The following is a 134,411-nucleotide window of genomic DNA, read 5'->3' as shown; positions in this document are numbered from 1 at the left end:
TGGCGCCCTCGGACAGCCCTGGTGCCCTCGGACAGCCCTGGTGCCCTCAGCCCTGGCGCCCTCAGCCAGCCCTGGCGCCCTCAGACAGCTCTGAGCCCTCAGCCCTGGCACCCTCAGGCAGCTCTGAGCCCTCAGCCCTGGCGCCCTCGGACAGCCCTGGCGCCCTCGGACAGCCCTGAGCCCTCAGCCCTGGCACCCTCAGGCAGCTCTGAGCCCTCAGCCCTGGCGCCCTCAGGCAGCCCTGGCACCCTCAGGCAGCCCTGGCACCCTCCTTTAGCCAGACGTGGCAGCGACGGAGGTCCCTGGAATCAATACTGCTGACCAATATGATCGGTGCTGAGCGTTCATTGTTCCACATTGCAGGCCGATGGCTCAGGCCTATGGTGAGAGCATGGCACAGCAAAGCATGGGAGGAGAGGAGGCAGGACAGGCAGGCAAGGAAGTGCACAGCAAGGAACCTGCTACAGCTTCTACACCCTTGGTGTGCCTTGCTGGCACGGACTGAGTGGCCCCCTGCGAGTGAGCACACATCACACTGCCGCAGGGTATTGTTCCAGCTGTGGAGGACACGCCAGGTTCGTTGTGCGGGGCAGGGGCAGGGGCAGGGGCAGGGGCAGGGGCAGGCCCTGCTGGCCCCAGAGAACCTGAGTGTTTCCAGCCGCCAGCGTCCTGCTTAGCTACATGCTGCAGGCACAGCACTGCTTGCTGCGCTGCTAGCTGGCTCTGCGCTTGTGCTGAGCATGGCGACCACCATGTCAGGCTCTAGGCCTGCACTGCCAGATGGCTCACACCGCTCGTCACTGGCATTGACACACGCTCAGGCAGCCCTGGTGCCCTCAGACAGCCCTGGTGCCCTCAGGCAGCCCTGGCGCCCTCAGACAGCTCTGGCACCCTCAGCCCTGGCACCCTCAGGCAGCCCTGGCACCCTCAGATCGCTCTGATGCCCTCAGCCCTGGCACCCTCAGGCAGCCCTGGCACCCTCAGATCGCTCTGATGCCCTCAGCCCTGGTGCCCTCAGGCAGCTCTGATGCCCTCAGCCCTGGCACCCTCAGGCAGCCCTGGCACCCTCAGATCGCTCTGATGCCCTCAGCCCTGGTGCCCTCAGGCAGCTCTGGCACCCTCAGACAGCCCTGAGCCCTCAGACAGCTCTGGCGCCCTCAGCCCTGGCACCCTCAGGCAGCCCTGGTGCCCTCAGGCAGCTCTGGCACCCTCAGGCAGCTCTGGCGCCCTCAGATCGCTCTGATGCCCTCAGCCCTGGCACCCTCAGGCAGCCCTGGTGCCCTCAGGCAGCTCTGGCACCCTCAGACAGCCCTGAGCCCTCAGACAGCTCTGGCGCCCTCAGCCCTGGCACCCTCAGGCAGCCCTGGCACCCTCAGGCAGCCCTGGTGCCCTCAGGCAGCCCTGGCACCCTCAGCCCTGGCACCCTCAGGCAGCCCTGGCGCCCTCAGGCAGCTCTGGCGCCCTCAGGCAGCTCTGATGCCCTCAGGCAGCTCTGATGCCCTCAGCCCTGGTGCCCTCAGACAGCCCTGGCGCCTTCAGGCAGCTCTGGTGCCCTCAGCCCTGGCGCCCTCAGACAGCCCTGGCGCCCTCAGGCAGCTCTGGCGCCCTCAGATCGCTCTGATGCCCTCAGCCCTGGCACCCTCAGGCAGCCCTGGCACCCTCAGATCGCTCTGATGCCCTCAGCCCTGGCACCCTCAGGCAGCCCTGGCACCCTCAGATCGCTCTGATGCCCTCAGCCCTGGTGCCCTCAGGCAGCTCTGATGCCCTCAGCCCTGGCGCCCTCAGACAGCCCTGGCGCCCTCAGGCAGCTCTGGCGCCCTCAGATCGCTCTGATGCCCTCAGCCCTGGCACCCTCAGGCAGCTCTGGCGCCCTCAGGCAGCTCTGATGCCCTCAGCCCTGGCGCCCTCAGGCAGCTCTGGCGCCCTCAGGCAGCTCTGATGCCCTCAGCCCTGGCGCCCTCAGGCAGCCCTGGCGCCCTCAGCCCTGGCGCCCTCAGACAGCTCTGAGCCCTCAGACAGCCCTGGCGCCCTCAGCCCTGGCGCCCTCAGGCAGCTCTGAGCCCTCAGCCCTGGCGCCCTCAGACGGCTCTGGCGCCCTCAGGCAGCTCTGATGCCCTCAGCCCTGGCGCCCTCAGCCCTGGCGCCCTCAGCGCCGCGGTTGCGGCTGGGTGCCCTGTGGACACACAGGTCAGGGCTCCTCTATCAGCAGCAGCCCAGCGCCGGTCCCCGGTCCCGGTCCCGGTCCCGGTCCCGGTCCCCGGTCCCCGGTCCCCGGCTTGGCCGCTGCCTGCGCGCGGGGCCGGCTGCCCCCCGCCCTGCGGCCCCGCGCGGGGAGCGGCGGGAGAGGCTCCCCGGGGTACCCGCGGGACGGCCCCGGTGCGGGAGCCGCGATGGGGCCGGGGCCGGGGCAGCCCCTCCCCTGGCTGGTGGCGGAGCCGCCCCGGCGCACTGGGGGAACCCGTTAGTCCGGTCTGACGGCGGCTGCCGCGGGGCAGCCGGGCGGATCGGGGCCGTCGGAGGCTGCGAGGGCCGGGAGCGAGCGCGGCGGCGAGCGGCGCCGGGACCCGCGACACCGGGACCCGCGACACCGGGACCCGCGACCCCGCGACACCGGGACCCGCGACACCGGGACCCGCGACCCCGCGACCCCGGGACCCGCGACACCGGGACCCGCGACGCCGGGGCACCGGGGACCCGCGACACCGGGACACCGGGACCCGCGACACCGGGACACCGGGACCCGCGACACCGGGACACCGGGACCCGCGACACCGAGACCCGCGACACCGGGACCCGCGACACAGGTGCTGCGGAGCGCTGCCGCGCGGGGCCGGGCAGCGGGGCCGGAGCCCCTGCGCGGGCCGGGGACGGGCACCGCGCCGCTGCACGGCGGGGCCGGCCGCCCGGCACCGCTGTCTGTCTGTCCGGCCGGCAGAGCTGTCCGGCACAGCCGTGTCTGTCGTCTGTGTGTCTGTCTGCGCGTCCGGCCGCCCCGCCGGCACGGAAGGGCTCGGGGCGGGCAGCGGCGCCGGGCCGAGGCCACTTGCGGAGCGTCAGCTCCTGGGGCTGCCCCGTGGGCCTGCAGCGCCCCGGGCTGCGGAGGCAGCGGCTGGGGCTGGGGCTCCGGCTGTGCCCGGGCGGGGCCGGGGCAGCGCTGTTCCCATTGGGCCGGAGGTCCAGCTGCCATCAATATTTAAACAGGTGAATGCTCCTCCCGAGGACGGCAGCTTCGGCGGGGCGGCTGTGCCCGGGCGGGCAGTGCCAGGTGAGGCTTTTGCCTGCATCCTGCCCGCCCAGCACGACAGGGCCGCTGGTGCGGGGCACTGAGTGGGCTGCCACGGCCCTGGCTAGGCTGCTGGCCCGTCTAGCAATTGCCAGCTGGGTGCCCGTCGGATTCGGCAGTGCCCAGCTCACCCTGTCTCTCTGTTCCGCCCAAAGACCCCCGTCCGGTGACCTCCGGGCTTCCCCGGCGCCTGCCCAGCCTGTGCCCCCGGCCGAGGAGAGCGGCAGCGTTTGCTGGAGGTAAGGCTCGGGGGAGCAGCTGCAGCTCGCTGTGGCCCTGGGCTCTGGCACACGGTGCAGCTTTGCTTTGCTGACTGCTGCTGTGGCCTTGGGCTGCTCGCTCTGCTCCTGGCCGGTTCCTGTCCTTTTCCCCCTCCCTATCTCTACGTGAGGCAAAGAGCTCTGGGCGGGGGGAGGTTGCTCATCAGGCAGTGTTTGTGGAGCCTTGAGAGCAGTCACAGCTGTGTTAAGGAACGATCAGCGTTCTGCAGCAGAAAAGGCCAGAAGAGCTCCCTGTGAGGTCAGTCCCCCCTTGGGAGGTGGAAAACAGTTCTGACCCCCCCAAAATCAGCGTCTCAGCCCTGTTGCCTGCTGCCTTGTGCCTACAGCTTGAGTAGCATCCCTGTAGAGCCTGGCTGGAGCCGTGCTCAATGGAGCAGCTAACGACCGTTTCACCCCTGGCTTGGATGTCAGCAGCAGCAGCAGTTTGAAACCGAAGGAGGCATGCTGGGCAGGGAGCTGCTGGCAAGAGCCAGCCTCTGCTAATGAGCTGCTGCAGCCTCTTTTGTCTTCTGGGGGTGGATGGAACGGCTCAGGAGTGCCCTGGGCAGCTCGCTCCCACTTAGGTCAGCTTGGTGCTCCTGCAGTCCCTACCTGTGGGGCTGGAGTCCTTGGGTTCAGCTCCCTGCTGAAGGGCCTGTGCTGGCTCAGATTTGCTCACAGTTTTCTACTTGCTTCTGGGGGTTTAAGTTGGTTGTTCTCTTCCAGCTCTGGCTGACGTGTCAAGGGGCATGGGGTCGTTTTGTGTTGCTCCGTGCCAGCTCCTGCAGCACTGTGCCCGCTGCTCACACCTGCATGTGGTTGCTTTTGTGTCTGTCCCACACCTGTTTGTCTCTTTGCAGGTGTTCTGCAGATTATTTTGGGTGCTTTCTGAACTGCTGTCTTGGTTCCACTCTCCCCTGTGAGCCAGCCTGTGCATGTGCCAGCTCCTTGCTGTGTGGTTTGTGGTGGTGACCTCCCGGAGCCCCTTGCTGGCTCTGTGCCGAAGCCCTCTCTGTAATGGGCTGGAGCTTCTTTCTCGCCTGCTTTGCTGCTGTGGCTTTTCTCTTGAACACACTGGGCCTGCCTGTGAGGTGCTGCCTGCACTTGGCCGTGGGGAGGGCTGTGATTGAGTGTGGCTGCTGAGGGGGTTTGGTGCTCCCCTCATCTGGCCTCTGTTAAACGAGAGCCTTTGTGCAGGTGTAATTGAAGGCGGGGGATCAGCGGGAGCTCCTGAAACCCAACCCCGGCCCTGTCTGTGGCTTGCCCCATGGCCCTGGGCAAATCACTTAACCTCTCTGTGTTCCTGCACTTGGCTGAGACCTCTGGGAGAGCGATGGTGCTCTCAGCCCTGCCCTGGGGGTGCTGTGCCCTGTGATGCGTCTGGTGTGGGCACAGCTTTCCCTCCCCTGCTCTTGCACACGAGAGAGATGCATCTGACAGCAGGGGGGGACCGTTTCAGCAGCTGCTGGGTGCTTTGCCGTCCAAGTGCCCCGTGGCTGTGCACAGGGAGATGTAAAGGAGCAAAAAGGAGGGGGAAAGGGTAAGCAGCAGAGAGCAAAGAGGAAAGCAGCAGGTCGTCCTCTAAGGGGCTCCTGCCTGGGAGGAGGCAGCATGAGAGGCTGTGGGGACTGACAGAAGCTCTCTCAGGGCTCTGCAGGGCAAGGCTACTTTCCCTGTTGGCCTAGAAGGGGATTGCTGTGGTTGTTGCACCGGCACAGTCCCGTGGGGTGGAGGCAGCCGAGACCTAACCTGCTGCTGCCGTGTTCCAGATGGAGCCTCAGCTACAGGATGCAGTGTCCCTGAGCAGCCCCAGGGCTCGGCGTGCCCCGGCCGAGGGCCCGGGGGGCGCCCAGGGTACAGGGCAGGCCGGGGCAGTGTCTGCGGTGCGGCTCCGGGGCGCTGGCAGGAAGGGTGCAGCACTGCCCCCTCTGCCGCTTGCCGGGAGGAAGTGACCTTTGCTTGTGGCAGCTCAAAGGGCCTGCCGGGCTCGGCACCTGTCTGCAGCCCCCTCCATGCCCAAGAGCCCTCCTTTGGCTCTGGTCCTGTAGGGCTGCCCTTGAGAGGGGCTCTGTGCAGGGCAGGCTGGAAGCCCCTCACATCTGGAGCAAAGGCTGCCAGCTCGCTTGTCTGCTGCAAAGAGAACGTGTCCTGACTTGGACTTTAGCTGATGCAGGCTCTGCTTATCTGTCATGAAGATTCCTGGGCAGATAATGGCTCAGATTATCCCTGCTGTGCTTCCACAGGTGGCCCTCCCTCGGCCACCCCTGCTCCCCCTGGCAGCCCGGGCTGTGGGCTGTGCCATGGCTGGCTTCTGTTGCCTTCTTGGTGACCAGCTAATCTCTTCCTTGTGTGCCAGCTAATCTCTTCCCTGTGCAGAGTCCTGTTGGCTCCCGCTGCGGGGCTCTGCCCTGGCACCCTGCACGCTCCCGTTCCCACGTGGCAGCAGGCAGCTGTCCTGCTGAGGATGCCAGCAGGCAGTGGTAGTGCTGGAGCCCGGGCCGGGCCCTGTGCTCAGTGAGGCACCGAGGGAGCCCCTCGCAGCTTGGGCTCACGGCTAGGAAGTGCAGCTGAGCCCCTCTGCCAACACCTCCGGGGTGCAGGGCTGCCCTGGCTCTGTGTGTGTGCCCTGCCTGCAGCACGGGCTGGAGCAGCTGCTGCCTGCTGTGCCAGGGCTGTGCTGTGCCAGGGCTGCTCTCCTGGCACAGCAGCCTCGCTGCAGCACGCTGCCAGAGCGGTCGGTTGGTGCGCTGGGAGGGGTCTCTGTTTCTCCAGCGGCCTCATCCTGCACACTCCTGACCCCAGCTGTGGAGGAGTCAGGAAGCACAGTGCTGAAGCCTGGAGTGAGGCACCAAGGTGCTAAGCCTCGCAGCTGCCATCCAGCCTGCAGCAGGCCGTGCCCTGGGGGCAGCCACCCGCTGCTCCCGGGGCCCTTTCCCGTGCAGGCTGGCTGGGAGCTGAGGCCCTGTGGTGAGCCTGAAATGTCCAGAGCTCAGGGCTGGCTCCGGGCATGGAGCCAGGCTGAGGCACAAACAGCTTCCCTGGGGCTCTCTCCCTTGCAGTGCCAGCCTGAGGCTCCAGGAGCACTGCCTGAGCCTTTGTTGGCTCTGCTGTGCTGAGGGGCTCAGACTGGTGCCCTGGGCTCTGCAGGTGCCCTGCCTCACCAGCAGCATTCATCTGCACCTGGGTTTAGCACTGGCATTTTAACCTCCTCTGGTGGGAGTCACCTGGTACCAGGCACGTGCTGGCAGCCCCAGCTGGCACCTCTCTCCCAGGTCACAGTGCAAGGAGGAAGGTGTGCAGGGCCAGCAGTCTGCTTCCTTCCTGGCTTTGATAGCTGGTGCTCTGGCTTTGGGCAGGCTGCTTTCAGGAAAGCCTGCCTGACCCAGGCTGTCCTGGCTGAGGTGGGGCTGCTGGGCTCTGACTCAGACAGGGCCTGCAGGGAGGTTGTTTCTTGGCCCGGTTGTGCTGATCCATGGCACTTCAACTGCCTGCTCTTGTTCTTCCTTAGACATCCTAAGGTGGGCTGGCAGCTGCTCAGGGGACATCTGCCAGCCCAGCACTTGGTGCCAGGGCAGTTTCTTCCCAGCCCTGGGCCCTGCCTGCTCTGTCTGGGCAGCAGCTGTGGCTCTGTCTGCCCCTGGGAGCCGGAGCTCCTGTTGCAGGTGGATGCATCTTTCATGAGGGATGGTGTTCAGGAGCGTGGCTGGGTGGCTGCAGCAGAGCAGCAATGCAATATCCTGCTGCCTGAGGGCTGCCTGCTGGGGGGGCTGATGGAGGCAATTCCCAAAGGATTCTTTTCCCACTGTTCCTCTTGAACACTGCCTGCCGGGAAGGATAGGGAAGGAAGCAGCATTTGAGGAGCTGGTTGCTGGAGCTCTGAGTGCTGGCTGTGGATGGAGCTTGCCAGGCCAGGCCCATCGGTGTTCTGGGCTTGCTGGCTCTCTGGGGAGCTCAGGGAGCTCCCTCAGGGAGTGGCAGAAATGCTTCCTTCTCACAGGGCTGGGGGCTGCTGGTGGTGGCTGGGCAGGGGGTGCCAGAAGGGCTGCCTGCAGGGGCCTGGGCTCACTTTGGGTTTGAGGAGGTGGTGATGGCTCTTCCAGCCTGCCTGAAGGCAGGACAGAGAGGGTGGCCCCAGGCTACCCAAGGAGCAGGCTTCCCACCTGTCTGCTGCTGGAAGCACACAGTTAAACATCACTGAGGTGCCTGGGGACAGCCTTTCGGTCCTGCTTTAGCTCCAGAGACCTCCAGTAGTGCAGAAGGGGCTCCCTGGGCTTGCTTTCTGTGCTGTCCGAGTTGGTTTATGGCTCTTGCTTCAAGCACTGCCGGGGCTGTGTCCCGAGCCAGCAGCCTGAGGCCAGAGCCCAGGAGCTGCCCTGCTCAGCACTGCAGCAGAGTGAGGGCTGGGGGCCGGCCGGTGTGCCACTGCCGGCCTGCTGCTGCTCCCACACCAGCACCGACAGCAAGCCCAGCAGCACTCTGCTCCTCTCCCGGCGCCCCTGCCGTGTCCTGCACGGATCTGTGGCTTTGGGCCCCTGGGGGCGCTAGCTGCAGCCTCTCCAGGGGAGCCCTCGGAGCAGGGTTAGCGCCGGGGTGCTTTTTGCTGCCGTCAGACAGATGCAGTCAGTGTGTAAGGGGTTCCAGATGAGCTGGGCTTGCCCCGAGGCAGGAGCAGGCAGAAAGCTGGCAGAGTGAGCAAAGGCTGTGGAATGTGCACCTGAGTTCTGTGCCCTCTCAGTAAACAAAGCTCTGCTCCTCACCTTCCCTCCCCTGCAGCAGCCCTGCTGCTGGCTCAGCTTCCTGGGGCCAAGAGAGCAGCCTCAAATCCAGCAGCAGCCTCAGCACGACCGGGGGCCCGAGGCCCCCCACGGGCCAGGCAGCCCTGGCAGATTGCCTGGCAGTACAGGAGAAGGATGGGCAGCAGAGGAGCATCTGGAGGAGCCCACAGTGGAGAATTAAACCACAGTGTCCCGGAGCTGTGGACAAGTGCAAGCAGCTTGAGCTGCAGCACGGCAGGGCTGGGGCCTGCCTGGCTGGGAAGGGACAGGATGCGCTCCTCGGCCCCGGCCCTGCTGCCAGGGCAGTCGTGCAAGTGCCAGGGTGCCCAGCGGGGCGCTGGCTGGCCCCTGGGAGGTGGTGCTTGGCGTGCCCCAGGTGCTTGCTGGCAGGTGCTGCTTGGGGAGGACTCGAGGACGGCGGCCGGTGGAGCTGTGCAGCAGAGAGCCTGAGCCGAGGGGATGGTCTGGAGCAGGCTGGGAGCCCTGCTGGGAGCTCTTCAAGTTTAAATGACCCTCCTGGAGAGTGGAGATGCCAGGCTGGGAGGGAAGGTGCTGGGCCCCAGGGTCGGTGTGCCGCGGGCAGAGATGGGCACACGCCCCACAGCCTGCCGCTGCTGCGCTCGCAGAGCGGCCCCGATGGGCGCCAGGGCGCGGGGTGCTGGGCCCCGCGGAGGCGCAGAGCAGCCGGGCAGGGCTTGCCGCCGGCAGGGGCTCCTCGCCTCGGCCCGGGCTGCTGCGGGGGTTGGGGGCCGGCGCCGGCAGAGGGGCAGGAGGGGACGAGGCTCCTGCTCAGCTGCGCCTGCTCTGGGACGCTCGCAGGTCGCCGGCAGCATGATCACCGAAAGGGACTCGGAGACCACCCTGGATGAGGACTCGCAGCCCAACGACGAGGAGATGCCCTACAGCGACGACGAGACGGAGGAGGAGCCGGAGAGCAGGCAGCCCGCGGCCGCGCCGGGGCAGCGCCGCGCCGAGGGGGACGGCCGGGCGCAGCGCAGAGGTGAGCGGCCCGGGGGGTCCCGCCTGGCCCGGGGGGCAGGGCAGCGTAACTCGGGGGAAGGAAAGGCAGCTTCGTGCCGGCCGCAGCCGGGGTCGGGCGCCGCGGCGCCTCGCCTCACGGGGATGGCTGCACGGTGGGGCCGGCCCTGCCTGTGCCCTGCCTGTGCCCTGCCTGTGCCCTGCGAGTGCTGCAGCACAGCTCCAGGCACTCTCTGCCCGGCAGCTGGAGCCTTGAGGCAGCATAAGCTGTGGTTGGCAGAAGTGCAGGCAGCCTTGCACAGCCCAGCCTCAGCGTTGGTGCTCGCTCGCAGCCTCCTGCTGCCTTCGTGTGCAGAGCACAGAAAGGTGAGTGGAGGCCAGGGAGCCCCAAGTGCAGCCTGTACCTGCTGCCAGCCTGCCTTAGACATGCCTGTGCTTGGCCTCTCTCCAAGGACGGTCTCCAGCTCCCCTGCATTCCTTTATCCATGTTGCAAGGCAAGTTCCTTCTGCCTGTGTGGCAACAGGGAGCAGCTGCTGACCTCTCCCTGTGTCACCACCCCTGGCATGTTTCCATTTCACAGCCACCTAGGAAGTGTTCAGGTCTGGGGCTTCCATCAGGTGACAGTCTGTGGCCTAAAGCCTCCCCTCAGCGTGGGATTCTCCCCACCCACCGTGGCTGCTGCTGCCTCCCCCTGCTCCTCTCTTTTCCCCAGGTGCTTTCTTTCACAGACACTGAGCACCAGCTCTGAGAAACCAAACCAAAGCAGGGCCTCCTGCCCCTGCAGTGTCTTCTCTGGAGGGTTCCTTGCCTTTTCTTATCCTGCAGTCTGAAAGCAGGGGGCTGCACTTGGGCTCTGCCCTGGAAAGGGCTGGAGGCTGCTGCTGCTCAGTTCAACCACAAGTCCCTGCTGCCTGCACCTGAGCTTCTCACCAAAGCATGGCCCAGAGCTGTGGCCCTGGCAGAGCTCTTCTGAGCCTGAAGCTGTCAGGAGGTAGGAGATGCTGCCCTGCTGCTCAGCAGGCCTGCACTCTGGCCCTGGAGCTTGTGAGCAGTTGACAAACCAGGTCAGACTAGTGTTTCCTCTTTAGACCCTTGGGGGGTTGTTGTTTGCTCAACCCCTCGTTGCCTGCTTCTCCTCAGTGATAGATAACTGCTGGCATCAGCTGCAGGCTCTGTGGGACTTGCTGCCTGTGCAGCAGCTGATTCTCTTCCTAGATGGTGCTACAAAAACATCACTCTGCTTCCTCTTGTGCCCCTCAAGGAAGGCTGCTGCCCCTTGGTGTCCCTTTAGAGGGACTGCTGCCCGGCTCTGAGGGGTGACTGCCACCTGGGAGCATTTCAGAGGGATCTGGGGGAGCCTCCCTCCTGCAGCTCTCCCTTAAGACCCAGCTTGTCAGTTTTCCACTGGGCTGCTGAGGTTTGGTCAGCCCCCAGAGCTGTGGTGACTGTGGTGAGGAAGTGTTCTGGAGGCATGTGTGAGTTTTCTCCAGGCCTGTCACTAGCACCTTGCTCACCTCCTGCCCTTCAGTTATGTCTTACCCCCAAAGCTGGCCCTCTGGGGAGCTGTGTGTGGGGCAGTGTGGCTGGCAGCCAGCAGGGTGCCCAGCGTGTGCCCTCCTCCTGCTGGGTGTTCGCAGCTGTGCAACCCGACCTGGCAGTGCCTCAGCAGGAGAGTGCTGCTCTGGCCTGCTCTCAGCCTGCAGCCAGGGAGGGCTGTGCACAGCACAGCTCCCACACCTGCCAGGAGAACTTTGTGTGTGGAGGGAAATGGAAAAGGCTCTGAGCTGTGGAGCCCAGGGCAGCCTTATCAGCTGTGCCTTACCTTAGTGCGGCCTGGAAGCAGCCCAGGAGCACTTGGCACCTGCTTCCCCACCCCTGCCTCGGGGAGTTTCACCCTGCTCAGCTAGGTGCTGGAATCCCTGCCACCAAGGAGCACCCATTAAGGGCAATTAGTGCAGGCTGGAGAGCAGGGGAGATGGCAGAGAGCTGCCTGGTGAGTCAGGAGCCTGCCAGCACACGGCCTCAGCCTCCCAGAGCTCTGTGAGTGGCAACAGAACTGGCTGGGGCAGTCACTGGTGCGGGCACGGCCTGCCCTGCTGGGTGTGGGGCTGGTGCTGCTGCAGGAGAGGGCTTGTGGAGGGAAAGAGGGGGCATAGAAAAGAGCTTCCAGCTATGCACATCCCAGAGGAGCCCCACTGAAGGATGGACTTTGCAGGACATAGATGGCTGAGAAGGGCTCTAAGGAGGGGGTGGCTGCTTTGCTAGCAAGGCCTCTGCAGGACTTCTCCTTAGGGAGCCTGGATGCTGTGCCAGAGGTGAGGCACTGCCAGAGGCTGCTGTGCTAAGCAGGTACCAGCCCTGTCTGAGCTGAGAGCCCCTTTGAGAGGTGGCATTTGAGAGCAGAGCTGAGGCCAGCAGAGCTGAGCCAGCAGGTTTGTGCCCCCTGTCCCCAGCAGGCCGTGCTGACCCCTGCTGCCTGCTCCCTTGCAGACTGCAGCTGGCAAGTGAAAGCCAACGACCGGCACTTCCACGAGCAGCCCCGCTTCCAGAGGCCGGTCTTCCTGTGCTTCAAGAGGAGCAAGTATGCAGTAAGTGGCCTTGGGGACAGCTCCTGCCTGAGCACTGCTCAGCCTCAGAAAGGCCTTTGCCCCGCCGGTGGGCAGGGTCAAAGCCTCTGGCCCTCAGGGCTTCCAGCAGAGGCGGGGCAGTGTCCCTGGCTCCGGGTTTGAGCCATCGTGAGAGGCCTCCTCCAAGAGAAGTGGGAGCCAGGTGTCCTCAGGCCAAATTCCAGGTGTTGTCTGCTCAGCTCTGGCTCTTGCAGGTGTCCCCAGAGGTGTAATCTTGCATGTGAGAGGTCTCAGTGCAGTATTAAGCAATATCCTGATGGAGCAAGACTGGGGCAGGCTCAAAGCCAGGCCTCTGGGCACGTCTGGCCGCTGAATCCCCCTGGCTGTGCTAAAGGACACGGTGCCATCTCCTTCACCAGGACACACAGCTGATGCCTCAGCTTGCTGTCCCTAACCCTGGGTTCCCTCCCCAGGGCAATGCCATCAAGACCTACAAGTACAACCCCATCACTTTCCTGCCCCTGAACCTCTTTGAGCAGTTCAAGCGAGCAGCCAACTTCTACTTCTTGGTGCTTCTCATCCTGCAGGTAAGGACTGAGCCCAACTGCCTGCAGCAGCTCAGCTGAGGCTCCTGGGGCACAGCTCAGCTCTGTGCTGGCAGGAAAGTGCAGGGCACTGCCTGAGCTCTGGGCCTGCCCTGGCTGCAGAGCCCTTGGATTGCACGAGGAAGGAGGCTTCTTGCACTCTGCAAAGCCCTAAGCTCCACTCAGGAATCGGGGGAGCAGCTGGTGCTGAAGCAGAGCGGCTCAAGGGACCCCGAGGGTCTTGTTCCCCTTCACAGCCTGGCTTAAGCTCCTCTCCCTGAGGTGCTGGGGTCCTTTCCTGTGTTGTAGCCAGGCCACTCTGGAGTGCCCCTGGCTGAGCTTGGCTGGTCACCCCGTGCTGGACTGATTGGCTTTGTCTTTTGCAGTCCATTCCCCAGATATCCACCCTGGCATGGTACACCACACTGGTGCCCCTGCTCCTGGTGCTGGGCATAACTGCAGTCAAAGACCTGGTGGATGACATTGTAAGAGCCCTGCTTGGGCAGCGTGGGAGGGGGCAGGGGGCTGGCCCTTGCCCTGGGCTGCACAGCAGGGCTCCATTCTCTGCTCTGCTTCTAGGCTCGCCACAGGATGGACAGGGAGGTGAACAACAGGAGGTGTGAGGTCATCAGGGATGGCAGGTCTGTGCTGGGGGCTTGGGGCAAGGGGGGTGGCCTTGATAGAGGAGGTTCAGCTTTTCCTTCCCCTTCATCCCTCTGGAAACCTAATGGGAAGAGAGCTGCTCAGAGGAGTCCTTTAGCTTAGGTCTGTGGCAGCAGATCTGCTGAGAGCAGGATGGAAATTCAGCAGTGGGTGAAGGGGGCAGGGAAGAGGCAGGCTGACAGAGCTCTAAGTGAGAGCCCCTTGACTAAGCTGCAGCTCCCCAAAGGACAGGGCTGCCCTGCCTGAGTGGGATGCTGGTGTGCTGAGGAAGGGCCAAGGGGTCAGCGTTCCTGGGGGGCAGAGCAGTGTAGGTCATTCACCACTGGACTCTCCTGCTCCCAGGTTCAGGGCCACCAAGTGGAAAGATGTCCAGGTCGGGGATGTCATCCGCCTGAGGAAGAACACCTCTGTTCCTGTGAGTGCTGCAGAGCTGAGTGCTGGCTGGCAGGGGGGAGGGGGGCTGTGTGACACCTGCCCACCCGTGTTTGCAGGCTGATGTGCTGCTGCTCTCCAGCTCGGAACCCAACAGCCTGTGCTACGTGGAGACGGCCGAGCTCGACGGGTAAGGCTCTGGCCACACGCTCCAGCTGCAGGCTGCTGGGCTCCCCCTCAGCCCTCTCCAGGCTGACTGCCACCTTCCCACCCCCTGGTGAGGGGCCAGAGGAGTGCCACAGGCTTGTCTGAAGCGCTGCGGCGCAGGACACACGAAGCGCCTGCAGAGGGAGCTGTAGCCGCGCTCCAGGGGCTCGGGGATGGTCCCAGAGGAGAGGCTTCTTCCTCCTCTTCTGCCTCCCTGATTTGCTTCGGTTCCTGTGGTTCCTGCCCGGCCCCTCGTGTTCCACAGACTCCCCTCTCCGCCCTTGCTTTCAGGGAGACCAACCTGAAGTTCAAGATGGCCCTCGAGGTGACACACAGGCTCCTTCAGGAGGAGGCTGCCCTGGCAGACTTCGATGGTGGGTGCAGCTCTGCTCTCGGGGCTGCTGCCCAGGCAGAGCCTGGGGTGGGTGGGGGCGCTGCCGGCGGCGCCCCCGGTGGCTTCCTGGCTTTGCCATGGGGCAGCACAAGGAAGTCACGCCGTGAGGCTGCTGCAAGGGGCAGGCTGGGCAGGGTGAGGCCTTCACTGTGCAGGTCTCCTGCAGCGAGTACCCTCGGTGTGCTCCTGTGGCCTGCTGTGCTTCAGCCCCGTTCTCCCCTGCGGGTTGCAGGGCTGGTGGAGTGTGAGGAGCCCAACAACCGGCTGGATAAGTTTGCCGGCACGCTGGTGTGGAGGCACAGGAGCTACCCCCTGGATGCTGACAAGGTGCTGCTGCGTGGCTGCAGGATCAGGAACACAGACTTCTGCCACGGGATGGTGATATTTGCAGGTAGCTGTGGCCTGGGCGGGTGACCGGCTCGAGCCGTGCCCGGCAGTGCCCCTGGCATCTTTGCTGTGCTTGTTTCCAGGGGCTGACACAAAGATCATGAAGAACAGTGGCAAGACCAGGTTTAAAAGGACCAAAATCGACTCCCTCATGAACTACATGGTCTACACTGTAAGCCTGCTGGCTTCCAGCTCAGCTGGTGGAGCTGGCTGTCAGGGAACAGTGGGAAGGCAAGGCTAAGAAGCTGGGTTCTGCTGCTGCTCCCGAGCTCGTCTCCACTCCGTGAGGAGCTGGGATGCACTGGGAGGGAAGCCAGAGTGGCCTCTCCCTGCGGGTGGCATCTGTGCCCCTCAGCTGCAGCGCAGGGCAGGCTGTGTGTGCAGAGAAGTGCTTCAGACCTGCTGCTGCAGGAAGCTGCTTCTGCTCCTCTGTGCTCAGCTGGTGGGCAGGGGTTGAGGGCAGGGCCAGAGCTCGGTTGCTGTGGTGCTTGTCCTGGGTCAGCCCCGGCATGGGCAGTGAGTGAGGAATGCCTGCTGCCCTGCACCCCTGAGTGTGCTGCCCTGGGGTGGGGAGAGCAGAGAGGAGCTGGCGTGCTGGCAGAGGAGGTGCTCTTCTCAGCAGGGCTGAGGCTGTGCCCCTGCCGCCAGCACCTTCACACTCCACGTCGCAAGGGCACCCAGCCGCGCTCGGGGAGCGGTTCAGGCCGGGGTGTCTGAGCCCTGGCGTGGGGCAGGGTTCCCGGGGCCCAGCTGAGGGCGCTGTGTGCGCTGCAGATCTTCGTGGTGCTGATCCTGCTGTCTGCCGGGCTGGCCATCGGTCACACCTACTGGGAGCAGCAGGTGGGCAACGCCTCCTGGTACCTGTACGACGCGCAGGACAGCAGCCCCCCCTACCGCGGCTTCCTCACCTTCTGGGGCTACCTGATTGTGCTCAACACCATGGTGCCCATCTCCCTCTACGTCAGGTGGGCGCGGGCGGGGGCGGCGGGGGCGGCCTCCCAGCGGCGTGGGGCCGAGCGGCGCGGCGGGCGGGCGCCTGAGCCCCCCTCTCTCCGCAGCGTGGAGGTGATCCGCTGGGGCCAGAGCTGCTTCATCAACTGGGACCTGCAGATGTACTGCCCCGGGCGGGCCGGCGCCGCCAAGGCCAGGACCACCACGCTGAACGAGCAGCTGGGGCAGATCCGCTACATCTTCTCGGACAAGACCGGCACGCTGACCCAGAACGTCATGAGCTTCAACAAGTGCTGCATCCAGGGCCGCACCTACGGTACGGCTGCACAGCTGCACGGCTGCACAGCGGCACGGCTGCGGCGGCACGGCTGCGGCGGCACGGCCGCTCACAGCTGCGCCCTGCTCAGCTGCCACGGGGAGGCTGGGGCCGGGCGGGCTTGGGCTCTTCTCCACGGGAGCAAGGGATAGGGTGAGGGGAAAGAGCCTCAGGTTGCGCCAGGGGAGGCTGAGGTCAGACAGGAGAGAAATCCTCTTCACCCAGAGGGCTCAGACGGGCACGGGCTGCCCGGGGAGGAGGTCGAATCGCTATGGCTGGAAGTGTTTGCAAGCTCTTAGAGGGCTGTGGCAGTTAGAGAACACTTGGACTCGGTGACCCCAAAGGGCTTTTCTGACAGAAACAGCTCTGCAGGTGTGACTCAGCCCTGGCACTGCATGGGGCTCCCCTCAGAGCAGCTGTGGAGCTTTCCCTTTACAAAGCAGAGGTGAGGGACCAGAGCGGAAAGCTGCCGGCAGCGGTCGGGATGGAGGGCTGGCAGAGGGCAGTGCAGCTGGCAGTGAGTTTGCTTTGCTTAGGCCTAAGCTGTTCAGGGGCAGATGTTCTGTGCAGGTCTCACCCGGGGATGTGTTAGAAGGACCTCTTGCTGTGCTGCCCTCAGTGCTGGTGCCTGTGTTGCAGGAGACAGCCGGGACAGAGCAGGGCAGCCGCAGAGCCACCCGGAGGTAGGTCGGTGCCACCTGCAGTCCCCAGCCTGTGGAGCCTCTGCAGAGCAGATGCAGGCAGGCACCGAGCAGAGGAGATACAGCTCCCTCTCTGCTTCCTGAGCAGCCAGTGGACTTCAGCTGGAACAAGTACGCAGATGGGAAGTTCCTCTTCTATGATCACTACCTGATAGAGCAGATCAGGTCCGGGAAGGAGCCAGAGATTCACCAGTTCTTCTTCCTGCTGGCCATCTGCCACACAGTCATGGTTGACACCTGTGATGGTGAGTGTGTGCTTGTGCAAGGGCCGGCGGAGGTCCCAGAGCAGGGCACAGCCCGCCGGGAGCAGTGTCAGGCTGCTCTGGGAGGGGAAGCAAGAGCCAGAGGTGCTGCTGGCCCTTGGCAGGGCCTCTCTGGCCCTCCGGGGAAGGAGGCTGGCTATAGGACAGTGGCACTAGGGCAGTGCAGCCCTGAAAGAACACAGGAGCAGGGAGCCTGCTGTGCAGAGCCCTTGTGTGTCCTGACATGGCTCTTCCTGCTTCAGATGCATCCTTAAAGCCTCAAGCCCTTAGGCACACCCACGCTGGCACTGCTGGGATCTGCTTTGGCAGCTGGAGGGAGGGCTCAGCGGCTCACCCCATGGGGAGGGTACACGGCACAAAGAGGAGGGGTCCCTCGGCCCTCTCCTCTGCACAGCTGCTGTGTGCTGCAGCACTGCACCAGGCCCCGCTCCAGGGAGGCTTTGTGCCTCTGAGGAGCGGGTGTGAACGCTTCGGTGGCGCCCCGGCGTGCCCAGCCCACCCCGGCTCCCTCTCTTGGCTCTCAGACACAGGCCAGCTCGCTTACCAGGCAGCCTCCCCGGACGAGGGGGCCCTGGTGACGGCAGCCAGGAACTTCGGGTACGTGTTCCTGTCCCGCACCCAGAACAGCATCACCATCAGCGAGCTGGGGCTGGAGAGGACTTACCCTGTGCTGGCCATGCTGGACTTCACCAGCGACAGGAAGCGCATGTCCGTCATCGGTGAGCTGCCCGCAGCATGGGCCCTGGGGGCTGCAGGAGCCTCTCCTGCTGGGAAGGAGAGCAGCAAGTGCCCTGAGCACCAGGGCCCTTCACTGAACCGTGTTAGGGATGGGCAGGAAGATCCTCGGTCTCCCAGCTGCAGTACTTAGGAGCAGGACACTGCAGGCCCTGAGCTGCAGCCATACCTTCCTGACCTGTGCCTCCTACTCTTGTGGCCCACAGTGAGAGGGGCAGATGGAAGCATCAGGCTGTACTGCAAGGGTGCTGACACGGTGATCTACGAGCGGCTGCACCCCTGCAACCCCCAGAGGCAGGCCACGGAGGAAGCCCTGGATGTAGGTTTGGACTTCTGGCACTGGCTCCCTGCTCCCCCGACCTCCTCCTGCTCACTCCTGCCCTAAGCTGAGGAAACAAAGGCAGCCCCAGAGCTGGGCCCACGAGGTCTCCCCGGCTGCCCTGCCTGCTCTACAGGATGCCCTCTGAGGAGAAGTGACATTGAGTGCTGTGTGCCTGCTGCCGGGGCTCAGACCTCCCCACTGCCCTGTCCCAGCCTCTGTCAGACTCCCTCTCGGCTCCAGCTGGCCTGTGGGCAGCCCTGCAGCGGCCAGCACTGGTGGTGGGGGCAGACTGTGACCTGACCTCTGTTCTTGTTTGGCAGATCTTTGCAAGTGAAACCCTGAGGACACTCTGCCTGTGCTACAGGGACATCAGCCAGGGGGAGTTTGAAGCCTGGAATAAGAAGTTTCTGGAGGCCAGCATAGCAAACTCTAACCGTGACGAGGCCCTGGACCAAGTGTATGAGGAGATAGAGAAGGACTTGATTGTAAGTGCAGGTCTCAGTGCCCAGAGCTTGGTTTGGGTGAGGAGCAGGTCCTGTGCAGTCAGCCTGCTTTGCTGGGGTGTTTGCAGTCAGGGCTGTGCGGGGTTCCACTGGCCAGATGGCAACAGGGTAAGGGAACTGTATTCCAGTGCCTGTGCTGCAGCGTGGGCACTGCTCTACAGCTGCTCTTCACTCAGTTCCTGGCTGGAGCTGCTCCACAGCCTGAGGACATGCCCAGGACAGTTGGCTCCCAGCCCTGTTTGCCCTGCTAACCCCTGTGTGTCACACCTCTGCCAGCTGCTCGGTGCCACTGCTATTGAAGACAAGCTACAGGATGGAGTTCCAGAAACCATTTCCAGGCTGTCAAAAGCAGACATCAAAATCTGGGTGCTGACTGGGGACAAAAAAGGTGGGTTTGCTCCAGCCAGGCCAGGGGGAAGGCCAGGATATGGACTGGGAGAAGTGCAGGCTGCAGATAAAGCCCACAGGAGTGCAGGGGTTCCTGCAGCCTGCAGAGCTTCACCCAGGCTGTGCCCTTGTGTGTTGCTGTAGAAACTGCTGAAAACATTGGCTTTGCTTGTGAGCTCCTCACGGAGGAAACAACCATCTGCTATGGAGAAGACACCAGGCAAGTGAAAAGCAGAAAGGCTTTCTTGTGGGAATGAGAAAGGTGCCAGTCTGAGAGCACCCCAGCACTGGGGTTGATTTATCTATGCTGCCTCCTCAGCTCTGCTTGGCAGCGCTTTGTTCTGCTGCTTGCTGACCCAGAGGCCTACAGCCCCTTAACTGTGGGTGAGCGTGGTGAGATCCTGCTTGCAGGAGGTTAATGTTGACATGAAATCTACCCTGGTGTTCAGAGTGGGCTGAGGAGGCCTCTCCCCAGTCAGCTCTTGAGCAGCTGCCAAGTTTTGCCCTGCCTGCCTGTCCCTGAGCTCCAGCATTACCTCGGCCTGTGCTCCTGCAGGTCCTGAGCTGTGGCAACACCGAGGGTCCCAGGGTGTTCAGGCTGGGAGAAGAACTGGGAAGCCCCAGCAGCTCCTGACTGGTTTTCCCATTTTTTTGCTGATTTGCAGACCACTGTGATCCTTTCTTCAGTGCTGCTGCAGCCTGCTTAGGCATCACCTAGCACACAAGCACCAAGTCCTTGCAGCACCCCTGCGCTGCTGCCTGCTGGGGCTGAGCTGGCTCAGCCTGAGCCTTGACTGCTCTGTCACAGCCTCCACCTCTCTTTGCAGTGCACTGCTGCAAACCAGGCTGGAAAACCAGAGGAACAGAGCTGGCTCAGGTGCACCTTCCTCTCTGGGGATGAAGGAGCCCTTCTTCCAGGGTAGCAAAGATCGAGCTCTGATCATCACTGGCTCCTGGCTGGTAGGTGCAGGAGGTGTTCCTCTGTGTGATGGAGGGTTTGGGGGTACCACCCAGGCACCCTCACAGGACTGCTCACCTGGCTGCTTTGCTGACCCAAACCAAACATCCTTTGGCCATTGTTCCCCTGCCTGAACTCCTCTGTTGGGTGTTGATGTCAGAAGTATTTTGGGCTGTGAGGGCTGAAAATAGCTTACAATTAGGTCAGGGTGTCTTGGGCCTTTCAGATCCCCTGCTAGCTGCCCAAGCACGGTCTGATTTCCAGGGCATTTGCTCTTCATGGGGATGCTGCTCTAATGGAAAAGAAAAAGCCAACAAAGAGCAGGAGAGGAGAGGCAGCCCTACAGGATGCACAGCCTCAGTGCAGCACAGAAAGCCTGTTGGAAATGAGCTGGGAGCCGTGGGGGCAGGAAGGGGACAGCTCTGCTGCTCAGCCCTGCAGCGCAGTGCTCTCAGCAGCTCAGAACGCAGGGAGGTGGCGCCGGAGTGCCCTGCCAGTTACACATCCTGCTGGCAGGCTGCTCCTGCAGGCAGCTGGGCAGGAGAAAGTCCAGGCAGCAGCTCAGGACCCTCTGGCAGGTTTCAGGGTCTGGGACAAAGCAGTGCTCATCTGTGTGTGGCAAGGTGTAGGGAGCAGGCTGGGGTGAGCAGCAGCTACACTTGCAGGTCTCCGCTACCCCTGCCCCATCCAGACTGCCCCGGAGCATGGGGCATGGTGGTGCTTCCTTTGGGAGACAGCAGGTAGGAGAGGGCAGCTTCAGTAGTGCCTTCCTTCAGGCGAGGGGAAATGCTCCTTGGAGCTGTGCCTAAGAGCACTGTGCTTTTGGTAGTGCCAGCGAGGACGTCCAGCCTGTGCCCCTGGAGCTCTTGCAGCCTCCTCTGCAGGAGCACTCCGAGTGCGGGGCCGGGGCTGAGGGCAGCTGCGGTACAGGCAGTGCTGGCCAGCCACCGGGGGTGGTGCAGTGGGGAAGGAGCCCTGTGTGTGTTCTGCAGAACGAAATCCTGCTGGAGAAGAAGAAGAGGAGGAAGAAGCTGAAGCTGAAGTTCCCTGGGCCGGCAGAGGAGAAGCAGAAGCAGCAGGAGAAGAGGCGGAGGGCGGAGGCGCAGAAGGAGCAGCGGCAGAGGAACTTCGTGGAGCTGGCCTGCGAGTGCCGGGCGGTGATCTGCTGCCGTGTGACGCCCAAGCAGAAGGCCCTGGTGGTGGAGCTGGTGCAGAGGTACAAGAAGGCAATCACCCTGGCCATCGGGGACGGCGCCAACGACGTCAGCATGATCAAGAGTAAGGCAGCCCCAGCGCTTCCCCCTCCGGGCCTCCTGCTGCCGCCCCCTGCGCAGGAGCCTCTGCTGCTCTTGCAGCTGCCCACAGCACCCGCGGGCTCTGCTGGCCCCCAGCCTCTGCTCTCCCCTCTGAGCATGCCCTTTAGCAATTGGATAGTGGCCTTTGCCAGCTGTTGCGGCTTCTGTAGGCATCCCTGAACAGGGGCTGGGATCACATCTGTTAGCATCTGGTGGGCTGCAGCAGCATAATTTAGAGCAAAGAAAGAGCTCAGCTCCCCTTGCTTGAGGCATCAGCCATCCTGTGCTGTAAGAAGAGCAGAAATGCTCCTGAGAAGGAAGCCCCTGGGAACTGGTTTGTGTTACGAACGTCTCTCTAAGCTGCCTGGCCAGCTGCTTCAGGGCTAGCTTGCTCTGTCTCACTGCTTAGTGCTCCCTGGCTCAAGCCTCCCAGCAGCCACTCTGCTGGAACAAGCTCAGAGAGCATCCCTGGGGCGGCAGAGCTGTGAGCCGCACAGGGCAGGGCAGGGGCACTGCTGTCGGCCCTGAGCGGCCTGCGTGCTGGCTGCAGGAGCGCAGGGGGGCAGGGGGCCTGAGCGGCTGGCCCCGGCGCTGCGGCTGCCCTGCCCAACAGGCCGGCGTCTGTCGTTGCCTCAGCTGCCCACATCGGGGTTGGCATCAGCGGCCAGGAGGGCATGCAGGCTGTCATGTCCAGCGACTACTCCCTGGCGCAGTTCCGCTACCTGCAGAGGCTGCTGCTGGTGCACGGCCGCTGGTCCTACATCCGCATGTGCAAGTTCCTCAGGTACTTCTTCTACAAGAACTTTGCCTTCACGCTGGTCCACGTCTGGTACTCCTTCTTCAACGGCTTCTCTGCCCAGGTGAGGAGCCCGGGAAGGGGCACGGCTCCCTGTGCGGCGCGGCCGGGGCTCGGCTTGGCTCGAGGGGAGCCTGGGGGCGCCATCAGCAGGGCCTGCAGGGGCTGGAGGTGCTCTCCACAGTCTGCAGTGCAGCTGTGCAGCAGACTGACACTGTGAGGGGTTCAGCTCAGGTGGTGTCCCAGGACCAGGGGCACTGGTGGCTTGTAAGGAGTGGGGCAGCCAAGCGCAGGCCAAGGTAGCCTGGGCAGAGCTTGGAGCTGGGGTGCTGCCTGCCCTGGGGGAGTGCTGTGGGGAAGCAGGGGTGCTCAGAGCTGAAGGCCACGCTGCAGTCAGAGCAGCCCTTAACTCCCCACCCCTGCTGTGCTGCAGACAGCCTACGAGGACTGGTTCATCACGCTCTACAACGTGCTGTACTCCAGCCTGCCGGTGCTGCTCGTGGGGCTGCTGGACCAGGTAACCTCTACTAAGGGTGCGGGGGCCTAGGGCTGCTCACGCAGCAGCAGCTCTCCAGCCACACTGCCATGGCTGCTCTGCTCTGGGGGACAGCCTTCTGGGGGGCTTTTGGCCATTCCTCTGCTCAGTGTGAGAGACAGGAAACAGAGACCTCCTGAAACAGGCACAGCACTGGTTCTGCTCAGAAATGAATCCTGCACCAGGCTGGGACCTCACCTGAGTGAGAGCTGAAGTCAGGAGGTGTGGTGATAGGACAGGGAGGGGACAGCAGCACAGCACTCTGGCTGTTGCTAAGCAAATCGTGGGCTGAACATCTGGAGGCCTGCAGGCAGGCAGGGGGTGTGAGAGCCTTGCCAAGGATGCCCGTGGGGTGGCCTCGGGGAGAGCGTCCTCCAGCTCTGCTGCACACAGGCCTGTGCTGAGTCCTGCTGCCCACACAGCTGCTGGCAAAGGCCATCTGCTGAGCTGCCTGCTCTGCAAAGCTGGCACTGAACCAGAGATCTCCACCACTTGTTTGTGCTTTCCCCCTTGTTCAGGACGTGAGCGACAAGCTGAGCCTGCGGTTCCCCAGGCTCTACGTTCTGGGGCAGAAGGATTTGCTCTTTAACTACCAGAAATTCTTTCTGAGCTTGCTTCACGGAGCCATAACTTCCTTGATCATCTTCTTCATCCCCTATGGAGCTTACCTGAAAACCATGGGCCAGGATGGAGAGGCCCCTTCCGACTACCAGTCGTTTGCAGTCACCGCAGCCTCCTCGCTCATATTCGTGGTCAATCTGCAGGCAAGTGAGCTCGGCTCCCGCCCCGCCTCGGGGCCCTGCGTCGTGCTGGAGCAGCTGCAGGCTGCAGACACCTGCCTGCTGAGCGCTGCGTGAGCGGGGCAGGTGAGCAGCACTGGGGGTCAGCAGCCTCTGCTCGCTTTCAGATCAGCCTGGACACCTCCTACTGGACCTTTGTGAACGCCTTCTCGGTCTTTGGCAGCATCGCGCTGTACTTCGGCATCACCTTTGACTTCCACAGCGCCGGCATCCACGTGCTCTTCCCCTCTGGCTTCCAGTTCACAGGTGGGTCCTGCTCTCCTGGCTCCAGCAGCTTTGTGCCGCAGCGTGAGCCTGACGGCTGAGAGGAAGCGATGCCGAGGGCAGGCCGTGGCTCAGCATCTGGCAGCGTTCTCGGAGGGGCTTTGACGTGGAAGGGATCTGTGCAGGGTCTGTGACTGCAGCCTGACCTCGTGATGCATGGCACACGGCTGCCTGCTGGGGCCACAGTGCTTTCCCTGCCTCGCTTGTGCTGCCTGGGTGACAGCAGAACTAACTCCAGCCCTCTGCGTTCCCAGGAGCGGCTCCCAACGCCCTGAGGCAGCCCTACCTCTGGCTGACCATGGTTCTGTCAGTCGCTGTGTGCCTGCTCCCCGTGGTGGCTCTGCGCTTCCTCTGCACCACCCTGTGGCCGCTGGACAGCGACAGAGTGAGTCTGGGGGGGGGTCCCTGGGCAGAGGCACTCGCAGCAGGCAGCACTGCTGCTCCTCTGGGAGAGGAGTGGGGAGGCTGACAGCAGGCTGCAGCTCAGGCCTGCTGGCCAGGCAGGGTGGCTACAGGGCTTCCCCAAGCGGGCCAAGCCCCAAGGGCCCAGCTGCTGTTTATCGGGGCTGTACTAGGTCCTGTCAGCTGCTCTTCTGCCTGTAGCTGGCCACTAGCTCATGGGTGTGAAAACAGTCAGGAGGGTGGTGGTGGTGAAGGAAGTATGGAGGTGTCAGGTGAGCTGGCAGGAACAGCTTCCAGTTACCTGTCCAGTGCTGCACTACCTGCAGCAAGCGGAGGCCAGGCTTTGGAGCAGGGCCTGTTGTGACACCTGAGAGAAGGAGATTCAGACTGGAGAGAAAGGAGACATGTTTGGCACTGAGGGTGGTGAGAGCCTGTCCCAGGTTACCCAGGGAGGTGGTAGCTGCCCCCTGGCTGGCACCATTGCAGGTCAGGTTGCTTGGGGCCGTGAGCAACCTGCTCTGGTGGGGGATGTCCCTGCTGGCTGCAGGGGGTTGGGCAGATGGCCTTTAAAAGGTCCCTTCCCCGCCCAACCGGTCCGAGATCCTATCAGCCGCACTCCCCTGGGACATGACAGACAAGGCAGGCGGTACAGAACGACACGGGAAGCCTTCCCCGGGGCCGTGGCGCCGCTCGTCTTCTGCTGTGAGCGCAGCAGCCGCAGGCAGCAGCCCCCTGCCGCGCAGCACCGCCAGGCCGGGGAAGGGGCCCGGGCGGCGAGCGCCGAGCAGCCGGCGAGCGCCGAGCAGCCGTCGCCCACCGCCCGTGCCCCGCCTGTGCCCCGCAGGTCCGGCAGCAGCGCAGGAAGCTGCTGGCCGAGGAGCAGCAGTGGCGGCGGCGGCCGAGCGCGCTGCGCCGCGGGGTGTCCGCCCGCCGCTCCGCCTATGCCTTCTCGCACCAGCGCGGCTACGCCGACCTCATCGCCTCGGGCCGCAGCCTGCGCAAGCGCCGCGCCCCGCTCCATGCGCTGCTGGGCAGCGCCGCCGCCGGGGCGGCTGCCGGCAGCAGCTGAGCGCGGCGCAGGCGGCGAGCCCGGGGACCGCCCGGCAGCGTCCGCTTCGGGGCGGACTCGGCACGTTGCTCTACCCAAGCAGAAGGGGGTGAAGGTGGTGGTGGCCCTCAGAACCGCCCCGCCGGGCCCTGCTGCAGGCGTGGAAGGCCAAGAGCTTTCTGGTGAGGCTGGGAGAGCCCAGCCTTGGTGCTGGCTGAGCTGCAGACCCTCCTCTGCTGAAGTGCTGCTGGAGGCCTGCAGCTCCCTCGCAGGGGCTGAATGCAAGCTGCTGAGCGGCAGGCACCCGGCGTGGGGCAGCTCCCTGAGCAGCATGGCCACGGAGCAAGGCTGTTAGAGCCCTGGGTGGCAGCCTGGGCGGTGCCAGAGCGTGTTGGCAGTCCTGGCACTTACAGCTGTGAGTTCTCTGCCCTGCTCCCGCTTGCTGCACTAGAGCAAAGGGGCTGGCTGGTGCCCCAGCACTCTTGTCCTAGCCAGCTCCTGGATTTCCCCTGCAACAGGGACCCAAATCAAGGTAGTAGGCTCCTGCTCACTTGCTCCTGCCTCTCTTCCCTGCGCTCTGTCCAGTGTATTTGAGCTGATCTCTGTGGGCACTGCCTGCCGTTCAGGTGTGGATAATCAGGAGTGGATGCCTTGGAAAGGGTCCCTGTGAGGTGGAACATGTTTCACTCCCCTCTTTGTCAGCCCTTAAGGGCTCTGCACCTCCTCTGGGGCTGGGATGTGTGACTGTTTCCCTGGATCTGTTCCCACTGCTTCCTGAGTTGATTCTGTAGCCCCAGTCCTCCTCTGCAGCTCTTCTCTCCTGGATGAGGTACATTTCAAGACTCTCATGCAAATAAAGATTTTAATGTTTACAGCCTCTGCTCTGCTGAGCCCCTGGGTGAGAAGGACAGGGCAAGAGGGTTGTGGAGGGGAGGGAGAGAGGAGCAGTTGGTGAAGTGGAAAGCGAGGCCCAGCTCAGCAGCTGTTGGGCTGTAAAGCAGGGCAGGACAGTCACTGGGGCAGCCGAGGGGCTGGATTGGGTCTGCTTGGTGGACAGGACAGCAGCAGATGATGTCCTGCAGAGCAAAGCTGCTCTGGCTGAGGCTGGCTCTTGGAAGGGGAACAGGAAAAGAAGGAGAGGGTTAGGGTCAGCCTCTCCTGTCCCTTCCTCGAGAAGCTGCTCCACTGTCCCTCCTCCAGTAGCTGGCTTGGTGTCGCCTTCCTGACCCTGGGGGAACTGCTGCCCCTAGGCTGAGACCTGGGGCTGTTTGGCCTGCACCTGATCAACGCTCAGCAAGAGCTAAAGGGCAAGGGGCACTGGTGCCCGGGGGCAGGACGGAGCGGTGCGGGGCGGGGGGGGAAGGAGGCGGTGCGGGGGGGGAAGGAGGCGGTGCGGGGGGGGAAGGAGGCGGTGCGGGGGGAAGGGGGCGGTGCGGGGGGAAGGGGGCGGGGAGGGAGGGAAGGAGGCGGGGCGGGGGAAGGAGGCGGGGCGGGGAGGGAGGGAAGGAGGCGGGGCGGGGGAAGGAGGCGGGGTGGGGAGGGAGGGAAGGAGGCGGGGCGGGGGGAAGGAGGCGGGGCGGGGGGAAGGAGGCGGGGCGGGGGGAAGGAGACGGGGCGGGGGAAGGAGGCGGGGCGGGGCGGGGGAAGGAGGCGGGGCGGGGAGGGAGGGAAGGAGGCGGGGCGGGGGAAGGAGGCGGGGCGGGGAAGGAGGCGGGGCGCGCTCCCCTCGCACCGCCCAGGGCGCGTGACGCGCCAGCGTGCTCCGTCACGGCGTCAAGCTGGCGCCACCACGCACGCGAGGCGGGGCGGCTGATGCAAGAGCGCGGCGGGTTGGCTCAGAGTGGCGGAAGCGTCACGACGCAACTTCCGGCGCCCGGCTGCGGCACTGCGGGTCGCAGCATGGCGGGAGAGGTGCTGGGGAGGACGGCGGCGCTCGCCCTGGGTAAGGCTTGGCGGCGGGCGGGCGCTGCGTCACCGAGTCCCGGCCGAGCCCTGGCGGGCCCTTGCTGCCCGGGGGGGGTGGCTTGGCCCACCCCGAGCAGTGCCTGTGGCTGCGAGGGGAAGATGGCGGCGCCAGCTGGTGCCGGTGCAGGGCGCTCGGGGCGGCGGCCGACGGCAGCGTGCTCGGCCTGGGGCTCCGCTATAGGGCGGGAAGGGAGGGCGCTGTGGGAGCGGTTTGGAGGTGGGAGGGATGCTGCAGCTTGGCTCGGTGCAGCGCAGGGAGGGGTGAGGGGCGTTGCAGACGTGCTGGTGTGGGGCGCTGGGTTTGTGGTGGCCCCGAGGGCTTCCCCTGCCCGCGTCCCGGGAGCGGCGGCTCAGCAGCCCCGGGGCTGAGCAGGTTCCGGTTTAGCAGGCAGTAGTAGGCTGGGAACGCAGGCAGCGCTTGGGGGGCTCGGGCGTTGGCCTGTGCCGAGGCACCTGCAGGAGCAGAAGCAGCTTCCCTAGGTTCATTTTGGATTCTTGCGTGGTTCCTGGAAGGAACCGTAGCTTCCCTTCCGCTTCTGCTGTGCTGCTGGTGGCTTTCAAGAGTGCAGTGCCTGCAGCCCTCCAGGCTTTACCTCTTCTTGCCTTTTAGAATGGCAGACGTTAAACATTTCTTGCCCTGTCTGACCAGCTGGTGCCTGAAGGTTTATCACTGCTACTGGCTGTGGAGGTTTTCTGTCCTGCCTGGCCATCCCCACAGCTGATAAATGCCTTTGGGGTTGTTTCATGGACGCTTTGTCTTGCCTTGCAGAAGAGCTGTATGTCTCTGAACGAGAGGGCAACGATTCCACTGGTGATGGCACTCAGAAGAAGCCCTTCAAGACTGTTTTGAAGGTAACAGGAACAGAACTGCTGTTGCTCTGAGGAGCCTGAGCTAGGTTAAGCATTTGGCCTTCAATAGTGGCCCTGGTTTTGCAGCCCTGCCCAGGGGACCAGCAGCAGGCTGCCTGCTCAGGCTCCTTAAGGAGGACTTTAGGGCACTGATAGTGCCATTGATTCTGTTTTTCCCCCTTTGTAGGCTCTCATGACAGCAGGAAAGGAGCCATTCCCTACCATTTATGTGGACTCCCAGAAAGAAAATGAGGTGCTATAGCACTGGACCTCCCTAGCAGGTATTCTGGTGACCTTCTGTGTGAGGGGGCACAGCTGTAACCCTGTGCCCCCTGCTCTCTCCCTGCACCAACAGAGATGGGCCATCATCTCCAAGTCACAGATGAAGAATGTCAAGAAGCTGTGGCACAGGGAGCAGATGAAGAATGATGCCAAGGAGAAGAGGGAGGTCAGTGGCTGGTGCTGGGCAAGGTGGCAGTCACTGCAGATGCTGCCTTGTGGCCTGCTGGAAGTGCGAAATGAGACCTGCCCCTGCGTGCTTCCTCACCCTGCTCCTGGGTGAGGGCAGCTTTAGGGCCCAGGAGCGCTCCAGCAAGGCCTAAAGGACATCTCTGTGCCTGGGGTGGCTGCAGGGTGGGAGTCCTACAAAGCCTCCTTGCAGCTGTCTCATACAGCTGTCGGTTTTGAAACCAGGCAGAAGATCTCCTGAGGAGAGAGAAGAACCTGGAGGAAGCCAAGAAGGTTGTGATCAAGAATGACCCCAGTCTCCCAGAGGCCACATGTGTGAGTAGGATCCAGAGCACATGGGAAGTGGCCTGTGCTACAGGGGCTGAGCCTGCCCCTGCTCTGTGGCTCTGGCCACCACCCTGTTACTGCCCTCATGTTTTATCTGTGTTCTCTGGTGTAGAGGCTTTGACCTTTCCTGTGCATATCTGGAGGTGTTTGGGCACTGCTGGTTCACACATCAGCCTGGTCTGTGTCTGTCTGCTGGCAGAGGCCCTGTTTCTGTTTGAAGCAGCTGCTGGGTTGTGCTGTGTGTGCTGGGGGTGGTGAGTGAAGGAAGAGTGCAGGCAGCAGCTGTAGTTTCAGACTTGCAGTGTGGTTCTACCGCGGTGCTTGGCAGGGCCCTGCTGCTGTGAGGTGCTGCAGCCCTTAGCTGAGGGTGCAGCTGGCAGTTGTGCTGCTCTGCTTGCTCCAGAGCTTTCCCAGCCCTTAGTTCTTGCTGGCACAGCAGTCACAGGAAGGACTGCAGGTGAGGGCTGGAGCTGCTGTCCCAGCACCCTGCCTGCACCACTCCTCGCTGTGCCCTGGCTGGAGCTGTGCTGTGGGGAGGAGCTGTCCCATCCACTTGTGTGGGGAAAGCCATCCAAGTGGTGACTCACTTCTCTGACTGCCTCCATTCCCTGCTCTCCAGGTGAAGATTGATGCTCTGGAGGCTTACAGAGGCCAGAGAGTGAAGGTCTTTGGCTGGGTTCACAGGTTACGGAGGCAAGGTAAGGCAGGAGCAGCGAGCAGCCCCCGGAGCCTGCAGAGAGCTGGAGCAGGCACAGCACTGCCCTGCAGGGGAGGCACTGAGCCATGGGCTGGGTGTCCCCTCTGGGCCAGCACGATGTCACTGCAGCCCTGGAGACTCTCTGGTGTGCAGTTTGGAGGGCAGTGCTGCAGAGCCTCTGCAGAAGGCCAGCAGCTGCCCCTAGTGCAGCCAGCAGCTGGGAGGCTGTGGTCACATCTGCAGTGCATTGGTGAGTGGAGGGCTGAGGCTCTCTGCTGAGGTTTGCTCTTTCTAACCAGGCAAAAACCTGATGTTCATTGTTCTGAGGGATGGCACAGGCTTCCTGCAGTGTGTCCTGTCAGATGAGCTGGTGAGTTGGATGCTGCATGCTGTCCTTAAAGCAGGGAGGTGTCCACACCTCCTCCTTCTGCTTGTGCAGGCTGGGAAGCTCCAAACCTGCTCCTGCCACCAGAGAGGCTGTGTCTGTGCCAGAGAGAAGAGATGCCAGGGGCCTGCTGGCAATAAGGCCTCTGCTCACCTGTGCTTTGCTTTCTCTGCAGTGCCAGTGTTACAACGGGCTGGTCCTCTCCACCGAGAGCACCGTGGCTGTCTATGGCACCCTTAACCTCCTTCCTGAGGGCAAGCAGGTACAGCTCTGCTCCACTTCCCCTTTTCCTGAGGGGAGGAAAAGCAGAGGTGGGAGTGGTGAAACACAGCAGAGCCCTCACTAACCCAGAACAGGACAAAGCTCCCAGAGCTGCTGCCGCCCCGCACACATCGGGGGGTGCCCGCGGGCCTGGGGCGCCGTCCCGCTTTGCCCCGAGGCAGCTGCCCACTGCTCTGGCCCAGGGACACTGCCCAGAAGAGAGCACTGGAGAGCTGGGCAGGGAGTGCCACAGCTCCTCCCTGCCAAGGGGGCGTTGCGAGGCTCAGCGTTAGGGCCCGGGGCTCTCCTGTCACCGAGGCGCTGTGCGGGCTCCTCGGCGCCCGGTGCCCGCCCTGGCGGCCTGCGGGCTCCTGGCAGAGGCCGCGGGCGGCGCCTCGGCGTCTGCGGGCGGCCGTGCCCGCTGCCGGGAGCCGTGGCGAAAGGGGGCTCCGGGACCTTCGCAGGCGCCGGGAGGCCACGAGCTGAGCTGCGACTACTGGGAGCTGGTGGGGCTGGCGCCGGCGGGCGGCGCCGACAACCTGCTGAACGAGGCTTCGGAGGTGGACGTGCAGCTCAACAACAGGCACATGATGATCCGCGGCGAGAACGTGGCCAAGATCCTCAGGGTGCGCTCCGCCGTCGTGCAGGCCTTCCGCGACCACTTCTTCGCCCGCGGCTACTGCGAGGTGAGCGCCGGGGCCCCGGCGGCCGGGCAGGCTGCTCTGGAAGGGCCCGGGGAAGGCTGGCTCTCGGGAGCCCCTGCTCTGCCGGCTCGGGGCTCCCGGAGGTGTGTAGGCCTGCACAGCTCTGGGGAGCCTGCCGGAGCTCACCAGCCTGGCAGCAGCGCTCGGCTGCGCCCCCCAGGCTTGGCAGACGGCGCTCTGCCAGAGCGCTCCTGGCTCTAACCGGGGTGCTGCTCCCTGGCAGGTCACTCCCCCGACCCTGGTGCAGACTCAGGTGGAAGGAGGCTCCACCCTGTTCAAGTTGGATTACTTTGGGGAGGAGGCTTACCTGACCCAGTCCTCCCAGCTCTACCTGGAGACCTGCATCCCGGCGCTGGGCGACGTCTTCTGCGTGGCGCAGTCCTACAGGGCCGAGCAGTCCAGGACCCGCAGGCACCTGGCAGAGTATGCTCAGGGCACTGCTTCCCTTCCCTCTCTGTGGCATGGGAGCAGCTGGCAGCTGCCTGGCACGGGAGCTGACAGCATCGTGCTGGTGTGGAAGGACTGACAGAAGGATGCTTGGGGTGGGCCTTGAGGGGTTTAATGGCTTCTTCCCTTTGTAGTGGAAGGAATGAGTGGGGACAAAAGGCCATGGGGTTTGGCAGTAGGAGTGAGTCTGCCCCTGCCTGGTTGTGGTGTGCAGTGCTGTGGCTCTGTTTCAGGTACACTCACATCGAGGCTGAGTGCCCCTTTATCAGCTTTGAGGACCTGCTGGCCAGGCTGGAGAGCCTGGTCTGTGACGTGGTGGACAGAGTGCTGCAGTCCCCTGCAGCCAGCCTGCTCTACGACCTCAACCCGGTAGGCAGCAGAGGGGCAGCCAGCAGCTGGCCAGGAGATGGGACAGAGTGTGTGTGCTTGAAGCTGTGACAGGCTGGGGGGCAGCTGGGGGCAGTGTGTGTGCTTGAGGCTGTGCACAGGCTGGGGGGCAGCTGGGGGCAGTGTGTGTGCTTGAGGCTGTGCACAGGCTGGGGGGCAGCTGGGGGGCAGTGTGTGTGCTTGAGGCTGTGCACAGGCTGGGGGGTGGCGCCGAGAGATTGGCCATTGGGATGTGCTGCCCAGGGAGGTGGTGGAGTCCCCGTGCCTGGAGGTGTTCAAAACAGGCTTGCATGTGGCACTTGGAGCCATGGTTTAGTTGTCAGGAGGTGTTGGGTGCTAGGCTGGACTTGATGATCCCTGAGGTCTCTTCCAGCCTTGCTGATGCTGTGGTTTCCATGCTGCCGCTGCAGGGCTTCCAGCCGCCGCGCCGTCCCTTCCGCCGCATGGACTACAGCCAGGCCATCGAGTGGCTGCGGCAGCACGACGTCCGGAAGGAGGACGGCAGCCACTACGAGTTTGGGGAGGTGAGCCGGGGGGGCTCTGCCCTCAGGGGCTGCCTGGGCCTCCGTGCTGCTGGGCTCGCTGTCTGGGATGGTTCTGAGGAGCAGTGAGGTTCAGGCTCTGAGCTGAACGAGCTCAGTGAGGGTTTGGGCTGTGCCGGGAGCTGCGGGGCTGTCATCCTGGGCAGTGCCGGCATGGGATGGGTTCTCATGGCAGTGGGAATGTGTGTGGCCATCTGATCCCTCTGTTGTGCCTCCCTGACACGCAAGACAAAGCTCTTTGGTGGAGCTCCACAGGACTTGATGGTGTGGGCACTTCCCAGGCCCGATGCCATCAGCACAGGGCTGTGGTGTGAGCCTTCACCCTGTAAACACTGGAACCTGCTCAGAGTGAAAGCAGTCAGAGGGAACCAGGGGGGCTGAGCAGCTGAGGGCTTGGAAATGCAGCCCATGAACAGCAGAAGGAAACCCAGCCTCTCAGGGCCTGGGGAGGGGGGAGGCTGAGCTCACCAGCGCTCACCGGGTGGTTGTGCAGTCCCTGCCTCAGGCTGGGATTCCCTCAGGCTCCTGTGTGGGACCCTGGCAGCCCTGCCGCTTGTCCCCCGCCCTGTGTGCCCGGCTTCTGGGGGCAGCTCCGCGCTCGGGCCGCGGGAGGCTGGCTGCGCACCCAGCTCCGCAGCTGCCGGCTGCCCCTGCCCGCGGGGCTGCGGGCACTGCGGAGCCCTCGGGCGCCGCTGAAGGCCTCTTGCTCCGCAGGACATCCCCGAGGCCCCCGAGAGGCTGATGACAGACACCATCAACGAGCCCATCCTGCTCTGCCGCTTCCCCGCCGAGATCAAGTCCTTCTACATGCAGCGCTGCCCCGAGGACCCCCGCCTCACCGAGTCGGTGAGTGCTGCGGGGGCTGCAGCCTGGCCCTGCCTGCTCCCCGGGGCTGCAGTGCTGCAGGGGCTGGCACTGCAGTGGTGCCCTGGGGGCTGATGTCAGCCTGTGCCCCTCGCAGGTGGATGTGCTGATGCCCAACGTCGGGGAGATCGTGGGAGGCTCCATGCGCATCTGGGACAGCGAAGAGCTCCTGGAGGGCTACAAGAGGGAGGGTATCGACCCTGCACCCTACTACTGGTACACAGACCAGGTGGGCATCTAGGCCAGCTCTGCTGGGGCTCTGGTGGCTGTGAAGGTGACAGAGTCTGGACTGGAAATGGCCTCATGGAGGCCCCAAGGTCATTTAAGTGCTGGCCAAGCAGTTGCCAGGCTGCCCGAACTGCTGCTGCTTGGCACAGGTGCAGGGTTCCCCTGGCAGCCGGGCAGCGCCTGGCAGCCGGGCAGCGCCTGAGGTGCCCGTTTCCCTGCACAGAGGAAGTACGGCACCTGCCCCCACGGCGGCTACGGGCTGGGGCTGGAGCGCTTCCTGACCTGGGTGCTGAACAGGCACCACATCAGGGACGTCTGCCTCTACCCGCGCTTCGTGCAGCGCTGCAGGCCCTAGGCGGCAGCCTGCCCCGGGCACCGCCAGGACAGGACCCCCTGGAGGAGAAGCGCTACCCACGGACTGGCAGCAGCCCCGCAGGACAGCCGCGGCAGGCGGCCTGGGCGCCCCCAGGAGCTGCCCTGCGCCGCTGCTCTCCCTCGGGCTGCGGCTGTGCTGGGCCTCGAGTGCTCTCATTTGCTTTACTTCGGATCTGGTTTGTGGCTTCCTGGTGCAGAAGTCAGGAGTTTGAGCTCTCTAAATCCGCAGAAGTGCTGACCCCGGAGAACAGCCTGAAGAGACCCCCGAGGAGCTCAGCAGAGCGTGAAGAGGGCAATAATCCTGCTGTGCTGCACAGCTCCAGCTCCTCCTGTTGCAGGGGCAGCTCGCTCTGGGCGCTGCTGCTGCAGGAGCTGGGGGAGCTTTGTGTCTTTTCTCTCCCAGGTTATTTATTGGTTAGGATGAGGCTGCTGCTGAGGGAGGCTTGGCTGCTGTCTCCTGCTGGCTGTGGGTGAAGCCTGTGGTGGGTCCATGCACGCCTGGCCTGTGAGCTGTGGGACTCTGGTGGTGCCTCCCCAGCCCAGCTGGCGCATCCAGCTCTGCCCCCCAGCAGGGCCAGGCTGCAGACCCAGAGAAGCTGGTGGTGCTGCAGCTGAGTTCCAGGGCTCTCCCATGCCCTGCTGCTGCCTCTCCCCGCAGCAGAGCAGCTCTCTGTGTCCCAGCTGGCTCCGTGTTCTGCTGCTGCTGCCTCTGAGCAGCTTCTCTGCCTGTAGTGAACTTAGCTGCCAGGATTCATTCCCTCTTCTGTGTGTGGGGTCAGCTGTGTGCTTTTTAGTCCTCAATAAAGCAGTTCCTTTCACTAGAGAGAAGCAAACCTCCGTGGGTGCATCATTTGCTCCCTGCTGCTGAGCCCTGGTCTGGGTCTCCCCCTGGGGCTGAGCTGTGCAGTGTCCCTGTTCTGCTTTTCTTCATCTTGCATGTCACAGAAACTGGTCCCAATCAGCAACCAATAAAGGATGGCAACCTCAGCTGGAGTCAGGCAGCACTTCTTCACCTCATGGCTGTTCCTCATCTTTCTAGCTGCCAGCACCCCCTGGCAGGGGCAGTGGCTGCATGGGCAAAGGTAGAGGGCAAAGTGAGTTTTTAAGTGCAGCAAAGACCCACTCCAGGAAATGGAAACAGTTCTCTTGGGGACCTGAGAGTCACCCAGGGCAGGGGCTGCAGCTGCCACCACAGAGCAGTCACAGCCCTTGGGGGGCGGCTTCAGGGGGAGTTTTGGTGGTGTTCAGAGGGGCAGTGGGAGCTATGGTGGGCAGGGAGCTTGAGAGGCTTCTGTAATTCAGGATATTTAGGAATTTGTGAGCATGTGAAGCCGTCTGGAAATGGACTTTGAGTGCCTGGAGCGAGGGGAAGGGAGAAGGGCTGAGCGAAGATGCTGCCGAAACCATCCCTCAGCTGGCAGCAGCCTGTCCTTGCTGCTTGGGAAGGCTCAAATCCTCTGTCAGGGGAGCTGCTAGAGGAAGGGCTGAGGACTTAAGTGGTGCTCCTGGAAGCAGCAGATCAGATAAGCAGCTTAAAAGGTGAGCGGGCTGAGAGATGCTGTCCAACAGGCTGCTCTGCAGCTCCATAATCTGCTGGGGGAGCAGAAGTGGTGCTGGGGGAGCCACCAGCACAGGAGACATCCTCCAAGGAAGCAAAACCCCTGGGCAGGTGGAGTAAGGAGGAGAAGCTCTCAGGCAGCCACAGACCTGGCTGACAGGAATAGGGGGAGGCTGAGATGCTGCCTCAGAACAAGCCTTGGCTGAGGCTTCTGAGCTACCAGCAGGGCTCAGCTCAGGCTTTTAGTCCTTAAGAGAGACACCTGCTTTGAGAGCTGAAGGCCAGTTAATTACCTGGGGGCTCTTCCTGCCCCAGCAGCTGCAGCTTTTTTTTGCTGTGGTTTTACCTGTTTGCCGAGTGTGATTTTTGCCTCCAGTGATCTCAAACTGCCTGTCCCTGGGGGCTTCTGCCAGCCAGCCAGAAAGCTTCCCAGGCTCTCACGGAGGTCGCCAGCAGGGTCTGGTGGTGCCCTGGCAGCGCTGGCTTCGTGGCCTCTCTCTTTCCCTGATTTGAAGAGGGACAAAGCTTGCTGGCAGGCGAGCAGCCAGCCCGCACAGGCTGCCCGAGACCGGAGGTAGCGTGGGGGGCAGGGTGCCCTGGGTTCTGCTAGAGGCAGATCCCTGAAGCTGGGAGGAGCAGAGAGCTGTAGGAGGGCGATGTTACAAAGTGGGGCCAGCCCTGATGATGCCTCTCAGTGGCAACCCAGAGTGACCCACAGCAGGAGGGCTGCCTTCCCTGATCAGCCTTCCCTGCCGTCAGCCTTCCTGCCTCCCCCCAGCAGGGCAGGCTCAGCAGCCCGGCGCTCGGCGCCGCCGAGCCCGTGCAGGGTTCCACCGGGCAGAGCAATCCTGCCCAGCCGCGCCAAGAGGGAGGGCCTGGCTGTGTGCTGCGGCTCCGGAGCAGGGGCTGGGAGCATCCCTCCGCGGCGCTGCGCTCTCGGTGCCGCTTTGCGCAGCCCAGGGAGCAGGAGGCAGTGAGGAGCCCGGGGGGAGGGCTGCTGAGCAGAAGGGGCCCTCCGGCAGCCCCAGCCCGCGGGGTGGGAACGCCTGCAGCACCCAGCAGCCTGCTCTGGGGCGGCGGGAGCAGGCAGCAGTGCCCCTGCTGTGCCCAGGAGGCACAGAACACCTCAGCCCAGTGAAAGCTTCCTCCCAGGGGCAGGAGGAGGGCTGGACAAAGGTCCCCAAAGCTGCTGTGCTGCCACTCTGCCTTTAGAGAGGGAGCAGCCAGGCTGTAGCCACCGAGCCAGCCCGAGGGAGGATTGAACTCTGCACACGGACCGGGACGGTGCAAACCCCAGAGCGCAGGGAGAGGCCTCCCCAGCCCCACCGATGTGCGTGCCAGGTTGGGGCTGGACTGAGGTGGGGCTGCTGATTGCTGCCTGGGACAGGAGTGACAGAGGAGAGGCTGCTCAGGCTGTGCTCCTGCTGGGTTTGTGCCCAGCACAGGGCAAGGCGGCCGCTGCTCCGGGCACCAGGCTGCAGCTGCTGCCGGTCAGACCCCAGCTGCCTCAGCTTGAGTGCTGGAGGCTGGAGAGCTCTGCAAGCAGGGGCTGGGGACGCTGGCCCCAGGCCTGGCAGGCAGCAGCGTCCCTGCAGCCCCTGGGCAGCGGGGCTCTGCCGGAGCGCAGCGGCGTGCCCGCGGGGCCGGAGGGGCCGAGCCAGCGCGCCGGGAGAGCCGTGCTGAGCAGGGAGATGTGGGGCAGGGCAGCCTGCCGAATGCTCTGAGCTCCCTCTGACAGGCTGCAGGCCTGAGTGGGGCCAGCAGAGCTGGGAGAGGGCCAGCAAAGCAAAGGAGGAGCTGGGGACCTGGGCAGGCAGGTGGCTCCCAGAGCTGCTGCTGCCCGCAGGGCCAACAGGGCCCAGCTTCTGCTTAAGGGCACTGCCCCTTAGGGCCTGCAGTGGTGACTCTGGGGCAGGAGTTGTGCCAGCAGCTGAGTGACTGCCTCCCAACACAGGAGCTCTGAGGTGAGGGGACCAGCAGAGCTGTCACTGAGCACTGCCTTGAGCCAGGTGTCCTGCCAGTCTGTAACCCCAGGGACCTCAGGCCCTGCTGGCCATGCCGTTTGCCATCACCTGGGACCTGACTCCTGGCACTGGGAACAGCAGGGCTGCCGTGTCTGAGGGCTCCCCTGGCTCCCTGCTGGGCTCTGCTCGCACAGGAGGAGGTTGGCAGCAGGTCTGTGATGCTGGAGCTGCACTGGGCAGGAGTGTGGCAGCCCTCACAGAATTCCTGCCTCTGCTCTCAGTGCTGAGCAGCAGCTGGGGGCACAGGGACAGCCTTTAGCGCTGCCCTGTCCTCCAGGCCTTGCCCTCGGGCTGGGGATGCATCTTCTGCTTTCAGCAGGTACCAGGAGAGTGTGGGGGCTTCTGCTGCTCCCTCCTGCTTCCCGAGGCAGGCGCTGCTCCTCTGTGGCCAACGAGCCGGCGCTGGCTGCCTGCTCTGGGAGCAGAGGAGCCTTTCATGTGGAAATGCAGGCCCGGAGACAGCTGAGGCAGGCTGACAGCTCAAAGGGCAGGAGCATCAGAAGACCTCCTCTGATCTTCCCCCAACCTTCCAACCTGCTCAGCCTGCTAATGAGTGCAGCTCTGGTGTCCCTGGCCACGTCCTGCTCAGCCCCAGCTCACAGGAGATGCTTCACAGAGAGCAGTGTTCAGGAGCTGCACCACCAAGCCTCCCATCGGCCGCCGGGGCAGCCGGCAGCCTGCACCCGAGCTGCACCAGGCTCGGGGTTGGTTCTTCCCCTCAAGGGCTGAGCAGCAGCTGGAGCACTGGTCAGGCCACAGCAAGTGTGCCTGGCAGCTGGCATGTGGTGTGGCACATGCCCTGGCTGGCGTAAGAGGAGAGGCAGCGTGGGGAGCCCAGGGCCCGGAGCAGGCAGTGCTGCAGCGCTGCAGCGTTTGCTGCATGACTCATCCAAAGCAGCTGCATTTCAGTGGCTCTGTTGGGAGGGCTCTCAGCCCCTGCTCTGCTGGGTGCTCTCCCTCACCTGCCCACGCTGGTGTGAAGCTCAGAGCCAGCCTGGGGACAGGCTGTGTGCAGCTGAGCAGCTTCACTTTGCAGCCCTTCTCCAGAAGGGTCTCAGCCTGCTTTGATTTTGCTTCTCTGGGGATGTCTGCCTGGCATCATCAGTGCCACAGGCACCTGGGCAGGCCTGGGGCTCACAGGCAGCAGGTGCAGCCCAAGGGAAAGAAGTCTGGTGATCTTTGCACTGCTCATGAACTGAGGGCAAGCATCCTCAGCTCAGCTCCTGAGGCAGCAGTGTGCTAGCTTTAGGCTCTGCCTTTAACTGTTGTTCACAGCTCTTGAACAGAAGGTGGTAAAAGGTAAACAAATCCCTGTTGGGTGTACAAAGATCATTCCACAGCACCCATTGGAGACAGCACCCAGGGGATCTGGCTCCCAAACAACCTCTCTCCTCACTCCTTCGCTTTGGGAGAGACTAACGTGCTCTGCTTGACCTTGGCTGCGTGGCTGTGACTGCTATTGACCTCTCTGCTGCTTGTCCCTGTGGCACAGAGGGGTGAGGGGGAGGCAGGGAAGGGAGAGGCTGGAGCAGGGTGTGCTCATGCTGTGTATTAGTGTGAGTACCTGTAAATACTGTGAACACTCTGTGTCTGTACTTGTTCCTTGCACTCCACTGGAGACTGTCGTTTGCTGGTAAATACAGCTTCCATCTGCTTCCAACTGAGCTGCTCTGGCAAATTTCAACCCACCACAAGCAGAAAAGCCTCTGCCGTGCTCTGGCTCTCCTCAGCCTGGGCACATCGCTCCCTGGGGCCCTGGATGCTCCCTTGGCCCCGCTGCCTGCAACGCTGACACACCCTGGAAGGCAGCGAACTGCGGGCAGCTCCTGCCAGGGGCCCAAAGCAGGCCACTGGCCACAGCCAGGCCTCGCAGAACGATTCGCAGCCTCTTCCCGGAGCCGCTGCGGTGCCGCACCTCACACCGCCGGTCGGGCTCTGCTGAAAGCCCCCCCGGTGCTGTTTGCCCTCCGCAGTGCTGATGGGAGCACAGCCCCTCCGCAGCCTCCTCGGCTCTCATCCTGCTCCGGGGCAGAGAGAGGGAACTCGGGAGTTTGTCCTGAGGGAAAAGCTCTGCTGCTGCTCCGGGAAACAGCGGGGCCAGGCACTTTAACCCTCCCCTTCGGAGCCGGGTGCGCAGCACTGCCGCACAGTAACCCAGAGGCGGTGACCTGAAGTGGCTTTGGTCGGTTTCATTCTCCTGGCAGTCTGTGTGCCCCAGCAGCAGAGCTGTGAAGGGAGAGGCAGGGCCACTCTGCCTGGCAGCACCAGTGGGCAGAGCTTATCCTGCTCTGCTGCTTCTCGGCACAGCTCTGCTCTGCTTTGTTTTCCACAGCTCCGCGCTCAGCCCTCCTCCTGCCAGCCTGCCTGGGGGGCTGCTCACCGCAGCGGCAGAGCAGCAGCAGCAGCAGCTCCAGCACACGCTGGCGGATCTCGAGGCTGGGACTTGTTCTGGTGGTTGTGCACTAGGCTGCTCCATCAGCACCCTGACAGCCAGCCCGGGGTCTGGAGCGGCAGGGAGGTCACGGGGAGGGTCAGGCAGCTGCCTCACGCCTGAGGCGTCAGAGCCTTACTGGAAGCTGAGTAACACAGAAGCCATCCCACGGGCAGGGCAGAGCTTGCTGCTGCTGCAGGCAGGCAAAGGCAGGGGCTGTGGGGCAGCCTCCCACAGAGCCGAGGTTCAGCCATCCCCTGCTCCTGGTGGGCAGCACTGACGAGGGGGGCTGGCTGCAGCCCTCGGCTGGGCACAGGCTCAGGGGGCACTCGGAGCAGTGCCAACAGGAAGGTTTCTCCTTTGGGGACATCACAAACCCCTTAGAAAGGACATCCTGCTGCAGGCCCGGGGCCGGCTGCTGCATCCTCCTGAAGTGATGAGACCCGCAAAGAGCAGGGCTGGGCAAACAAGTGGGCAGTACAGTACTGAGGCTGGTGACGAGGGGGCTGGTTCAGCGTGCCTCCGAGCTGCGGGCAGCTCTCCCTGCCAGCCTGACTCGGGGCAGCGCGCTGGCACGCTGACGAGGAGCTCATCTGCTGGCTTCTGCGTGCAGCCTCCGCTCCTGCCTGTGCAGCAAAGGCCCCGGCGCAGCACTCACATTGCCTGGGAAGCTGTCCCTGTTGCGAGTGTGCGGTGAGAAAACCTCTTGCTGGGGAGCAGCATCAGAGGTGGAGCTGCGAGCAGCGCCAGAGGTGGAGCTGCGAGCAGCCGCGGCTGTGCTGGGGGTGGTGCAGCCCTGGGGACCAGGAAGCTGTGCTCTAGAGCAGGCACTGCAAGGGCAGCAGGCTGAGGTCTGTGGCTGCCCACCCCCAAACACCCTGTGCCTGCTGGGTGGCTGCTGTGGCCCTGCCCAGCACCCGCAGCCAGGGGGTGGCAGGGGAGCGCGGTGTGCCAGCTGTGCCTGGCAGGCGGCCCCGGGTGCTCGATGCCCGCTCGATGCCCGTCCTGGCCACCCTTGGCTGAAAATAGCCTGATTGCTCCCCTAATTAGCACCCTGCCCTCGGGGCTCCTGCGGGCTTCAGCAGAGCAGGGCCATTCACCCTGGGCTGCTGGGGCTGGCGGCTGGCACGGGGCGGCTGGGACAGGCAGGGTGGGAAGAGCCCCACACGGCCAGCAGCCAGCTTTGGCCTCTGCTGTGCTGCCAGGCTGCTGTCGGGAGGAGCAGCAAAGGCTCAGCCCTGAGCCTCACTGCGGCACTGGAAGCTGCTGCCCCGCACGGGCAGCAGGTGGAGGGAGAAGGTTCTGCCCCTCTGCTCCACTCTGCTGAGCCCCCACCTTTAGTGCTCAGCACAGAAAACCATGGACCTGTTGGAGCAGGTCCCAGGGAGGGCCACAAAAATGATCAGAGGGCTGGGATGCCTCTACTGTGAGGACAGGCAGAGGGTTGGGGTTGTTCCACCTGGAGGAGGGTCCAAGGAGACCTTATTGTGAGTCGTTAGAACTTAAAGGGGGCCCATAAGAAAAACCTTTTTAGCAGGACCTGTTGTGGTAGGAGAAAGACTAATGGTTTAAACGAAAAGAAGACAGACCAGATCTAAGGAAGACATTTTTCACAGTGAGGGTGGTTAAACACTGGCACAGGTTGCCCCAAGATGTGGTAGAAGCTGCATTGCTGGAAATGTCCTGGATCAGGTTGCACAGGGCCCTGAGCACCCTGATGTGGCTGAAGATATCCCTGCTCGCTGCAGGGACGTTGGACTAAGTGAACTTTGAGGGTTCCTTCCAAGCCAAGCTGTTCTGTGATGTCAGGACATCAGTATACCCAGTGCCCTGCAGCCACAGCCTCCCCTCCCAGCCTGCAGGAGCCTGCGTGCTCCTGCTGCAATATTCCTGCTCCGAGAGACACGCTGTGCTGGGTAGTGTGGCACAGGTCCAGTGGCTGGGAAGTTGAATGTGCAAACACATCTCCAGCATACAGACTCGTTCAGCTGAGACTGTTTGGTATCAGATCTCATCTCCGAGCATGACTTACAGAATGGACCTAAATGCAACTGGAGCCAGGGAAAAGATTCCCCTTGAATTCAAAAGCCCTGGGAGTGACCTAAGTGAGCTTGTCACTGTGCTCAAGGCTGGGTATGGTGGTGAGGAAGGTGGCAGGAGGAAGCAGAGGGGACAGTTTCTCAGGGGTACAGAAATGCTGGTGAGCTGGAGCTGAAGGAGCATGGCCATTTCCACCCCACCTGCCTCACTTCCCCCTTTGTCCCCCCCCAATCCCAGACCACCTGGGCTCTGTTGGCGTCAGCGGCCCCAGGTGTGGCCACTTGGCTCTCCCCACCCACTCCACTATTTAATTCCCACCAGGAAGGGCAGGCGCCCTAAGCTGAGCCCATCTGGGCTGGAGGATCCTCCTCTCATCTCTGGTGAGTACCCATGGAATCACCATGGTGTGCACTGGGTGATGGTGGTGGTGACTACAAAGGCCGGGGGGCCTGGTGGCCCCCCGGCTGTTAGGGCCATGCTCAATGACTCCTCCAATCCCTTCCACGGGTGCTGGCTGGGGCTGAGCTCCTCTGGGTGGTTTCTAGGCTGGTGAGGGTCTTGCCCCCAGCTCTGGGCTGGGTGCAGGAATGGTGGTGGTGGAGCAGGAGCTGTTTGGGTCGGGTGGAGGCTGCGGGGGAGCAGGAGCTGCTGCAGATGTTTCCTCCTGGGGAGCGAGCAGTTGGGTTATGGCTCGGACAGGCTCCTGCAGCACACGTCTCAGGACTGAGGGCTCCTCAGGCTTCTTTTCTAATTGACTTGCCCTCTGAGGATTAGGAGCTGTATCAAACCAACTCATGTTTATCCCATACTTGCTAGGGGAGTGGAAAATGTATTGAGAGGTCTGGTTTTAAGAGGAGTGACAACATAGGTGCAGGGAGGAACTCCTGAGCATGGCAGCTGCCAGGGGAAGGATGACGCTGCTGCGGATGAAGTGTTCTGTGAGAGTGACCCTCTCGGCTTCATCACTTGTTTGTAGGACCAGCAATGCACTTTTGTGGTGGAGTGAGAGAGGGCCTAGCTCTCCCTCCCCCACAGAGAAAGAAACCACAGCTGAACTCGGTGGGGGAAGCAAAGCTGTATTTACAAGCATATATGGAGTGCAGGTTGTATATACGCAGTGTAGACAGTGTTTACAACACACACAGAGAAATATACAGCGCAGAAAAATTACACAACAAAACTCCCTCCTGGGGAAGAGGAGGGCTTCCCTCCCTGCAACCCCCTCTCTCTCTCCCCCCCTGCCTCCCTTTCTCCCCAAAAAGGGGTTAGAGAGAGAAAGAAAGGCAGTTGGTGAGGAAAGGAGACGTTACGAGGCTACAAAAGCACATGCAGGCATCAGTTGCGTTTATCTCGCGGTCAGCTCTGGCTAGTTGGCTGAGAAGCACAACAGGCTGGAGCTCAGAAAAATCCCAACTGCCCTAAAACTTAAAGTTGCTTTCTGCCCATCTACCAATGACTATCTGAGCGTTTCCGTTCTGGTACCAAAACATTCGGCCAGAGTGTTCCAACACTGTCCCTTTCTTAAAGGCGCAGCCTCAAACAGTCACAACTTTGTAGCTCAGCCTGTCTGCGTGCAGAAGGGAAGTCTCTGGGGAGACCTAATGGCAGCCTTCCGGCACCTGAAGGGGGCCTAGGAGAGGGAGGGGGAGAGACTGTTCGCAGGTGCCTGTGGTGATGGGATGGGGGCTCCAGCTGGTGGGCTCTGCTGCTGCTCCCTGCAGACAGAGAGCAGACAGTGAAAATGAGCACAGGAAGCAGGCTCTGAGGACTCATGATAGCTTGAGGTGTCCAGGTACCGCCTGAATTGTCCAGGGCTGCCCCTTCCCATGGTGTGGGCGGCCAAGGACTCGGTGCCGGTAACGGGCTGGAGGGACCCTGTGCCGGCGGGGCTGCCTTCTCCGCACCCGGCGCCGAGCTCGACGCCGGGATTCCGGCGGCGGCCGCCTCCAGCCGGGGTCGGGTAACGGCTCCCTCTCCACGCCTTTCCTCGGCGCGGCTCTCGCTCGGCAGCGGCCCCGGGGCACCCGCACCGCCCCCGCTGCCGGGGCACCGGCGCTTCCCACTCCCGCCCGCCGGGGGGCGCCCGTTCCGCGCGTCGGTACCCGCGGCGGCGGGCGGGGCGGGGTGTGAGCGCTGCCCGCCGGCCCCGGGGCGGGCCCCGCCGCGCCGCCCCCCGCGCTTTGTGCCGCTGCCGCCCTCCCTCCCCTCCAGCGCGGCGGCAGCAAATCGGCCCGGCCCGGCGGGGCTTCCTGCCCCCGGTAGCCACCTCGGCTATTGGGCTTGCCCGCAGCTTCCCCCCCGCCCCTGCGAGCCGCCGCCGCCGGGGCTCCCCGTCGCGGGCAGGGAGCGTTCCTGCGGCCGCGGAAAGCCTCAACCGGCAGCGCGGGCGCGCCCCAGCGCCGCCCCCGGCCGGCACCGCCCCCGGCCCCTTCCCGCCGGCCCTCGGCTCCCGCCGTCCGCCTTCCGCCGCCCGCGGGCGAGGAGCAGCGGCAGGAGGGGGCGGCGGGCGGCTCACCTGGGCCGGGCGGGAGGCGCCCCCCGCGAAGCGCCGGACGGCAGCGGCGGCGAGCGGGACGCCCCGCGCAGCGGCTCCATGGCGGCCGCGGCCGTAGAGCCGGTCTACGGACTCTCCGAGGACGAGGTGAGCCGGGAGCCCCCCCGGGGCCGGGCCGGGGGCGGCAGCGCGTCCCCGTGCGTGTGCCCGCGCCGCGCGTGGGCGCGCCGCGGCCGAGCGTGCCGGGGTGCGGACGGCCCCGCCCGCCGCGGGGTACGGGAGCCCTTCACCACCACCCACGGGAGGGAGGCGGCGGGAATCCGCCCCGCGGGCAGCCCCCGCCGCCGAGCGAAGGTCGAGGGTCGGTCCAGGAGGGCGCCCGGGATTCCGCCCCGCGGGGCGCCGCGCCCCCGCCCGGCATCGCTGCCGGCAGCAGCCGCGGGCGAGCCGGGGGACACGGCGGGGGCCCGTAGGGTGCGCTGGCACGGTGGGCGGCGGCGGCCGCCCCGTGGCCTGGCTACTTGGCCGGGCTCCAGAGGGGGGTCCCGGCGGGCGGTGTCTTGTCCCTGCCGCAGAGCGCTGCCCGCGGCCGTGTTCCACCTCCCGCCGCTCGTCCGTGCCGGGCGTCTCGGTTCAGGGCCGGCGGCGAACAAAGAGCCGGGGCTGGCGGCGAGGGTGCCGGACGCGGGGGCAGGCGCTGCCGGTGTGCCCGGGCAGGGACCGTGTCAGGCCGGCCCGCAGCGTGTCGGGAGCGGGTGGTAGGCGCAGCCTGGTGCCTGCTGCAGATGGCAGCTGATAAGGGCAGCACCGGCGATAACTAATCGCCGTGCGCGGGCGGTGTCGCCGGTGGCTCTCCGGAGCCGTGCGCTGCCGGGCGGTTACCGTGCGGTCCCCTTCTGCTCCCGGCTGTCGAAGCGGGGGCAGTACCCCTGGGATCGCCCTGCGGAGGTGCCTCTTGCCCTCAGCAGTGTCCCAGAGCATCGGGAAGGGGACGGCTTTGTCCCTGCGCTGTGCTCTCGGCCTGGCACCTCCTCTGTCGGGCGGGTGGTGTGCCCGGCTGCGTCCACAGGAGCGAGCAGAAGCAGTGCCAAAGGCACCAGCCCAGGGCACGGGCTGGGCACCGGGGGCTGCCTGGCAGACTTGGGCTGCAGGGGACCCTGGCATGTAAAACCTGGCTGCAGGAGCTGCCAGCCAGGTCTGTTACCCTCTGGTGTGAGTGGTACCAGGTCTGGCTGGAAGGAGGCTCTGTGGGGGTGTGCTGGGTGGTGAGCTCTGCAGTGTGAGCAGCCAGGTCCGAGGTGCTCTGTGTGTGCAGGCAGGGCAGAGGAGGAGCCCTGGGCACTTAAGGTGGGGGAGCACAACACTGAGGAGGATCCCTGCCTCCCTGGGCACCCAGGGAGCCTTCTTGTGCGGAAGAGGCTGGATGGCAGTGACCAGGGCTGCTTGAGGCCCTTCAGGTGCCCTGCTCCCAGTGCCAGAGGGCGGGCACCAGCTGGGGGTGGCCAGGCCAGGGCCTGCTGTCCCAGCATGGGCACCTGGACACCCGGTGGGTGGCAGTGACTCGTACCACTGGTGCCACCGGTCTGGGTGTGCTGGCAGGGGAGGTCTGTGTGGGACGGGTGAAGCCATGAGCCGTCCTGCCGGGACCCGAGGCGAGGCCTGGGAGCTTGGCTGCTGCCTGTCCTGCTGTGTCCTCCATGGTGTCTTCTGCTGCTGTCTTCTCCGTTGCCATGTGCTGCAGCTGGCACAGAATGCCCAGGACAGGCAGAGATGGGACAGAGCTGCTGGCTGTGCTGCTCAGCACCCACTTCACCCCTGTTCACAGCCGGAGGAGCCCTCAGAAGGGCAGGGGCAGCTGCTGCTGTGCTGCTCGCTGTTGCTGGGGACCCAGCAGAGGGTGGGCATGGTGGCCACCTGCCCAGGGAAAACCAAGCTGAGGGGAAGGCACAAGGATTTGGTGCCTGCACTGTGGCCCACAAAGGTCCCGTGGCACAGGTGCAGTGGTGACCAGAGCCACCCTAGCTGTGAGGAGCAACAGAGTGGTGCTTTGGTTTCTCTGCTGCTCTTGGTCGTGCTGGTGCTGAACACTGCGCAGATCATCTGAAATACGGCAGGAGACCACAAGTGGAAGGAGGGTGGAGGGAAGAGGGACGAGGGACAGGGTGTGGAGGAGCATGAGGAAGGGCACAGGTGGCATTACGTGGCACGATGGGCTGTGGCCTCAGGACAGCAGCAGCCTAGCCCCTGCTGCAGTCTGTGGTGAAGGTGTGGGCAAAAGAAGGCCTGAAGGAGGAGTTCTCCCTTGGCAAGGGGCTGGCAGTAAGCGTCCCAAGAGCTGGACCTGGCAGGTGGGCGAGGAGGGCAGCTGCACGCTGCCTGCTGTGGGCAGTGGCTGCCCCTTGACCTGCCCTGGTGCTCTGCAGAGCAGGCACTCCCTGGTTGAGGCCCAAGGAAGCTCCTTGGGATGCAGTCTGCAGCTCTGCTGGCTGGTGGTGGTTTGTGTGGGGCTGGGAGTGGGCTGTGGGCAAGACTGGCAGCCCTGGCACCCCTGCTGATGGGAAGCAGTGGTCATTTAAATGCCCCATGGCTTGCCAGTGAGGTTCCTCCCTCTCAGGAAGCAGAGGCTGCAGCGTGGGCGTCAGCAGCCCTGCCCCGTGTGGCACACCGGGCACACGCTGGGCCGCTGGCAGAGCCTGTGCCCACATCCATCTGTCAGTAGCTGTGAGCCTCGCTGGGTGCTCCTGCCCGGCCCTGTGCTGTGGCTGCCTCAGCAGGCCGAGGGGCACCGGGGCTGGCGGCGCTCTGGGGACACCCTGAGTCAGCCCTGCCAGCCTGCCACCTTCTGCAGGCTCCGTTCTCAGGAGCCTGTGCCAGGCTCAGCTACCCACAGCGAGGCGATTGTTCCAAGTAGCTGCCAGTCAGATGCCGTTCCCAGAGCGCCTCAGCACCAGGGTGACCTGAGCCCTGGCACCGGCTGCCTGGGCGAGGGGCTGGGGGTGCCGCTGGCCCGTGCCCACCTGGGGCAGCCCGTGATTCTGTGAGCTGCTCCTGGCAGCTGGCGGAGCTGCTGTGCCCGGGCAGAGCGCTGCTGCTCCCGGCCCCCCGTGCCCTGGGAGCTGCTGCTCGTTGAGGAGCGGCAGGGAGAAGGGAGCAGGGCCAGGGGACGTGTGTGGTTCCCCCAGCTGCCGGCACCCCTCGGCTGGGGAGTCCCTCAGGGCCTTAGGAAGAGTGAGTGACCTCTCCTTGCCTCTCTGCTGCCTTTCCCCCTCTGCCCTGAGCAGAGAGGCCGAGCTGTGTCCCTCGGGGCAGGGTGTCCCTCACCCTGCGCTTCCTGAGGGGCGTTGAGGTGCAAGTGGCCCTGACAGGATGGAAGCTCCCACAAGTGCTGCCTTCCCCTTCCTCGGCGTGCCTGGCTGCAGGACAGCCTTGCAGCTCCTTGCCCCTCCTTGGCTGAGCAACTGAGGTGGCTGCAGGGAAGGATGCCTGCTGCAGCGTGGGGAGCCAGTGTTCCTACCCGGCGCTGCTGCCGCTGCGTTCTGCCTGCTCCAGTCCTGTTCAGCTTCCCTGCCTCTGCTCGAGTGAGCTGCAATTACAGCTGCCTGCGGAGCCGAGTGCCGTCGTGCACGAGAAGATGCCGGAGAGGAGCTGCTGGGGGGGCAGACACCTTGGTGCTGATGCTTAGAGTGAGGAGCTGCGGGGTGCAGGGCCTGCTCCCTCTTCCCCTCCTTGTCTCGTGTCTGGCCTGGGCGAGGCGTGGGTCCCTGCTGGCGGCAGGCAGCTGCCCTGGCTGCAGGCTAGGCCTTCGAAATTCTTCACAGAGCTTGAACAGAAAGTGGTAAAATGTAAAGAAATCACTGTTGGGTGTAGAAAGGATAACAAAGATCATTGTGAAGCACCCCACTGGCGAGAGCTCTGTCCTGAGACCTTGTTCCCAAAACAATCTCCTCCTCCTCGGCGCTGGGGAGATACCAGCTTGCTGCTGCCTGACCTCGGCTGCATGCTTTGGTATTAACTCCTCTGCTGCTTTCTCCCTAATTTGTGCAGGGGCTGGGGGGGCAGAGAGGGAGAAGCTTCCCCTGGCCTTCAGCAGGGGTCCTTGTGCTGTTCTGAGTTGTAAACACTGCACCTGTTGTAAACACTGTGTGTCTGTAGCTGTCCCTTGCACGCTGTACTTGCTTGGAAATACAGCTTCTGTTTGCTTCCCCCTGAGCTGCTCTGGCAAAGTTCATGCTGGGGGGGAAATCTCAGCCTACCACGGGAGTAGAGCAGAGGCAGCCTGGGGGGTGCTGCAGTGGGACCTGTGGGGGATGGTTCTGTAGAGCTCTGGCTGCTCTGTGCTGTGACATCGCAGTGAGGTCTGCACAGTGCTGGCAGGGGGAGGGTCAGCCTGGGCAGGAGGTGGCAGGGACAAAGGGTCTGTATGTGCAGAGTGCTCCAGAGTGGGGCCTGGGGGGAGCTGGCTCCTCTGCTCCTGCTGGATTTGTTGCTCTGCAGTGATGCCCCTCCAGGGGGTTTCCTTCCCTGTGCCCATTGCCAGGGTATGGGGCTCTGTGTGGGTGCTGCCCATGAGGTGAGGCTGCCAGGGTCCCAGCAGGAGCATGCTGGTTCAGTGGAGCCTGGCAGGCAGGTTGGAGGGGGCCATGTAGGGCTGCTGGTGGGTTGCTGGGGACGTGGCTGTGCACTGGGTGGCTGTGCCTGGAGACAGGTGCTGGCTCTAGGGGCATTGCCTCTGTGGAAGTGCCTCTTGCTCACCTGCACTGCAGCTGGCCAGCCGCAGGCCCTCCCAGCTCTCACCCAGCCCTGTCCCCTCGCTGCTTCCCAGCTCCTGGAGTAGCCAGCAGTCACGGCAGTCGCTTGGCTATTGACTTTCTGAATGGGGAAGCTGAATTGGTTTTATAGATTGAGTGCCCTGGCTTCCTGGGGCAGCACCGAGAGCCTGCAGGGGTGGTGACAAAGTCCAGCTGAGGAAGCGTTTCGTAAAGGCAAGGCCTTGCCCAGCTACTTGTTGGGGCATAACAGCAGAAGGAAGGGGCTGTGGCTGTCAGCAGCTGGCTCTGGAAGCTTGCACTGAAGCTCTCCTCCGGAGTTAGCAGCATCTCCTGGCCGCTGTGCAGGGGGCAAGTCCTGCCAGCACGGGGCGGCAGGGACTGCGGCCAGGCAGCTGCTGCTGCCCGTGCTGCCCGCAGGGGTGGTGCTGAGCGCCTCCTGGGCTCAGTGTGCCCGGGTCCGTGCCACGCGCTGGCCGTTGGAGGGCGCTGTGCAGCGGTGGAGGTGGGCTGCGGGCTCTGCGCCGGTCCCCCGTGCCTGGCGGGCAGAGGCGGGCTGCGAGCCCAGCAGCCGTGGGGCTGCCACAGCAGCCTTGGCACAGCTTTGCCTGGGAGCTGCTTTCAGGAGGCTCCGCTGGCGCCTGGGGCTCCTTTGGAAGAGGAGCCAGGCACGGAGCGGGTGCCAGAGGAGATCCCCTTCCAGAGGGGACTCGAGGTCGTCCCTGGGGATGGGGAGAAGGGGCTGGAGCTGTGGGCAGCCGGAGCCTCCACAGGCCATCGCTCACTGTAAGCCCGATGCAGCTCGCTCTGCAGGGCTGTCCCCAGGGCTGCTGTGACACCCGGAGGCCACCTGGGAACCTGTGGGACTGTGCTGTTCCCTGTGTGCGTGTCCCACTAGTGGGGAGGTGTCTGCCGTGGGACTGCGAGCTCAGCCCTGTGCTGCTGCAGGAGCAGGGCTGGGCACAGCCTGTGTGGCAGCCAGCTGCTGCCAGCTGCACCGGCAGCTCCTCGGTCCCAGAGGCTTGCATGGGGCCAGGCCTCCTGCTCAGTTGGGCTGTGCCTCATGTAGCGGGAGCTGGGGAGCTGTGTGCCTCCTCGGCAGCCAGCGACAGCTCCTCTCAGCCGCGGTGGGAGCTGCAGGGTCAGCCTGCTGAGTCGTGGGTCGCTCAGGGGTGGCCGGAGCTGTCCGGAGCTGCTGCCTTCTCCTGCCTGGTCCCTACCTGGCGCCCTGCGGCAGCAGTGCCGCAGAAGCTCTCGGCAGCGCTCCCCGGCGGCTCTGCCCCCTCGCAGAACCAGGTGAGGAGGCAGCAGAGGCTGGGTGGCTCCTGCAGCACCAGAGGAATGTGGTCTGGCTGCTGGGCTCGCCCCAGCTGCTGCTCTCGCTGCCAGCTGGGACCGCAGCTTCCACAAGTGCTTGACCCAGCACCCTGCCAGCCCTTGCCAGCGTGGGGACCTCCTCCTGCAGGAGACCTCCCTGCCCCTGCTCCCTCCAGCGTCTCCTCTCCCCTCCCGTGGGGAAGGAAGAAACCCAAAACCCAAGGGCAGGAATTGTCTTCTGCAAAGCAGCAATTTGCCAGCAATTAACCTCAGAGTGAGAGCTGTGGTTAAACTGCACAGGCCTGGGAGCTAACTCCAGCTAAACCCCAAACCACCCAACCAGCATGGGAGTTGTGGTGCACCCTGCAGCGGGTGCCGAGGGCACGGGCAGGGCATGAGCTGGGCATGTCTCTGTGCTGGGCTGTGGGGGTCAGTGGTGGTTGGGTGCCAGGCTGAGGCAGGGCAGGTTTTGCTTCTCTCCTGTGGTTTGTGGGCTGGAGAGGGGCAGCACTGTTTGGCACAGCCCCCAGCTGTGCCATGGTCTGTCCTTCAGCAGCTCCCAGTGTGGGATAATCCTGGCCTGAGGGGGGAATGTCCCTGCAGTCTGTGCCGGGCTCTACCTGAGCGTGGCTCCGAGCCCCCTCCCGTGAAGCCTCTGTACAGGATGCTGGCAGTGCCTTGCTGGCAGTGCCTTGCTGGCAGCTCTGCAGAGGTGGGAGTGCTGAGTAACTCCCAGCAGAAGGCATCCAGGGAGGACTTCCTCACCAGCTGGCTATCTGCTAGCTGCTGGCGGGGAGAAGCTGTCCTGCTGGTGAGACCGGGCAGGAGGCCTTGAGGCTGCTCTGCTCCCCTGCTCTGCCTGCAGGGTGGGAGCTGCCTGTGTTTGAGGGCTTTGGAACATGAAGTATTTTTATCTCCCAAGAATGAAGTGACCTGGAAGATAAACAGCAAGGAAGAAGCTTTTGGGGATGTGTCAAAGGGAGCTGAGCCAAAGGAATTTCTTTGGCTCTGTGCTCTGCAGCCCTCCTCCTGCATCCCTTCACTCAGCTCCTCTGAGGAGCCAGGCCAGGTCCCACTCAGGCTGTGGGGTCACTCATGGAATCTGCCAGCAGCTTTGCAGTAAGGCAGCAGAGGTGGTGAGCTGAGTGGTGCTGAGACTGCAGCAGAGGTCTTACTGCAGCTTCTCAGTGCTGTGGTGTTTGTGGTGCTGAGCAGCAGCCAGGCTGCTCTCGTGCTCCTTCTGCTGTGCCTGGCAGTCCTGCTCCCCTGCTGCTGCTGGGGGAAGGCAGAGGCCTTGCATTCAGACCTTTCTCTGCTTGTGTGCATGGGCTTTACAAACCACCACTGACCTGCCCCAAATGAGCACCTGACGAGTGTTCCTTCCCCAGCTCTCCTCACTGCCAGCTGGTGCTGAGGTGCAATGGAAGCCAGGGGCCTGCAGCCAGCAGCTGCTGTCTGCTGTGCCCAGGGAGAAGCCCCAGGAAGCCTGGCCAGGCTCCTTCTGTCCCACCCAGGTGGCCTTGCTGTCAGGCTTGAGTAGGGGCCCCAAGAGATCCCTGGGAGGCAGGAGGTGATGCCCTGGGCCGTGCCAGCTGTGTGCCTTAGCACTCAGGACAGGAGCTGCACCTGTGGCTTGCAGGATCCCTTCCTGGCCCTGCAGCCGGGGGTCTCTGTGCAGGTGTGTGGCAGCTCTGGGCTTGGAACCCAGAGGGCCAGCAGGTCTCTGGCTCTGTGCTGGCCACGCTGGCTGCTCGTGGCAGAGAGAGGCCCTTGGCCCAGCTTGCTGGAGGGGCTGAAGTCTGGAGCCGGGTGCAGGCTGCCGGCTGCCGGGTGCAGGCTGCCGGGTGCAGGCTGCCGGGCCGGGCGCAGCTGGGCAGGCGCAGCTGGGCGGGGTGTGGGCTGCAGCTGATGTTCATCTGCCCCACCTGTGCCTCCCAGGTGTGGAGTGGCTGAGCATGGGGTGGGGCATCTGCAGCTCCTGCTGAGCAGAGGGAGGCAGGGGGCTGGCCGGGCTGGTGGTGTCTGGAACTGCTCCTGCCACTGCCCAAGGGAGGTCCTGCTGCTTCTGTGCGCCTCGGGACCTTCCAGGAGCCAGTGTCGTCTCTCTGCTGGGCTGTGTGACTGCAGGAGGTGCTGAGGCTCAGAGGTGAGTGTGGGGGTGCAGGAGGTGTCCAGGGGAGGGTGAGCAGCGCTGCTTGGGGCTGTTTGGATCTCGGGGATGCAAAGCTTGGCCTGCAGCCGTCTGGGAACGTGAGCTCCTTGGCTAACAAGTGGGGAGAAGAAAGGCTTCCTGCTGTTAGCTGTGGTGGTGCTTTGGTGTGTGTGTGGGGGAAAGGGACCAGGCTGTGCCTGTGCTGTCTGCTCGTGCTGCTTTTGCCGTGTTGCCAGCCCCCAGTGTGGCTGCTTTGGGGAGCAGCTTTCCTCTTGCCCCTGCTGTGGGCCCTGCCTGCAGTTTGTGCAGGCCCTCTCCTGAGCCCAAGGTGAAACTCAGCCAGAGAGGGATGCACAGGGAGCAGGAGAGGCTGGCTTCTGCTGAGCACCCACAGCCCTGCCCTCGGCTCAGTGGGGGGAGCTGAGTGCCAGGAGGGGCAGGATGAGCCCTTGGTTGCCATCCTTGCTGTGTGTTGTGTTCTGTCCAGTCCAGCCTTGCCACTTGACTCTTCCTCCTTGCCAGTGGCCACAGCGAGCTGGCCCCAAAGGCCAGGGGGGAGGTAAGCAGCACAGTGCTCCAGACCCAGCCAGAGCTGTGTGGACATTGCTGCTCCTGCAGCCCTGGCCTGGGAGGCTCCTGGAGCTGTGCCCCTCGTGTGAAGGCACGTGGCAGTGCTCTCAGGGGTGCTGTGCCGCACCTGTGTCCTGCCACTGGCCTTCCTCTGACTCACCAGCGGGCACAGTCTTCCTGTCTTCTCCTCTGGTTGTATCCCCCTGCCCCTGCAGAGGGGTTCCTGCTGCTGCATCACCTCCTTGTCTGGACCTTGTGCTAGCTCACCCTCAGCCCTGGTGCTGCTTCTCCTCTGGCAGCGATGGTTGGGAAGAGGCTGGTGGGAGGCAGTCCAGGAGCAGCCTCGTTAGAGCCCAGCTGTCCCTTGGCATTAGCAGCCTGAGAGCCCCGCGGGGGTTTCTCCTCCTCCAGGCCTCTCTCTGGGTGTGCCCGTGCCCGCGTTCAGCTGGCAGTCCCTGCTGTGTCACCGTGCTGATGAGTAACAGTCACAGAGGGGCTTTGTGCTGCGGGGTTCCTTCAGCTCAGCGAGGGAGAGGCCAGTTACCTTCTGGCGCTGCTCCTGGTGAGCCCAGGCTGTTCTGCCGGCTGTGTCTCTCCTCTGCCCTGCTCCTGGCTGCTGGCACGGAGGCTGAGGGGTGGCTTTGGAGAGCCAAACAGCTCAGACCCAAAGCTAGAGGGGCTGAGGGGTGGCTTTGGAAACCAAACAGCTCAGACCCAAAGCTAGAGGGGCTGAGGGGTGGCTTTGGAAACCAAACAGCTCAGACCCAAGGCTAGAGGGGCTGGAGTCAGGGCTGACCCTGTAGGAGCTCGGGCTGGGGAGGTGCCATCCAATGTGAGCTATTGGTTGGCAGCAGGGTGTGAGGGGCTGCTGGGGGGCTCTAGGAGCTGGAGAGCTTCTCGGAGCGTTCTGCCACCTTGCAGGGCTCGCTCTGCTCCGCGGTCGTGCCCTGTGCCTTGCTCTGTCCTGGCGGTGAGGAGCTGGCCGAGAAGTAGTGCGGCAGGGCACGGCACAGGGCTGAAGTGGCTGCTGCAGGCTGTGAGCAGCAGGGGAGGTCCCAAAGGCCGGGCCCGCAGGCTCTGGGGAGGAGCGGGGGGTCCCCTCTGGTGCCAGCCCGCAGGCTCTGGGGAGGAGCGGGGGGTCCCCTCTGGTGCCATCCCGCAGGCTCTGGGGAGGAGCGGGGGGTCCCCTCTGGTGCCATCCCGCAGGCTCTGGGGAGGAGCGGGGGGTCCCCTCTGGTGCCATCCCGCAGGCTCTGGGGAGGAGCGGGGGGTCCCCTCTGGTGCCAGCCCGCAGGCTCTGGGGAGGAGCGGGGGGTCCCCTCTGGTGCCATCCCGCAGGCTCTGGGGAGGAGCGGGGGGTCCCCTCTGGTGCCAGCCCGCAGGCTCTGGGGAGGAGCGGGGGGTCCCCTCTGGTGCCATCCCGCAGGCTCTGGGGAGGAGCGGGGGGTCCCCTCTGGTGCCATCCCGCAGGCTCTGGGGAGGAGCGGGGGGTCCCCTCTGGTGCCAGCCCGCAGGCTCTGGGGAGGAGCGGGGGGTCCCCTCTGGTGCCAGCCCGCAGGCTCTGGGGAGGAGCGGGGGGTCCCCTCTGGTGCCATCCCGCAGGCTCTGGGGAGGAGCGGGGGGTCCCCTCTGGTGCCATCCCGCAGGCTCTGGGGAGGAGCGGGGGGTCCCCTCTGGTGCCAGCCCGCAGGCTCTGGGGAGGAGCGGGGGGTCCCCTCTGGTGCCAGCCCGCAGGCTCTGGGGAGGAGCGGGGGGTCCCCTCTGGTGCCAGCCCGCAGGCTCTGGGGAGGAGCGGGGGGTCCCCTCTGGTGCCAGCCCGCAGGCTCTGGGGAGGAGCGGGGGGTCCCCTCTGGTGCCAGCCCGCAGGCTCTGGGGAGGAGCGGGGGGTCCCCTCTGGTGCCAGCCCGCAGGCCTCGATGGCTTCGATAAGGCAGGAATGCGGGACGGGAGCTGTGTCACCGCCGGGTTGCTGTGGCAACCCCAGCTCCAGCAGGCTGCTTCCCTGTGCTTAACGCTTTCCGTGCCGGCAGCCCGGCGCTGGGCGCCTGGCCTCGGCTGCTGGGCTCCCCTCGGGCTGGCACCCCTGGCGTCTGACCCGAGGCAGCTCCCGAGGCAGCTCGGGTGGCCTTCAGAGGTGTCCCGGGGCAGGCTGTGCTTCGCTCCCCGGGCCGGTGGGACAGGAGGCTCTGCCCCTCGGCGGTGGCGCTCCCCGTGGGGCTCGCAGGCAAGCCGCGGCCGGGAGCGGCCGTGGTGCGCTGCTGCCGTGCGTGTGAGCAGCAGCTCTGCGGAGCGGAGGGGGCTAGCCGGAGAGTCACGGAGCTCAGGAGCTGCCTGCCGCCTCCTGCGGGGGGATCAAAGGCAGAGCTGCTGGGGAGGTGATGGCTCCTGATTAAAGCTGACTCCCTGCTCCCATCGCTGCCTCCCAGCCTTGGCAACCTACCTATTGTGCTTTAGTCATCTTCCCATCCCTTGGCTGCCTCCCTGCATGGGAGGAACTTGTACTTTTCCTCTAGCTCTGGCTCCCCCGGCCTGCTCCTCTGCCATTCCCTGCAGCACCTCCCTTGGGTGCCCCTGGCTGGCCGTGACCCCGGCTCCGTGTGCTGCTGCTCCTTGCCGTGAGGCTGCTTGGGCACAGGGGGCTCCCTGCCCCGGGGAGCTGGTGCTGGTGTCTGCAGGGCACCGATCCCTCGGTGTGCAGTGGGCTGTGGTTGGTGCCACACGAGGCACTGTGCTTTCCTTGCCCGGGGCTGGGGCTGTCTTTTGTCTCCACAGCCCGTGGTGGGCTCAGCAGCCACTGGGCAGTGCTGGGTGCCAGGCCAATTCCTTGGGTTAGGAATCACTTCCATCTCAGAGGCTTTGTCTTCACCTGTGCCCCTGTGCTGCTGTAGCAGGTCTATCTGTGGGGCTGTGAGTCAGCCTCCAGGATAAATGCTGCATCCCCTCTTGTTCTTGGTCTTCAGGTACCCTCCTGGTGGCTGCCTTGGGTTGTCTCTGCAGTTAGGTGGGACGTGGCCTGCAGGGAGCATGTTTGTGAGCTCTCAAGTACCTGCTGATGCTCCCCAAAGAGCCTGGGAGGAGAGGAGAGCCTGGGAGGCTGTGTGCTGGGCTGGTCCCACCTCAACCCTCTGCTGGTACCTCTGAGGTTTCTGTTGTCTGGGTGGTGTTTGGCTGGGAGTTACCTGGGTTGGGCAGCAGCTTTGGGGAGTTTGGGGGTTTCCCTTTGCTTGCCCAATAAATCCCAGCACAGTCATCCTCATTCTGGCTTTGGTGATGTCACACAGCCTGGCTGACATCTTACACAGAAAAGCTTCCCCCTGAGCTTTGGAGCTCCCGTGGGCAACAGCTCCAAGCTGCTTCGAGTGAGCTTAGGACAAGGGTGGCAGGGCAGAGCAGAGGGGTGGTTGTACCCTGGTTGCCTGGGGGCACTGCTGGTGCCTGTCAGCTTCTCCTAAAGCTGAGCAGTTTAGCACTCAGTGCTCTCAGCAGCAGCTGTGCTCTGGAGCCGTACCTGGTCTGGGCAGGTTCTGCCACCCTCAGTGTAAGCAGCTGCAGGGGGAGGCGGTGTCTGGGCCCAAGAGCATCACCTGGAACGTCTAAGGCCACGTGTTGGTCTGAAACCCCAGCACATCCAGGAAGAGGAGCCGGGGGAGGAGGCAGCTGCGGGGTTTGGTGCCTGTGCCGCAGCTCCCAGCTGTTTGCTCCCTCTGCTCTGTGCAGCACACCAGGACCTGTGGCTCACCTTGGTTCTGAGGGGATCATCACTTCATGGAGACCTGTCTGGGGGAGCTGAAGCTGTGCTTCAGCCTTCTGCTAGTTTGTGTTATCCTGAGGGCTCTTCAGCACTGTGCTTCCTTTGCTGTCACAGTCACTTGCCTGGGGGAAGGAAGTGCTGCCCTTGGTTCTATGCTGACCTGAGCTCTCCAAGAGCCGTGGTGCTGGCAGGCCCCTTGCAGCCAGCTCTGCCTCACCCCCGTGCTGCTGACCTGCTCTGCCTCAGCTGAGGAGCTGAGCTCTTCACAGCTTGACCCTGGCTCCTGTTTGTGGTCTCAGGCTGCTGAGAGCTGGTGTGGAGCTCCCAGCCTGGAGAGCTTCAGCCTGCTTGTGGCACTGCAGCCCCACAGCTGCCCGTGCTGGAGAAACTGCTGCTTGTTCTGCCCCTCTCTGGCCTTGTGAGGGCTGCAGGGTGAGGCAGGAGCTGCTCAGCTGCCTTGTAACTTGGCTGAGGAACTTTGCACTGCGTTGCCCTCTGCTCCCTGCCTTTCTGCTGCTTCCAGGAACACACATCTGTGGCTCTGGGAGCTGCTGAATGCCTGACCTTATTGCAGCTCTGCTGCAAGACACGGGTCCTCAGTGTGCCTTTTGTTGGGTGCAGCAGCCACACTCTGCATCCAGAGTGCCTGGCAGAACACAGAGTCCAGGCTTTGTTTGGGGCAGTGAGTGCTGAACACTCGAGTGAGTGTTTCTCAGTCTAGTCAGTGTCAAGTACCAGCGGGGGGAGCAGTGCCTGAGCTAACCCCTGGGCTTTGGCCAGACCCAGCCCAGCCAATGTGCTCAACCTCCCAAACCTGAGTCAAGCTCTTCCCAAATCAGCCTGAGCTGGGAGCTGGAGTGTCTGCTCTGAGATGCTCTGGTTTGCAGCTGCAGGAGCTTGCTGGCCCTAGACTTCACAAGTGGCAAGTGCTCCTCATGAGCAGAGGCCCAGGGCCCATGTGGGGGTCGAGTCAGTGGGGAGGCCCAGGGAGAGGCAGAGGTGGAATGTGGAGTGCAGGGCGTTGGAAATGGCACTGGGTGGGTAGGGTGAAAGCTGGACTCAGGCACTGCTCTGAGTGGCTGTGATGGGAGAGGTTCAGTCCTCAGGCTGGAGATCCAGAAGCAGAGGTTTGTTCTGAGGGAGAAGAGGTGCTGCTGGGGGGTCTGGCCTGCTCAAGATGGAGAGCCCGAAGGAGTGAGCTGCTGAGGCTGACTGACAGCAGCGCTCGGGAGATGTTGATGTCTCCAGCAGGGGAGCCTGGAAAGCCGTCCAGGAACAGCAGTGATTAGCTGCTGCTGGGAGATGCAGTTTAATTGCTGCTGGGTAATGGCATGATTCATGCAGCCAAACAAACTGCCAGCAAGTGGAGCCTCTGCAAGGTGCCACTGCTGGCTGCTCTGAGCTGGGCTCTGCTGGGCACGGCTCTCAGGGTGCTTAAGGTAACAGCCAGTGAGCAGCTGCAAGGAGCAGGGTCCAGCTGCCATCCCAGCTGGGGTCACAGCTTGTCTTTCACCCTCTGCACTCTTAGGCTGTGCCAGGCTCTCTGTGACCCTCAGATGAGGCAGTGAGCACGGAGTGGGGCACAAGGCTCCGTGCCAGCAGCGTGCGCCGCTCCCCGGAGTCCCTTCAGAGAGCTCTTTTGGGGCTGGCAGTGCTGCAGATGGGGCAGACCCCAGCGGTGCCAGTGCCTGTGTCTGGGGGGCCTGGTGCTGCAGGAAGGAGCTCTCCCTTCCGAGGGGCTTAAGAGCCTCGGTGGCGTTTTCAGCTGGTTTCCTGCCCGAGGCTTTCCCAGCAGAGCCTGTTCAGGAATTTTCCTGTCAGTTGGTGCGGCTACCCTGCAGGGAAGGGGCTCCCACCGCAGCCTGCTTCAGGAATCCCTCATCCTGCAGAGGTGCAGCTCTGGGCTGCGGTGGGGCCCGGGGAGAGGCAGAGGCACAGGTCCGGGCTGCTATCTGGGTCAGAGCCGCGGCTGCAGCGGGGCTGGCGGCTGCCGTGAGCGGGCAGGCGGCGCTGGGCGGCCGGGCCGGGATCGTTAGCTATGGATCGCGTTACATAAACGTGCCGCGCTGGGCGGCTGGCAGCCGCTCGGGCCCCGCCGTGTGCTGGGGGATCCTCCCGGGAGCTCCGGCAGGCACCGTCGGCCTGCCCGAGGCGGCTCCGGCGCTGCACACCCCTGGGGATGTGCTGCGCTGGCCGGGCGTGCTCGGGGTGCCCTGGAGCGATCCAGTCTGTACCTGCTGGGCAGCCGCCGCATTTGGTGAGAGGCTGGAGTCGCATCCAGGGCTGCCCCTGGGTGCCTGTGTCAGTGTGCAGGGGATGGAGGCCAGAGGGAGGCAGGAAGTGCGATTCCCAGCTTGTCGGCTCAAAACGGCTGCAAGGGGGTGGTGTTTGAGAAACAAGAACGGTGTGAGAGCATCAGGGGCTGGCCTGGAGGAAGGGGAAGCCCAAGCTGCCGTGCTGGGAAAGGTGCTTTGGAAACAGGTGGGGATCTAGGCCAGCGTCTGCCTGCTGAGATGGAAGCGCCAAGGGGCAGGTCTCATCCCCAGCCACCACTCCAAGTGCTCATGAGCTTGAAGCAGTCCAAGGCAGTGACTGCAGTGGAACTAACCTGACTGAGTTTGGTGGTTGTGGTCCCTGCTGTCAGCCGGTGACCTCCGGCAGTGTTAGAGACTGGGAGGGGAGCTGCTGGGTAAGAATCTTCCTTCCCTGGCACAGCAGGATCTGGAAGACCATGTGCAGAGCCTGCATGAGTGTTAGGGCGAGCTGCAGGAGCTGGAAAGCAGCCTGTTGGTGAGATGAATTCCTTCACTGAGGGCTATAGATAGACCTAAACGTTAAATAAGGAGCAAAGAGTCCTGTGCAGGGCAAGTCCCTGAGTTTCAAGCCCTTGTCCATTCTCCTGGGTGTTTCCAGAGCCCACTGGTGACCTGGTCCAGCACACCACTGAAACAGCTCACAGCTGCATGGAGCTCCACTGCTGCTCCTAGCAGCCAGGCCACAGGGCACTGCCTTGGTTGTGAGCTGGTTTCCATGAGGCCACAGTGTGGCTGCAGCCCACTTATTAGGCTGCTCTCAGCTTGGGCTGGGGGCACGTGGCCTGGAGAGCTGTGGCTTCAGTGAGTGCACAGAGCCAGGAGGCACTGCACGGCAGGGCAGGGCAGGCTTTCCTCCAGGAGCGCCTGGCTGTAGCTGCTCTGGCTTGGAGGCCAGAGGCATGTGGGTTTGCATGGTGGGCTGAGAGCTCTGCAGGAAGGGAAGATGGTCTCTGCTGGACTGTGGAAGGGTGAGCGTGGCCGGCGCTTGCAGGGAGGAGGATCTGAGCAGGGTTCCTGGGCTGCTGGGGGTGAAGCTGCCTGAAGTGAGGTTTCCCTGCTTGGGCCAGCTGGGGAGGTGGCTGTGACCCAGTGACCTGTGCTCTGCTTTCCTCCACTGACCCTTCTGGGGAGCAGAGATGAGGTTCGTGGCCCGGCGCCGGTCCTGTGTTCGCTGCAGACTGAGGTGTTACCGGGGGCTGTTGCTAAACTGCCACTGACAGATCTCGGCGTAAGGGACCGTGAGAGCCGTGCTGAGCCCTCCCAGGAGCTGCTGCCGTGGCCTGGGGAAGCCCTCTGATGTCCCCAGAGGGTGAGCTGTTCTCGGTGAGTGCCACTCCTCTGCCTGTGTCCCCAGCCAGCCTCGGTGCTGCTGTGTGTGAGGTGTGGATGTGGCACAGCTTCCCGCGGCGCTCTGCCTCCCTCAGCTGTCCTCTGGGTGCCTCACGCCAGAGCCAGCCTGACCCTTCTGCAGCCCGACTCCTCTTGCCGGGTTTCAGCTGCTGAGATTTCCTCTGGAGGCTGCAGATCCTCCTTGGTTTCTCGCAGCCGTGGCAGCACTGAGCAGGTCGCTTGGGCTGCTGCCTCCTCTCGTGTGTCCAGCTCGCCAGGGGCTCTGCCTGGGGCTTTTCATCCAGGACAAGTGAAACATTAAAGCGTCGGTTAAAGATTTGTTGTCGTTTCCATGCTGATGCGGTTTGCAGCCCAAACACGGAGTTAAGGACCTGTTGTCTTTTCTGGTGTGCTGTGTTTTGCAAACTCTCGGGTATAATAAAAACAGAGCCGAGGTGCTCAGTGGATGAAACCGGATTCACAGAGCCTCTCTCTGTCTGCAGGTAACTTTCCAGAGGGATCTGGTTTCCCTCCTTCCAGCCAGTGGAAATTTACCTCGCTGGTGCCTATCTTGGTTTGAAATCAGAAATGTCTCTGGGCAGAGAGAAGGGAAAGGCCCAGCCCCAATCCAAGCAGCACTGCCCCGGCACGGCTCAGCTTTCCTCAGGTGCAATCCTAGAGCGCTGCCTGTTCCCCTCCCTGCCCTGCCCTGGGACCTTCCCTGCCTGCCCCGGACACGGTTCCGCTTCGGCCCCGCAGCTGCCGCGGCGCCGGGGGGGTCCTCTATGAAACCGCTGCGCAGCGCCCGGTGAGTGTTGGCGGCCCCGGGGGTGCTGTGCCGCCGGCGGTGGGGCGCAGGGGTCCGGGGGTGCTGTGCCGCCGGCGCTGCACAGTGCTGGGTCAGGGCCGTGGGGCCGGGGCCGGGTGGGCGCCGGCTGTGCCGCGGGGTCGCCTGTCCCGCAGGACGCTGTCACCTCCAGCTCCCTCACGGCGCCGGTGGCCTTCCGCTGCCTGTGCTCCAGAGCTCGCTCGGCTGGGGTCTGCAGACCGTCTGTTCGGGGCTAGCTGCTGTGGATGGAGGCAGATTGCCCCTCCCGGGTCGCTCTGGAGGGGCTCAGCCGGGGAAGCAGCGCACGGCTCGGGGGCTGTGCCGTGCCCACGTCCTGTGCTTGTTGCTGCCCTGACTTCCTTAAGCTGGGGGCTGCTCGGGGGTTTGCTGGGGGCTTGGATTTCAGTTTTAGCTGATTTAGGTGGAGCCAAGTGAAGCCCTCCCCAGGGCCAAGTGTACTGCAGGTGAGAGCACGATGTCTGCAGAGGCTGTCCTTCAGCAGAGGAGAGCTCTGCACCCCCTGCCGTGTCTCAGGCAGGCAAGAGCCCATAAGCTGGTGTTAATCATTAGCAGGGCAGCAGTGTGGGCAGCAGTGGATGGCAGCCTTGATGCCTCACCCAGCGCTTTATGGCAGCCTGCTCCAGCGGGGAGGCAGGCTGGGCTCAGAGGGGTGAGGGCACAAACAACTGCAGGGAGGCTTCCGAGCTGTGATCTCGGGCTGCCAGCAGCGTCCCACAGCAGCACTTGGGCTCTGAACAGCAGTTGTGTGCTCCCAGGCACGGGCTGCATCGCAGCTGAGAGAGGTGGCTCGGGGAGGAGAGCTGGGGCGGTGCTGGAGCTGCTGGGAAGAGAAAGCACCAACAAAGAGACGTTCAGAGAGGGCTCAGCTCCTCGGGAGTTTGCTTTCCTGCAGGCGGCTCACAGCAGGCTCTGTGGGGCTGGAACTCGCTGTGCAGACGGCTTCAGGCAGGCTCCAGTTTCCCTGGCTGCGGCAGTCTGGCTCTGGCTCCTTCCCCAGCAGTGGCATCAGACTGGGCAGGTCTGGCTTCCCTTCCTGACCTTCCCAGTGAGCTCAGAAGGTTCCCAAATCTGTGTCGTGCTTTCAGCTATCTAAAGCAAACAGCTGAGGTGTCGTGGCTGTGCCAGAGCAGACCTGTGGAAATGTTATTGTTGTGTGAGCCAGCTCCAGGGAGCAGAGGCTCAGGTTACTGTAACTGAAGCCTGTGTCTTGCACTTGGGGAGGGCTTATCAGAGGAGAAAAGGTACAGCTGATATGGGTGGCTGCAGAACCTGTTTCTGCAGGATCCCTTCCAGGCTGAGCCTTGGTGGCCTCCCTCGGCAGCAAAAACAATCTGGCCAAAGAGGGTGGCCAAGGAGGCCAACGGTAGCCTTCCTATCAGTGTTCCTCGGGAGCTCACCGGGAGGAAGGGGCACGCTCGGCACCGGGCTGATGCCCAGCAATGGGCATCTTCAGACACTGCCTCCTGTGCTTGAGAGGTGGCTCTGAGCTGCCCGTGGAGCCAGCTGCTGAGGCAGGTTTCAGGGGTGCCATCAGGAGGGTGCAGGCTTTGTGTGAGCACAGCCACCTCTGACCAAGAGCAACAATGCCACAGACGTGTGCTGAGCGTGTCCCCCCTTGGGGCAGGAGACGGCTCCGGAGAGCTGCTGGGAGTGTGGCTCAGGGTTTGCGAAGGCCCCGTTCAGCACACTGCCTTCTGCTTTGTGCCTGTTGTGCTGCACTTGTGATGATGTCATTGTTGTTATCTGCTTTACTCTGCTCCTACCTAACTCCCAAGGGGCCTGAGTGTTTGGGTCCAGGCTGTTCTTTAGCAGGTAAGCTGTGAGTGAGCCCTCCGCCGTAACCTCTTGTGAACTGTTGCTGTTCCCAGTGACTTGCAGAGCAAGCACTGACCCCTGCTCTCCTTTTGTCAACAGGAGGAGTCTCGAATCCTCAGGGTGAAGGTGGTGTCTGGCATCGACCTAGCCAAGAAAGACATCTTTGGAGCCAGGTAGGTGGTGTGCACTGAGTGCCCGGCAGAGCAAGGGCTCTGTCTGACCGCCGGCTCACACGTGCTGGGGGAGCCCATGAGAGATGGCAGGGGTGGGACTCGGGGCTGTGCTGGCAGGAGAGCCTCAGTCACAGCAGTGGCTGCTCTCTGAGGCTGGTCCCCAGTTCAGCCAGCCCCAGCTCTGTGTGGACCAGTATCTGGCAGCCCCTAAAATGACTCCTGGCTGTCCCCCACCTGAGGCAAGCAGGGCCAAAGGCAGCAGGACCCTCTGCCTCATCAGGGAAGCTCTGCTTGCCCTGCTGAGGGCCAGTACAATCTCTTGGGTGCCAGGCCTGCAGCTTTGAGGTGGCAGCTAGGATGTGAGTGGGCTTGGACACATCCAGATGCCACTGTGGCATCTGGTACCTTTGAGAGAGAGAGGCGAGGAGAGCTCTGCCAGTTGGCCCTCACCATGAGCAGGCTGGCAGTAAGGACTGATGGAGGGAAGAGCTGAGGGAGAATGACTGAGAACTTGTCTGCCAGGCTGTGGCAAGCCCAGGCTGCAGTGCCAGGTGAGCCTTCAGCCAGCCTGGCTTTTAACTGGGGACTTGAGAGGGAAAAGAGAAGGTTTTGGGGGGCACAAAGCAGTCTTCAGGTGACTACTTCCCTCTTCACCTGCCCACCTAAAGGTGGGACAAGCAAAGTATAGTTTGGCTTTGGCCAATCCAGCTGTCCAACAAGAGCACTGGGCTGCCATGGTCAGTGGGAAGGTGCAGACACTTGGTGTTGTCTCAGGTGCAGGAGGAGCTGTGCTCCAGGCCCAGGCGTTGCTGTGCACAACCTACAGAGCCAAGCCAGGTAGGTGCTGGGGGAGCAGCTGGCTCTGGAGCCAAATGGGGCTGGAAGGCAGGACTGAGCTCTCTTCCCTGAAGCCTCGTTCAGGTTTGATGTTCTGGCTGTCTCAAGCCTGAGTGTGAGGGCATTTGTTCTGCAAATGGTCCAATCTACTTAGGAGATTTTTATCAGTCTGAGGTTGGTGGTGTCCAACTTAGCTTTTAGTGGAGACTAATTTCTTAATGTATAAATGAGCCTCCCTGGGGAGCTGCCTGTGTCTCTTTAATGATGCTTACAGACTGTTCATTAGCTTGCACATCCAGCCTGCAGCTACACCAAAGCAGCAATTAAAAGCTTAATCCACTGCCATTTCAGAGTGGAATTGGCAACAAACCTTCCTTTGGTGGCTGAGTGCAGACTATGGCAATTCAAACCTTGTTTATTGTCTTCTTCCAGCTGTGATGCTTTGAGGAACAGCTTTTGGTGCTGACTGTAAGCCACAAGAGAGGCAGCTCCTGTTGATGGGGTGGGACACGGTGTTTGTGGAGGATGTCCAGGGCTGAGGCACAGAGGAAACAAGATTCCTGTTGCAGATAGTAGCCCTGGAATTGCTGGGTTTGTGCCCTAGGACTGCTGGATTTCTGCCCTAGCTTTGCTTTTCCTACATCTCTTCTGTCCAGCCCTTTCCCACAGAGTTTTGGCTTACTTGGGATGCTTAAGAGGCTGGATTTTGTTGGTGGATCCCCAGGGCTTTAGGTTTTACCCCTTGTGAAGAATGCCAAGGTAATGATTGGAGTACTGCAGCTGTTCACTAGGAGCAGCTTCCCCTGCCCCTTAGTGCTGGGGTGCAGAGCTCAGCCAGCCTGTGCCTGTGGAAGGTTAACTGCAGGGCCTGCCTTGGGCTCTGCATCTCGCTGGCTGTGCCTGGCCCCTTTTCATCAGCTCTGCTGTTCTGAAATGCTGCCTGCAGCCCTTGAAAGCCTTCTCCTGCCTGGCTGAATGCAAGGAAGGTCTCTCAGCAGTGCAGAGCTCTGGAGAAACTGGCATTGTTGTTCTGCAGGCTGTGACAATAAAGGGAGCTCAGTGCTTTCCATTTCTGCTTTTTTTGGCCCATGAAATCATTTCCTTGTTAATTCCCTCTCAACTCCTTAAATGTAATGTCTTAATGAATTCAGCTCCTATTTGTATTGTTCTGGGTAATGAAGGAGTGCAGATTGCCATGTGATTAATGCTGGCTATGCCACACACTGAACAATTACTATTATTTACTACTCTGTCTGTGCTCACACATCAGGAGTGGTGCTCTGGGCATCAGCAGGGCTGAGGCTTCCCCATGCAGGCCCTGCAGACACAGGCACTGCCTAGGGACAGGGGATGGAGATTCAGCAGCAGGGATGTTGGTGCTAGGGCTTCCTGTGGGGCTCTCAGCCATGCTCTGTACCCCTGGAGAGCAGGGCTGCCCCAGGTGAGGCAGGACTGATTGCTGTGTGTTCTGTGGGCTGCCAGTGGGAGGCAAGCACGTGTGATGGGGCACAGGCCAGCAGCTGGTTACCTTTAGGCTGTTCTCTTCAGTCCAGTGTCACCAGTTCTGCCCCAGTTCGGGCTGTGCAGTATCCTGTGTTAACTGGAAACTCCCTGGTGACAGCTGTACCCCTGGAACTATCCCCCTAGCACGTGTGCCACCTCGGCACTGGGTTTTAAAGCCAGCACGTCCTCCCCGAGCTGACAGCTGTTTTGTCGAGCCCAGACAGATGAACTGAAGTGAGCTGCTCTCCACAGTTAACCCAGCAGTTCTAGAGCCCCTCTGGCTGGTGATGAGCTGCCTCCTGAGAGCTCTCCAGAGCTCACTGCCCAGCTCAGCAGAGAAAAAGCTGCACCCACAACTTCTGTTGGTTTTTACCACCAGAAAATCTCAGTTCTGCTGCTCGAACCACAGCAAGACTCAAACAAGAGTTCTTACTCCTACAGACCTGAACTCCCAGCACCATTGCCTGCAGTGGGTTCACGCAGGGAATGGCTCAGCCCCGGCTGTCCCAGCACTGCAATGGAAGGGCAGCTGCTGCCTCACTGTGCTCAGCGCCGCGGGCAGTGGGGAGAGGGGAGCAGGAGGCAGCTCCAGACGGTCCCAGCGCATCCTAGAGCGCTGCCAGCGCCGCTTCAATGCCGGGAGCGGGCAGCAGAGGGCAGCAGAGATCGCCAGCTCCTGCCGCCAGCTGCGGGGGGACAGCTGTGGAGGAAAGGAGCGGCGGGGCTGGCCCCAGCTGGAGAGGCTTCCTCTGGGGAGCTGGTGTGTGTGTGAAGTGTTCCCTTCTGCCTTCCCCTTTCGGGGCTGGGGTGCTGTGCAGGCCCTGCGCGCTGGCTGGCATGCAGCTTTCACGTGGCTCTGACGCTGCTTTCCTCTGTGGCTAGAGAGAGTTGGTGCTTGCAGCGTGCTGGTGTCCCTCTCTCACAGCTCTCCTGAGCGAGCTGGGAGGTGTTCTGCTGCTCTGGCAGCTTTGCACTGAGCGCCAGGGAAACATCAGAGCCGTCTAGTGCCAGTCCACACCGCTTGTTCCTTTCAAAGAGGAAGATCTGGTTCCAGCAGTGGAACCAATTCTTACTGAAGAAGGGACGTCAGGGCAGGCACTTCGGTTTCAAATCCGTTGTCTCCCAATCACATGCTGTTCCGTGGGGCTCAGAGAAAGGAAGGCAGCAATTAGTGCCTCAGAAGAGGAAAATGCCGAAGCTGCTTGTGAGGCAATAGCAGAATGCCTCCAGGAGCCCACAGAGGGTGGCTTGCAATTGGTGGTTTTGTGCCTGCCAGTGCTCTCTGCCAGAAGGAGAAACATCCACTCAGCCAGCTCTGGTTGTGTTTGAGGAGGGAAGGAATGCTGGGGTAGCTCTCAGCTGAGTTTTGGGATGTGGGCTCTGGGAGGGTGCTGCAGGCTTTGTTTCTGCTGACCCTGGTGAGCCTGCAATGGTGTTGCCCAAGTGCCTGTACAGCTGTGGCCCCATCTCACTCCAAAGCCTGCTTGGGGCTTTTCCTTCGGCCAGGGCAAGCATTTATTGCTCCTTAAGTACTGTTCCACTGCTGGGAGGGGAGAATGCTGTGCCCTTGGCCCAAGGCTTGCTGTGGCCACAGTGCCAAGGAGCAGTCAGCCTTAGGGCTTGGCTGTGAAGCCATCAGCAGTGGCCTGGGGACAGGGTACAGATGGTTCCCTTTTTTAGTGGACTCAGAATCACAGAGTGTGCAAGTGGGTGCCTGCCTGCAGACCCTGTGAGGTGCCCAAGGGGGGGCTGGGGCAGAGTGGGGAGGAAGATGCTTCAGCAGCTGCAGCAGGGCTCTTGGGGTTCAAGGTTGAGGTGCTGCTGTTCTGGTGAGAAGGGACTGAAATCGTGGCCTTGAGCTGCTTTACAGAGAGGAGCTAAAGGAGAAGGAAATGCAGTCATGCCTGCAGGAAATGCAGCTGCATTTTCAACTGTGTAGTGAAGGGCCCCCAGGGGGTGACCCAGGTCTGGCTCTTCTGTTCCTTACCCTTGTGTGACCGTTTGAGGCTGTGCCTTTAAGGAAGGGGCATTCTGGCTGAATATTTTTGTAGATATTGGCATCCTAAACGAGTTTCACTGGTTAGTATATGGCAGTGAGATCTGAAGACCCAGAGCGGCTGGAACTTTCGGTTTCCTTCCTTCGCTCTCCCTTCCAGCTGGGCTGCTTCTGGCCAAATAACAGATCAGCATTAATAAGCTGCTCACCCCCCTGTACCCAGGCCTTCTCGGCTCCTGTTCACACCCCTCAGCTCTTTCTGCTCCTGTTTGGGGAAGAAGGGAGGCAGGGGGGGTGAAGGGGGCACAGGGGGAAGCCCCCTCTGTGGGGGGTCTGGTTTCTGTTTTGTTTCTTTGCTGTATATTTCTGTATGTTTGTGTGCCTCAGTTCCCTGCCAGCATTGCTTTGTAAACACAGCAGGTTCCCTGTCGCTTTCACCGGCTGGGCGAGTTGCGGTTTTCTTCCCTTACCTCTTCTTAGTGGGGGAGGGAAAGCTGGGCCTTTCCTTTCAACCCCCCACACCTTGCAAACAGGGTGAAGAGGGTTGTGGGTTTGGGCTGCCTTGTGAGGAGCTTTGCAGCAGGTATGTGGAAGTGCTGCTGCAGAGCCCTTATCTTGTGAATAAACAGATCAGACTCTGCTTGGTAGCTTGGGACTGAATGGGAATAAGTTGATGCAGAAAGAGGTCCATAAATAATAGCACCATGAAATCCAGGATGGTGTGGAAGCCTGTGGTGGTACTCAGGTGTGGCACTGTTGTGCCCAGACTGTCAGAAGATCAAAATGTGATTGTGGGAACATTTAATACCTGTGAGCCATCCTTGTGTGCTTGGCCATAGAGGTGAGCGGGGCTTTGGTGCACCTCTGGGCTTTGAGTTTTCTTCGTTTGAAAAGGTTTAGGTTTTGCCCAAACTTGTGTTTTGAAACAGAACCCCCAGGGGCCTAGCTGCTGGCATCACCATGGAGCAGAGACCATTGCTCCTAAATGTGGAGTTTGGAGCAGCACTGTGAGCTGTTCCTCACCCCTGAGCTGCAAACTGAGCTCTGACGTGAGTGCTCCAAGCCCTTGTGCTCAGTGCTGTAACAGAGCCCCAGTACAGGTGGGGCTGGAGCTGCACTGTGTAACCTGCAGCACACCCTGTTGTGTGGGGATGGTTTAGAGATGTGAGAGTGCACAAATGTCTGCAGAGAGCAGAAACGACAAGAGGGAGGGCTGTGGCGTGCCCCTGAGTGACCGCAGCTGCAGCACACCTGAGAGGTCCCTTCCCGACTGCAGCAGTTAGTTGTGTGTCAGGGAGACCTTTGCTGGATGCTGGAGGCTGCTGTCCTGTGGGGAAGTCACTGCCCTGCCCCTGCCACTGCGCCCCTGGCACCCCCCTGGCCAGAAGGAGCAGGTGGATGGTCGATGCCATCAGAGCCTTCTTGCAGCAGTGAGTAACAGCGCACCAGAACAAGGCTGAGCTCCTCTTCCCCAGGGTTCTGGGCTGCTCTTGAAGCTGCTCTTGGGTGACTCACGTCTGCAGCCTCCCTTTGCCTCGTTTGACAGCAGCTGCCTGCTTTTGCAGATGGAGCTGCAGAGCTTTGTTAGGCAGCCCCCAGCCCTCCACAGGGCCTGTGCTTGGATCCATCTCGGTAAACAGCTCCTGTGACAGCTCCCTGTCCTGGGAGCTGAGTCACAGCAGGTTCCCTGGCCTCTCAAAAATGAGGAGGAGCTTTCTGGGCTGCCTTTGGTTTCCTCTCCTGTTGGGGGTACAGCCTGCTGCTGTTCAGTTTGTTGCTGAAGGTGGGTCTCCCCTTGCTGCCTCCCTCGGGCAGTGGCACAGGGCTATCAGCCCCTGTGATGCCAAGAGTCCACTTAACCCTGCACACCTGCTGTGGCCTTCTAATGGGACTGCAGTGGGGGAGCACTTGGTTGTGATGGAGAGCAGAGCTGTGTGTCCATGGCCCTGCTGTGCCACGTGCTGAGCCAGTTTAGTTCCCTACCCCTGGCCTGGGGGTCAGATGGGGGAAGAGCACTTCGCACGGAGCTGAGCGTGCTCAGGGTGCTGTCCCTTGGGCACTGCAGCTGGTGCCAGCTGGGCTCCTGTGCGGCCAGGGGACAGGAATGGCTCCAGCTGCCTGCTGCCACCTTACACTTGCCCAGAAAGTGCTGTGGAATGCCCACAGCTCCTCAAACCCAGCTCTGGAGTCTGGGCACACAGGGTGTCCAGGGCTGGGTGCCAGCTGCGGCACTACAGCAGCCTGGGGGCAGCTGGGGCTGCCCTGTGCTGGCTCCAGCAGGTTGCATCCAGATCCTGCTGGTTCTGCTGCCCTCAGCACAGGGCACAGCTGAGCCCCTCAGGGAGAGCCTGGCCAGGAGTGGGGCAGAAGCCAGCAGAGGAGCAGGAAAGTGAGGGAAGAAGTGAGAGGAGCAGCCCTGGCAGCATCGAGGTGGGAAGCAGCCCAGGACATGGTGGTGGTGGGGGCTGATGAGGGTGGGGTTGTTGGGGGGGTTGGGGCATTTCTAGTGGGGTTTGGTGTGGTGAGCAGTGACCGCTACAGGCCACCAGTAAGGCTTGGGAAGGCATCCAGTACTCAAGCACAGCGTGAGGAGATGGAACCCTCGGGCTCCAGAACGGAGGGAAATAGATGGAGGCAGCCAGTGCCCGTGTCGGGGGATGTGGCATGCAGAGGGGCAGCTGGGCCCTGCTTGTGACTGCCTTGGGAGGCTGCTGGCACCTGCAGAGTGGGGTTGGATATGCTGGGGTGAGAGAAGGCAGAGCTGTGGTGGGAACGAGAGCCTGGGACAGCTGTGCTTTGCCTCACAGGGAGGCTGCCTGCAGCCAGGGCATGGAGCTGCAGGCAGGGCGTGGAGCTGCAGCCTGTGTTGGTGTGAGGGTGCTGATGGTGCCACTGGAGCCTGCACCACGTTCAGTGCAGACCTTGCCCTGTGCTGGGAGTGTGGCTTGCTGCAGGGTATTGCTGCCTCCTGAGGTGGGAGGAAGGCTGGGGAGAGCAAGGCAGAGCTGAGCAGGTGTGCAGGTCCTGATGGAGGTGTTGCTGGACTGGGTCACACTCATTCCACTGCTGTGGTGCTCAGTGCTGTACTCTGTTGTTTAGTGGTTTAATGAAGTAAACTTCCTGTCTACCAAAACCTGCTGCTTTTGGAAGCTTTTGGCAACTTCAGCAGCTCTAGATGTGAAAAGAGACTGTAACTGAACTGCAGTCTCCTGGCAGTGCCTCCTGTGCTGCTGGGAGAAACTTTGGGAAGGGGCTGCTCAGGCACGTTCAGACTCGGTGCATGCAGCTGGGGGAAGAGCAGTGGAGCATTTCTGAGCAGTAACAGCTGGAGTTTGGGTCTGGGCAGTGAGCCGATGATCTGCTTCCCTTTGCTCATGGCTGCAGGCTCTTCCATGCCACATCCCTCAGGAGCTCCAGCTGAAGGCTGGCTGGCCAGGGGCGGGGGCTAAGCGCACAGTGACCCTGCAGAGCACGACCCTTCCAGTAGCCACAGAGGAAAGCAAGGAACGAGATGTGGCACTGCAAGGAGAAACAGCGGGGTTGAGCATGCACTTACCAGCCAGGGTTAACAAAGCCAGGCTGATGGCTCATGCTGTGTAAGAGTTTTGGCCTGCCACCTCCTAACAACTTCCAAGGCTTTTGTAGCACAGGTGCCACTGGGACGTTCCACCTTCCACCAGCTCTGAGGGACCTGCTAGTTTGAGCTGGACGGCGTGGGCTGAGGGAGGGCTTACCCAGGCGTAACCCAGGACCATTTCCCCTTCTCTTTCCCCTCTGTGGCTGAGGCAAGTGTTTGTTGACAGAGGGGTAGCACAGGGACAGGACAGGGGGTGGGGTGAGCCAGCTTCAGCAGCAGTGCTCAGTTAGGTCGTTTGAAGAGGCTCAGACTGGCCCGCGGTCCGTGCCGGGCTGGATAAGCCTGTTCTGAGCAGCCTCTGTGTGTGTGTTCCTTGGTGGGGATGCTGCCTGCAGCTCCTCTCCAGCATTCCTCTTCCAGAAGTCAGCTGTCACTGAACTGTGCTTTGGTTTGTTTCTCTTTTCCACGCTGGATTTTAGGACTTGTTAAGGTGTCTGGGAGGTGAAATGGCACGGGAAGGATTCAGACCTAGGGGCTGGTGTGCGCGGGTTCTCTGGCAGAGCGTTCGCTGGGACACAAAAGATGGCCTCAGGAACATGGAAGAGGCATGTCTGCACTTCCACCTCGCTGTGAGATCAAGAGAGGTGTTTTCTGTTGTCAGAAAGCCGAGCCTGTCTTTATGCTCTGGGAGGGTCTCGGTGCAGAGCTCTGGTCTTGTTGCTGCAACACAGCATTTTAAAGGAGCACCCCAGAACGGTGGGGACACTGTAGGTGGAGTTTGAGAGAGAATTTTTAGCTCCCTTTTTCACCCACAGGCACTTCTTTGCAGCTGTCTGTGATGTGAGTCACTATCTCTAGCAGCACTGGAGTAAAGTCCTGCTAGGTTTGTTGCAGTGCTGGGTGCGGTGGGAGCCTGCCTTTGGGAAATAAAGAGCTAGAAGGCAAAGCGAGGCCGGCGAGACGGCTCCGGGACACAGCGGGGAGGGGAGAGCTTGGGCTGCTTGGAGGCAGTGGACTGCAAGGCTGGCTCTGCAGTGAAGAACAAGGTAAGGCTTTCTTCTCCTCTGCTCCAGCCTGGGTAGGTGCTTCCTGCTTCCTTTGGTACTGGAGACTCGGCTGGCAGGGGAGCAAAGCCTGGTGTCTCCTGGAGAGAAGCTGGTGGTGGGTTTGTATGCCGTACAGACGCCAAGGCTGAAGCCCGGGCTCAGAGCAGTGCAGGCAGCCTGCTCTGCAGCACTGCTGGGAGCTGGCCTCTGTGTGTCTACTTGCACTGCTCCCTTGCAGCAGCAGGAACGGGGAATTCCCCAGGGCAAGTGGTTATGGGGTGAAATGTTAGTGACTGTGAGAGGGACTCTGCCTTAGAATGTTGGTTTGCTGCTCTTGGTGAAACGTTGTTGAAGTGACCTCATTCTAACCATATTTAAGGATGCCTCTTGTGGCTTTGTTTGCATCATCTCTTTGAGTCAGAGAATCACCCAGCAGACAAGGCTGGCATCTTGGGAACTCAGCCAGGTGAGGTGTTGGTGACTTCCTTCCCTGTTCATGGGGAAGGGGTGACAGAGGGAATATGCCTGGGGTTTGTGCTAGCCTGGTGCAAGCCTGGCTTCCCCTGAAGCAGCAGGGCTGTTGTGAGCAGCATGTGGCAAGCAGGCCTGCTCCCACTGCAGAGCAAGCCACGCTACGTGCTGCAGCTGGAGGCGGCTTCAGCTTTGCCACCAAAATATCTCTCTGCCCTCACGTGTGCCTGTGGGGCTCTCCACCCCCGACTCTTGTAGGCTAAAAGATAGAAATAATCCCTGGGGCGTGGGCAAAAGGCGTTTCACAGAATTTCAGGGGCTGGAAGGGACCTCAGAAGATCATCCAGTCCAGCCCCCCTGCTAGAGCTTGCCTTTCAAGCACATCTGGCAAATGCCATTCTGGACCCCAGGGGAGAGGAGGGGAACCACTCGTGGGGCCAGCCTCACAGGACTCTGAAAAGCTTTTAAGGGATGCTGATCTCTTTGGGGTGGGCTTGTTTACTTACCAGGCACAGCTTCTGGATAGGAAATGGTGGTGGTGAGTCTCAGGTCTTGTTTCCTTTCCTCTCTCCTGTTTCCTTATGCTGTATTTAACAGTTTTTGCTCTTTAACTGCTCGTTGCCGTTCCGAAAGCCACAGGCAGAGCCGAGCTGGCAGTGTCTCGATGGCTTCGAGACCTCCTCAACAAGTGCTGCTTTCTGTTTATTGGCAGTGCTGCATTTGTTGACAGTAAGTCAGATGCAGGCTTTAGGGAACATTAAGATGACACTGTGACTGAAGTAAATAAAACCTTCTGCCCTTTCCCTTGATGCTCCTTCCAGAACAGCAAGTGTTCTCACTTTCACCCAGTGGAGTGAGTCAGGCTGCAGAGTGAGCTGCTCTTGCCTCACTGCCTGTGGCTTTCAGCTTGGGTCCTTTTCCTGATCCCTTCCTGTGCACAGCTCCATGCAGAGACATTCTGCCTGTGAAGAGGGCGAACACAAGGGCCAGAACGACTGGCCAGTGTGGGGTGAGGTGTGAGGCTTGTACTCACAGCAGTGTCAGCTCAGCCAGCTTATGGTGTCTGCCCAGCTCAGTGTTCAGGTCAGCAGGTGCAGGTGACTAAACGGTCTCCAGTATCTAATCACTGGGCTAGATTCCCCCTCCTGCTCAAGAGTGGGAGCTTGGCTGGTAGCCTTCAGTCTGGCTCAGGCTGTCCTGTTCCTGGAGCAGGCAGAGGGGTCAGTGGTGTTTGCAGCAAAGGCAGCTTTTCATCCGTTTGCTGTGTCCATAGCCGGGGGGCAAAGCTGCCAGCCAAAGGCTCAGTAGTGCTGCAGTCGGTATTGAGCTGAGCAGGTTCCAGCACGTGTTCAGTCTGCAGTTGTGAGGGTTCACTGACAGTTCCAGCCCCACACACTTGTTGTGCAGGGACAAAGAGGTGCTGAACCTCTCTGTGTCTGTGAAGCTGTGTCCCCATTAACCGTGGTGTCTTCTCTTGCAGCGACCCGTACGTGAAACTCTCCTTGTATGTAGCAGATGAGAACAGAGAGCTTGCTCTGGTGCAGACCAAGACCATCAAAAAGGTAGGTGTGTGCTCTCCTGCTGCAGGGCTCTGCAGGGGTCACAGTGCTGGGCATACCTCTGTGGTACAGCACAGCACCTCAGACTGCACACGAGCCATAGGCTTTCCCAGGTGGGAGTCAAACCAAGAGCATCTTCAGTGCGTGGGGCCTGGGGACAGGACCCTGTCCGCTGCGAGTCCTCCGGAGCTTGCCTCATCAGATCTCACGGCATTGTTCACTTTCTCCTGCCCAAGCCACATTGGACTGAAATCAAGAACTGAGAAACTTTAAAGATCATTTGACTTCTAGCAAAAGTAATAATTCTTTAGCATTCCCTTCCAAAATTTCCATTTTCAAAGTATTTCCCTAATGTGGAAATTGAACACAGCCAAGTAACGGGAGATGTGCTGTCAGAAGAGCCTGGGACCACACTGGAAATGCTTCCATTTTTGACTGGAACCAGAGTGAAATGTTGCTTGGTTTCTTAATTCCGTGCCATGAACCCAGAATTCCACTGGGGAGTGTTTGTCATTATTAGGCCCTGAGATTTTGGAAGATGTTGTTTTGTTTTGGTGGTGGGGGGGTATTATTAATTCACCTGTATTGATGTCAGAGAGGAAAAGTCATCATGTGTCTGAAAAGCAAGGGAAAAATAATGCATTGGCATGTTTCTGGAGCTCAGCAGTGGTTCACCTGAAGCCAGCACTGCGGAACACCACAGCGAGGAGGCTCAGTGAGGGCTCCGGGCGGCGCCGCTCGGGAAGCAGAGCGCCGGGTGCCGCTGGAAGAGTGGTGTGGAGATCCAAGCAGAATTCACAGCCGCACCTCCTGCTCTCTTCCAGTTGCCTTTGTAGTTCTTTGTTAATTCTTGATCAAATAACACTGTCCTTGTTTGAAAAGACGCTGCTGGTGGAACAGCACAAGCGCTGAGGACAGGACGTGTTCCGCTCCTACACCTGTGAAACCTGAGGTTGAAATGGTGTGGGACTGGAAATGAGGCTGCCACGTTCCTGCTGCTCTGAGGCAGTACCTGGCAGGCCTGGTGGCGGCAAGAGAGCTGCTGAGAAGGCCACAGTAAATGACAAAAGGTGGAGTGAAGGTGTGACAGGATGGTATCGACTGTATGCAGAGAGAAACATGGCTACTGCCCTGGGAAGGAGGAGAAGCAGGATGAGGTTTGCACACCAACCCTGCCATAGTCAGAGGGCAGCTGCTGCTGATGTAATCCTGGGATCTGCCTTTTTTCACTGCTGCTTGTAACTGTCACTTAAAGCCCGGACTGCCTCAGTTGTTTCCATAACAGTAACAAGGACTCTCTATTGGAAAGTTGTAGCTAGTCCTTTCTGGTTTGAATCCTTACTTTTCACCTCAGGACTTGTCCTCAAAGCAAGAACCTTCCTATGCAACTGGACATGTGTTTTGTACATAGCAGGTGTCATTAGTGCAGCTTGATTTGAAGTTAAAACCACTGAGTTAAAACTGAGCAAAATCAGCCTCAGGAGTGATTCTGAAAGACTGGCAACGATCTCCCTCAGCTCTGTAACGTTTCTTTTGCTCTGGTGGTATCTCACCCTTCACTAGCTCCTTACTCTGCTCATTCTGCCCTGCTCGGTCCTACGGGTCCCTTTCTGTGTGGTACTGTCCTGCAGGAGTGCCTTGGAGAGGAGAGGGCTGCAGGGGCCTTTTTATTCCCCTTTTCCATGAGCTGGACAGTTGTCTGATACCTGTCCTGCTGCAGCTTCACCATAGGCAGTGCTTGGGTGCAGCCAAAGGGGCTAATGCACAGTGTCCTTACTCTGAAAGAGCAGTTATCAGGAGAAGGTTAGCTTCCTCTGGCCTGTCTGAGGCAGTTTGTTCCCTCACACACTGGGGTAGCACAGCTGTGAATGTGGTGAATGCCTCCTGTTTCCTTTTGAATGGCCTGCTAGAAGTGCTGCTTGCTTTCTGCAGTGGCTGTTTGCTCTGTCTGCGGGGGCTTGGTCTCCTCACTGAGCTTCAGGCTTAGCACCATCGCCCCTCTGCTCTTAGTTGTGTGGCTGGAAGCCCTCTCAGTGCCCCTTCTGATATCCTGTGGCACATCTAACCCAGCTTGACTCTTGGCAGCTTGTTATCTGTGTGGCACTTGCCCTTTTTAGGATGCAGCTCTTTTGCTGTGGAGGCTTTTTGTTGTTTCCCTGCTGACACCCTTGAGGAAGCTATTCCTGCATTTATTTCTGGGGCCCTCCCTCCAGCGTTGTGCTCCTCTGCTGCAGCTTTGCCTTTGTGCTTTCCCACTCAGCGTACCGATGGTTTTGCACAGCAGTGCAGAAGCCTTTGGCGGACCCAGAGCACTTGCCCGTCCCAGAATCTCCCCGCGGTGGGCAGCGTTCGGAATCCCCCTGCTGGTGCCAGCTGCACACAGCTCTCCTGCCGGCGCCAGCCCCCCGTGAGGCATATGGCAGTCAAGGGAACTGCCGTTGATCTTGGTAGGAAAGCTGAAAGTTGCCCTCAGCCCCAGCCCTTGTGCCTGCCCTTCACCTACACACCTTTCGTTCCTGTCACCTACCCTTTACAATGGGCTTTACTTCCTTCAGATGCTTCCCTACTCTGTCCTGAGGTTGTTTAGGACAAGCAGGAAAGAAAAACCTTTCTGAGAGTGCAGCTGCTAACCACCTGCTCAGCTGTTGCTGTAGGTTCAGGGTCTGATCTTTTCTATGCTGTCATTTCCTTTTGGCATCCTTGCCCCCCACCTTTCTAGAGTGGGATTTTCACGTGCCGGTGTGTGCTTCAGGTTGGGCGAGGTTCACCCCAGCTGCAGAGGGAAGGAGGCTGTGCAGTTGCTATGGATGTGCTGCAGCATGACTCTTGTGCTGGGGAGGAGGGCAGCGTGGCTGAGCTGCTGCCCCCGGATGTGGTCAGTGCCTTGCATCTCCACCGAGGAGCTAGGGTGGACAGCTGAGATCTCCCTCTGCTCTGGCAAGGCTTTGGTGGGTGCAGAGCCAAGCTTTAGTGACGACTCTTCTGGTAACTGCCATGTGAGAGCACGAGGCGAGGGCTTGGCAGCAAAGCATGGGACATGTCATACTTGGTTTTAAACTTGTCCTGAAGGGAATGGCCCAAATTACTGATGTTTGTAGCACTCCTCTTTTTATTCAAGTTGTTATTTGGTGCCACCAGACCGCAGTCTACATGCATCTCTTGTTCTGAACGTTTCAGGTTATTAAACAAACTGAAAGGCCTCCGGAGGCATGAGGAAGATGAGCAGCGTCACACCTGCTCAAAGGAAATCACCTTTCCTTTGGCTCTGTTCCTTCTCCCTGCAGCTGTCCTTTTAGTAGCCCCAAAGTTGTCCTTATCTCGAAGGAACTGCTTTTTAACAATCTGGGTTTAAATGAACCGAAACATCTCCAGGTTTTATTTTTATAGGTGCTGTGATTTGCCTTTTACTCATAGAAGCCTATTTATACCTGGCATCTATTTCAGGATCATCTGACTCCAGTGTCCTCCCACGTTTGGTTTACTCAGTAGAGGATTGCTAAATAACTTGGTGGCACTGTTCTGCTCTCTTTCCTGTTCTTGATCTCGTGCCTTTGTCTTTCTCTCTGCAAATTCAGCACTTCCCTGCACGTTTTGATATTTGCAAAATGGCAAAGCTAAGGGAGCCGCAGTGTGCAGCTGTGTGTGTTTGCCTTACAGACGCTGAACCCAAAGTGGAATGAAGAATTTTACTTCAGGGTAAGTTCCCTTTCACTTGTAGACGTTCTGCTAATGGCTGCAATTGATCGTGTGGCACTATGCGACTCGCTGTTGTCGCACGGAGAAAAGCCTGTCCTGGTGTAACTGTCTTCTGCCCCTGCAGTGGTCAGCAGTAACTGGCCTGAGCTGCTTCAGGAATGAGCTGCCTCACAATCTGAGATTTCAAAGACAGTTTTCAGTCAATTCATCTGACAAACTCTTTTAACTTCGGAATGGTGTTTTAGCAGAGTGTTTGTGGCTTTAAAGCCTTAACGCAGCGGCAGGTGAACGAGAACTTCCAAGAGGCAAAAATACTGAAACAGGAACGTGGAGAAGGAAGACAGGAAAAGGCCTCTCCTTAGTGGCCAAAAATGCCCAAAGGTGCTGCTTTCCCCCCTGTAGTTTCATTTTAGTCTTTCTCCATTTTGCTTCAAGAGAGAACCAAGTTATAGCTAAAAGGGAGCAGCTTGTATCAGAAAACGTGATGTGAAATGTTTGAAGTGGTGAAGGACTTCCTAACTGAAGGAAAACTTTGTTGCTGGGAACGTTTCTCCAAAGGAGGAAGAGTTAATTGCAGCACAGCTGCAGCTCTCACAAGAGCAGCCTAGGTAGAGTTTCAGGGGTTTAAACATCTAATCTGGAGCAGCTGCCTGAGAAAAGATGTCCTTGTAGGCTGTCACAGATGGGGATTTGTCATGGGCAAGGTGCCAGCACTTACCTGTCCCAGAGCTCCTATGGGATCTGTTTGACAAAGCCAAGGTTTGCCTCTTTGCCCCAGCCAGGACTGGCACTGCCCCCAGGTCAGAAAGTGAAAGTAATGCAGAGGGTTAATTGATTGAAGCAGCAGCCAGCACGGAGCGGGGCCTGCCGGTGCTCCCGGCGCTTCCCGGCACTGCCTGCCAGCCATGCAGCTCCAGTTCATCAGTCCTGGGTGCCAAAGCTGGAGCTGCAGGTCTCTGCACTGACACCATCACACAGCAGAGCTGCAGCAGAAGCTCAGCCAGGTCTCAAGTGGACAACTCTTACCAAGCAGGCGTCCCCAGCTGGGCTGGAGGGAAAGGAGCGGAGCCTGGCGCCCGCCGCTGCCGGCTCCAGAGGCTCAGCCCTGCACAGAGATGCTCCTCTGCGGGGGCTGCAGCCTAACCCCGGCTGTCTGCCCTGCAGGAGCCATGCAGCATGGCTTGGGCAGAGCTGCTCTGGGAAGAGAAGTGCAGTAGCTGTCCTGCATGGAGCACAGCAAGGGAGAGCTTTTCATGGGAGCTGCCAGGCTATTTCTAGTCATAGGAGGGCTTAGAACACATGTTCCAGTGCTGCAGCTGAAGTGCCTGAAGCCTGCTAGCCCTGTCCTACTGGCCTGGCTTTAGTCCCCACGTTAAGGAGTAGCCATGTTAGTGTGAGCTCCAAGTGACACTGCCTGAATTCCCTCCTAGGTGAACCCAACCAACCATCGCCTGCTCTTCGAAGTGTTTGATGAGAACAGACTGGTGAGTACCTCCTCTGCATTGTGTCTTGTTAATCACAGAGCTCTCTTACAGCTGATGGAAAAGCAGCACATCTGAAAGGAGTTTTCAGATGTCTGCTCAGTGTGCCAAGAACTGCAAATAGAGGCATAAAAAGCATCCATTGTGGAGACTAACAGAGCATTAAATGCAAGGGCAGCACCATGCTGGTCCTTCTTAACCCACAGTGGTCCTGACAGGGGAAACCTCAACATCTCCTTCCTTGGGCTTTGCCACTGCAAGCCAACAAAGTCCCAACCTTTCTTGCCACTTTCAAAGCAGCTGCTTCCTCCCCAGATAATTTTACTGTTTCTTTGCTGCACCCTGTACTACTTGTGCGGCCTTTGTGGGATGTGGTTACCTGAGCTGCACCTTGTACGTGAGAAACGGTCTGTGAAGGTTTAAGGTCGTGGCAATAAACTGCTCTCTGGTACGTTCTGGGTTTGCTGCCTCACAATGCCCAGCATGCTGGTGAACTTCCTGTGTCAGATGCAGTAGCTCCTCTAGGTGTCCCAACACCTTGCTGTGCCTCTCTGTCTTCACAGACAGCTGTGGAGTGCCACTGGTGTTCTGGACACGTGGGGTTCAATGTGCCAGTGCCGTGGCAGGCTAGGCTGGCAGAGTGACTCTTCTTGAGTCTGTTGTTGGAAAACCCTAAAAGTGCCTTTGATTGTGAGATCAGGTGGTTAATGTTTGGTTGGGGGAGCACAGCCTGCTTTGTGAGGCTGTCATGAAGATCCTTCCACCTGAAAAAAACAGTATGGAGACACTGGTCTTCAAAAGCCAGCCTTTTCCTCTGCCTGCCTGTTGAATAGAGAGCAAGTTAGAGCACATGAGGACTTGGAGCCAAGGGATTCTCCCATCTTCAGGAGGCAGCAAACTGGTAAATCTGCACAGTGTGCATTTGGAGTGGGCTGAGCCTGAGCTGGTTTATGACATGCAGTGACCACAGAGACCACTTGCACTGCTGCAACTGCCCCGTGCCTTCAGAAATGAAAGGAGACCCTTGGTCAGTTCTTGCCGGCTTTTGGGGGCTGTGCCGTGGCCAGCTGGGACAGGCAGTGCTGGGGCAGCCACACTGTACCCTAACTGGAAGGCAGAGCGTGTGAGTGGGGGCGGGCCGTGCCGGGGGGCTGGCTGGGGAGGGCAGAGGCGTCGCTCTGGCTAGCGGAGGGCAGTGGCATGCGCGGGGCGTCCCTGTGTGACAGTAATGCAGTCCAGAGAGAACTGTGTGCCGTGACAGCTGAGAGAGGACACTTCTGGTGTGCTCGTTTCAGATCCTGCAGGCTGTGTGGAAGGCTGGCCTCACATTGGCCACTGCTTATGGACCTGCCCCAGGCTGCCCTTGGGCTCAGAACCCCCTTGACAGGGCAGCAGCCTGTGGGTGAGGAGCTGCTTCCTTTCAGAGTGTTCTGAGCTCCTGAACGAAGCACATACAGTGGGGCTGCAGAGTTCTGCCAGCTAAGGGTTACAGGGCAAGGAGACACTGAACTGAGCATTTGGGCTGTGCTCTGAAGTACTCACTGTCAGTACCTGCGTGGGTTCCACTGCAAGAACTCCAGTTCTTCCTCGTGTTCCCAGACCACCAAAACCTTTCCTTCCCTTTCTATCCCAAATCAAAGCAGGCTGCGTGATGCAAGCTGCTGCTTCGGGGCAAAGAGCGAGTGAGTCCTTGGGCAGTGTTTTATCTGGAGGAGGAGAGGAGTGCTGTTGGCACCTGTGCCTCCACAAGGCCATCTCCAGCACTGGTGCTGGCTGGAAGCGGTTCATGTTTTCCTTCTCCTTGGCTCGCAGTCTGCCGAAAACAATAGGTGACTGTGCTGTCTGCTGGCAGCTTTATCCCTCCAGGCTTCCATTTCTCCTGTGATTGGTCACTTTCTGTCTTTTGAAAGCAAGCTGCTTGCAAACAGGGGCTCAAGTGTCCAGAGAGAGCCCTGGCCCTGCACCTCCCAGTGTTCGGCACCGCTGACACCGTTCTGCTTTCGAGTCCTCCCGGAGCAAATGCCCATGCAGTGAAATGAGGCTGCGCTGCGTGCCAGCCGCAGTGCCTGCGCCGGGGCGCGCTGACAAGGGCTGTTGCGAGCTCACTTCAGATGTGAGTATCCCCAGGCCGCTCTGCCTGGCAGCAGAGCTGAGTTAGGGAGTTTCTCTGTGCTTGTGTTCTGTCTGTGCCGCTGCGGAGGGCTGGCGGCTCCCAGGGAGCGTAACTCTACTCCGTGCTGGTGACGCTGCTGGCGCTGTGGCTGGAGGCTGGCCAGCGCTGGGCAGAGTTTGTGCAGTGTTTGAGACCGGTCGGTACCGAGAGACATGCAGCACCCCTCGCCGGCTTTCCCTCCTCCTCGCTGCCTGGTAAAACGGAAACCCCCTTTGTCTTCTGCCATCTTGCACGCCGCTGCCGCTTCTGCGTGAGGAATCTTTGCCATGTGTCCAGCTGCTTGGTCTGCCGCGGTTCTGGTCACGCAGGGGCACTGGGCAGGGCAGGCTGTGCCGTGTGTGCAGGGACAGTGTGGTGGCTCTGGAGGCGAGAAGCTGTGCTTAACGGCATGAGGAGCAGAGTTACGAGCGAAAGTGTTGGTGCTCTGCCACGACAGCCTGGTGCCGCAGCGCAGCGTTAGCTGGGAATAGTTGCTCTCCTCCGCATGTGAGTTTCACTTTTCAGCCTGCCCGGAGGTGGTTTGGCTGCGGCGGAGTTTCTGCGTGCGCCGTGGTTAGATTTACAGCGCTGCCGAGCGCTCGCTGCCGCGGTCGGCCGGCAGCTCTCCCGCTGGGGCCGCTGGGCGCTGATGGAAAAGCAGCAGCTGTGAAGGTGCCGTTTCAGGCTCTTGCTGGCGTTAAAAAAAAAGAGAAAGAAACAACAAACCCCCATCAGCTCCCACCGGAGAGGGGGAAGCGGGCCACGTGACTCCCGCCATCCTACCCTATGTCACAGTGTGTAGGAGCCCGGCCGCGCTCACCCAATCATGCCTGGAATGCTGCTTGCCACTTGGGCTATTTCTGCTATCTGTCGCTATCAGGGCTGCAGTGCTAACAGTTTGGCAGATGGGACACTTTTTCTCGGAGTTTATGTCTTTGGTTTTTAACTTCTGGCAGTGCCTGAATTGTTGCTGTTCTCCCTCTCCTTCTCTCCTCTCTGTAAAACCATGGCCCATCGGCTGCGGTTTCATTTTGGCGCTGGGCGAAGCAACACGGCCCCCGAATCGGAGGTCCTGGACCGGGAGGGTGAAGATGACTTTTTCATGGCATTCCACACGCTGCCGAGGAGGAGCAGCCCTCACGCCTTCTCCCGACACGCAGCAGACTACGGTGGTGGGGGGGACTTGCAAGAAGTGAGCTCCCTGAAAAGGAGCACATCCATGTTTATTCCCCAGCTGCTGCACAGCATCGATGCGCGGCCGACGCGGAGCTCCTCCATGCAGATCTCTCTTCAGCGCAAAGCTGCCGATGGCTGCGCGGACGAGTGCGCAGCACCAGGGGCTCTGGAGGAGATGCTGTCCTCTCAGCCCCGGGGTGGCCCGCGGCACCACGCATCCCCTGGGGCAAACCGCTCGTCTTCTCCCGGCGCTCCCGAGGCGACTCTGGAGAGCTCTGCGGAGCTGGAGCAACAGGTGAATGGAACTCCCTGCTGCAATCGCAGAGTGTTCTGTGCGGTTCCCTCCAACAGCCAGAGCCAGGAGGCTTCCTCTGCCCAGGGAGGTGAGGCGAGCGAAGCGGCGTCGGGTTTGAACATAAGCGGCGTGAGGATTCAGCATCGGGCTTCGAGTGCAGATGTGCCTCACGTTACTCTCCTGCCCTTCGGTGCTGAGGCTCAGAACAGTGCTCCCAGCCCTGAACCCCGGCGCTGGTCCCTGCAGCATGTGCCAGATGTGTCAGCAAATTCGGGGAAGAAGTTCCTTGTTCTCCAGTTACAGCAGCCCCAGGCGAGCGACACTGGTGCAGGGGGCGAGTACAACTTCGGATTTACTGGCACGAAAGGGGACAGGTTGGTCAGGTTCCCTCGGATCCGGCTGGAGCGGAGCACGTCCTACCCCGTGCAGCCGCCAGCGGAAGAGACCAGCCCCGCAGGGGATGGACAGAGCTCGGAGCCGCGCGGAGCCCCCGCCAACGGGGCAGAGGTCTCTAGAAGCAATTCGGTAGAGCGGATCCCTCAAGGGCAGGGGTGCTTGTTTAAAATCAGGCCAGATCAAAAGACAAGGCAGCAGCACTTCAGAATTCTTGTCACCCGTGGTCCTGAGGAACAAAATCGGGGTGTCGGTGCAGAGGGTCGTGGCACCCCTGGTCCCACGGCAGCCAGCGCCGCAGTAAGTACAATGCCGAGCGTGCTCTGCTTGTAAAGCGCAGGCGAAAGCTTCTGGGCTTGAGGCTGCTGAAGCTCTGCCATTGTTAGTGCTAGAACATTCTGCGTTTCTCTGGAGCAAGCCACCCATCGTCTCTGTTTCCAGTGTAACGTAGCTTTGCTCTCAGTTGTGATACATGCAGGGTAATATTTTGAGATCCTCATGTCACACGTGTCTCTCGGTCCGCTCTTACGTCAGCTGGAAAGACTGTTACAAATCAGAGCATTCAAATGGCACATGGAGTGCTTGTGTTAATTTGGCTGGCTGCGCCCTTGCCACCTGAGGAGTCCCTCCTGCACTCTTGGGTTTAGAGGGCACCAAAGGGTTTGGCCTTCAGTGTAATGTACACACGTGTGCCTCTGCACAACTTCAGGCTGTGTGTCGTGATGTGGTAGAAGCTGAGGCTGGAGAAATCTCCCCATAATTCTAGTCACAGTGTACTGGCTTAGCTAAGGAACCAAGAAGTCAGGAAAAAAACAATCTCGTAGTGATTTTGGTGGTGGTGGGTTTTGCCTTCTGGGAATGAAAGACGTTTTGGTTTGTGTGTACAAGTCCCAGTCAAACGTGTTTGGAGTGGCCTGGCGCAGCCTGGCAAAGCCTCTTGTCGTTTGTGCTTGACTGGCTCGGGAGGGCAGACTCCCTCTGGCTGTCCTTTGTTCTAATGGGAAAGGATTGATGGTTTGTGCTTGTGAGCCTCTTTGCAACGGCCCAAGAAGGAACGAAGTGTGAGGGTTTAGATTAGTCACTTGCCTAAATTGCTGTGCTGTGCAATTCAACACTGCCCACTTGAGTTCCTGAGCTCAGTGCTGCTGTATATAGACCAGGGACTGCTCTGCTCCAGCTGTGAGAGCAGATTCACTGAGGCAGACTTTGGTCTCAATGGCTGGGGCGGTGGGGGGGGGTTTCTCCTTCTGCGCTTTCCTTCTCCTCCATCCTTTCCCAGCACAAAGGCTGCTGCAGGCTGTGAGGCTGTAGGGTGACTCTGCAGCTGCCCTCAGGAAAAGCTGGTGGTCCCCAGGTGATTTCTGAAGAGCCCTTTTAGCTCAGCGAGTTGGTGTCCCTAGGCTTCGGGTTAGAAAAGCAAAACCAAACTCCTTGCAGCACAGGTTTGGTTTCAGTCTCTGCAAGCCAGCAGTTTGGTCCAGCAGTGTTTAGTATCGTTCCTGCCAGCCCCTGAGTATCTCAGCAGCAGAATCTGGGAAGCAGAAACTTGCCTGATTTTTCTTGTTCACTTCATCTTTCATGTCTGCAGCACATTATGTCAAGTGCTCTCACACTGAAAAGGAGACCCGAATCTCATATGGAAAACAAAATGGGAAGGAAAGGTCTGATTTTTCCTTTGCTAGTTGGTGTCCCTGGTTCCTTTCCAGGAGTAGCTGTGCAGGGAGACCCACCATAGCCCATGATCTCAGTCGCTGTGGGATGTCAAACCCAGGACAAAGACAGCAGAGGCATCCAGGTCCGTGCAGCTCACAGAGCCTGGTCCTGCTGTCTTTGAAGCAGTTTCCCTTCTCCTAAAGGATCTCCCCCCAGGTTACCCCTTTGATCCTGCCTGCAGCAGTGATTCACAGGGCAGGCACAGTCAGTGTTTCCAGAGGAGAATTAGGGAATTTGTTCCTATGTGCTGCAGGGACCATGTGAAATCAATTTAGCCAGCTATGAGGCATGGCAGCCACCGAGGCGCTCGGGCCAGATGGCACTGGCATGCTTGGTGCAGAGAGCTTCAGAAAGCAGGAATGCATGGAACTGAGCACTTCTGTGGCCTGCTGTCACGTTTGTAGGGGGCTCAGGAGCGCTGGGGGGAGAGGTGGTTGGCTGGCAAGAGGCCCTCGGAGTGTGGGGCTGCAAGGCTTCCGGTGAGAGCGTGGCTTTGTTTCGGCTACACATCAAACACTCTGCAGTAAGGTGCTCTTCCTCTGTCCCACTGAAGTGCCTTTGGAGGAGCCCCGGTGCAAGTATGGGTACGCCTGAAGCCTTTGCTGAGCTGAGGGGAGGAGGTGCTGTGTTAGTTCTGGACTCCAGCTCCCCACGTTTGTGTGCCTGTGATTGATACAGGGCCCGGGGCTGCACGCAGCAGCTGCTGCAGCCGTATTTATCTTGAGTGAAAACATTCGAGCGGGCGTCTGCCGTCCTCCTGCTCCCAAGTGTTTATGACCTTTCAAATATCTTCTGTTTTAGACAAGCCTTTTGGGGCAAGCAGGATGTATTTCATTACAAGCCATTCTAAAATCTCAAGTACAGCGTGAGCTGGTGTCCAGCGGTGGGAAGCTGGACGTGGAAGCCTTGTTACGAATCGTTTGGAGGGCTCCGGTCGTGTCTGTAACGCAATAGGCTGTGCTGAGCGTGTACGGCCGGGGCGTGTAACAAACGCCCACATTGTTTGTAGTTTGGGGGCTGTATTTGTGGGAAAGGCTTCAAAAATCTCCTGGATTGGACAACTGTTGGAGAGACCTGACAAAGGCCTCTTTGTGGGGAGAGAACACAACGCGTCCTCACGGCGCTGAGGAGCGGTGCTGGATTCGAGTGAGCTGAGGCAAACAGCAGCTCTGGGCTCCGCAGCGCTGCATTGCTCACAGCTTGGCTTGTAGTTTCCTTTCTTCAGAAATAACTTGAGAATAAACACTGCTGTGAAAGCGCAGAGAATCTGCTTATGCTCCTGAGATACAGCTGGGGCCTGCAGAGCCAAAAGGCAGGCTCCCTTTTCTCAAGGGGATGTACGCTCCTGAGTCGCCATTGGCTGGCAGAGCCTGCCCTGCAAGAAGCAAAAGCAAGTGAGAGAATTGTCATTGCTTGCAGGCCTTTGAACCTGTAGAGAGCTGCTGCTGGCCACATCTTTAGGATGTATTTCTATCCTGATATTTTCTTTCCTCATCCACTTGTTCCAAATGTCTATGCTGCCTTGGACGCAGCGGGCTGGAAGAGCAGAGCTGCTTAGTTAGCTGTCCCAGCCTGTGCCCTGGCCCAGCTCTCTCGAGCGTGTAGCCATCGGCTGCACTCGGCCCGTGCTAAGCCTGCATTTCTAAAGCACACACCCTGGGGTGGCAGTTAAAAAGGGCAGTGCCAGAGTAACGTTGGCCTGGATTTTCACCAGCGTGACTTGCAAGATGAGACACGTTTTGGTTAGTACCAAACTAAATTCTGGGTTGAGTGTTCTGGTACCTAAACCCATCCCCTTAATGAGGAAAAAAAAGAATTTCATTCCTCCATCAGTGGAAAGTCTGAAAGTCTCTTCCCTGAGGTGGTGTTCAGACACCAAAGGGTTTGTACTGCTGATCAGTGCCAAAAAAAATTGATAGGAATCTTCTAAGGATGAAATGAACCAAAAACCTACTTGTCCCCAGCTTCAAATAATGGCTGCCAGAGTTCATTTGTTCAGGTTAGTTAATGCAGTCCACAGAGAGACCTTAATTGTGTCTGAGTTTGTTGCTCTTGCCCACCCTGTGGTCCCTTACCAGCCCTTCAATGCGCAGTGTACAGCCCTTCATTCAGCCTCACTCCTCACCTCTAACTAGCCCCCATGCTGGGGCTTTCTTAGGGGGTGAGCTGGTCTGAAACAGTGCCTGGCCTGGAAGAGAGGCTTCATTGCTTTTCCTGCAACTTGTGAACCAAATCTGGGTGCCCAGGAACTCCAGAGAATAAACAGAAGTGGTACAAATGCCATTCCCTAGGACCTGGGTATAACTGACAGTGTTCTCATGTGGGTGGTGATGTGCATTAGCCCCAGCAGGCTGCCATCCCTCAGCATCCTGCAGCTCCCATTGAGTGTGGCACAGGTCAAGGAAAGACAAAGCCTTTACAGTGGGGTAGCTGCCGTTGTGTCAGGGGCATCTGTGGGAGCACCTGGAGCTCTGGCAGAGCAGGCAGAAGCCGTGTCAGGAGGCAGCGTTTGCCCCAGGCCTGTGCGAGGAGAGCTGCCTCAGTGCCAGCCGCCTGCATACGGGCAGGGGTAGCCAGTGCTGGGGGCAGTGCTGCCAGACAGGGCTCACACTGCACGGGGGCTCCAGCTTGTGCACTGCTCGTGGCTGTTGGGAGACCTGCTGCAGGGGCTGCTGCTGGGGCTCTGTCAGGCGTTTCTAGCACGTCGTTCCTGTTGTCCTTAGCAAGCTGTTTAAAATAGCTCAAGTGAGCAGTGCTGTGAATTTCCTGCCTCTCCACTTGCTGTATAAGGAGTGCAGATGCCTATCTGGAAAGCCTCTCTTCTGTGCAGATAAGACTTCGTTGACATCTGCAGGTAGAGGTGATGGATTCCATCCCTCGAGCCTGCTGAGGTTGTCTGTCAAGGACAAAATCCGTTCTCTTCCCTCCTCTCCTGCACAAGCCCACCTATAGGTTGCAGTGAGCGATGGGTATTTCCCTGACCACAGCAGGCTGTGCCTAGAGATTGCCATCCTTGTTCCCCTCTTCTGTTGAGGGATCCCCCTCACCCTGCTGGGTTTTCCCCCTCTCTTAAAGAGCCATCCCGTCAGCCTGCACACCAGTGCTTGGAGGATCTTGTGTCCTGGAAGGGCAGGCTGCCCTGTTCAGACCTCTGCAGAGCACAAGCTGGCTTTGCAAGAGGGAGGGTACCAAGGGCACTGCTGTGTCTTTTCCTCTCTTCCTGTGAGTGGAGGACAGAAGGAGGCTGCAAGTAGAGCAAATTAGCTTGCAGAATCACAACCCCCACACCTAGTTTTACATCAGGTTTTGGGGGAGTTAGGGACTGGCACTGCTGTCCTTGCCCTGTCCCTGCACCTTCTCAGACCTCCCTGGGAAGCAGTTCTGAACCTCACTAGGCTTCCCTGGTGAGTGTTTTTTCACCCTGAGGGCTGAGTGCTTTGGCATTTCTCTGCAAAGAGACCAGGATACAGCTTTGAGCAGAAGAGCTGGAAATAACATCACTCTTTTACTAGCAGTCGTGAAGTCCTTGCTGCTGCCTGGAAAAATGGTGTGCTGCAGCTGGGCACAGAGCAGCTGCACCGCCGCCCCGGGGCCCGCGCTTTACAGTGGAAATGCTGACACAGGCCAGAGCCAGCGGTGCTGCCTGCTGCCCAGCCCTGCTGGGTGAAGGAGAGCGTGGGGATGGGCATGCCTGGTGCCTCTCCTTGCTCTCAAAGCTGTTCTCATTCCCATTCTGTCCTTGTTGCTTTGTGTCCAGACTGGATCTGGTCGCTGAGTGCATCGCTGTGTACGTTCACCTAAGACTGCTGCTTTTGGTGGGCTTCCATCTCACAGGATGGCATGGGTCATCACCCTCTGAGGGTCAGTCGCTGTGTACAGAAAAGACATAAAAGTCTTAATAAAGGCAGCAGTGTAACCATGTCCTGTCTCCTGTCTCCAGAAAGAATGAATAAATAAGGAGGAAGAGACTCCCTTTTACTCTGTCCAGATCCTCTGATACCATAACCCACAGGGTTATGTGTGTGGAGAGGGCTCGTGATGCAGCTGAAGCCCAGACATCACCACTGCTAACAGCCTTTCAGTTTGCAGGTCTGGCATCTGCTGACTCCAAGCCTGGGCCAAAGTGAAAGGCAGAAGGAAAATTTGCTTCTGCTCAGCTGGTTGTGCACATAAAGCCCCAGGGCACGGCACACTGGGTGTCAGTTCGGTTACTTGGCTGGCAGAAGGTTTCATTTCCCCTTTCACCTCCCAGGGCTGGCAGCTCCAGGCTCTGCTGTCTGTGCTCTAGAGGAGAGATTATAAACTCTGTTGGAAGGTGGAGGGTTTATCTCCAGTCCAAGAGATTCAGCTATGCCTCTCTCAGCTGCCCTTCTTTTCTCTTACTTGCTGAAGTCTGGTATTCTTAATCCAACTCTGCAGAGGTTTTTGATGGCAAAAACCCCAGAGTCAGTGTTGTAAGATATAAGGCAGCAGGAACTTCTTCAGCGCTAACTTTAGTAGGCAGCAGCTCGCTGGACACAAATAAGCATGAAAGTCTGGAGGATGGTGTTCATCAGACAGTGAAAATCCTTTCAAACAAGATGTTAGAGGCTGATAGCAGTCCTAGAGGAAGTTACAGCCTAGGTCTTGCATCAAGTGAGAGTTAAGCAGCAGAGGTCAGTTATTTTTAAAAGCAAAACCTTTCTTGCCTTTTAAAGTTATTTCTGCTCCCCATCCTGTAGGTAAGGCCCTCAGCACATCAAGCTGTGGAAACACCAATATTCTTGAAGGGATTAGGGTAAATCACAGCTAGCTAAGGTAGTTCTGCTTCTGAATAAAGTGTCAGGCTTGACAAAGCTAAGAACCGCCCCCCTCGTTTTGCACATCTCCCGGGCAGGGACAAACCCTTCTGCTTGCAGTGCTATGCAGCCTTTACACCACTCAGCGCAAAAAGATGGGCTACGCATCTACTGAGCACTGAGATCTGCCTCAGGCATGGCTTGAGGCTCACGTTCTCGTACAGCACCAGGCATTCCTGTGCTTCACAGCCTGGGAGGGTGCAGCTGAGCCTGGTGGTTGGAGCTGGGCAGCACCGGAGTTCTGCAGCCTGAGGCTGGAGGCTGCCGTGGCCGTTACCAACGCTGCAGTATTTTTAGCAGCTCTCTCGGGGAGCACTTGCCAGCACACTGAGCTTGCTCTGAACACCAGGGAGCTGTGCTTGCTGGAGGTGATGGTGGTGGCTTTGGGAGGCAGCCTGGGGACTGTAGCAGTCTGCCAGGACCTGGGCTTCTGGCCCTGTGCAGATGCATGAAAGCTTTGTGCAGTCCCCAGGGCACAGGAGCCCAGCTCCAGCCCAGCTCTGAGCAGTTGTACCTACTGCCGTGGTTGCGGCACTTGCGACGTTGCCAGCTTTCCCCACGTCCCTCCACGCACCCTGGCACTCGCCTTGTGCCGCTGTGGAGAGAGGCACAGCAGCAGCCTGCTCTGCCCCACGGGCCAGGGTCAGACCTGCTGAATGCAAAGCAGGTGGGGAGGAGAAGAGGCAGGAGTGGTGTCCAGCACAGAACTGACCTCTGCTGCTGTGCACTCGAGTGTTGGGTGAGGTAGCAAAGGGTCTGTGCCAGATGTGCTGGGAGCTCCAGCAATAGATTTCGACTGCTTTGTGTGGTCTGAAAGTCTGTGGCTAAATCCTGAACTCTCCAGAGGTGCTGGGAGCTCTGCCTCTGGCTTTGGTATGATGGAAGGCGCACTCAAGGGCTCTCTGGGAGCCTGGAGCTGGAGAGTGCCTCCTTGCCTTTTGTTACCTTCCTGAGTTTTACAGGGATTAGCATTTCTGAGCAAACATTGCAGCAAATATTTCTGCAGTCGTGGCCTTCCTGCTCTTTGTTCTAACCCAGTCTGGAACACAGAAACATCAGCTCCTTGTGCAGGATCTCAGGATACAGACAAGAGAGCGTGGTGCCTGCTATAGAACAATGAGCACAGCATGGAACAGGCTTTCCCCCATGTTCCTTATTTGTCACCTTGGGATGCTCCGCTACCAGCTGCCCTGCTGCTTGTTTTTTACTGGCTGGAATGTAAATGAGCTAGTTAATAACTATTTTGCTTTCAGCAAAAGAGCTGCCCACCTTGGATCGTTTCCTGTCCTGTGATGTGAGCTAGGACAAGAACATGGATTGTTTGGAGGATTCTTCTGTGTTGGCTTGCAAACTCTCCAAAGGTGCCTTCTGAGGAGTCCTCTAGCAGTAGCCTAATTCATCTAACAGTCCAAAGTACCCACAAAAAGAGAGGTGCCATTGCTCCTCCGTTCAAAACATGCTCTCAGTTGAAATGGGCTCCTGGGCCTGTCAGGTCTGGAGCTGTGCACGTCAAGGACCAGTAAGTGAGCAGCACTTTGACTGTTGTCTGTTACCAGCAGGTGTTTTGTTTCTCACCTGCAACCTTCAGCATGTCTGCAGGGTCTTGCTCTTGGCAAGCAGCAGAGTGGTTCAACATAGTTGTGTCAGCTTTGCCCAGTCTCCTGCCTCCTTGAACACCAGGGCTAGTCAGGGCAGAGGGGATGTGCTTGGTGCTTTGGGAAACTTTGTCTGATTAAATGCCAGCCTGCTTTCTCCTTTCCTTGCCTCCTGATACCTCCACAGCTCTTTTCTGTGTCACTGCAGTCTCTTGTTTAGCCTCAGCCTGTGATTGTTCCATCAGCCACATACCTAAAGTGCTGCCTCACAGTCCAGGATAAACACGCTGATGGGGCCTGATGTGCTACAAGGGTGACTCGGAGAAGGTGCTGGGCATGCCTGGGCTGTTCTAGGACACTCACTCCTTGCTGGGTAGGACCAGAGCTGTCCCAGGAGGCTGGAGCTCTAGCATGTGCTTGTTAACCAGAGGCCTGGACACACAGCTTTGCTGAGCCTGGCCGAAGCTGCTGGTTTCTAGCAGTGGTGTCAAAGATGTGCCATCAGCTGCTGCGGGCCGGGCGAGCGTGGAGCGCTGAGGCCAAGGAGCTGCAGGCGGTAGCTGGACGCGGCCGCAGGCCCTGCCCGGAGCCGTAGCTTGTACAAACGTTAGCTGCTGTTTGCATGCCCCTGCAGCCGGGGGTGCTGTGCGGAGTTCACCAGGGGTCAGATAAACACTTGGTGCCGTTCCAAGGCTGCCTCTGGTCACCGGCGCACGGTGTGCGGCGCGCTCAGGTTACAGCGGGGATAGCTGGGCGGCCGCGGCCTGTTTACAGTGGCTGGGGCCCAAGTGTGTGCCGCCCGCGGCTAGGGGTGGCACGGCGCCCCGCCGCCCGCGGCAGGGGGAAACTGGGGGCTTGCTTCCGCCTGCAGTCCTGGCTGGGTGGCTTGCTCTGCCGGTTCGGAGTGAGGAGGACCGGCACCGGGCAGCAAAGGCGTGTGCCCGGCGCGGAACTCGGTGTGGCTCTTCGGGGGGGGTTGCACCGTTCGTGCGGCTCGCTGCTCGGGGATGCTTCCGCTCTCTCTGGAGAGCGGCAGCACGGCCGAGCAGAAGGGCTGCAGGGCAGTGTCAGGAGCTAGGTGACGAAGCAGGGTGTTTGGCTTGGTGTCACAGCTGTACGCTGAAGGTGTGGATGTGCTGCTTATGGCAGTGCCCTCTGCTCCCTGAGCTTGCTAAAGCAGCTGTGCCTTTGCGGCTGATCTTACCACAGAAAGGAAACAGGGCTCCTGGCTGCTAGAGTCCTGTCCACGTTTGGTTCCCATGGAACTCACAGACAGCCCTAAGCCTATCCATGGTTTCCCCCAGTCAGGTGTGAGTGTCCAGACAGGACAAGGACGAGATTGCTGCAGTACTTCTCAAGGGCCTTCTTCAGGAAGCAGCAGGAGGCCGAAGCTGCCATTGTGAGGGGCGATGTCCCTTCTCAATGTTTGTCGCTGCCCCGTGCTGAGCTTTCGGCAGGGCTGCGGGAGCTGTGCATGTTCTGCATCCTGAGCTCTTCGTGTTCTGGATCTCAGCTGCTGCAGTTCCAGGCTATACAATGAGTAGTGGAGTAACTCTAGAGGGACTATCAATTCCCCTAGCACCGCAGGGCAGTTATGCCCTTAGAGTGCTTGGCTTTTCTGAGGCTTCCATTGCTTCATTGCTTTCTGCCAAGAAAGCACACATGGATTAAAATTGATTGTGACAGATGCAGAGTGAAATCCAACAGGCTGAATAGCAGGCTGAGCAGCAGGACACCACTGAGCAACAGGAAAAGGGGATGAGTCAGTGAGTGAAGATCAGAAAAGAAACGGTAATAGAGAGAAGACAAGATGTGTGTCACAGATCACAGGATGTTAGGGGTTGGAAGGGACCTCAGGAGATCATTGAGTCCAACCCCCCTGCCAGAGCAGGACCATAGAATCCAGCACAGGTCACACAGGAACGCATCCAGACAGGGCTGGAAAGGCTCCCAAAGAGACTCCACAACCTCTCTGGGCAGCCTGCTCCAGGGCTCTGTGAGCCTCACAGTGAGGAAGTTCTTCCTCATGCTGAGGTGGAACCTCTTGGGCTGGAGTTTATATCCATTGCTCCTTGTCCTATCCCAGGGCACAAGTGCACAAGAGCAGAGGCTGTCCCTGTCCCTTCCTTCCTGGCACCCAGCCCTCAGATATTTAGAGACATCATGTCACTGGAGTGGCCACAGTGCCAGAGCAGCAGGCAGTGCTGCTGAGCGGTGTGCCAGCTGGGTCTGCCTGGGGTCACCTGCTCAGCATCACACTCCTGTGGGGCAGGTCACAGGGCTCACTCCTGGGAGCACAGAGGGGCTGCACCTCAGACAGCTCACTGATAGGAATGCAGCCACTGCAGCTTTGGTCCCTTGTCAGCGGGGGCTGGGCAGTTCTGACAGCACAAACGTGACATTCCGGGGGCCCATCCCACCTCTGTGCCAAGTGGTGGGACACAGGTGGGTGTGTTGGGTGCCAGCTCATGGCTACTGTGTTCTGCAGATGTTTCTGTGTGCCCTGTGCCCGGCAGGAAGCGGTGCTAAACGTGAGAGTGAGTAAACGAAGGATCGCTGGGTCCTTGTGAAAGCTCCAGGGAGCAGAGTGCAGCTGCTGGTAACTCTGGAGAGCCACCAGCCTCCCTGCCGGCGACCAGCCTGCCGTTGTAGACCTGCCCTCGCCTGGCTCTGTTCCTTGCCGGCTAGCCGCCCAGCTGAAGTGTTTCCACTTGCAGCAGCATTGTTTTCTAAATTCTCTGCCTTTCACAACACAAGTGGGGAGCTGGAGCGCAGCTCGGTGTTCAGTGTGATAATGTCCTGTAAGCACTGCTGGAGGAGCAGAAAGCATTCCTGCATTCTTGTACGAATGGCTAAGAGCAGATAACTGCTCAGGAAACAAACTTGCTTGTGTTCTGTTCTGCTTTTTGACTTGGAACAGGCAAAGCCACTGCCTCCAGCAGCTCTGTCGTACTGTGCTGCGATTGTGTGCCTCACAGTTGAACACTGAGCAGCTCTGGATTCCTCTTTGGTAGCACACTCTGTCTTCAAATCAGAGTCTCCTGTGGAGAGCTGTTCGTAAAAATGGATCCAAACCAGAAAATGCCAAGTCCAAGAAAAAAGGAGAGATTACCAACCAAACCTGAGTTTGCAACATCGAGTTTCCTTTTTAAAGTATTTTGCTGTCTGGAAGGAGCTTCTGAGAATCTTCAGTTTGGGTAAACTCTATGTCTGTGTCACAAAGATAAGTGGTGAAAGCAGGTTAAAGCTGCGTGGGCTGGAAATGGAAGGTGGCAGTGGCATCCTGAAAGGATCTGCCAGAAGGGACTTGCTGAATCCCCTCTGCTGTCTGGGCGGTCGTTGGGAAAGTGACTCACTCATGGTGCTGGCACCCTGAGGGTGCTGAGCAGCACCTTGGATTGGGCAGTGCAAGGAGAAAGCAGCAGTTCAGGGTGAAAGGAGTTTTGCCAAACTTGACCTCCTTAGAGCCTGGGCGTTTTGTGGTCCTTGCCATGAAGGCTCTGGCTGGAGAAGCTGTCCCTCTGTCCTGGGCACCTGCCCTGGTAGGGGTGGTGCCACTGCCTCGGCCCTGCGTGAAGGCAGGCGGTGGTGGGCTGGAAGCTCACGGAGGAGGGCACAGCATGGACCTCTAGAGAGAGCTGAGAGTACCTCTCCGGTGAGCACATCTCTAAGCCAGCCAAGCTGCTCAGGTCTGTCAGACCTGGAGAGAGCTGTTTGGGGAGGCTGGAAGCAGGCAGGGCCTGTGGCTTGCTGCCGCAAGAGCCGCTGCGAAGGCAGCGTGCTGCCTTTCCCAGGAGACGTGCACTCGGTGAGGGCTGCTCCGGCTCCTCTGCCTTCAGCCACACCAGACTCAGACTAACAGACAGGGATCTGTTCTGGCAGGAGGTGGAACTTCTTAAAGAAAAGGTCTAAGAATTCCAGTAGCAGTAAACTGGAACTGGTTCTGATGTAGTGATTTCTGGTCTGGTTGGTCGAGGTACTTCTTGGTTACTTTTTCTCCTTTAGGTTTATGTAAATGGAAAGAGCTTTGTGTCCTTGGAGCTGGTAGGAAGAGAGAAGAGTTTCTGAAACGTGCCAGTGTTGGTATTCCTCTCACCAAATGATAAGTGAATGCTGTGGAATGCTCACCACAGCTTTATTCATGTGCATGAGACGAGGGAGCTGATAAGCCTTAGGTGCAGAACGATGTCTGTGCTGGCTGGTTGATGTTCTGCTGGTGTAGTCTAAGCAGTGAGAGAGCAATGTGCTTTGTTTCAGTTAACAAATCCACACTGTGCTGCTGCTTTCCAAACAACAATGAACACCACTTGTATGGACAGCCTTTGCCCTGCTCAGCTGCCTTAGCCTGGATCCAGGGGCTCTGGGAGGTAGGAGACAAATGGAGACAACTGGACATCTGCTGGTGTTTGTGGGGAGAAGCAAATGCCTGTGTCTGTCACATCTCCTGTCTTCTTTAAACACTCCCTGCTGGGGAGAGAGGAGGATTGATTCTGACTGTATTACCTGTACAAGTTGGTCATGCAGCAGTGGTTCCTGGAGGAGAATAACTGCTGTTAGAAATGCAGTGCTGCCTCATCCATCAGCAAACCCAGGCCTCTGCTGAGCTGCTCCATCCCTGGGGAGAGTTCTGGTCTCTCACCTGGGGAAGCAGCTCTCTCTCCAGGTACAAGGGGTGATGCTGTGAGGCTGCTGGGTTGGTGCATTTCCTTGGGCATGTGCAGCACTGGGGCATTTCTGTTGTGCAGGCTCCTGCAATGGCTCCCCTGGCACTTGCCTCAAGTACAGGGCTTAAGCAACACAGAAGTCAAATTTGCTTCATCCTTGCCAACTTTTACACTGAATTTGCTTGGTGGTGGTAACTGCCTCTTCACAGACCCATCCATGCTAAACCAACTCTGCCAGGCTGGTTTAGTTGCCAGTTTGTCCGGGTTTCAAGAGTGCCACTGACTCCTGGCTCTTAGGAAGCACCAGCTTCAAGCCTAGTTGTGTCCCCAGAGCCTGGTGTGGTTCTGCACATGGAGGGGATGATTGAGGCTGGCATACTGATCATTCCTTGCAGCTGAGGCTGCCAGTGTTGAACTGTCCCATGATGGTGACAGCCTGCCACAGCCCGTGGTTACGTGACCAGGCACCCTGTGTCACCGTGCTGCGGGCACTCGGTGGCTGTCTGCAGCCCAGTGCCAGCAGCTCCTGCTCCGAGGTGCAAGGGAGGGATGAGCCAAACCACAGAGAACAGAGGTGAGAGCCTTATGCACCCGCAGCAGCAGAGGGCTCCAGTGCTGCCCACCAGAGCGTGAGTGGTCTGCAAAGCCTGGGAACGGCTTCCATTGTTCAGGTAACATAAGGTTGGCTCTGAGCTGCGTCGGGTGGACCTGCCAGGCTGGGCAGTCCAGGCCCTAATAACTTAGGGACACGGTTGTGTGCTAAACACAGGGCAGAGCGGGGTGTGGGCTGAGAAGGCTGTGGACTCAGAGTACTGTCCTGTCATCAAATTAATCAATGTAAAAGTGACTGTAGGGGTGGTGTCAGCCAGCTCTGAGACCCAGCAGCACCTGGGTCGCAGTGTGGCATCTGTAGCAATGCACAGCAGTTTGTGGGCCAGGAAGCTGGGCTCATTGTGATCAACTGGAAATGCCAAGGGAATGGTAGATGGATGCAGTGCCATTTGCCAAGCTGGTGTCTGGCCAGGGAACTTCTGTGGGACTGTGGTCAGCAGCCTGCTGCCCAGCACAGTGGGCTGTAGGCACACAGGAGTGCACACAGTGCCCTGCACGGGTTTCTCCTTTCTCTATCTCTGCCCAGTTCTGTTATTTCACCCCCAGGGCTGTGCAGCTGTGGCTTGTTCCCAGGCCAGGGTGACCAGCAGCGCATTTCCACATGGCAATCTCAAATGTTTCTCTACTGCTCCTCAGCTGCCATAACCTCGCCAGGCCCTGGAGCAGTCTGAGACCAGCGCTCCCCAGGCCGGGGGCGGCTCTGCCTTCGGAGAGGCGTGCTGGCGATGGGCTCGCGCCTTTGGGGTCCGAAGACGCGGCACGGGGTTTCAGCAGCCCGAGCTGATACTCTGTGCTCGGGAGGAGAGCTGTGTGCCTCGGGAGCCTGTGTGTGTCCACACCCAATTGCTGTGGTCCGGGATTGCTTTGCCTTCTCCAGGCCACAGCAGGTCACGCTAAGGTGCTGCCTCGCTGTCCTGGCGCTCCCCCGCCACACCTGGCAGTGGCCATCAGTGGTCCCTGTGGAGACGCAAGGTGAAAAGCAAAAGGCAAAAGCAGGAAGGAGGCCCTGACAGGGAGCTCTGAGAGTCTGTGCTGCATGGTCCTGTGCTCCTGGCCGGCTGCAGCTGCTCAACCTGCTGACCATGCGGCTGAACGGTGCTCAGGGACAGCTTTACCTGGCAGATGGAGCCAAAATATGTAGCAGTAGATCGTATTTGAGTGGCAAATTGGCCTGAGGACTGTCCCCCTCGATTTTCCTTGTGTTTGACATCACCCAATATATCTGTGTGGCGCTGGCTGGGTTCCAGGACCCCCACCAGGTTAAGCACCCCCATTCCCATTGTAACTTGCTGGACACAGGAGGTTTTGTCTCCCCTTGGGGTTTGGTGGCAGCCAGCAGGTTTCTCTGTGACTTACATAATGAGTGAGAGACTGCAGCCAAGGGAGTGCAGAGAGGAGCTGCCACGGCTGGCGAGCGAGCGCAGCAGAGATGAAAGGCTCTTCCTTTCTGCAGGAGCGGTGCGTGACTCTGCTGCGTGGCTGGACACATTGGGGTCCCTAGGCAGGCAGGTGTATTTATGGCTCTGCCAAACAAGGCTGCTAGCTACCTTCCACTGCAGAGAGCTGCCAGGAAAGTAGGACAGCACCTGAAGTAATGAGGTTGTGCATCCTTTGTGAAACTGAGCCGGGTGTAAAAATAATGCTCCTTTACTGACTCAAGTAGGCAGGAGCTTTTGTGCTGCCTTCAAAGACCATTTTGAATGTGGCCTTTCCTCCTGCTCCAACTCCTTTACAGTCAGATGGGTAGGAAGGGAGACTCGTGAGTTGTGAGGTGGCATAAAAACTCCCTGGGAGTCTCTGGTGAGCAGATGGGGTAGCTGCTGAAACCTGCCCGAAGCACAGGCTGCTTGGGCAGACGCTCCTGTTGTGCGGCTCCACAGGCATGCAGCCCAGCAGGCTGTGCCCACGGCGTGGGGATCGTGGGACCTGATGCTACCCTGGTAGCAGAAGCAGAATTCTTACAATGTTATCATACAAAATATGGATTTTAATGTTAAGCTTAATGCTCTGCTATGAGAAATATGTAAACTTGGCTTTGGAGCAGCAGTATGCACTTCCTGGAATTCCTGTGCATAGCGTGGCTATAAATAAGCAGCAGGTTATTTGGGAATCACTGGGGCTGATATCTGGTGTCATAAACAGTATCTGGGAGAAGCTGCTGCCCCTGACAGACAGCTGAGCTCGGGGCACGCGGCATGCTCTGCCAATGGACCCCGGGGACCCGGCGGGCACAGGGCTGCTCGCCCTGCAGCCGCACAGGGGCTGCTTGGAGCGTGTTGCCAGGACTCCACTCACCTGCAGGCAAGCCCCAAATGCTCCAGGGACCCTGGAGTGAGTGCTGAGTGCGGGGCTGTCAGTATTGGCAAGTCTGGCTCTAAAATGGATTCGTTTCAAAGGGAGTTACCTTTGTGCACGGGTCTGACTGGAAGCAGCCTGTGAATGGCCAAGGCTACGTGGTAAGGACTAGAGGATGAGCAGGCAGGCTGGTGGGAAGGGTGTGGAACTGGGGTTCAAAAGCCCCAAAGCTGCTGGCACTTCGCTGAAGTTTTCACTGGGAGAGAGATGCTTGTGAGGGAGGCGATGCTGTCACTGCCCGTTGGGTGCTGGGCTCCCCTCCCCTCCCCTCCCCTCCCTGTTAGATAGAAAAGAGAGGAAAGAAAGAGCGAGGGCCCAGGGATTGACATGGGCATTTCAGCATTGTCTGAGCAGTGCCTTCACTCCAACTTCCAGTGCCAGAGCTGGTGATGGCTCTGGGCTTCCAGTTCTGCAGAGGCTGTGGGAGGAAACAGGACTCGTTGAGAGTGCAGCTAACATACTGCAGCCTCCGGAGCCATTTGGTGCTCTGCCGAAACAGAAGTGGTAACAACAGACCCTGTGCAGACAAAGGGGCAGAAGCCACTGATGGCTGAAGTCACGGTGTGCAGCCCTCTTCATGTGTGCTTCGTTGTGCCTGACTTGTGGCCTTTTCCCTGATGTAAAGTGGTTCCTTTTCTGCCTTTTTTGTGCTTGCCAGACTCGAGACGACTTCCTGGGCCAGGTGGATGTGCCACTCAGTCACCTCCCGGTAAGCTCTGCTTCTGCTTCTGCCTCAGCAGGCTCTGCAGCATCTCACAGGGGTGACACCCCTGAGGGGATCTAGAATCGTTTCCCCAGAGCAAGCACTCCCTGGAAGGTGTCAGAGACTTAGAGATGTTGCAAACAGCACAGGAGCTGGGCGAAACAGTCCCCCTGCAGGAACGAGGGAGAATTAGAAGGGGCTTCAGTTGGGCCTTTCCACCTTGCTCTGGAATCAGCCCAGCATGGCTGTCCGTGGGAGCTGCTGCAGCGGGGTGCTCACCCCTGGGTGCTCCCACTGGCGGAGGTGGGCCCGGGCCAGCTTCATTTAAAGCCTTCTCCAGCATTTGCGCTGCACCTGGAGCGTGCTTTGTGTGTCTCTGTGTCGTGGGCAAGCCCTTACCCTGCCCTTCTCTTCCTGCTCCCAGACTGAAGACCCCACCATGGAAAGGCCATACACGTTCAAGGATTTCCTGCTCAGACCAAGAAGGTGAGGGGGGCCCTTTGCACCTGGCAGCGTGCCTCTCTTGAGGGCGCGTTGCCGCAGCCCGGCAGGGGCGGGGGGTGAACTGCTGCTCCTGTCTCCTAGCCACAAGTCTCGCGTGAAGGGGTTCCTGCGGCTGAAGATGGCTTACATGCCCAAGAACGGGGGCCACGAGGACGAGAGCGGCGAGCAGCGGGAGGACGCCGAGGTGAGGCCGGTGCTCGTGCCGGGCGCCGCTCGCTGCGGGGTCGAGCGCGGTGGCAGAGCGGCTGTCTGTTGAAAGCTCCAACCCTGGGCACGGGGTTGGTAGCAGCTTCCTCTCCTCCCCCTCTCCAGGTTTTCCTTAGATGGGACTTGGTGTTCTCTCAACCATCCCAAGTATTTCAAAGCATTTCTGCTGCCACCAGGAATTCCAAAGTCTGTCTGGCTCAGGTTGTGAGCAAGTGGAAGTCATGCCGAGTGTAAGAGTTCAGGGAGTCTGTGCAGGTGATTCACAGACACAGGGGTCTGTGTTAGGTACCTCTTGTGCAGAGGCCATTTCACAGGAGGTGTTGAAAGCTGTTCTTTATTCCTGGGCAGCCTTGACTGCAGAGACTGAAGCTCAGGTGAGCACAGCGGCTTTGGGGCTCCGCAGCACTCTGTGGACCATCATCTCTCTGAGGAATTTGCTGCAGTGAGGGCTGTCAGTGACTCCATCCCGGCTTTGCCTGCCTCATCAGAGGCGTGCCTGGGAGGGAGGACTGAGGTCAGAGCTGGCAGCTGGCTGTCCCTGGCTCCTGCACCTGGCCAGCACCAGTGCAAGCAGCCACCTGTAACACCATCAAGGGTTTAGGTTTTGGTCACTGACATGAGGTGCACACTATAAGCATTCAGCCTGCTCTTGGCTTGGCATTTCAGTGGGGCTGGAACTTTTCTCTGGGCTGAGTCTGCACCTGTTGGCTAAGGTGAGCAACAGTGACAGCACTTTCCCTTACCTTGAGCTTTTGTTTCCCTTCACTCCGAAGCATGGCTGGGACGTGGTTGACTCCAGCGACGCCGCATCTCAGCGCCAGGAGGAGCTGCCACCTCCTCCCCTGCCCCCTGGATGGGAAGAAAAGGTGGACAACCTGGGGCGGACTTACTACGTCAACCACAACAACAGGACCACGCAGTGGCACCGGCCAAGCCTGATGTGAGTGGCAGTGCAGAGCAAAGTGATCACTGAGGCAGGGCCCTTCCCGGCTAACGGCCACTGGGAGCCGACTCCGGGCTGGAAAAGCTGTAAGCAAGCCCTCCACAAAGCCAGGCACACAGGCTCCCCGGCACTCTGCCGCTGGGCTGCCCATCTGGAGCTCTGCTGGACTCGCAGCCTCACAGAGCTGCCGGCTGCCTGGGAGCCCCTCTGGCTGTCGTCCCTTCCAGAGGACATCTTCACTTGTCAGCAGTGCAGGAGAGCTTCCCACCTGCAGCAGAGGACACACAGGGAATTCTGGGGGAAGCTAGGAAACCTGCAGGTGGGGGGGAGTTTGGCATGTTTGTTTCGACCTTAGAGAAGTGGGAGACACAGGAGGAGTCTTCAGTCAGTGGTTTGACAGCAGTAAATTATTTTTCTGTAGAGACTGTTGGAAAGGTAAGGGGAGGAAAGTTCTACTCTTAAGTGTTAATTAAAGTGGCAAACTTTGAGGAGCTCCTGGTTCTTGCTCCCTGTGCAGAGTGCTGTACCCGTATGCACTGGTGGTGCTAACAGGCAGCTTGCTGAAGCTGTGCTGGCTCAGCTTCCCAGAGCCAGGCCCAGCAGCACTGCTGAGTGGCACCCAACCCACCTCTTGGTCGAACACCTGGCACTGGGCTCTGCCACTGGCACTGCAGCAGCAGTGGGTGTTCCTCCTTCGGTGACCAGAGGCGATCACAGCCTCTGGGGCCCGGGGTGGAAGGGTTTCTTAGGAAGCCTGCCGGGCAGGAGCGAGCGATTCTGTAAGCAAAAGCACGAGAGAGGCTCTGCAAGCCACGGACAGGGTGGGTGTTGTGGGTTGCCCTTCCTTAGCTCCCTGTTCTCTGCTCCTCTCCCAGTGATGTGGGATCCGAGTCAGATAACAACATCAGGCAGATCAATCAGGAGGCAGCCCACAGGCGGTTCCGCTCGCGCAGACACATCAGTGAGGATTTGGAACCAGAGCCTATGGAGAGTGGAGACATTCCTGAGGTAGGTGAAGGTCTGGGTTACAGCATTTGAGCAGACTTTGAGCTGCTGTTTCTCATTTGTCAGCTGATGACTGCACCACATCCACAGTCCTGTGGCAACTGCCTCCCTGAGATGGCCTCTAGGCAGAGCTGTGCTGTGGAGGCCCCCCCCCAGCTGCCTGCACACCGCTCAGTCCGGTGCAGATCCTGGCAGAAGCCTTCCCCGCGGCAGGCGTTTCTTGTGGAGATGCACCGGTACACTGCCAGCGTGCTCGTTGGAGTGACAGTGGGAATAGGGCCCCTCAGGGCTGTGATTGAGAGGAAACTGAAGCTGGGGGCGGGGTCCCCCAAATATTGGGCTGTTTAGACTTCAGAGTGTGTGTTCCATTTACACCTAGACTAAATAAACTACGTTTGGTAGATATTTGTAGGCCTAAGTGAGAGTTTGTGCAAAGCTCTAATCCCATTCAACTTCAAGGCATATTTTCTGAGGTGGATCACAGGCTAAGCTCTTTGTGAAAGCCAGTTTGGCTTCACTAAATGTTTTTGAGAGCAGCAAACAGAATGCTGAAGCTGGTGTAGCACTGGTCACTGCTACTGGCTGGAGTGCAGGTGCTGAGTACTTCCTGCCATGCATTTTGTTCTACAGGAAAAGGGACAGTTGTTTCTTGGGAGTTTCCAGTGGGAGTGCAGAGCTGGTTTCATTTTGAGCTGAGCATCAAATGGGATTCCTTTAAGGAGAGCTCTTTCTAATCACCGTTTCAGCAACATCCTTGCCTGTGTTAAAGCACCGACTGCTGCTCACTGAGCAGGCTGTGTGTGTCCTAGGGGCTGGGTTGTGGTGATAAGCAACCTCAATAAGGGGAAGGGCAGGGATCAGTCTGGCTTTATAAATCCTTACTGTGGCTGCTCCTTTTCCCTTAGCCTTGGGAAACCATTTCGGAGGAGGCAAGTGCAAGTGGAGATTCCTTAAGCCTGTCCCTGCCGCCGCCTCCTGCCTCCCCCGTGTCCCGCACCAGTCCTCAGGAGCTGTCCGAGGAGCTGAGCAGGAGGCTGCAGCTCACCCCCGACTCCAATGGGGAGCAGCTCGGTGCTTTGATGGTAGGTGGCCAGCACAGACCTCTCTGGCACACCTCTGTGGGGCTGACACAGCCTGACTCGCTCACGGGGGCTTCAAGAGGTCCTCGTTGTCACCACTGAAGCAGCTGCTGAGCAGGGGGTGCTGCTGGGGGAGCCCGGCTTCGGGCCCTGCTGCACAGCTGCAGCAGCAGTGTTTGGCAGCTCAGGTTAAATGAGGGACAAGTAAAAATGCTGAGTGACCCCCGTGTTTTAAGCCCCTTCCCCCTAAAGACTTCTTTCTTTCCTCCTTTGCAGCAAAGAGATCCTTCTTCGAGGCTGAGATCCTGCAGTGTAACCGACACCATTGCTGAGCAGTCTCAGTTATCCCTGGTAAAGCAAAGCTGGCTTCTCTTTCTCTCTTTTGCTTTGAGCATCCTCTCATTCTGAGGAATACCATTCTTGGGCCACTTCTGGTCAGACACAGGCCAGGAATCAGCACGGGCATGTGGCTGTCCCACATAGTAATGGATGCCACCTTAATACCATCCTGGTAAGCAGCTGAAGTGAGCACACCCCTCAGGCAGCATCATCACATTGGCTGTAGTTAGCAGAGAGGGAGTTTGCTACCCCCAAGGTACACTGCAGGGAGAAAACCCTCCTGGGGTGCATTCAGCTAGGGTGGGAGAGGAGACCTTCTAGACTGGGAGCCACAGCAGCCACAGGACTCTCCTATTGGGGTATACTTTTGTGTCCCACTTGGAGTATATGAATGTGTGTGACATTAAAAAGGACTGGTGCTTTACCTAGCTAAAGGCAGCCTTTTTGTGAGGGGAATCCAAGAACAGAGCTGGGCAGAACCACAGCTGCTGCTTTTAAGAGAGTGCTTCAGGCAAGCAGCTGCTGCTGCTGCAATTCTTGAAGTGCATTTTTCACACAGAGAAAGACAGACTGAAAAAGAGAGATTGTCTCCCACCACAACCCTGCACACCTTTGCTCTAGCTGATGGAGGGTTCTACCTGTTTCCTCCTGCACCCCAGGATGGAGATGGCAAATGTGGCAGGCTCTAGAGAGGCTCTGGAATACAACTGCTGAGGTTTTCGAAGGAATCTTTTGAAATGATGCTTTCCTTCCAGGCTCTTCCTCCCAGTTTTGAGTTAGGAATTCATTGCACAGGGATTTACCCACAGCCACTTGCTTAGTATCCCTTGTGGTAACAACAGGAAGTTTGCTGAGCAAGCTGCTGTCTGCCTGGCTTGTGCTGTCCCTGCCGGGCAGACACTGACAGCCCCCACAGAGGGTTTCTCTCTGCAGTTTCTCACACCTGTCTGCATCTGCCTCTGCTGTTGACAGATGCAGGCAGCTTCGAAGCATCTTCTGGCTGTGCTGTCTCTGCTGGCTGAGCAGCAGGGCAGTTTCTACCTCTGGCTGTCTCCTGTCTGCCGCACAGAGCTGTCTCAGAATGCAGCCTGCTCCAGAGGCCCTCTGCTTCTTTAACATCATTTCATGGAGTCTGGGTTTCTTTAACTGCTGTGGTCAGACTGAGACTGGTGATTTGTCTGTGGTCACTCTTTTACATAGCAGCTGTTCAAACCAGCAGAATGCAAAGCACTGCTCTGACAGGAGGGTGTTACCTGCTGGTGACTGTGCTGATGATCGTTTATCTTCTAGCAGCCAAATCCATATTCTTTCTAAAGGCCTCTATTGATTCTTGCTGAAAGGCCACAGGATCAGTTGCATCTTTTCCACCTGACTGCTTCTGTGCGCTCATTGATGACCAGAAGGTGTCCATTTGGGGTTTAAATGCCACGTTTGTGGGTAGAGCATGCACGACTTGGGGGAGGACAACTCAGTTCCATTCAGAGCAGCTGCTCTTCTGACTCGCATTGCCCATACTGAGTGCAGAGCGTTGCACACAGCAGCTCTGGAAATCAATTCCCCCGGTGGTTTCTGAAGGGGACTCTGGCTTGGTTATCAGTGATTGCTGGCGCAGTCTCTTTGCTGTTATCTGAAGCGTTATTCCCACCTAATTGCTCTCTTTCCATGAGGGGAGGTGCCTGTGCTTGGTGCTGCCACGGCCGTGCCTGGGGCTCCCTGTACTGACTGTGCCGTTCTTGTCCTTTGCCAGCAGGGCGGCCCGGCCAGGAGAGCTCGTTCCTCAACTGTCACGGGGGGCGAGGAGCCCACGGTAATCAACCTTCCCAAGCCCCTCTCTCAGCAGTGGCCTCAGGGAACGCTTCTGCACAGGCAGCAGCTCGGGGCTGGGACAAAGGCTCTCCGTGCTCCTCTGTGGGAGAGCATCTTGAGCTCCAGCACATGGCAAGGAGACTGAAGGGCAAAGAGTTCTGCAGGTTGCTTTGTGGGTCGATGAACCCACAGAGAGCAGTAAAGAGAGAGGCTGCTGGTAGCTGAAATTATCTTGGCAGAGTGATAGAGGAAGGAAAGATCAGGTAGGGTAAGGAGAGCATCTTTCTTGTGTTCCTGCCTCCTCACAGTTGCTAACTTGCAGCATGCCACTGTCAGACTATGGATTAGTTCAGCTTTTGAGCTGAAGATCTCTGCATTATCCACACCTCCTGTCCTGCAGACAACAGTAACATGGAAGAGGGTGCAGCAGTCAGCCCCTGCTCCAGGAGAGCTGTCAGTCACTGTCAGCCCTCTGTGTCTCAGCCATCTAACCTGTAACTAAAGCAGCATCTGTGGACTGGCTTCAGACCACTTCCTGCTGCCTAATCCACCACTGCTTTGGAGCCCATCAGAGCAGTCCTGGAGAAGGCAGTCTGCTTCTCAAGCCTGCCAGCCTGTGAACCAGAAACTGTAGCCTTTCAGTCTTGACTGCTGAGTAAGGAAGTCAGTCTCATCCTTTGTTTGCCCATCTGCCCTCCTCTGTGTTCTCTTCCCTGTTGCAGTGTGGCAGCTTTCTGACCCCTGCAGCATCCGATTCCCCTTCTTGATTACCTCAGCAGTTCTCCAGCTCTGTATTCCACTCTTCTCTTAGAGAGCAACCACACTGCCTAAGAGTCCTGGGAAAGAAGGCTCCAGCATATGAAGCAAGAACAAGAGTTCATTGCTTTGGAGCAAAGAATGTAGAGTGCAGGAGAAGCTAAGTGAATAGGAGCTGCTGTGGGCCTTCAGGGAGTTATCTGCTCCTCCTGTGCCCTGTAATTCCATCTCCACTCTCTGGAGCCGTTTTCCACCACTGAGATGTTTCAAATGATCATAAAACACAAGTCAGTGTTGAGGAGGACGTGGAACCTTTGTGTGCTTTGTGGTTGGTGTGGTGACTGAAGCTGGAGCCTAGGGGCAGAGGGAGGCTTGCCCTGCTCCCCGAGCCTGAGCATGGGCAGTGCAGCCTCGGGCAGAAGAGAGCAGCTTGTGCTCAGTACTCAGCCACGGTGCTGCTCTGCACCTCTGTGGCATTCAGGAGTGCTGCCAGTTACAAGCTCCGTTTTTCCCCACAGCAAACCTAACCTGTTTTCTCTCTCCTGAAACCCCACCTGCCCTGCCTTGCTGGAGCAGCCCTCGGTGGCCTACGTGCACACCACGCCAGGCCTGCCCTCGGGCTGGGAGGAGAGGAAGGATGCCAAGGGCCGCACCTACTATGTCAACCACAACAACCGCACCACCACCTGGACACGGCCCATCATGCAGGTGGGTCTGGTACCGTGCCCAGCTGGGGCAGCAAGCACCTGGCACCTGCTGAGCACAGCTGCAGCAGCTCCTTGGAGCCCTGCCATCCAAACCCAGATCCCAGGCAGCGTTGTCACAGCTCAGGGTAACCACAGAGTGACTGGGGGCTCGGGGTGGCTTCTCTTACCTGCCTTTCGGGGCAGATGGAGCCAGTTGCTGCGGTGGCAGGAGTGCAGAGAGGCACCTCTGAACTAGCAAAAGGAGAGAAATGCATTCCTGGGGGTTGAAAGCTGTGCTGACCTCTTCAGGGTACCTCACATTGTCTGCCCTGCCTAGGAATTAAACTACATGCTTATCCCCAGGAAAGGGTGTTCGGTTAATTTCCTCACAGTCACAATTGCCAGCACTTTCTGAGTGTCCTGGCTGGCTGAACTACCTGAAGGGAGGTTGCAGACAGGGGGATGATGGTCTCTTCACCCAGGCAGCCAGCACCAGAACAAGAGGACACAGTCTCAGGCTGCACCAGGGGAGGTTTAAGCTGGATGTTAGGAAGAAGTTCTATACAGAGAGCGTGATAGCCCATTGGAATGGGCTGCCTGGGGAGGTGGTGGAGTCGCCATCACTGGAGGTGTTCAGGAGGAGACTTGATGGGGTGCTTGGTGCCGTGGGTTAGTTGTTTAGGTGGTGTTGGATCGGTTGATGGGTTGGACGCGATGATCTTGAAGGTCTCTTCCAACCTGGTTTATTCTATTCTGTTCTATTATTCTAACTGTGTTTCTGACTACTTGCTAACTTGGCTTTCCTTCTGAGACAGCTTGCAGAAGATGGCATGGTGGGGTCAGCAGCAAACAGCAGCAACCATTTAAGTGAACCCCAGATCAGGCGGCCTCGCAGCCTCAGCTCCCCCACAGTAACCCTGTCGGCTCCTCTGGAGGTGAGAAAGATCTCTTCTGTCTGGCTGCTTGTTCCTTTGCAGCCGTGCAGCACAGCCACTGATGACTCTGCAGCTCTCCGTCTGCGGGCCCTCTGCGGCTGCCGAGTGCTGTGTGTTCTCTGGCACCTCAGCTGCACGTCTGAAACGCAGCGCTCGGAGCCCCAGCAGCCCACCAGGGTGCAAAGGCAGAGCTGTATTCTCACTGAGACTCTTGGTGCTGGTGACTGTGGGAAGCACAGCAGGAGCTGTGCAGCAGCAACACGCGCAGCTGCGTCTGCAGGGTGGTAGAGTTGGGATGCTGAGTGTGCGCCGTGGCCTTTCAGAAGGGTATTTCATGTCTGGTGTTCCAGGGGCTCATTCCCAGCACTTCACTCCAGGAGCAGCTCCTGACTGTGAGGCTGTTTCACTCATCTGCCAAACTTCTCTGCTCCCCCCGCAGGGCATCAAGGACTCTCCGGTGCGCAGGGCGGTGAAGGACACCCTTTCCAACCCCCAGTCTCCACAGCCCTCCCCTTACAACTCCCCTAAACCACAGCACAAAGTTGCACAAAGCTTCCTTCCTCCTGGCTGGGAGATGCGAATAGCACCCAACGGGAGGCCCTTCTTCATTGATCACAACACTAAGACTACCACCTGGGTAAGAGAAGCTCCAGACCATGCGCTTCCAATCACTTAAATGCTTCTGTCTACCCCCCACTGCGGACACCCCACCTCCCTGGGGAGTCTGAGGGGGGTTGTCGGGCATCTCACTGAGCCCTCTCCTGTCAGTGACTGGTGCCACCACTGCTGCACTCGGGGCAAGGAAACTGCCTTGTTCCTGTCCTCTAGCTTTTGGGGCGTTTCTCCACCAGGTGCCACGCAGCAGTGCCCTGCAGTTGGCATCTGACCTTTGCGTAAGGACAAGCCAGTGCCTGCCAGCACCAGCTGCAGGCTTTGGAGGTGCACAGTGCTGTGGAGCTTTGGGCTGTGGAGCCTGAGGCTCTCCATCCCTGCGTCTGGCAGTGACTGGCATAGCTGGTTTATCACTGGCATGGGTGCTCACCTGCTCCCTTAGCAGACTCCAGTGGTGCCTTGGGTTTATGTCAGCACACTGCATTTGTTAATTCTGCACTCGTGGCCCACAGCCTGAAGGAGTAAAATTACAGCAGAGTAGAAGAGAGACAAGAAGCATTGCTCATCATCCCTGAAGGGGGATGTGCACTTCAGTTGGTTAGGCATCGCTCCAGCTCCCAGTCAGCACCAATTAGGTATTCTCAGCGGTGTTCCCAGGTACATGTGGGGAAATGATGTGTCTGGGATGCTTTGTGCTTTTCTGCCTCGTTTGGACAGGGATCTAACGACTGCAGTGCATTAGCAGAGCTGTCAGGAGCCCTTTCTGAGCCATTAGTGCTAGGAGGGCTGGTTCCCTCTCGGAGCGCCCCGACGTGCGCGGGTTCCTGAAGCCCGGCCTGGGCGCAGCGCAGCCCCAGCGCTGTCACTAACCCCTGGCGGTGCAGGGATCCCGCTGGAGCGTGGCACACCTGCAGCTCCTGAATGTTCTGACACGTCTAGTTGGTTTGGGTTAGTCTCAAGAACTCAAGCAGTGACTGTAATGCAGGAAGAGTTCCAGGTGGTTAGCACATAGGCCTGACTGGGCCTGCGGGATTTACAGTTCCCTGTTTCTTACAGGAGGATCCACGGCTGAAATTTCCAGTGCATTTGAGATCAAAAGCATCTCTGAACCCCAATGATCTGGGCCCCCTTCCTGTAAGTGACCCTGTGTGTGCTGTTGTGTGTGCACACATACACCTCTCTTCGCTTCTCTTGGGGTATTAAAGCCACCAGAAATCTTCCCTGGGACCTGCCAGAGCTCCTCTGGAGCTGGGAGCTTTGCAGACACTGGCTTGGGTTTATCTTGATGGACTTCTAGATGGTTACCTCTTGCTTTAGGGGAAAACGGAGCAGATTCTTCCAAGAGAGCTCCATCAGCATGTAAGGGCACTCAGGAATCAATCTCTGCTACCACCTCTGGTCAGCCATCCTCCTCTCAAACACCCTGCTACCCACTGCAAAACCTCTTCCTTTGTGTTTGAGTGGCTCTGGGCCGTGTCAGTCCCTGTGCAGCTGAAGGCATCTCCTGCTTGCAGCTGGTCCCTAAGAACACAGCTGTGGCAGCAGCTGCTCTGTTGCAGCTCTGCAGCTCCTCCCAGCACGCCTTGCCTGGCTGGGCACGGGAGTCCTGAGGGCAGCTTACCTTTATGCTGCCCCACACAGAGGTGAGGCATGCAGGGTGAGCCCAGGAGAGCCTGGCATGCCCCCCTGCAGACACTGACAGAGCTGCCCAGCCTGACAGTCCATCTCAGAGGGAGCTGGGAAGGGCTGCAGAGCTCAGCAGGCTCTCAAAAGAGGGGAAGTTCAGTCCTTTCTCTTCTGAGGCTCAGCCACAGCACGAGCCAGCCTGGACAGCCCTGCAGACACTGCCCCTGTCTGCGCTGTGATGGTTTGGAAGGTGAGGAAAGGGGCTGGATGAGGAGGGAAGAACTGGAGGCTAGTGTGGTGGGTTGAAAATTGCCCCCAGCATGAAATTGCCAGAGCAGCTCAGCTGGAGAGCACATGCAGCTGCATTTCCAAGGAAAACTGCAATCCAAACTGTGAAATGGGATGAATGCATGCAAAATACATCAATATTTACAGGCATTTACAATTTCTAGACAGCACGAGAACCCCCCTAGACAAACCTGGGGCTGCCAATAGCTTCCCCCTCTCCGCTGCCTTCCCTCCCCCTGTACAGGGGAGAAGAGAGAGAGCAGAGAGTCGCTGTTAGTACTCGGCACAAGAGCGCGCTGGAGGTCAGCGAAGCCAGCGGCAGCAGGAGTTAGCACCTGCCGGAGCCAGGAAGCCAGGCAGAGAGTTAGCTGGTGCAAGCTCACTTTGTTAGTGCTCAGACCCATGGGGTTATTTAGAACTTACCATTCTTTTCCCTTTTACTTCCAGTGGTGATTTGTTTACATTCTACCACTTTCTGTTCAAGATCCGTGGGAAACTTTCCAGGCACAGCCTGGAGCTGCCGCACCCAGTGTCCACTGACGGCTGTGCTGGGCGCAGCTGCCTCCCCAGCCAGCCAGTCCTTTGCCTCTCCCTGGAGCTTTGGCTGTGACACAGTGCATCTGTGATGCTTTTGTGCGGTCTGCCCCTCTCGGGCAGGGAAGCAGGGGTGGGTAGCGTGTGGCTTCAGGCTGGGTGAGAGTGGCACTAACTCGCTTCTTGTCTCTCCTCATTTCCCCGTTCAGCCTGGCTGGGAGGAAAGAATCCATCTGGATGGAAGAACCTTTTATATAGACCACAGTAAGTAAGCAGCCAGGTACTGCAGCAGGTAGAGAAAGGGAGGCGACCGATATCGAAGTGAAAGCTTTACAATTTTACTCTTCATTTAGGAAGCCAGGTGTTGATATGTGGAGACATTGATACCAGAGACTTAGTGCCCTCCTACGGTACTGTATATTCACTGGAAGCTTGCTTTTAATTGGCTCATCAAGCTTTGTCCCTCTCTGACTTGTGAAGCATTAACATCCCTCTCTGTGGTTTCTTTTGTTCTCGTTGATATTTTGGATCGTTGTTGTTGTTGTTGATGATCCCATGGCTTATTTGCACTCAGTGAATTAAAACACACACTAGGAATAGAAAATAAGATGAGAAGAGACCATATAGCCACAACTGCAGATACAGGGTGGAGAAGTGAGCTCTGCTGCACTCTCCTTCCCCTGCTGGAGGCCTTGTGGCAGTGCAGACTCTGATCTTATTTCCTATTTACGGCATGTCAGCTGCGCCCAGCCCATCGAGCTGATCCGGTTCTGTTAGTGGAGTTCCAGTGATGTTTCATTGTAGCGTGTCTGACGACAGCATCCGGACCGCTGTGTGAGTTCTTGTTGCTGCTTGAAGGAACCCAGAAAGGCTGGGCTGTTTCTGCTCCTTTTGTTCTTCAAGGCTTCTGTAGTCAGAGATTTCTGCTGGTGGCGTAGACCTGACAGGAACAGCAGGCTCACAAACCTGGGGAGAGGGCACACAAAACTCTTACAGCTACCTGGCAGTGCTCTGTTTCTCCTCCAGCAGCACTGCCTCTGCTGCTCTTCTCTCTGCGTGGATGGCATCAAATCAGCATTAGGAGACTGTCCCTGAAGTCACACGAGGGTCTAAACAAAGGTCAGAACTAAGACACTCCAGCCAGCACAAGACTGACCTCTTCCAGACACCAGTACACAGCTGCTGCTCCTCGTCCCTTCTGTAGTTGCTTTTCCCAGCAGACACCCAGAAACTGAAACGTGGCGAAAGCCTCTCGGCTGCTGCCACCGAGGAGGCACAGGATAAGGCTCTCATTTCAAACACCTGCAGAACTGTTCAGCCGCCCTTACAAAGCTGCTGAAGCCTCTGCTAGTCTCTGAGAGTGAAGGGGGTGTCAGAGCTCTGCACTGGAGCTCCCACAGAGTTGTCCTAAACCTAAATGTATTTGCATTTGAGCTGAGGGCTTTTCGCCTGTTCTATAGCAGCTTCTAACGATGTTGCTTGTTTGGCCTCAGCCGCTGCAGTCACGGTGCCAGCAGCTGTGCCCACCCCCAGGGTGCCAGCCTCACCTGTGCTCAGGCACTCTGCTGAAGAGTCAGGAGGCAGCCAGAGTAGCTAGAAAGTGACAGCCTTGGCCAGGGGGTCCCCAGATACAGCTTGTGACCCTCTGCACAGCTGCCCTGCCCTGGTGTCCTGGTTGCAGCTGTTGTCACCCCTGAGAGAGGCAGGCAGTGCAGACACTGCTGTGGAGGGTGGCATCTCAGCTGCTAGAGCCAAGCCAGGTACTGCTTGGCACACAGTGGCCCCAGAGGGTTTAGCTTTTAACTATCAGCAGTTGCAGCCTCTGCAGGGGTCAGTCTGGCACCAAATGCCAGAGTCTTCAGTTCCCCACCGCTGGTGCTTGGTGGTGAATCCGTGCCAGTCGGCATCATTTCCCACCCGTGAGCAAAGCCATCTTCTGCGCTGCCCAGGAGCCCTCCAGGAGGTCACCTCCATGCTGGGAGCCATCCTGAAGGAGCACACACAGGTCCTCCAGCCACGGGCAGAGCAGTTACTAGTGGGTGACTGGCAGAGGGATGGATACACTCAATGGGTTCCCCTCCAGTCTGCCCTGGATCCACCAGTCTTTAACAGATGGAATGAATGAGGGGCATGGGGTCCTTAGTGCAGCAGCAGAGAGCAGTGCGGGAGAGGTGGGAGGAGAAACGCTGCTGTAGTGCAAAGAAAGGCAAAAGTGCTGCTCAGAATGGGAGTAAACAGCAGAGTTTTGGTAGCAAAGGGCAGGAGAAACACCGTCAGCTGGACGTGAGTTACCTCAGCTTGTGAGGTGTCTGAAATAAGAGCTGCAGTAACCTTTCCAGTCTCACCAGCACAGGCAGTGTCTCAGTGACGATGACTATGCTGTGTCTAGTGCTGGGGCCTAAACTTCCAGAAGGTGGTGGAGCACTGGGAAAGGGAACAGAGGAGGAGAGGGGATCCTCGAGGGCCCTGGTGCCTGACTGATGAGGAAAGGCAGGGAGCTGTATGTGTGTGGAGGCTCCAGACAGGTGGCAGACCTTCAGAATGTGCTGCACAAGGAACACGCTGGGTGAGACAGAATCTGGAGCTGCAGTTCCTCCACCATTTCTGAGCACTTAAATAGACTCGATGTGTAAGGGGAAACCAAGCAGTATTTTAATAGTCAGTTAAGTGATGACAGAACAGATTTCTTGAAGTGCTTTTGGTCCTGTTGAATTCTCTTCACGTTTACCAGCTGCCACCTTGCCAGTCCCAGCCCCTTTTACAGCAGCCTGGGGTGCTCAAAGCTGATGGGTCTTCTCCAGCTGTGGGAACATGCCAAGTACTTGTGTTTTGATACAAGTGGGCCTGGCTCTTTGCTTTTACCTACAGTGGCCACAAAAAACTTCTCGAGCTTAGTGTGTCCGTTCCCAAACCTAGGAACTACAGGACTTAAACCCAGAACTCCCTCACTAAACCCCTGCCGACGGCGCGAGGCGGCGCGTAACGCACGGGTGTGTAGTTACAGCCCTGTCAGAGCAGGGAGTAGATGGCTTCAACCTTGCCAGTGCAGGGGGCACTAGTTTGGTTTTTGGAGCTTTGTCTTGTTGCAACATCATCATTTTGTTGTGATTCTGTTGTGTTCAGAATCTTGTGAGGAGCAGCTGTCTGGAGGCAGGGAGAGTCCAAGCATGGTCCTGTGTAACCTTACCATGGCACCCTCCTGGTGCTCCTCAAAACCATAGATGAAAAGAGCTGGATTCTGCCTAAGCCTCCTTTGGTCAAACCAGAGTCATCTCTTGTACCTTGCCTGTACTGTTTTGCCTGCCTTCGTGGCCCTATGACCTCTTCACTAAATCACAGACTAGGACTTTGGGTTTTGAAGAGACATTACCCCCTCCAAATTCCATTGCAGCCTGCTAGAGGTACCACGTTCTGCCCCCTGTAGGCAGCATCTCCAAGACCTAAGCCTAGCCTGCCAGGCAGGGTTTTGGGGTTGCTTTCCCTTCCAGACATGGAGTCTGTGTACCTCTGACAGGGGTCGAACCCACAGCCACATGCAGCTAGAAGCTGTTCGTGTACAGCCACTGGAAGAGCAGCAGTGCAGGCACACTGCATCCTCTTGTAGGTTTGCACCTCTGAGTGATGGGCTCTGGATGGAGATGGGGCTGCAGCTGTTCCTACCCCTGCAGGACTCAGCTGTGGAGCTGGTAGGGCCAGCAGGTGTAGGGAGCCAGAGCAGCCTGCCTGTGGCTGGAGCAGAGGAGTGAGGGCAGTGTTGTTTTTGTTCTTGGCAGATAACAAAATCACCCAGTGGGAGGACCCCAGGCTGCAGAACCCTGCCATCACTGGCCCTGTAAGTACTGCTGGGGGCTGGGTCTCACCTGGGGGCTGGGCTGCAGGGGTGCCTGCTCCCTGGCACACCAAGGGCTGTCCTGCTCTGGGGAGCCTCTCCCAGCCTGCTGCAGTGGTCCAGAGCAGGAGCTGGGCTACCTGGGGATCACTGGGATGGTTGGAGCTGCAGTGCTGTGCATGCATTTCCAGGCCAGGCAGCAGGCTCCCACTCAGATGGGTTTGGAGGCCTTCCTGGCAGTAGCTGCCTGGCAGGGGAGTTTCTCCTGCCTTCTGGAGAACATGAGAAGTTAGCTTCTGCCTTGGAGCGTCTGGGAAGCACAGATAGATACTGGCAGCTGCGGATCAATATGGGGATTTCAAAGTACCATGTGTGTGCAAGGCTCTTGGGGCTTGCTGTAGGGATGTGAGCAGGAGACATGTTCCTACTTCCCTGCCTTCTGGGGCACTACTGACAGACAGTTTCACTGTGCTGTGCAGCTTGGGGGCTCTGCAGAATAAGAAGCTGTTTCCACTCGGTAAGGCAGAGCTGCGACTATGGTTCAGAACTTGAGTCCATCACTTCTGAGAGATGTAGAGTCCCAGCCTAACAAACAGTAAATGCCTTTACTGCACTGTCAGACCTTCAGCTGCCACATACATGGAGAGATTCCTTGACCTCTTGTGCTGGTTTCTGATGGTCAGACCCTAACATGTTCCCAGGTGCCAGGAAATACGTTTTTATGCTGGGCAAATGCCCAGGATGTCTGAGGGTCTCAGGACCCAGCAGCCTGACTGCTGCCTGGTGTCCCTGCAGCTGCTGCTGTTCATCAGCAGGATCAGTGCCTTGCCTGCACAGCAGGCTGCTGGCCTGCCCATATGCCATGCACTGGCTGCTCCAGATACCCACACAGTGGGCAGCGTGCTGTGAAACCCTCGTGCAGCTTTGCCCAGCAAGGGAAGCACAGAGGCAGACTGTCTGGGAACCGGTGTTCCCAGGTAATCAGGCTCAGTCATGATCCCCTCAAGTCAGCAGCAGCTGTTTGTGTGGCTGGGCTTGGTTTTCTAAAGAGAAGAGCCCACTTTACAGCCACCTAAGCATTAAGGATTCATCTTAGTGCTCCTAAGAGCATAGGTGGTGCTGCGACAAAGCCTCAGGCTGCTCACACTGCACTGCACGTGGTTCCACCATGCAAACACTGACAGATGGTTTAATGGGTGCACTAAAGTCCTGTTATCATATGAAGAAGATTGTTTCATTCTGAATGTAAGTTATTCATGGCTCATGATCCACAAGAGGAGACTCCTCTAGAAATACTCCCAGCTCCTCCTCTCACCTGCATCCACTCATGAAGCTACACCAAGACTAGTCCTTGCCCCAGACCCCAGAGACTGAGCTTGGAGCAGAGCTGTGGTTCAGCCCTCAGGGAATTCAGACCCAGTCTCTTGCTCCCAAGAAATCATACTTCATCTCTTCAGCTGGCTGCCCCACTGGCTCTGCTCTCCCATCTGCACTGCCAGGAGAGCAGAGGGAGAGCAAGGATGCAGGAGACCATCGAGGCTCTTGGATTATTACGTTGACTTTGCATATGATGTTAAAAAACAGAATGAAGGCTTCCTCCTTCCCAAAGAGCCCACAGAGAATGAAGGAATCTCACTGACACACGGCAGTCCCTGGTCAGAGCCAGGCCTGTGCCTCTGTTACCTGAATCACAGCCTTGGCTTGTCGCAGTTTTCTCCCCTTTGCACTCAGAGTGCAGCCAGGGGCGCGGGGAGGCTGCGGCTGCCGTACATCCTGCACGGTGAGCTGTACCAGCTGCCCCTGTAGCACATCTCTGAGTGCCTGTCTGAGCAGTACTAGAGCAGCTGGTGAGCAGCTTGTGATTGCCTCCCACAGGCAGTGCCCTACTCCAGGGAGTTCAAGCAGAAGTACGACTACTTCCGGAAGAAGCTCAAGAAACCAGTGAGTAGAGCCCTGCTGCCCGCCGGGCCCAGCACGGGCACACATGGGGTACCTGCCTCTGGCACACTGGCAGTGCTCCCTGACTGTGCTGCTCTTGAAAGGGTTTGAGTAGGAGCCAGAACAGTGAAGCAAACTTGTGAGTGATGTCTCAACAAAAACCTCTCCAGACCTCTAGGACTTGCAAACCCAAGGCAGTGGGGCAGTGACTGATGATTTGTTCCCCATCACAACTCAGACTAACAGGGATGTTGCTGTAGAGCCTTTAGGCTGAAGGGTTGAGGGCTGAGACTTTACTTTCAGCAGCTGACTGGGAAGGGCAGAGCAGAGCCCACAGTGATGCTGACCTGGCACAAGCCTCCGGTCTTCTTGTCCTGTGGGAACCGGGGTCTTCGGGACGCCTGGAACAGAAAAGGGGTCGGATCAGCTTGCATGGGATGAGACTCATGCCTGGCAGGCAGCTGCTGTGCCTGTCCTTACCTGTGTATTGACAGCTCTGTCAGTCTCCCTGGGTTTTGGCAGTGGGTGCTGCCAAGCAGCCTGTTAGTTGTCAGGAAAGGCAGGGGAAACTTTACACGCCAGGTGTCCGGTCTGTCACTTGCCGCCGTCTGTTGAGACTAACAAGGGTACCATGATCTTCTTTCACACAGGCTGATATTCCAAACAGATTCGAGATGAAGCTACACAGAAATAACATTTTTGAGGAGTCCTACAGAAGAATCATGTCTGTGAAGAGACCTGATGTACTAAAAGCCAGGCTCTGGATTGAATTTGAGTCAGAAAAAGGACTTGACTATGGAGGTGTGGCCCGAGAGTGGTTTTTTCTCTTGTCCAAGGAGATGTTTAACCCTTACTACGGTCTCTTTGAATACTCAGCAACGTAAGTGCCTGTTAAAACACTTCTGTTTCATAAGGGCCATGCACTAGATGTTGCAGAGAGAGTCAGCAGCTCGGTGAGCATCCCAGCCGTGCAGATGAAGCTGTTAGTGTGCTAGATGAGGAGGGCTTTCCCCGCTGCAGACATCAAGCTCTCTGCTCTTGGAGGTGCTGAATAGATTGTAAAGGGGGTGGACAGAGGCTCTTGCCTAACCTGGAGGTTAGGTGCCAAAGAGAATCCTGCAATTTGAAGCCCTGACATTTGGCTGTGGAGAGTGAAAAGTGAAGCCCTGTGGAGGAGGACAGCTTAGCTGAAGTTCTCCTTCCACCGAACACATTTGTTTGCTTTCATTGCTGCCAGGCTTTACCCTGCCCTCTTGCAGATGTCACCCCACAAGAAGGACTTTAGCCATCTTTGTCAGGTGGTCACTGCAGTCATTGCAGGACAGGTTTGGTTAGGGCAGTCTCCCCCAGCCTGGCCAGAACAGGTGGATAGACTCCGTTAGGACAGTGCAACAGGAACTGGCCCTGAGCTCAGCTGACTGACTGACATATCTAATCTCTGTTCTTTAAAGGCTTGGTCATTCAGCTGTTTCTTTTCTTTCCCCAAAAAAGGGACAACTACACACTTCAGATTAATCCTAATTCAGGTCTCTGTAACGAGGACCACCTCTCGTACTTCACCTTTATCGGCCGCGTGGCTGGCCTGGCAGTGTACCACGGCAAGCTCCTGGACGGTGAGTTCCTGGGCTCTCAGGAGGGACATGAGGGCTCCTGGAGAGAAAGTAATGGAGCTGCCACTTGGAAGCTGCATTCCTGGTGTGAATGGTGGTCAAAAATGACCTCTGCATTGCTAAATCCTTCCTGTCCCCAAATTGACAGCAGCTCTCTGCAGCAAGCCTGCAGCCTCAGCAGCTGTGGGGCTGGCAGCTGCAGCACACTTTGATCTGTAAGATCATTCCTGATGGAACGACAGAACACCGTTTGTGTCTTGGGACTCCCACAGCAAACGCTTCGAGGTGCCCACGTTCTGTTAGCAGTGCAGGGAGCTCAGCTGGACAAGGGTGGCAGTTGATTGAGTGCCTTGAGCTCAGCTCCGCAGCTCTTGTGCCTGCCGTCAGCCCTTCTGGCCTTCACGGCAGAGCACTCGGGACTGAGAGGCAGTGCTGGCACTCATCTGGCTCACTGGGAAATGCCACAGTGTCTTAGGCCCCAGCACTCCTCCTGTGGCAGCTGGGGAGGCAGAACCTGCAGCTCACGCTCTTCCCTCTCTTTTAGGCTTCTTCATCAGACCCTTTTACAAGATGATGCTGGGGAAGCCAATAACCCTGAAAGACATGGAGTCTGTGGTAAGACAACTTTTAAACCACCTGCAGTGATGTGAGCTTTTCCTCTGGGGAAACTTCTAGGAGCCACCAATTCCAGTAATGTGGTGTAAAACACAAGGCCATGGCTGCAGCACTGCAGAGACAGGCAGTTAGTAAAGCCAGCACCAGTGCACGCTAGGGTGCTGCAGAGGGACCGGGGAGAAGATCAGTATCAGCTAGCAGGGCTCACAATGCAGTCATTGCAGGACAGGGTGGTGTCATGCACCAGTGTGTAAGTGCTGCTGGAAAGCATGCAGCTGTTTTCTACACAGTTCACACCACTGCACAGTTACCCAGGGAGCTGCAGCCAGGCCTTGTGCTGTCAGCGTGAGTCACCTCGGGCCAAAAGCGGACACGAAGTGACCCATCCTAGCCTGCTTTACAGTGGCTGTGCAGTGACTCAGTGCTCATCTTCCCAGTGCCTTTGGGTTCTGCTTTCTTTTTCCACCTGCTCAATTTAAAGCACACAGTTGAAGTGCCCATCTGCAAACATGTTTTTGTGGTCTGCAGGACAGTGAATACTACAACTCCCTGAAGTGGATCCTGGAAAACGACCCTACAGAGCTGGACCTCATGTTCTGCATAGATGAGGAAAACTTTGGCCAGGTGTGTAAAAGTTTCCATGTTGCTATTGGCTGAGGAGTGTCTCCTGGCTGTGAACCTGGACTGAGAGGCAGCTCCTGGCCAGGGCTGAGTGCTCACAGTCGGTGTAGACAAGGCTGTGGATATCGGCCTCTGTTCCTGCCCGCACAGCCTCCAAGACTGGGAATGCCCAGCAGGAGCTGATGTTCTCGGCAGCCAGCAGCACGCCCTCCCTGTGGAAAGCTCCTCACAAGCCTTGCCTGGGACTGGCTGGGGCTTAGAAGGCTGCAGCTGACCTCGCAAGACAGAGGCAGGAGGAGCAGTCAGGGAGGTGCTGTGTTTGGTGCCTTTGGTACACGGCAGCCAAGGGCAGCAGGCCTGCTTAGAAGGGTCCCATCTGTGGGTAGCTTTCTCCATCACACAGGAGACACATTCCACAATGGACAGGGACAGAGCTCAGCAGGAGGAGCTGTAACTACAGCTGAGGGCACAGAGCCCTGTTAAAGCATCTGTCAGTTGCTGGATGGATATTCCTTGGTGCAGATAACTCTCTTGTGCCTATTTGGTGACTATTTGAGGGCTAAAGCAAAAAACCACGAGTTTCTTGACAGGAGTTTGGAGCTTACCTGCCTGTCAGGAGTGGCCTGGGGCTTCCTCCTTTTCAAGCTGTGGAGCTGGAGCATTTTGTGATGTGTGCACACGTGTAGTGACTGTACAGAGCAGACTGGGTTTGTATGACACTGGAGCTCAGTAATACCTGTGTCTCTTAAATGTCTTTGCTTTTAGGCTTTCGTGACCTTTCTCAGTGCCCTTGTTTTAAGTCTTAGCCCCAGCTATCCTGGCTGGAGGTAGCACTGCTGGTGTGGCTCACAGTGCCTTCTGGAGAGCTGACTTCGTCCTCCTAGGGCCTAGGCACATAGTGTGCTCTCAGGGCAGCAGGATGGTTTCAGTTACAGAGTCAGGGAAAACATCAAAGCCAGAGAGTGAAAAGCTTCTGTGCCACACTGAGGTGTTTGCTGGAAATTTTTGTCATCCTCTGTTCCAACAGTTTTGCATCAAATTAGACTTAGCCTCCCACTCCTAGCTTTCACCTCTGCCGCAGACGTTCGTTCGCTGACTCCAGACACACACCGACTTACTTGGAGATACTTCCTGCTCTTTTCCAACGTGTTTTGGACCTCAGGCAGCTAATTGTGGTGTTGCCAGCAAGGCTGATTTCTGTTAGCTTAGAAAAGATGCATCTGATCCCAGAAGAAAATACCAGCGGTGGGGAGATGCAGGCAAATGGCACCTGGGCAAAGCCTGAGGCGGCTCAGCAGGACAGGGACAGAACCGCCTGGAGGCCAAGCGGGTTCCGAGAGAAACGCGTCCTGATGTGATGTTGTGTTTGGGTTTTTGTGCAGACATATCAAGTGGACCTGAAGCCCAACGGGTCAGAAATCATGGTCACCAACGAAAACAAACGGGAGTACATCGAGTACGTACGCGGCGGGGGCTCGGTCCTGCCGGGGCAGCTCCCGCGGCCGGGCCTGCGCTGGAGCAGCCGGCAGCCCTGGGGGAGGCAGCTCTGCTGTTCACAGTTTGCAGCTGGCTGCTTCACATCATCACCGACCCTCTGTCACGGGAGGGCACAAAGGAAGGGCTGTTTGAATAGCTGTGGGCTTAATCTTAGGGTTTCCTCCGTTTCTCTGCCTACCAGAGTGGAAAAGCAGGAACTCAGCTGCACTTGCTGGTGCTCCTGATACGATAATACATGACTAGTGACAGGAAGGAGGGAAGCAGCTGCCTTTCTAGAGCCTGTGGGGTAGCTGTGCTCCAGGGGTTAGCACTGAAAGAAAAGAAAGTTGCTGTAGCCCTTCCTTCTCTGTTTCTGCACCTCTGTCAATTGGTTCTTTCCTCACCTTTTGTAGCCTTTGTATGGAAGGGTTAATTGCTCAGAGCTCGGGCAGGATACGGTGTCTGGTCAGTCAGCTACAATAGTAACTGCCTGCCACTCTTCCGGTGCCCAGGCAAAGCCTGCTGCTGCACTCACCTGGCAACAGGAGGGTTAATAGCAGAGCAGGTGGCAGGGCTACTTCAGAACCTGCTTGTGATGTACAACAGTCCTGGCTTTAACTGGGTCTTGGCTGAACTCTAAGGGAGGAGCTGAAAGAAGGCTGACCTCTCTGAGTGCTCTGTATCTTCTAGTGAGTGGGGTTTTGTTTCTCCTGCAGCCTGGTCATCCAGTGGAGGTTTGTGAACAGAGTTCAGAAGCAGATGAATGCTTTTCTGGAGGTAAGGCTCTTTTCCTGCTTGTTTTCCCCAAAACGCAGATTTGAATCAGAGAATCATAGAATGGTCCAGGCTGGAAGGGACCTCCAAAGGTCATCTAGTCCGACCGCCCCGCAGTCAGCAGCAGGGACATCCTCAACTAGACCAGGCTGCCCAGGGCCTGCAGATGTCTTACACCTCGGTGTTGTTACGGGGGTGAGGAGCTTTGAGTGTTTAGCTTTCCCTCCTATCAGAATACACAGAAGAGTATTTGCTTTTTCCCTGATGAGATCATTCTCTTTCCACCTGAAATTATTTTGAGCTTGAAATAATTTAGTGATTAATGCTTTAAATTAGGGACTTGTACTTCAACTCTCTCGTTTTCAACCCCCCTCAGCTAGATAAAACCTTAATTTTACACGGTAGGAGGTTTTTAACTCTGCTCTGCTCCCTTTCAGGGATTCACAGAACTTCTTCCTATTGATCTGATTAAAATTTTTGATGAAAATGAGCTGGAGGTGAGTTTAACATCCAGAAACAGCACTCGGTAACGCTGGCCCAGCAGGCTGTGTTTCAGGCTCACCTTGTGATTTTCAGACACAGAAGCTTTGCTGGTAGTGGGAAACGAGCTCTTTCTCCCCAGTGAATCAATCTGTTAATCACATAAAAGCACAACCCGTGCTAATTCTGCAGTCACATAAAGCACAGCCAAGTGCAAGTCTGTGGCGAGCTGGTCTGGTGGGCTTGCTGAAGCCCTTCCAGCCCTGCTCTGAGCCAAGCAGCACACAGCTGAGCACTGCCGTGGGTCACGGCTCGGAGAGCAGCCTCGCTCACGCTGTCCCCATGCCCTTCCCTCCCCAGCTGCTGATGTGTGGCCTTGGTGATGTGGATGTCAACGACTGGAGGCAGCACACAATCTACAAGAATGGGTACTGCCCCAATCACCCTGTTATCCAGTGGTTCTGGAAGGTAAGCCTGCTGCTCCTCCAGTGCTCTTGGGGAGCTGTGCTGCGAGTGAGAGGCTAGCCTAGGAACAAATCCCAGGCAGGAGCTAAAAAGCCTTTTGCAGTGTGTGTGAGGTGAGGTGCCTTGTGGAAAGCACCTGTCCTCACAAACCCTGCTGACATGTTTTTCCAGGGTAGCTGTAGGGCTTGTCCTTAAAAACACGAGCCTCTTCCGGCTTGTGTGCTGGCTCTCTTCTGTCACTTCCCTGCCCATGGCAGGTGTACCTGGAGACTCTGCATGCGTCGGCCCCAAAGGTGCTGCTGCAGTGCCACAGATCTGTTTTCTGTGTGCTTTTGCAGCCTCTGGGTTTGAAGGCTTGTGCACTGCCCCTCTCGAGCATCTGTTGTGTGCCACGGCCCAGGCAGGGAGCGGTCACTGACCCTACTGAGCAGTGGCTCCCTGCGGTGTCCCGCTGACAGCTGGCAAAGGATGGTCCCTCTTTAAGCAGAGACAAGGCAGTATGTGACATGTGTGCCTGTCATAGAATTGTCAGGGTTGGAAGGGACTTTAAGGATCATCTAGTTCCAACGATCAGTCAAAGGTGGGCTGCAGGCCAGTACAAGCAGTGTTTGTGCAGCTTGGTTTGTAGCAGTGGCAGCTCCCTGACAGTGCCCTGTGCCCCCAGGCCGTCTTGCTGATGGACGCTGAGAAGCGCATTCGGTTGCTGCAGTTTGTCACTGGGACCTCACGTGTGCCTATGAACGGATTTGCTGAACTCTATGGTGAGCCCTTTCAGCTGCCCCCAGCTCACACTCGCCCTTGCAACAGCACTGCTGAGCAATCAGAGGTTGCCTCGGGGCCCAGGGAGCACTGGGGCAGGTCCTGCGCCCTGTGGGTGATACAGACACAGTCCAGGAATGGTATCCATGCCCTGTGAAGGAGGAGACTCCTGTGTGCTAAAGCAGGCACTCTGGGTACCAAGTCTCTATGTCCGAGCCTGTTTCCTGTGCACTGGGCATGCCCTGCACAAAGGCAGTTAAGGAGCTATGGAGCTTGCAAAAAGCAGCCCATTCCCATTGCTTTAAAGTACACTTCATGAAGAGTTTGCAGCATCTGGGAATCCAGCCTGCCAGTTATGCAGCATTTCATCTTAGATTGTTTAGGCAGCCTCTGTAGCATCCTCTGTGATTATCATTTTCAACCAGGTTCAAACGGTCCTCAGCTGTTTACAATAGAGCAATGGGGAAGTCCTGATAAGCTGCCCAGAGCTCACACATGGTAAGTCAAAAGAGACCCTTGCCTCGCTTTTCTGTGCTGTCCCACTGCCAGGAAGATCCTGCTTCTCTGAGGGATTTTAGCTCTGGCTCATACGGCTTTGTATAAATGGGATACTCTGAATCGTGTGCCTGGATCTGTAGGCACCTACGTGGCAGGGCACGCACAGCCGGTGGGTACCTGCACAGCTCAGGAGGGAGCAAGGCTGCTCTCCAGTGCCGTGCTGCAGCTTCTTACCTCTTGCTTGACAGCACTTGTTTTGCCTTCTGATGGACAGCAGAAGGGCTGCAGCAATGGAGCAGGTGTTCTGCCATCAGTGCTGGTGCACTCACCCCAGATAAACTCCTTCCGCTGCAGCCTTTCCAGCGCAGACCTTTCTGTGCAAGCCTTTCAGCGGTAACTGCTGCACGTTACAATGTGGAAGAGCAGAGCCAGCTCTTCCCCGCTGTCAGCCTGCCTTGCAGAGGCAGCTGCCCGTCTGTACCCAGTGCTGCCTGTCGTTCCTGGAGCCAGAGCAGCCTGGCTGCAAGCACTGGCCAGTTAAAGCAGAGGCAGGCGCTTGGGCTCCCTTCCCCGTGCCCAGTGCTGCTGTGACTCCTCTCTCCCTCCGCTGCAGCTTTAATCGCCTCGACTTACCTCTGTATGAATCTTTCGAAGACCTGCGGGAGAAGCTGCTCATGGCAGTGGAAAACGCCCAGGGCTTTGAAGGTGTGGATTAAGCGACCACGCTTCCTCCCCTTGGCACCAGTTCTGCTGCCCGTGGGCGCGTGCCCGGGCCTGGGCCGACTCTGGCAGAACGGCTGCACAGCACTGGTGAATGGAGCAAAGCCTGCGACCGTGCCGTGGCGCAGCCGGCGGGAGCTGTGCCCTGCGGGAGCTGTGCCCTGCGGGAGCTGTGCCCTGCGGGTGCCTTCCCGCCCCTCCCCGCAGCCGCCGACTCTCCACGTGGACTCTGATCACATTTCAGCAGGACTTACTCTATTTATGTTGTGCCTCTGCAGGCAAAGCCCTTAATAAATATTTTACATAATTTCTAATGCCAATGAATGGAATTAATCATTTTACAGGTATAGTATTACAGCTCATGTTTACTTTAACTGATTCAGACCGTTCAGATTTTATTTCCTGACCATTAAATATCCTACCCTGGAAAACGAGCTTTTTTCTTAATTTCGGACCGGACTTGATGCCAGTGTCGTTTTTTAAAGCACATTTTGAGCCGTGCGTCCCCAAAGCATCAGGCAGTAGGAGAAGGCAGTGCTGGAGAGCAGCTCTTTTCCCTGAGCCAGATGGATGTTTCTTGTGCCCAGGAACCCAGGCTGGATGCTGCATTTTTGTACCGATACGGAGCAGCTCAAGTCAAGGCAGAACCGCAGCCTGCCCTGTCCCGCGTTCACCACGGCTGCTGCCTCGGCGTCGGTAACGCCTGCGTGCGCTATGGAGCGCTCTGGGGCAGGGCTGGCATTTGCCGGCTCAGGAGAGGATGCTTAGCCCTGCCGTGATCTCCGTACAGTGACTCTTTGGTTACCCTGCCACAAGGGGGGGGCGTTCTGACTGAACCCTGGCACTGTGTGACTCGGCGGCACGGAAACGGCTCCGGTTTGTCTCCCGTCTGTACGCGTTCACCGACGCCGCCCAGCGCCGGCGGGGCTCTGCTTGTTTCCGACTGCACCAACTCTGAAGGCACTTTATGTAACACATGGAAGTCATATCTGTTTTTATCATGAACATTGATGTGATTCTCTTCCTCTCACTGCACATGTCTTTCTGGTGCAATATCTATCGGTTGTGAATTTGGCTGCTGCTGATGTATAAAAGGAAACAAACCACAACAGCTGTAGAGCTGAGCCTGCAGACATGGTCCTCAGCAACTGGTTTTGTGATTTATTTTTTACTTAATCACAAAGATCTATTTAATAGACACTGCTATCTAATCAATTTTGTTACCTATGACATGTTGCATGCTGAAACTATAATGTCTGAGTTGCATCTCTTTTGTGACGGATTAAAAGTGAAAGATTTGTACTTGATCTACTGCAGTGAAATGGTTGCAGCACCAGAGCAGGTTGGAGGTATGGCCTCAGCAATATAACCCTTGGTGGTGCCAGCTTTGCCCACACTTGTAGAGGGAGGCACGCCCTCCCCCTCCCTGACCCCATTCTCTTAAGCAAGTGTCCAGAGGGCCAGGAACTGCAAGAGGAACAAGTGGGGCCAGGGTGCCTGGCAAACCCCAGATCTCTTTGCAGAACACAGGAACCCCACCTGCCATTGCTGTAAGTGACCAAAAGTGCCAGGAATGGGATAAGGGAAGCATCTGCTCCACAGGATCAAAGGAGGAACAATGACACGGACTAGGGAAACATCTGCAGCCTCCCCAGCTGCTGAAACAAGTTGCTCAAGGGTAACTAGTCTTATCATTGGCAAGAAGCAGGACAGCAGTTGTTGTACAGACTCACCACCCAGCAGGGTAAGAAAGTAAAGCCTCTGCTTAAGGCAGCCTATAAATAGGTACCAAATGTGGGGCTGGGCATGCTTTGGGGACCCAGGCACCCATCCCTGCACAGAAATGAAATACACAAACATCTCCGCTCTGTGTGTCAGCTCTTTGCACAGCAGCTTTGGGTGACACCATCAGAGACACTGCTCCCCTTGCCAACAGGTGCCGATACCTGTTGCAGGTCACATCCCAAGGAGCTCACTAGTGCTGCCTGCTGCCTTCTTAAAGACTCCAAGCCCCTGCATGACTCAGCCTTGCAAGCTTTGCAACCCAGTTACTGTGTGTGATGCTGTGGTCCACCATCTCAGTTTGGAACTGCTGCATGCCTTACTCTGCTGTGTTCATTCATTCATTCACCACTCTCCTTACTGTTCAGCTACATCAACACCACTGAGCAGCAGTTAATTTGCTCTGTTTAAAGTTGATTTGTGCTCCCTTAGGCTTTGGCTGCTGGCAGGGCTGCCTGCACCTCGTGCTGACCTCAAGCAGCCAGGCACTGTTGCAGAGGTGAATTGTCTCAGCTAATGCTGCGGCCACCCTTGTGCTGCAGCACCCCTCCCTGTCAGCGAACAGCTCTGCTCTGAGGGCTGCAGCACAGCACCGACCAGCACTCCACAGCAAGAGGTTAAAGCCAAAGCAAAACCAAGGCGCCTCTCTTCTGTGATACTGGGGTGTCCTGGTATCGTTATGGCAGCAGGCTGAAGAGCCCAACCACCACACTAATTACTCTTGTGGTTTTAATTGGAAATGAAAAGCAAATCGTGGCAAGGCTGTGTTCCAGGCGTCAATGTGTGCCCTGTGCCGCCTGTGTATGTCTGGTAAGGGTTCATTGTCCATGAGAAACAAGGAAGCACAAATCCTGCCACCCCGTCAATGTGCTCAAACCCCCAAGCAGGATTCCAACCATGCTCTCTCCCCACCTGCAGGAGACGCTGCAGTAGCTCCGTTAGCCCTGAACACAGCTGCGCTTTCAGTCCTGAAACTTGGCAGCTTCCTACCTCTGACAAGGCAAAAATCCCACACTATACAAATTCATTCCCTCTCTTCCACGTCCAGCTGGGCACACACCTGATGGGCAGATTCTGCCACAGCAGCCTATGAGCAGCAGGGCCAGTACCTCCTCTGCTTCAGCACTCCACTGCTTCAAAGCCAGCTGAACGCCAATTCTGAGCTGCTCTCCCTCAGAGGCCAAGCCCGCACCACCCCCCCATCATCACCTGCGTTCCTACAGAATGCTCGCACCAGGTGCCCAGGGTTTGCCATAGCAACCCATCGGGGAGCATTCCCCTTTCCAACATTCCCAAGGAAGGGATCACAGACACACATCTCGCGACGATTTCCACTGATTGTTTTCCGCAGCTTTGGACAGAGCCTGGGTCAAATCCCATTTGTTCTTGCTCAGGTGCAGCTGCTATTTTGGCCCCACTTATTTTCTGCTGTTTGCTGTGGGTGTTTCCTTAGCTTGACAGAGCAGGCTCTCAAGTTTGAAAGGCAGTACAAGACAAACCTTTGATTCATTACACACACATGCTGTTCTAAATCCGTTACCTTTTAGCCTGTTGCATCTCAACCTTATGAAAGTTTCTTTTTCCACTGCAAATGTCAGCGCTCCCTCCCTTCTCTGATTCCCCTTCCCCACTCTACCAGCAGAGAGTAAGGACACAAACACTTCGAGGTTTTAGGCCTGTAGCTTACTTTTTCAAATGTAAACATTTTCAGACCTGTAGGTGCTCCCACAATTTACCACAATGCTCTTGCCATAACCTAAGGGCTGGTGGGAACATCTGCCCATCTCCAGCGCAGAGGAAGGCTGCAATGCACATCTCAGCAAGGAGCAGCAACCACTGCCTGACAGCAGCGCAGGAAAGGCGGGCAGCAGTCACAGTAACACAAGGACGGGCACACAACCCCTGGGCTCTGGTTCCCAGTGCTCACCAGCCTAAGCTAATGCAGAAGCAATCACACAGGCTATGGCCACAGCTTCCTTTTTGCTGCCTGTGTGCAGAAATGGATGGGACAAGCCTCCGAGGCGTCCGCTTGTTCTGCCCGGTCAGGTAAATGCCTTGCTCCGCTGTGTCTGCGGCTCTGCACACATCTCCGAGCCACAGAGCTCCTCTGCAGGCTTCAGAGCTTTCCTCCAAACCACGGTGAGTCTCATTTTACAGACCTCTGTCACCACAGGATTAGCCAAGGGACACGACCTCGCTGTGAAATCAGTTTTTAAACAACAGGCAAACGCTGAACCTTGGACTGCAGTTAAAGGATAACGGAGATGGCCACTAGGTCAGTCCTGGGCAAACACCAGTCGCATGCAGCAGACAGCTCTTTCTCTGCTCTAAGCATTTCACCACCTCAGTGCAGAGCATCTCTCCAGCTGGAAGGATTTCTTTACACAAAACCAAATCACCCTTTGAAGCAGCTAGAGGCTAATACTCTGTGCAAGTCTAGGAACCTCGTTCTGCAGTCCACCTAGAGCTCAGGGAACTGAGGGCTACCTGTTCCCACAACATCTTCCCTACCATCCCAGTAATTTCCTGTGCCCCAGTGCTTTACTTCTGTGAACAACAGCTTTCAAGAAAACAGTCAAGTTTCAAATGGTTCCAATTCCTAACCAAGCATGCAGACCAGACCCTGATTAGGTAATAATAATGGACACAGAAATTGTGAGTCAGCATTATCTAAACGTGGCCAAGGTTGCTAGGCCACTGGCCATCCTATTTGAGAAGCCCTGGCAGTCTGGCAAAGCCCCCACAGACTGGAAAAGGGGAAACATAGCCCCCATTTTTTAAAAGGGGAGCAAAAATAATCCCAAGGAACTACAGAGCAGACTCACCTCTGCGCCAGGTGAGATCAGGGAGCAGATCCTCCCGGTAACTGTGCTAACAACATGGCAAAATAACAAGGTGATGGGTGGCAGCCAACATGGCTTCACACAGGGCAAATGGTGCCTGACCGATCTGGTGGCCTTCCACAGAGCTGCAGCTCTGGCAGGTATGGGAAAAGCAACTGATGTCATCTACCTGGACCTGTGCAAGGCATTCAACACTGTCTCGCTCCACATCCTTGTCTCTGAGACGGAGAGACATGGACGTGATGGATGGACCACCCAAAAGAGAAGGAAATGGCCAGATGGACGGACAGGGTAGATGCAGCAGATGATCCCTAAGGTCCCTTCCAACCTGAGCCATTCTAGGATTCTATGAAATGGAGAAAACACAACCTCCAGGGGAGTCAGAGGCCGTCCTGCATCTGCTACACACAAAGGTTTCCCGGAGAAATCCACAGCATTTCAGGTCACAGCATCTAACAGCAACAGAATACCAGCACAAGTGGCACTTAGCAGAGGACACTGTCACAGCAGCTTTAGGTCGCTCTGCAGAAGGAGCTGCCACCAGGCTGTCCTGCTGCACTGTCACTATGGTAAAAATGCTTTCTTAGCCTTCCCCCTTCTTTCTGTTTTGCCCCCAGGGCTGATGTATGCATACATCCGTCTATACCACCTCTTATCTGTGCCACTGGCATCTGTTTAAATAGCTTTGTTTGAGCACATCCGTCCACATCCTGAAGGACAGGGGTCCAACGACCACAGTGTCAGTTCATCTGGTGCCTTGTTTGCTCTGGGCTATCAGCTTCTACTGGCAGACCAAAAGGGGGGCAGGAGGCTAACACCACCCAGAAAACCCATGCCAGGGGTTCCATAAAGGCTTTCACATTGTGAAATACATGTGAATTGTATTCTAAAATGCATTGACAAGCCTGCTCCAAACCCCTGTCCTTCTTCATGATGAGCAGAAACCCAGCCAAACCCCAGGAACCCACTGAGGAGCAAAGCAAAGGGGACCAGACCCACCCCGCCAGGGCAGCAGGCTGCTGGTGTGTTTGAGTGCAGCCTCTCGCTGCTCCCGTGTGCGGCTGCCAGCTTCCACCCAGCTTTCACTGAGGCGGCACAGACCCCCTGGAGGAACTCACCGCTGTCCCTGCTTGCACTCGGGACGCTCTGGCTTTGTTCAATCGAACAGAAGGTGGCACTGCCACTGCCCACAGAGCCCACAGCCAAGCACACACCTGCTGGTGACCCAGGCCCTTCTGCCTCTGTCCCTCACTGCGTGCAGGCTCCAGCAGAATCTCTGCAGCTGCCACATTTTGTGTTACTCAGGTGGCACTCTGACAGTGCAGCTCAACCAGAACCCTCTGACCTACCCATACTGAAAGCAGGAGCTGGTGCTGTGCATGCAGGTCCAGAACCAGGCCCCTGTGTCACCTGTGTCCCAGGCAATATTTCAGGGCAAAAAGCACTCAACTACCATGGTCTGGCTCAGTTGGTAGCACATAAGACCTTTAAAGGGGAAGGTCGTGAGTTCAAGCCTGCAGTGGGCACTAGTGTCCTCCCTACTCTAGTCTTGAGGTCTGTGGTGACAGGTTGGACTCGATGATCTTTGAGGTCTCTTCCAACCTTAGTGATACTGAACTACCAACTACCACTTGTTCTGTCTAATGCCACTTCCTCTGGAATCTGCTAGCTGCATAGCTGAGCTGCAGGAACACCCCTGCTCAAGCTGGGAACATGTTGCTCAGGGAGTTTGTCCAGTCTCCGTCTGGGGTGGACTTCAAGATCCAAGTGAATAAAGCCCTGACCAGCTTAGTCTGAGCAGGAGGTTGGACTAAAGACTTCCTGGCAGCCCTTCCAAGCTGAATTATCCTGAGCTCATGCAATCTCCCTGTGCCATTCTGGGCACAGCCTGTTTTCCCCAGGACACATTACCACGCCAGTTCCACACAGACCATCTCATGTTGTCACTTAAGCCACAACAGAGAGCCACTGCAGCTTGTGCACACACCATTCAGAAGGGTTTGACACCTGCAGCACCCATCTAATCCCACTGCCTGACACCTTCAGAGCTGACCAAAAGTTAAAGCATGTTGTCAAGAGCATTGTCCAAATGCCTCTAGCACTGACAGGCCCGGTCGTCCCTCAGCCTCCTCTCCTCCAAAGGAGAGAAACCCAGAGTCCTCAGCTGCTCCTCACAGTACCTGCCTGCCAGCCCTGGCACCAGCTCTGTTGCCCTCCTCTGGACACACTCCAGTAACTTCACACACGTTTTAATGGTGGGGCTCAGAACTACACAGTGCTCAAGCTGAGGCCTCACCAGCACTGGCTTCAGTGGGACAATCCCCTCTCAACTGGCTGGCCACGCTGTGATGGATGCACCCCAGGACGTGGTTTGCCCTCTGGGTGCCAGGGCACACTGCTTACAGAGGGCTGATAAGAACAATTAATGTGTAACCCTCTCAAGTTCAGGCAGGGAAATAGCTCCAAGCAGCTCCCCACAAAGCTGGCATACCTTAACTCCCCTGTCACACCGCAAGCACGTGCATCTCCCTCCCAAGGCATGCTGCCCAACATCAGACACAGTGCCTTCCCACACCAGTATGAGCAGGCACCCCAGCTGAGCGTCACAGGTTCAGCCTCTCCTCCCCAAGAGGCATCCAAGAACAGCTCTGCGCTTGGGAAGCCTGACAGCCTCCAACGGGAGAGCAGGCTCCTGCTGACCCAGCCTGCCCGCACTGCTGAGGCCACAATGAAGTCTTCTGGAGAACAGCCCAGTGCCACCATGAGGCACGCAGCCCTGGCCCAAGGGTGCCCAGCAGCCCAGACCAAGTCCTAGAGCAGTAACAAACACAGACATACCCAAGCCCTAGAGCAGGCTCGTGCTCGGTGCCTTCTGGCCTGAGTAATGGTTAACAAAGGCAGAGGTGCGGGAAGGGTCCCTTCTGACCCCGAGCTGCACACACAGCCCGTGCCTTTGGCACCTTCCTGCAGCACCATTCCTGCCATACCGTGTTAGAGGCTGCTGCACGGCACAGGCAGGTGGAGAGCACCCTCACACAAGCTGGGACAAAGGCTGGAGCAAAGAACCCACTTGCCACTTGGGATAAAGACTAAGACTTGTTTTAGCACCCTCAGAAGAAGAACGAGCGTTCAGGAGTGCTCGAGGAGCAGCAGGTGAGTTCTGCATTTCATTTCATGCACAATCTGGGGCTTATTTTTCACTTGGTAAGCAGGCAGAACAATCTCTGAATCCCTGTATGAGCCTTGAAAGTAGATAATGCCCAAGTGACTGCAAATGGCAGGTGAGTCTGCCCTCGGACATACCCGATGCTTACTCGATCTTTACTGGAACGAGTCAATAAGAGGAGAAGCCACTTCACTGGGATTGCTAAACAAGAGCTACAAGCCTTGGTGTCCACAGCAGAGGAAAGCAAAGACACAAACAAAATTCAAGGCTCTTCAGATGAAGACATCTGCTGAGACCAAGCATCCATTTTGAAACCCCACGTGACACAGAGCCCACTGTAGCTTAGATCTATGCTTTGTGCTCTGAGGAACAGCAGCCAGAGAGGGGCACGGTACTGCACATGGGGCTGTTCAGTGGCTATGAAACACCACCCTGTGGACACCATTACAGGGCTGTGTAGCAGGTACCTTGGTCCAAAGAAATTACTGAAGCGTCCCAGCAGTATCCACAAGCACAAGTGCTTTGGGGACGTAGACATTTAAAGCAAGCATTTGCTGCAAAGCAAAGCACTGTCCTCCCTCCTCCCCACTTGGGTTCTTTTTCCCCTGAAGAAGCAGCTCAGCCCTTTCACAAGGGGATATTCACCTCCCCGTTAAAAACACACCACCAATAACAAGAGCAAGCCAGCTCCTCTTTCAAACGCCGGCACAAGGGGACAAGAAGCCAAACACAGGACAAGGAAAGTCTCAGCAGCGTTTTTCATTTAAGGATGTTCTGAGCACACCACTGTAAAACCTGGAAAGCTAATGAGGCCACAGCAATGGAAGTGAAGCTCTGGTGATCTGGTAGGGGCAGCTACTGCCTGCTATTTCCATCCAGTTCCTAACAGCTTAGAAAAGCCAGATGCTCTCAGAGAGCTCCTGCTTTCCCTCCCCTCCCCACCCACAGCCAGAATCTCCCCTTGCACACTGAGCTCCAGCTGCCTCTGCAAGCGAGGCCACCTCTGCAGTCACACACCGACAGTGCATTCCAAGAACAGCCCCAAGGCACAGCCACGGGCATCACACATTTGAGTTGTCCTGGCAGGATACTCTTTACTGTGAGACAGCAGCAAGAGCTGCAGCCCTGCTGGGAATGCACACAGTGACCAACACAAAGCCCTTAACAGTTCCAGAGCACCACCTCCCCTTGCCTACTGGAGAGGCTAACAACCCACAGGCTCGGCTGGTGCACTGCCCCACTTGACAGCATTCAGCATCCACACCCTTCCATTAACGGAACTCTCAGAGACTGCACAAAGGGGAGAGGCAGGAAGGGGACGAGTTTTCAGGAGATCTGATTCAACCATTCCACAAAGACCATCGAATCTAACACATGCAACAGCAGCACTGCCTCCTGTTGTAACTCCCGAGCACTGGAACCACAGAGCCATCTCATTGCAAAGATTAGAAGTCCACTTAGCTGTTAGCTCTGTCGCTGCAGCGGTCAGTCGCGGAGAGCCATCGCCGTCCCTGAGGGAGCCATCCAGCGCCGCAGGAAGGCTTCTCCCGCTGAGCCCAGCCTGCTGCGGCGGCCCAGCCGCTGCCGGGATGACCGCAGAACCTCCGATGCTTCCGCAGAGTGCCACCCTGAGCCACCCTCACACCTAGCCTGAAGAAGGACTCCCTGACTTGCACGCCCGTGGAGCTCCTCAGCCTGCTCCTGCAGGCTGCGGTGGTTTTGGTAAACAGGGACGCAATTCCCAGCACGAGGCCGGGCACTGCTCCTGCTCCATTTTGTCCAGAGCACAAGATCTGCTTTTGTTTCACCTGCTGCTCCTCTGCACAGGTTAATTTGTGCTGATGGCCAGCACCTGTGAGCCAGAGCAGCTGCACCCGAGGTGCCCTGTGGACACAAGCTGCTGGGAGCAGCCATCGCCCACAGGATAGGAAAAGGAACAGCACAGTCCTGATCTCTGAGGTGCCGGAATCAGGATTTGGTAGAAAGTACTTCAGCTGAGCAGAGCTACAGCACAGGGGACTG

General features: G+C 58.7%; 3 protein-coding genes across 9 annotated transcripts; all 3 read left to right on the top strand.

The window, feature by feature from the left end:
- Positions 1-9,145: 9,145 nt before the first annotated feature.
- On the top strand, positions 9,146-24,794 carry ATP8B1 (ATPase phospholipid transporting 8B1). Its single transcript, XM_054179288.1, has 27 exons — positions 9,146-9,318; positions 11,788-11,885; positions 12,338-12,451; positions 12,835-12,933; positions 13,028-13,089; positions 13,454-13,526; positions 13,603-13,673; positions 13,982-14,064; positions 14,317-14,475; positions 14,555-14,643; positions 15,246-15,436; positions 15,530-15,738; positions 16,378-16,421; positions 16,528-16,684; positions 17,227-17,421; positions 17,644-17,756; positions 18,080-18,244; positions 18,539-18,650; positions 18,794-18,869; positions 19,477-19,609; positions 20,600-20,885; positions 21,539-21,762; positions 22,132-22,215; positions 22,752-22,997; positions 23,141-23,279; positions 23,552-23,682; positions 24,544-24,794. The coding sequence occupies exons 1-27, from the start codon at positions 9,150-9,152 to the stop codon at positions 24,766-24,768; spliced, it is 3,747 nt and encodes a 1,248-aa protein (XP_054035263.1). The 5' UTR covers positions 9,146-9,149; the 3' UTR covers positions 24,769-24,794.
- A 1,817-nt stretch (positions 24,795-26,611) lies between these two features.
- Positions 26,612-33,284, top strand: NARS1 (asparaginyl-tRNA synthetase 1). The gene is made up of 15 exons (XM_054179289.1): positions 26,612-26,689; positions 27,482-27,564; positions 27,749-27,814; positions 27,917-28,009; positions 28,255-28,344; positions 28,976-29,054; positions 29,353-29,423; positions 29,614-29,700; positions 30,164-30,385; positions 30,627-30,826; positions 31,084-31,219; positions 31,648-31,761; positions 32,494-32,625; positions 32,741-32,872; positions 33,095-33,284. The coding sequence occupies exons 1-15, from the start codon at positions 26,647-26,649 to the stop codon at positions 33,224-33,226; spliced, it is 1,680 nt and encodes a 559-aa protein (XP_054035264.1). The 5' UTR covers positions 26,612-26,646; the 3' UTR covers positions 33,227-33,284.
- A 10,479-nt stretch (positions 33,285-43,763) lies between these two features.
- On the top strand, positions 43,764-124,994 carry NEDD4L (NEDD4 like E3 ubiquitin protein ligase). Of its 7 annotated transcripts, XM_054179283.1 has the most exons (31): positions 43,765-43,940; positions 62,758-62,831; positions 73,742-73,823; positions 77,478-77,516; positions 78,947-79,000; positions 99,449-99,499; positions 99,918-99,979; positions 100,079-100,181; positions 100,978-101,144; positions 102,023-102,155; positions 103,058-103,234; positions 103,508-103,582; positions 105,318-105,377; positions 106,709-106,840; positions 107,634-107,753; positions 108,193-108,390; positions 109,422-109,499; positions 111,023-111,077; positions 114,587-114,645; positions 116,518-116,583; positions 117,231-117,460; positions 118,072-118,193; positions 118,735-118,805; positions 119,334-119,429; positions 120,809-120,882; positions 121,619-121,679; positions 122,114-122,173; positions 122,517-122,624; positions 123,286-123,382; positions 123,806-123,878; positions 124,492-124,994. In XM_054179283.1, exons 1-31 carry the CDS (start codon positions 43,893-43,895, stop codon positions 124,592-124,594), a joined length of 2,928 nt encoding a protein of 975 aa, XP_054035258.1. In that variant the 5' UTR covers positions 43,765-43,892; the 3' UTR covers positions 124,595-124,994. The 7 variants fall into 7 exon arrangements, with proteins under 7 accessions (XP_054035257.1, XP_054035258.1, XP_054035252.1 ...); XM_054179282.1 differs by lacking the exons at positions 120,809-120,882; positions 121,619-121,679; positions 122,114-122,173; ... (2 more) ...; positions 123,806-123,878; positions 124,492-124,994 and adding an exon at positions 111,167-111,223 and having other exon boundaries at positions 43,764-43,940; positions 119,334-119,482; XM_054179277.1 differs by lacking the exons at positions 43,765-43,940; positions 62,758-62,831; positions 73,742-73,823; ... (7 more) ...; positions 123,806-123,878; positions 124,492-124,994 and adding exons at positions 81,612-83,313; positions 111,167-111,223 and having other exon boundaries at positions 119,334-119,482.
- The last annotated feature ends 9,417 nt before the right edge of the window (positions 124,995-134,411 follow it).

This window comes from Dryobates pubescens (genome assembly GCF_014839835.1).
Source record: "Dryobates pubescens isolate bDryPub1 chromosome Z unlocalized genomic scaffold, bDryPub1.pri SUPER_Z_unloc_1, whole genome shotgun sequence".
Lineage (NCBI taxonomy): Eukaryota > Metazoa > Chordata > Aves > Piciformes > Picidae > Dryobates > Dryobates pubescens.
Note: the sequence above shows the minus strand (reverse complement) of the source record. Positions and strands in the feature narration are given on the sequence as shown.

What these genes read in the sequence shown, in the direction of transcription:
- ATP8B1 (XM_054179288.1), top strand. Translation starts at nt 9,150, where the DNA reads ATGATCACCGAAAGGGACTCGGAGACCACCCTGGATGAGGACTCGCAG. An exon ending in TGGTGCTTCTCATCCTGCAG is followed by an intron (nt 12,452 to 12,834) that starts GTAAGGACTGAG and finishes TGTCTTTTGCAG; the next exon opens with TCCATTCCCCAGATATCCAC. An exon ending in TATTCGTGGTCAATCTGCAG is followed by an intron (nt 22,998 to 23,140) that starts GCAAGTGAGCTC and finishes GCTCGCTTTCAG; the next exon opens with ATCAGCCTGGACACCTCCTA.
- NARS1 (XM_054179289.1), top strand. Translation starts at nt 26,647, where the DNA reads ATGGCGGGAGAGGTGCTGGGGAGGACGGCGGCGCTCGCCCTGG. An exon ending in TCCTTCCTGAGGGCAAGCAG is followed by an intron (nt 29,701 to 30,163) that starts GTACAGCTCTGC and finishes GGACCTTCGCAG; the next exon opens with GCGCCGGGAGGCCACGAGCT. An exon ending in ACCCGCAGGCACCTGGCAGA is followed by an intron (nt 30,827 to 31,083) that starts GTATGCTCAGGG and finishes GCTCTGTTTCAG; the next exon opens with GTACACTCACATCGAGGCTG.
- NEDD4L (XM_054179277.1), top strand. Translation starts at nt 82,156, where the DNA reads ATGGCCCATCGGCTGCGGTTTCATTTTGGCGCTGGGCGAAGCAACACG. An exon ending in GGACACGGCCCATCATGCAG is followed by an intron (nt 106,841 to 107,633) that starts GTGGGTCTGGTA and finishes CTTCTGAGACAG; the next exon opens with CTTGCAGAAGATGGCATGGT. An exon ending in AACCTTTTATATAGACCACA is followed by an intron (nt 111,078 to 111,166) that starts GTAAGTAAGCAG and finishes CTCTTCATTTAG; the next exon opens with GAAGCCAGGTGTTGATATGT.